Source organism: Macaca nemestrina, chromosome 15, assembly GCF_043159975.1.
Source record: "Macaca nemestrina isolate mMacNem1 chromosome 15, mMacNem.hap1, whole genome shotgun sequence".
Taxonomy (NCBI): domain Eukaryota; kingdom Metazoa; phylum Chordata; class Mammalia; order Primates; family Cercopithecidae; genus Macaca; species Macaca nemestrina.
Genome location: NC_092139.1, coordinates 96,935,895 through 97,069,339, shown reverse-complemented (window position 1 = coordinate 97,069,339; position 133,445 = coordinate 96,935,895). Strand labels below are relative to the sequence as shown.

Here is a 133,445-nt window from a genome sequence, read left to right as displayed (position 1 = left end):
CCTCCCTAGTTGTGAAACATGTTCACCACCCCAAAGGAACCCTGTTCCTGTTAGCAGCCACTCCCCACCCTCTCTTCCCCACTCCCTGGCAATGGGTTTCCTGTCTCTATGGATTTAGCTACTCTGGGCATTTCATATGAATGAGATCACACAATATTTGTCCTTTGTGTCTGGCTTCTTTCGCTTCGCATAATGCCCTCCAGGCTCATCCATGTTGTCGCATGTGTCAGCGCTTTATTCCTTTGCCAGGTTGAATAATACTCTGTCCAGATAGACACATTGTGTCTGTCCATTTATCAGTTGATGGGTGTTTGAGTTGTTTCCACGTTTTGGATGTTGTATGCTAAGTTTTGGGACCTACTTTTTTCTTTTCTTTTTTTTTGAGACAGTCTTTCACTGTCGCCCAGGCTGGAGTGCAGTGGCGCGATCTCGGCTCACTGCAACCTCCGCCTCCCGGGTTCAAGCAATTCTTCTGCCTCAGCCTCCCGAGTAGCTGGGATTACAGGTGCCCACCACGATGCCTGGCTAGTTTTTTGTATTTTTAATAGAGACAGGGTTTCACTATGTTGGCCAGGCTAGTCTTGAACTCCTCACCTCATGATCCGCCCACCTCAGCCTCCCAAAGTGCTGGGATTACAGGCATGAGCCACCGTGCCCGGCCCTTTTTTCTTAACTATGTGTGGCAAACATCTCTTTGTGCTACCATGTTTATATCCTTGCTTTTCAGGCATGTACCCATCTTCTGTGTGGCTGGACCATGTGGGTAAACTCTCTGGAGGCCTGCATGAGCTAATGGGGATGCTCTGTCCCACGCACAGTGGAGCCTGCCTTCATGGGCCCTGCTGGCCTTCGTGGCACCACCTCTCCCGTAGACATCAGAGCTCCAGTGCTGGCTCTTCCCCCTGCAGACGCACTCAGTGGTGCTCAGCCAGGCTACCCTGCACAGTGTCTCACTCATCTACGCCAGAGTGATGGCTGCTCAGCTAGCCACGAGGGGGTAGCACACCCTCTGCCCATCTGCAACATGTCTGAAGCCCACCTAGACCCCTTCATCCCATGGACACTGCATTAAGCACCTGCACAAGCACCTGGGCTTCAGGTAGGAGCTACCTGGCCTCCTGCCCACCTATCCCCTGGAGCCAGCCTGTGCTGCTTTCCTTCCTGAGGCTAACCTCTTCATGCCCTGCGTGTGGGGAGACCCAGAGATCCTGGTACTAATTCTTTTTTTTTTTTTTTTTTTGAGATGGAGTCTTGCTCTGTCGCCCAGGCTGGAGTGCAGTGGCGCGATCTCGGCTCACTGCAAGCTCCACCTCCCGGGTTCATGCCAGCCTCCCTAGTAGCTGGGACTACAGGTGCCCACCACCACGCCCGGCTAATTTGTGTGTGTGTATTTTTAGTAGACAGGGTTTCACCATGTTAGCCAGGATGGTCTCGCTCTCCTGACCTCGTGATCTGCCCGCCTTGGCCTCCCAAAGTGCTGGGATTACAAGCATGAGCCACCGCGCCCAGCCTTTTTTTTTTTTTTTTTTTTTTGAGATGGAGCCTCGCTCCGTCACCCGGGCTGGAATGCAATGGCATGATCTTGGCTCGCTACAACCTCCGCCTCCAGGTTCAAGTGATTCTCCTGCCTCAGCCTCCTGAGTAGCTGGGACTACAGATGCCCACCACTACCCCTGGCTAATTTTTGTATTTTTAGTAGAGACGGGGTTTCATCACGTTGGCTGGGCTGGTCTTGAACTCCTGACCTCAGGTGATCCACCCGCCTTGGCCTCCCAAAGTGCTGGGACTACAGGCGTGAGCCCCCTGGTACTAATTCTTACTGTTTTCCCTCAACACCTTGAGAAGTAGGCACCAGCCCAGTGATGATAGACCCAGAGGAATGTTCTGGAACTCACCCTGCAGAGGAAGGGAGGAGGGGAGGCTGGATCCCGGGTTCACCACCTGCTGCAGAGCCTCAGCTGTTGCTATCACAGTTCCTCAGGACAGCCCCGCAGCCCAGCACCCTGAGGGGCAGGAAGGCACACATTTTTAGTGAGCCTGGCCTCTGGACTCCAATCAGTTGACCTGGATGGCCGGCCCTGGGTCATTGGCTGTGCTGCTGCAGCCCGCCCGCCCCACCCCACCCTGGGAAGGACTGTCTCCTGCCTGACCCTCCTCCTCCTCAGCTCTCCCAGGCCAGCGTTCCCAAGCAGGGCGGGGAGAAGCCGCTGCAGGGAGCTTGGCACAAGCGCTCCAGGGCCCCGTCCAGTCTGCCCAGGGCTTTGGGGGGTTTCAGATCGCCTCCCTGGTCCCTGCTCAGAGAGGAGAGAGGCTGGGTCCTAGGAACAGATGCCAGGCCCTGCTCCTCTGGGATGAGGAGAACCTGACCAGTCTGGCCTGGGCCTGGTTTCTGCAGCTGGGCCGTCATGGCAGCTAGCTGGGAGTCCAGTAAACATTTACCGAGCACCTATTGTGTGCCGTGGGGCCCAGTGTAAGGCCAGCAAAGATGGGCAGGGCCTCTCATGCAGTGCCCAGAGGGACTGGTCCCCAAACTTGATCAAGATAGAGTCACCTGGGATGTCCTTAAAGGTTGAGATTCTTGACTCAGGACCCCTTGTATCAGAATCTCCCAGGGTGGGGCCCAGAAATCTGGATTTCTAACAAGTTTCCAAGTGATGCTTGTCATCAGGCAATTCTGGGAACCTCTGTTCCAAACAACACTCTTACCCTCAGATACGCACCAGGGACTTGATGGACATGGGCTTCCCTGCTCCTCCACAGGCCCCCTGAGCCCCCAGGAGCTGGGTACAGCCTCTGTGACAGGCTGTGTGACACAGGGCAAGTTTCTTAACCTCTCTGTGCCTCCCTTTCCTGGTCTTTTTGCCGGAAGAACAGTAAGTAGTTGGCCTACCTCATTGGGTATTTATGAGGAATAAATGAGGTAATAAACGTTCGGGGCTTAAAACAATGCCCTACACACACACACACACACGCATACACGCATATACACATACATGCACACACATATACACACATATACACACATATATACACATACACAGGTGCACTCGCACACATACACTCACACACGTACACAGACACGTGCACACGTGCATACACATACACGCATGCACATATATACACATAAACACGTGTGCACATACACAGGTGCACTGGCACACATATACACATATGCACACACATACACAGAGACAGGTGCACAGATGCATACACATGCATGCATGCACATACACACGTGCACATACCACACATACACACAGGTGCACTCTCACACACATATACACATATGCACACACAGAGACACATGTACATGCGTGCACACACACACACACATACGCACCCCTGACGTGTATTTTTATCGGGCATCCTGGTGCTCCTGACCCAGCCCTGCCAGGTGACTTATACTGTTGCTCAGTCGGGACGGGGGAAATTCTGGGCTGTGGTGCATGAACTAGTCCTTGGGGCTGGGCAGGAGCTGGCCACGCAATTCTTGTTATCGATGTGAATGAATGAATGAATGAATGAGGTATGAATTGTTTGACATTTTTCTTTGCTTTTAATTAGGAGACCACCAAATTTGCCTCTATAATGCCCTGCTCATTGCAATCTGGTAATGATAGTCACTGGGTCTCTGCTCTGTCCCTCCCACTAGAGACTTCCTTCCCCCCACATTCAGTGGGTGCTACTCCAGGACCAGGAATTTCATACAGGCCCCACTTTGGGAGCTCACGTTCCTGTGAGCATCACCCTCCAAAGTGGCCCTCAGTGTGCTGGTGTGAGGTTTAAAGACTTCCCAAAGCAGGTGGAGATCGCCCCCAAAAGCTAGACATCCTGCTGTTCTTTTTTTTTTTTTTTTTTTTTTTTTTTTTTGAGACGGAGTCTCGCTGTGTCGCCCAGGCTGGAGTGCAGTGGCCGGATCTCAGCTCACTGCAAGCTCTGCCTCCCGGGTTTTTACGCCATTCTCCTGCCTCAGCCTCCCGAGTAGCCGGGACTACAGGCGCCTGCCACCTCGCCCGGCTAGTTTTTTGTATTTTTTAGTAGAGACGGGGTTTCACCGTGTTAGCCAGGATGGTCTCGAACTCCTGACCTCGTGATCCGCCCGTCTCGGCCTCCCAAAGTGCTGGGATTACAGGCTTGAGCCACCGCGCCCGGCCCATCCTGCTGTTCTTGAAAACCCAGGAAGCCTGGCCACATGGGGCGACATTCTCAGCCTGCCCACAGCAGGCGCTGAGGGTCTGCTGCTCATGGAGTGAGCTTTCTGACCCACAGCCACACGGAGGTCCATGCCGACTGATGCCTGCCGGAGCTGAGCTGTGAGCTGTGACTGAGCCCCTAGCAGCACTGTCCTCAGGAATCTGCCAGAGCCCTGGAATTCCCGGAGGGCCCCAAGCTCCTGGTGGCCACGGGTATGTGCCCTGGCCACTAGTCTGGGGAGGCCAGGCCCTGGGGCTGAGAGATTAGTCCTAGGCCACTCTGCCATGGGCCCTCTGCAGGCCAGGAGCCTGCAGGGGACCAGGGGCCTCACTGGGTGCTTCTCTTTGTGCCTCTGACTTGGGTGTCACCCCCCCACAGTGAGGTCTGTGCAGCCGTTCCCATTTCCAAGTGCAGAGATAGGGTCTGAGCAGTGCAGCAGCTTGGACACATACTTACTCTGGAAGCCCCAAGCTGGGTCTGCGCCGAGGTGCCTCCCATGGCTAAAGTTGCAGACTTAGAGCTCTTCTGTGCTTGAGGTTCTGACATCTGCCCTCCCCAGCCCATCAGGTCCTCTCCCGGGGCCGAGCCATGTTAGGAGCCTGCATTTAAAATCCCAGCCTCAGTCTCCGCATCTGCATCTAAGAGGGCTGGGCTGGGTGCGCTCTGTGCACCTTCCAGCTAGAGCGTGGGACTGAGTTACTGAGCAGGCCAGTCCCCACCTGCCAGACTGTGGGGAGGCATTTTCCTTCTCCACTGACACCCCCATGGCTCCGGCGGGCTGAGGGGGCCCAGGATTGTGTGAGAGCTGATGTGAGACACCTCCGCTCCCTTCTCATTGTCAAGAACTCCCTAATGACAGGAACATCCACACCATGGCAGCCTCCCGGCCACCTCCTTTTAATCTAATGTGGTGAACTCAGAAATCACTGATGTGTGCAAGATGTGTGTGAATCCAGGCATGGTGGCTCACGCCTGTAATCCCAGCACTTTGGGAGGCTGAGATGGGAGGATTGCTTGAGCCCAAGAGTTTGAGACCAGCCGGAGCAACATAGTGAGATCTCGTCTCTACAAAAAAATTAGCCAGGCATGGTGGCACGCACCTGGAGTCCCAGCTAGTAGGGAGGCTGAGGTGGGAGGCTTGCTTGACCCCGGAGGTAGAGGTTGCAGTGAGCTATGATGGTGCCACTGCACTCCAGCCTGGGCAGCAGAGTGGGGACCCTGTCTCTAAAACAAACAAATTATGTGTGATTCCTTGTGCCTTGGGGACTGTCACTATGGAGCCAGAATTCATTTAAAAACACACAAGTCACCTAAGTTCTAAATGTGTTTTCTTGCTTGGTGCGGGGGCTCACGCCTGTAATCCCAGCACTTTGGGAGGCCGAGGCAGGTGGATCATGAGGTCAGGAGATCGAGACCATCCTGGCTAACATGGTGAAACCCCGTCTCTACTAAAAACAAAAAAAATTAGCCAGGGGTGGTGGTGGCCATCTGTAATTCCAGCTACTCGGGAGGCTGAGGCGGAAGAATGGCATGAACCCAGGAGGCGGAGGTTGCAGTGAGCCGAGATCACGCCACTGCACTCCAGCCTGGATGACAGAGCAAGACTTCGTCTCAAAATACATACATACATACATACATAAATGTATTTTCTTATTCTATAAGACTGTTCTAGAAATAAATAAAGCCAAGTGCACCTTCTTTTGGTCAGTCTTGATCCTAAAAGTGCCAGGCAGGCCACCCTGCTAGCGAGTCTCCCATAGCTAGGAGGAGTCTGCAGGGCGAGTGAGGGAGTGAAGGGTGAAAGGTGGCCTATGAAGAGCAGGCATGACCCCCTGCGTGAAGGCTGCCCACGAGAGGCTGAAAGATCCCAGATAACAATGGACACTGCTATACCAAGACCCCAGGCAGCAGAAGCTGAGGCTCTGCAGCAGCAGCCAGCAGATGGTTCCATTGTTTCTGGGATAAGCAGTGCTCCCTGAGGCCAGAGCAAGACACAGAGAGAGGCAAAGGAAAGGTGGGTACTCTAGCAGGGCAGGGATAGTGGGACCCCCGAGTGGGGGAATCCCAGCTTCACACATGGAAGGCTGAAGCCAGTGGGGTGGATAACTCCGAGGCCACACAGGACCTGAACTGCACCCTTCTGACCTGGCCACAGAAGCTGGCCCTCACCTCTCCCCGGGACCCACCCTCCCCAGAGTCAGCTTGGGCCCTGACACCAGGGGTCTGCCCAGCCCAGCAGGGAGTCAGGAGCCACTGAGAGTGACGGGCAATGTTCTAGTAGAACAGGGACCACGTGGGAGACAGTCTCAATGTTTCTCCCAGGCAGGTGAGATCTCAAAACATCGTGCTTCTAAAAATGCTCTTCAGAAGAAAAATGTTGGACAGAAGAATATGGAAGCGTCAGAATGACAGGTTCAAGTGACTAAATACAGGTTCAAATAAATACAGGTTCAAGTGACTAAATATTCTTTCTGTATTTTTCATGCACATTACTTTTAAAATCAGAAGATGATTATTTTTGCAATCAGAAGAAATGTGATTAGTGTGATAATAAAAGCCATTTGTTGGTGCAAGTTTATAGAGGAAGACGTTTCTGGGAAAGTTTATAGACAAAAGAGGTGCCCCTCTGCAGGGGCCCAGAGCCCCAGGCCCAGCCCAAGGACAGCACGCCTTGCACAGGGGGCTCCTGGAGTCCCGGTCTTCAGCAGCCCCTGGCACGGGACCCCCTGACTCCCCCCACAAGTTTGCAATCCTTTAGGCTGTTACCTGTCTGTGGTGTGTCTCCCCACAAGCGCCCATTGTGAACAAGCGTGTGATGAGCCCTGGTAGCTTTGAGCAAGTCCCTCGTTGTGTGTAGACAGAGCACCAACCTCTGCAGCTCCTCTTACATTTACAGGCCCAGGTAGTCTCAGCTGGAGAGGACGGCCCCGACCCGCCACTGCCCTCTAGCGGAAAATCAGAAGAACAATAGCAGCACCCAGGATTGAGCTCTCGTCTTGGACGGGCGCTGGGTTAAGACCCTCCTGTCCGGCCGGGCGCGGTGGCTCAAGCCTGTAATCCCAGCACTTTGGGAGGCCGAGGCGGGTGGATCACGAGGTCAGGAGATCAAGACCATCCTGGCTAACATGGTGAAACCCCGTCTCTACTAAAAATACAAAAAACTAGCCGGGCGTGGTGGCGGGCGCCTGTAGTCCCAGCTACTCGGAGGCTGAGGCAGGAGAATGGCGTGAACCTGGGAGGCGGAGCTTGCAGTGAGCCGAGATCGCGCCACTGCACTCCAGCCTGGGTGACACAGCGCAAGACTCCGTCTCAAAAAAAAAAAAAAAAAAAAAAAAAAAGACCCTCCTGTCCTCCCCTCAGTGGGAGCACCCCGAGGGTACGTTCCTAAACCACCCCCCTCCGTGGATGTTAGAGGGACATGGCTTGCCCAGGAAGTGGTGGGCTGGGCTTCATCAGGCTCTCTCCAGTTGTGAGATTCTGTCCTTAAGCATACAGTAGTACTCACCATTGAACGGCAGATAACGTGCATCGATCTCTTGCAGTGGAGGGACAGTGTCCTGTGCGTGTATCCTGCATGTGCTAACTCAGCTGCCACGCCAGTGGGTTGCCCCGTCTGATCACCAGTGTAGCCTGCGAGGTGGGGCTTCTGGCTTCACTCTTTAGAATGGTGAGCTGAGACACGATGCGGGGATGGCGGGAATCCCAACATCTCCTGCTGGGGAGTGGGATGAACGTGTGGATGGCCCAGGCACTCTGGCCCCGTGGCCTGGACTCTACCATCATACTTGCCTCCCTGGGGGTGTCTTCCACCATGCCTGTGGTGCCACGCTTCCCACGCCCAGACCATGAGTTGATTGCATCAAGGTGAGGCCCTGCGCTGGGGCTCAGGTGTCTCTGCCACTAGACACAGGAAACTGTTTGATGGAGCAAGAACAGGGGCTTTCAGCTGGAAGACCTGGTTTGCATCCCACCTCCACCAACCCCCCTGTGTGTGACCCTGGGCAGCTGTGCCACCTGAGCCTAGGAGACATCTACAAAGTCAGGGTGGGATTACAGAAAGGCCTGGCCTGGCTGGGATTTGTGGATTGATGTCTGAAGAGTGTGTTGTGGGTGCCCACAGTGGCAGCTAACGGCAAAGACAGAGCAGATTCCCTGCCCTGGGAAGCCCCAGGAGCTGCTTCCACCTGGACCCCCGTGTCTCTGCACAGGCTGATGAATTCACCTGGCCCTGATGCTTCCAGCTGCATTTTCTGGAGTCAGACCCTTAACCTCTCTAAGCCTCAGTCTGTTCATCTCACAAATGGGGGTCATGCATGAGCAGGTTTGGAGGTGGGTCCTCCCCTAGTGAACCTTCAGATGAGACTGCAGACCTTGCCAACCCCAACTGCAACCTCATGAGAGACCTTCAGCCGAGGCACCTGATTACTGACCCACAGAAACTGCAAAAATAAATGCCCTTTTAAGCCACTAAAAATACAGGATTCAACCTCCCTTCCTCCCTACCCCGCATGGAAGCACTGTTTGTGATTAAATGAAGGAAGGCAAGGGGAAGTTCATGGTTGCAACTGTGACTGTGTGCCAAGCACACTTAGGGTCTGTGCTTCTTCTCTGCCATTTGCTGGCTACTAGGGAGGGCATGGCCTCATGTGCCTTGGTTTTCTCACCTGTGAAATGGAACTAGCAGCCTCTGATTCTGTTGGGAGGAGGTCACGCAGGTGAAGCGCAAAGGACACTCAGTAACTTGAGGGTTGCTGTGGGGTCAGGCCTTTGTCATGTAGCTGTTGCTGCATTAGCGTCCACTCTCTTCCCCTGGAAAGGCAGCTTCTCTTTTGAATAAGGAAACACAAGAAGGTCCCAGGTCTGTTTGGACCTTGGGAGAGCAAATAATAAACAGAGCCTGACTTTCTGGAAGGATGAGGATGAGAGTGATCTGATAAAATGCTCTGGCAGGCCCCCTTGGTCCATCCAATTCACTAAAAACACCGGGATTAGAAAGTACTTCACTTTGGTGTTACTGGCTCTATGAAAAGCTGGCTATGTGACCTTGGGCAGAGAACTCAACCTCTCTGAGCCTGAGTGTCCCCAGCTGTGAAGTGGGTCAGGGATGGACTGGATGACACAAACTTGTGGTGGCCCTGCTCCACTCTCTCCTCCTGCACACCTCCGACTGCTGTAGTCCTCAGTTTCCCTAGTCTGCCTTTTCACCCAAGTCCCAGACTTTCCTGAATCAATCGATCGATCAATCTAAAACCTCCAGCTCCTGGCCTTAGGTTGCTTATTGCACAGCTCCCTTGAGGTCCCCTCTCCTACGCCATTCCGCCCCTCGCCGGCCCTGCAAGGCCAATACCAGCTCCCTTTTTTGGAGAAGGAGCAGTGAGGGCTCAGGAAATACCTGGCTCTCACAGTTGATTGGGGTGTGGGACGGTCCAGTCTGCCCAGCCTGGGTCTCTTGCACTCCAGAGGGTCACCAGGAAACCCAGCCTGGGGGGATGCCACAGGCCAGGAGGTGGCCCCAGATACACCGAGAAAAGCAAGAGAGAGGGGAGGCAGGGCATGGCTAAGCCTTGGGCTATGATGGCTGCTCTCCCTCACCTCTGGCCCTGCCCCCGGAGTCCCCTCTGCCAGGCCGACTGGCACCTCTGCTCATGGCCTCCAGCTCCGAGGGGCAGGTGTGGTCACCTCGGCCATGGGCAGCAGCCGGCAGCTTGAGTTCCCCCGGGTGGGCTCTGCAGCAGAGGCCTGGGTTAATAAGCTATGGGGAGTGATTTCCCAGGAGGAATGGCAAAAGTGGGCAGGCACTGACCCTGGTGTAGTGGATGAACATTCCAGAATGCAGACTCACCCTGGAAGAGCAACTTCCAATCTACTATGTGCCTTCAGAGTGTGCTGTGGGCCTGGTCTCCAGTCCTGGCACTGCCACCTCCAGCTCTGTGACCCTGGGGAGGCCCCTATCCCAAGTCAGCCTCAGTTTCCTCATCTGTACAAGGGTGATGGTGGTGAAGGCTCCGTGAAGGATTCTAAGTAGCATAAGGGAATGCCGTGTGCTTATATGGCGGTGGTGTTCAGTACTATTATTTTTTAAACTTTTATATCTAGTAACAGTTACCTTGTTTTGGTTCTCACCATTCTGAGTTTTATCCTGTGCATTCATTCATTTACTCACCCACCCGTGCAAAAATAAAAGGCAATTTCATCACTTCTTAAAAATATGTCTTTGGGAATTCAGTGTCTTACCCAGCCAGCCATGGAGCTGGTTAAACAGCTCGGACATCTGGTCCTTGTCCTGTCTGGTTTGTGTGCGCTGGGGTTCTCATGTCTGTTCAGCTTTGACCCCTTTGCAGTGAGGTCAGGAGTGCCCCGTGAGTGCACCGTCTGGGACCCTCATTAGGGTCAGACCCTGAGGCATACCCAGCCTGAGGGTGAGCTGGGAGTTCTCAGCTGCCTGCCTGCGTGACCTCCCAGCACCCGAGTACGGTTAATATATCAGGAGAGCGGGGAGGGGCAGGACTCCCAGGAAACTGAGCTGTCGAGTCAGAGAGTTCGGGGAGCCCCTTTCCTCCATCTGCATGTGTGGGCGGGGCCGGTTTGACGAGCGCCTGCTCATGCACATCACCCCGCGAAATCGTCGCTGCCAGCCTGCGAGCTGCGTGTGAACATCCCCATTGTGAAGACAAGAAGAGTGAGACCGGAAAGGGTGTGGCAGCGGGACAATGGCCATGCTGGTCCTGCAGGTCCTGGGCATTTCTGCTCAGAAACCCTCATGGGGACCTCTTCCTGACGAAAGTTCAGGGCCCACTAGTGTCTGTGTCATCTCCCCACAACCTTGACTTCCCTTTCCTTCTATGCAAGAAAGCAGATAGTTGGCTATTTGGAGAGTAGGTCAGATTACTCACCATCAGCAAGGACCCCTGCACACCCTCCCAGGGCTCCCTCACAGCAGCTGGGATGAGCTCAAAATCCTCAGGGCAGGAGGCTATGTTAATGAAACATCTCTTGATTTGTCCTTCCCTTTGGCCTTTCTCTTTAAAGATTCCCTGAGGAAACGGAGCCCCAGTGCCCTCAGGCCTCCATGCTTAGAATTGAAGTCATCACCCCACCCCTGGTATCCAGAAAGGTCCGGTCCCAAATGTCCCTGGGAGAACTGTGAGCGGAAGGTCCTGTGTGGCAAAACCCCAGGCCGGAGGGGTGGAGGGGCTGATCCTGCACATCCAGCAGCTCTGTTTTCCCTCTCTCCCACCCCAGGCTCTTCTGTCATCTCCCCGCGTCTCCCAGTTTCTTCCTGTCTGGATCTTTCTCCTTCCCTCCGTCTCTCTCTCGCATTGCGTGTGTGTGGGCATTCGTGGTCTCTGTCAGTCTCTCCATCTCTCTCCTGGGTCGAGTCTGCAATTGCAGTCAGTCAGACAGCTCAGGCACAAAGACTCAGCCACTTTCATTTGCTGAGACCCCAAGGAGCCCAGCGTCTGTGCCTGGTGTTCGAGGCTCCTGGGGACCTGCCCACCAGCCTGGGTCCCTGCTCCCTGCTCCTTCCCTGCCTCAAGCTGGTCCCCCACCCACAGCCCTCTCTGGAAAGCAGAGCTGGAGACTCAGTTCCAGAAGCAGAAGTTTATTTCTAGAGGGCCCAGGGCAACAGGAGTGGGGCTGGGGAGAGGGAGCCGGGACGGAGGCGGCTCACACAGGGTCATTGTCCAGTGGGCCATCCCTGCGGCACCTGGGGTTTGATGGCCGGGATTGTCAGAAGAGCTGAGCAGAATGTGCTTAGAATTGTCCACTTGCAGGCCAGATGCGTGGCTCACACCTGTAATCCTGGCACTTTGGGATGTCGAGGCGGGCAGATCACCTGAGGTCAGGAGTTCAAGACCAGCCTGGCCAACGTGGCGAAACCCGGTCTCTACTAAAAATACAAAAATTAGCCGGGTGTGGTGGCAGGCTACTCAGGAGGCTGATACAGGAGAATCACTTGAACCTGGGAGGCGGAGATTGTGGTGAGCTGAGATCTTTCCACTGCACTCCAGCCTGGGTGACAGAATGATACTCCATCTCAAAAAAAGAAAAAAGAAAAAAAAGAAAAAAGAAAGAGGCCGGGCGCGGTGGCTCACTCCTGTAATCCCAGCACTTTGGGAGGCTGAGGCAGGTGGATCACGAGGTCAGGAGATGGAGACCATCCTGGCTAACACGGTGAAACCCCATCTCTACTAAAAATGCAAAAAATTAGCTGGACGTGGTGGTGGGCACTTGTAGTCCCAGCTACTCGGGAGGCTGAGGCAGGAGAATGGCTTGAACCCAGGAGGCGGAGCTTGCAGTGAGCCAAGATCGGCCACTGCGCTCCAGCATGGGCGACAGAGCAAAACTCTGTCTCCAAAAGAAAGGAATAAATAAATAAATAAATAAATAAATAGAATAGTCCACTTGCAGCTTGGAAGAGGGGGCCATGTATTGATAGGCTCCTGTGCCCCATGGGTCGGTGTGCCTGTGGCTGCCAGTTCCCTCTCAGGACTGGGCTGGTGTGCCAGGAAGCACCAAGAGCATCCCATGTCGGATGTCAGTAAACCTAGGGGTGGAATCGGAGAGAGACGTCTGCAGGTGGCCAAGGCAGCAGTGACAGAGACCACGGACGCCCCCACACACGCAATGTGAGAGAGAGAAGGCAGGAAAGAGAGACAGGAAGAAACAGGGAGATGCAGGGAAATCAGAGAAGAGCCTGGGGTGAGAAGGAGGGAAAACAGAACTGCTGGATGTGCAGGATCAGCCCTGCCGCCCCTCCGGCCTGGGGTTCTGCCGCACAGGACGTTCTGCTCACAGTTCTACCAGGGACGTTTGGGACCTGACCATTTTCGATACCAGGGGTAGGGTGTGGCTTCATTCTAAGCATGGAGGCCTGAGGGCACTGGGGCTCCATTTCCTCAGGGAATCCTTGAAGAGAAAGGCCAAAGGGTTACATTAGTATCTAAAGTCTATCATTCACATAGTGTTCTTTCTTCCTGTTACACATTTCTATGAATTTTGAAATATTTATGATGTTTACCATTTTGATCTCATGAGGAATATTCTCACTGCTCCAAAACTTCCCTCTTCTTTACTTATGAATCTCTGTCCTCTTTCTCCAGAAATCTTACAAACTATTGATATTTTTACCATCCCCTTAGTTTTGCCTTTTCCAGAATGTCATATAGTTGGAGTCATGTATTAGGTTGGCACAAAAGTAATTGCAGTTTTCCCATTCTTTTAATGCCAAAAACCGCAATTACTTTTGCACCAACCCAGTATTATGCAGCTTTTTCAGATGAACTTATTTCACTAATTAACATAAAGTCACCCTGCTCTGCTGCCTTTCTGTGTGGTCTCATCCACTTGAAGGCCTGCCCTCACAGTCTTTCTGATACATGTCTTTGTCTTCTCTATGCCTTGATGGAGAACTCCTTTAAATCACAGAATAATATTGTGTTTTATGGATGATTATTTTTTTCATTCACCTTTTGAACATCTCGCTTCTAGTTTGGGTGGTTATAGATAAAGCTGCTGTAAACATTCCTGTGCAGGCTTTGTGTGGACGTAACTTTTCATCTCAACTGAGTACATACCCAAGAGCATAATTTTTGGATTATATTGTGAAAATATGTTGGGATTGGTAAGAATTTGGTGGATTTCATAAGAGAAATCATTTGGTTCTGGTGTTGTCTTTTTTGGAATGTTCTCAATGTTAATTCACTTAATAGGCAGAGGGTGTTCAGATTGTGTATGTTTCTAGTGTGACCCAGGGAAGATTATGTCTCTCAAGGAATTGATACATTTCACCTTCTCATTGTTAACGTAGATGAACGAACATCCAGGAAAGTGTTACCTATACTAAGCAATGACGGCAACAACGTCTTCTTGTCTTTTCAGTTCTGTATAGGACATAGGCATTTATACAGTTCTCTGTTCAAATACGCACACACACACACACACACACTCACGCTTTTACTATGAATAAAATCTATTGCAGTCCTATCATTTAGAAAATCACATAATCCTGCTGGGTGCAGTGGCTTACGCCTGTAATCCCAGCACTTTGGGAGGCTGAGGCGGGTGAATCATGAGGTCGAGAGTTCGAGATCAGCCTGGCCAACATGGTGAAACCCTGTCTCTGCTAAAAATACAAAAAATTAGCTGGGCCTGGTGGCGGGTACCTGTAATCCCGGCTACTCAGGAGACTGAGGCAAGAAAGTCACATAATCCATTAGGTGATATTCCAATGTTTATTTAACTCATAACTTCTATAATACATTAATTTGAACTTACAGAAATCAAAAGTAAAGCATTTGGAAACTGATCCCAGAATATAGGACATTTCTACAGGAAACAAGATGTGAACATAAGACTCAATGAGTTTGATGGTGGTAATAATACTTAGGACTCAATTTATAATCTAATCAAATTAGATGAAGTACAATCATGAAATGTCCCATATTTTTCTCCTATGACCTTGTATAATGCTTTTACCGAGTAGAAAATTCCTAAGTCTACCCACCCAAGTAATTTTCTTACCCTGTTTTTGTTTGTTTGTTTTTGGTTTTTTGTTTTTTCAGTGGTGGCTTATTTGGCCTCCCCAGGATGGACTGGAGCATCAGTCGTGCCCGGGTTCATCACAGGACAGATACTCAAGACACCCTGATCACCATTAGGTGGACTTGAAGGAGCCAAAAACGGGCGCAGTGGCTCCTCAACAGAGACTCTCCTGAATGTATAGACATGGGAACCACCTTCAGCATCAAAAAAGGAAACATTCTGCATGCCCATATCCAGAAAAATCCCCACTCGCTGTAGCTTGCCATCTACGAAGAGGAAAGTCAGCGGCACCGTGCTGGCAGAGAGGAGGCTTCCAGCCCTCAAACTCACAGTCCAGAATCCACGCTCTGTGGTCAGCTGGATCCTCCCTTTGCGGTGAACAGATTCTCTGCAGACTCCCAGGTCCCATTCTGTGCTTGTTCCCACGTCCACCTCCCAGTAGTGGCGGCCACAGGTAAAGCGAGGGGAACCCAGGACACAAATGGACAAGTCAAATCTCTCAGCACGGTCTTGCCAATTGTGTCTGATGTGCCCACTTTGGACGCTCCTGAGGTCATCAGAAATGAGGAGGAAGTTGTTGGCTGTGTCACCATCCAAGGTCATATCCACTGTGAAAAGGAAAACAAGTTGATCAGCAAATGGACAGAAGCCCACCCCATGCCTCTCCTCTACTTCGCAGGCCCAGATATCTGACTTTGGTTTAATTCTCTTCTTCCCCCAAAATCAAAGCTTTTCATAAGGCAACTTCCCTGACTGGTTCAAATTCTCATAGGTATGCTTTGTGGCAATACCTGACTCTTATTCACAGTAGCAATTCTTATTTGACTTTATGTCACGTGTTTGCTTCATTGAACTTTTCTTCATTTAGAGTGGAGGGTCTCTGAACGCAGACACCATGACCCCCACCTTGATGCGTGGATAAATAAATGATAATTAAGACAATGCAAGTGGTCAATATTAAATATGTGTCTGCTTCCATATTATATTGCTCAATTCAGTATCTAGAGCCTGATTCCAGGCCTTTGTTTTCCATGTTTGTAAACAAATTAATTGTGCACGGTTCTGACAGATGGGATATCTCTGCAGCTGACAATATGATGGCAGAGGTGCCCGTCCTGGACATTAAGAGACTCCAAGGCCAGGAGGAGGAGGGGGGCCTTAGATGAAAGAATGTTTTCCATTCTACATGAGAGGTGAGACCTTAAGCAAAACAATGGTAAATTTTGGAGCCAAGAGAAAGGTATTTGAAAGTTGTTTGTCATAACTGACTGATTGTAGAGAATAAAGGCGGCCAATACAAAGGTCAATAATTTAGGGCATTGAGTATGTGGTTGACAGGTGAAGCTGCCAATTTTCATGAAGGAGGCAGTGTGATCTGACCTAAAGAAAATTAATTGTCCAGAGCATTCTGAAAAAAAGAAATCTACAGAACATATTATCCTTCAAGTCAAAAAACTGATATGATCACCAACATAGATTTTATAGATTATAGTAAAACCTGAGGGAATTGATTGCTGTTTGATAGTGAATTAGGGAATGAAATGAATGGATATGGACAAGGAAGGAGGAAGAATGTTCCAAACATGACGTGGACAGGGTGAATCTGTCCTCCATATTTCAGCACAGCGACAGTCAGGTAATGTTAGGTGAATGAGTAAAGATCATGGCTGTCACGGCAGAAGTGACCAGTGTCGGGGACATCATAGGGGCCCACCACCATTTATAGGTGTAATTCTTTGCCCAGGTTGACCATAATCTCTTCATGTAAATGTCCCTTTTCTCCAGAGTTATGGAGAGTGATCGTGTTTTCTGTAGCCAAGACCACTGTTGAAGCCCATGGCGCATGGATGAGACCAGCGTCTGCAGCTCACCCCACACTCACAGAAACAAACACCATAGGCGCTCCATTCCAAACTCTTCTCAACCCTGGGGTGAGGTTGTTTGGTACAATGGATGCCAATATTCGCCCTGCATGAGAATTACCAGGCCCATCTCAATGTCAGAGTCCTGGGAACCTTTGCTAGAGAGAAATTCAAATTAGGTTGCTCTATGTTTTCGCTACTCAGCAAAGTCCCCAAGACAGAGGGATCAATCCTGAGACTTCCCCGTTCAGCATCTGCATTTTAACAAAATTCCCAGGTAATCTGAGCACACTAAGTTTAGAGAATCCCTTGTCTAACCCATGACATAGACATTGGGTTTTTTTTTGTTGTTGTTGTTTGTTTGTTTTTGAGCCGGAGTCTTGCTCTGTCGCCCAGGCTGGAGTGCAGTGGCGCCATCTCAGCTCACTGCAAGCTCCGGCCCCCAGGTTCACGCCTTTCTCCTGTCTCAGCCTCCTGAGTAGCTGGGACTACAGGCGCCCGCTACCATGCCCGGCTAATTTTTTGTATTTTTAGTAGAGACAGTTTCACCATGTTAGCCAGGATGGTCTTGATCTCCTGACCTCGTGATCCCGGCCTCAGCCTCCCAAAGAGCGGGATTACAGGCGTGAGCCACCGCGCCCGGCTTTTTTTTTGGAGATCACCAGGAAATCCCCATATGGAATGGGGGGCCAATTGCACAAATGATTTTTCCTGGTCTGGTCATGAGAAGGGAGCAGGGTATATAGATTCCTTACCTTGGAACTTGCGCATTCTTGGGTTCATCTGCAGAATCTTCTTCAGCTTGGGCTCCAGTTCCTTGATGTGGGAAACCAGCCTCTCTAGCTGCCGATTGGGCCTGACTTTGTTCTTCTGAGAGACCGCAGAACAGCAACAGCAAAGTAGATCCTCCCCACGGGGCTCCTTCTGCAGTGAATTGATGCACTTGAGGCAGACGCTGCATCCACACTCCAGGGACATTGGTTTTTCTAGATAGTCTGAGCAGACGGGACAGCTGCTCGCTTCTTGGAAGAGTGCAGCCATGTCCACTGCCAGGGGAAAAGTGCACAAGGGAAGAAAATTTCCATGAGGTGAAAGCCTGTTACTTGTGACAAGTGACAACCTTTTCATACCTAGAGGTATTGTGTTCCAGCTTTGTCACTCCTAGAACAAGGCCATGAGTACACTCAAGCACATCCCCCCATCCCCCGTCTTCAGAGATCTGAAGTTCTACTGGGAAGGAAGTCACGAATCATCACTGTGCTCTGAGCCGAGGTGGAGGAAGGGTTCATTATCCTGGTAACCCAGCAGCTGAGCCTGAGCCAGTGACACGGCAGCACCCATGCGAGGAGCAGCGAGCTGGGGTCACTTCACCTCCTCCTAGGGCAGCCCGAGCAAGAGACTGATTGATGAACATAAGAATTAGGGGTTGGCCGGGCGCGGTGGCTCAAGCCTGTAATCCCAGCACTTTGGGAGGCCGAGACGGGCGGATCACGAGGTCAGGAGATCGAGACCATCCTGGCTAACACGGTGAAACCCCGTCTCTACTAAAAAATACAAAAAACTAGCCGGGCGAAGTGGCGGGCGCCTGTAGTCCCAGCTACTTGGGAGGCTGAGGCAGGAGAATGGCGTAAACCCGGGAGGCGGAGCTTGCAGTGAGCTGAGATCCGGCCACTGCACTCCAGCCTGGGCGACAGAGCATGACTCTGTCTCAAAAAAAAAAAAAAAAAAAAAGAATTAGGGGTTGGGAGGCCAGGTGTGCCTGTAATCCCAGCACTTTGGGAGGCTGGGGGTGGGTAGATCATCTGAGGTCATCAGAAGTTCGAGACCAGCCTGATCAACATGGTGAAATCCCATCTCTACTGAAAATACAAAAGAATTAGCCAGGTGTGGTGGCAGACGCCTGTAATCCCAGATACTTGAAAGGCTGAGGCAGGAGAATTGCTTGAACCTGGGAGGCAGAGGTTGCAGTGAGCCGAGATTGTGCCATTGCACTCCGTCCTGGGCAACAGAGTGAGACACCATTTCCAAAAAAAAAAAAAAAAAGAGGGACTGGATGCAGTAGCTCACATCTGTAATCCCAGCACTTTTCAAGGCCAAGGCAGGAAGATCCCTTGAGCCCAGGAGTTTGAGACCAGTCTGGGCAACACAGGAAGACCCTGTCTCTACAAATAATACAAAAATTAGCAGAGAGCAGAGATCTTGCCAGGTCACTCCAACCTGGACAACAGAGTAACACCCTGTCTCATAAAAAAAAAAAAAAAAAAAAAAAAAAATTACATCCTTCTCCAGCCTTGGAAATGAATACCAAATTGACTGCCACCACTCCTAGACTGGGGATCCAGGGTGACTGGTTTCTAACTCTGAGGCAGCGCTCAGACAGCCCTTGTTGAATTCCTTACTTACAAATTTCTCTCATTCATCCCCCCAAGTCATAACCCCCATTTCTAGACATCTAAGGAGGAAAAACACACACAGGCATGGACTCACCTCTTCTGCTGGAAGCTCCTCTGTCCTCCAGCTGCTTCCACCAGGAGCTCAGGTCTTGTGGGGAAGGGGCACACGAGGGCCTTTATTGGTGAGATTCCCACCTCCCACTGGGTCACACCCTGCCACGCCCTCTAACCTAATGAGGCTTTGATTTGATTATAACAGGGAGTTAGGTTTTTATTGGTGATATATCTCCAGTTCACTGTAACTTTACTAAATCCTTCATCCTGACAGTGTATTTTTCTTTCATATGAAGGTAAGATTAAATTGCCTTTATATTAAATTAGGCTTAATGTACTAACTTCAAAAGCTTATTTTAGAGATGTTTCCATCACTTGTCAGGAAAGATAATTCCTGTAATATGTTGTAGGCTTGAAGCTTTGCTTGGAATCCTAAAGTATTACGTATGATTGGATTTGCAATTTTACAAAATGGCTTAAATTCGTATACATCAGACTCAAAGGTAATAAGGGCATGCATCCCATTGAGGAAAATCTAGGCAATTTTTATTTATTTGCATTGGTTTATTTCTGGTTTTGAAAAAATTTCATACTTCTTTGGAAAAAATTAAATAATTACTATTTTGACAAATGACCATTAAGCTTCTTGGACCCTGAGTACTTCAGAGAGTGTTAGGATAAAAGCCACAATTAAAAAAAAAAAAAAAAAAAAAAAAAAAAGATGATTTTCTGGTGAAACTTGAGTTCTCAGATAGAAATTGCTACCCTTGATGTGAGTTGTGCTTTCTTTCATTTGAATCAACCCCGAACCTTTTCCTTTTCATGCCTTTCTGTGTAGTGGGATCTTTACTGCTTTGTTTTCAAATTTCAAATAATTTGAATATAATCTTATCATTTTCCCTATCCCCCTTGGCACATATTAAAGGAATTTTCTCTTTTTGCATAATTAAAAATAAAGACCTAATTTTGGTCAGCTTTAAAGATGATCCCTCATGGGATTGGAGGACTCTGAGACACGCAGGTCTTGTTTTGGTTTACTTTTTTTCTCTTTACTTTCAGTTGACATGTAATAATCGTACATGTTTATGGCACACAGTGATATTTTCACACATGCATAAAGTGTGTAATAATCAAGTCAGAGGCCAGGCACGGTGGCTCAAGCCTGTAATCCCAGCACTTTGGGAGGCCGAGACGGGCGGATCACGAGGTCAGGAGATCGAGACCATCCTGGCTAACACAGTGAAACCCCGTCTCTACTAAAAATACAAAAAACTAGCCGGGCGTGGTGGCGGGTGCCTGTAGTCCCAGCTACTCGGGAGGCTGAGGCCGGAGAATGGCGTAAACCCGGGAGGCGGAGCTTGCAGTGAGCTGAGATCCGGCCACTGCACTCCAGCCTGGGCGGCAGAGCGAGACTCCGTCTCAAAAAAAAAAAAAAAAAAAAAAAAAAAAAAATCAAGTCAGGATAATTAGCACACTCTAAAACATTTATTTCTTTTCTTTCTTTTTTTTTTTTTTGAGACAGAGTCTCACTCTGTCGGCCATGCTGGAGTGCAGTGGCACGAACTCGTTTCACTGCAACATCCGGCTCCTGGGCTCAAGCAATTCTCCTGCCTCAGCCTCCTGAGTAGCTGGGATTACAGGTATGTGCCACCATGTCTGGCTAATTTTTTTTTTTTTTTCAGTAGAGATAGGTTTTCACCATTTTGGCCAGGCTGGTCTCGAACTCCTTACCTCAGGTAACCCGCCCACCTCGGCCTCCCAAAGTGCTGGGATCACAGGCATGAGCCACCGTGGCCAGTCAACATTTATTATTCCTTTGTAATGGGAACCTTCAGAATCCTCTTAGCTTTTTGAAAATATGCAATCATGTATAAGTAACCATATTTACCCTATAGTTGTGTTAGAGCCCATTTCTCCCAATTAGCTGTAATTTTATATCCAATTACCAACCTCTCCCCAAGCTCCTCTCCCGCTTACCCTTCCCAGCCTCCACCAGAGCCCATTTCTCCTATCTAGCTGTAATTCTGTATCCAATAACCAACCTCTCCCCAAGCTCCCCTCCCCCTTACCCTCCCAGCCTCTACACCCACGATTCTATTCTCTGCTTCTGTGAGCTCAGCATTTTTCTTTTAGCTCCCATACAGGAGTGAAAACATGCGGTATTTATCTTTCCTGACCTGATTTATTTTGCTTAACATCATGTCCTCTAGGCTGAGACTCAGGTCTTGACCCAGAGAACTGATGAATCTGCAGGTATCATGGAAATGGCCAGGTTAGCGCTTAATTTGTACTTAATTCATAAAATAATAGCTTTGTTTTCAAATTTCAAATAACTTGAATATAATCTATTTCCCCCTCCTAAAGTGTATCACATATTAAATGAAGAGTTTTTCTTTGTATATATATTTTTAAAAGACCTGCATTTAGTTCTATTAAAAATGACGTACAGGCCGGGCGCGGTGGCTCACGCCTGTAATCCCAGCACTTTGGGAGGCCGAGGCGGGCGAATCATGAGGTCAGGAGATCAACACCACAGTGAAACCCCGTCTCTACTAAAAATACAAAAAATTAGCCGGGCGTGGTGGCGGCGCCTGTAGTCCCAGCTACTCGAGAGGCTGAGGCAGGAGAATGGCGTGAACCCAGGAGGCAGAGCTTGCAGTGAGCAGAGATCGTGCCACTGCACTCCAGTCTGGGCGACAGAGCGAGACTCTGTCTCAAAAAAAAAAAAAGATGTACAATGGGACGAGATCACTCCTTAGGATTCAGTGTCTCAGCAAGAAAACAAAGCTTGAGAGACAGTGTGTAGGGAGCAAGGTGAACTTTACGTGATTGGAATGAATTGGATTCCGGTCATAAAGCAACCATTTGGGGTTTGCTCTTGGCTGGATTCTGGGTCACTCCACATACCCATATAAAGACAGAGTCCAGCCCTGGCATATCCTGTATGTGAGAAAAACTTTCTGCCAAAACCAGGCTGGATACAACGTAAAGAGTGTGAGAATGACTTATGAAATGAGTCAGATTGACAAGATGATCCTTTCAGCTGCTCCAGGGAAGAAGGAACAGACAGACAGCAAGATAAATTTGCGGAAGAGTTGTGACGTCAGTGACAGCGGCACAGTGCAGGGTGAGGCAGCCAGAGCACAGAGAGGCAGCAAAAGCCACTCTGTAAGGTGTGGGAGGGACACAGAGCCACAGCCCATAAAACCCAAAGGACAACTGTAACAATACTTTTTAATATTTAAAATGCAATTCCTAATTAATCTACTTCATTGACATTCATGATTTTAGATGTTCCATATTTTTCTGCTGTAACTTTGTTCCGTTATCTTGTACCAAGCAGAAAAGTTTCTAGCATTGAGCATAAAGTGAGTGTCTAAATGTGTTTGTGGCAAAAAGTTTATTTGCCCTGCTCAGGAGAAACTGTAGATTTGTCATTGCCAAGATTAATCACAGGACAGATGCTCAGGAAGCCTTGGTCATAATTGATAATTGAATCTGCAAGAGCAAAAAATGGGCACAGTGGCTCTGCAGCAGAAATCTTAGCAAATGTAAAGATATGGGTCCCATCATTAATGTTAAAAAAGGAAATCATTCTCATACCTATGTCCAGGAAAATGCATACCCTGCATAGCCTGGGACTCACCCAGAGGGTGGTTAAAGGCACAATGCTGGCTGCAAAGAGCTTTTCTTTCCTCACACCTACAGTCCAGAAGCCAAGTTCTGAAGACAACACAATTCTCTTGTCGATTAACAGATTCTTTGTAGGCACCCAAATCCCATTCTTTGTCTGTCCCCACATCTACCTCCCAGTAATGGCGTCCAGAGGTGAAGCAAGGGGAGCCCAGGACACCGATGACTTGTTTGAATCTCGGCACACTCTCTGTGGTTCTAAGAAATCCACAATGGACCCTCCTCAGATCTTCAGAAATGATGAGTCGATTGTTGGCTATGTCAATATTCAGTGTCATATCCACTGTGGAAAGAAAAAAGGTAAATCAGCAAATAGAAACTTCCCGGCATTCCCCGATTCCATAGAATTTCTTACAGAAGATTGAAACAGAATTGTAACAAGTCCCTCTTGTTCATAGTAAGCATTCTTTTTAAAAGTTTGATTCTTCAAGATTTTTTCTTTCAGTACATGAGATCCATGAAGGCAGAAACCATGTCTGTGGCTTGCTCTCAAAATCACAAAATTTAGCAGACTCTGTTCAAATATAGATATCTAATGAATATTCTAGATAATGGAAAAACTTCTTATTATACTATTAGATCAGGCTGTGTATGGCGGCTTATGCCAGTAATACCAGCAGTTTGGGAGACTGAGGTGGGAGGATTGCTTGAGCCAAGGAATTTGAGACCAATCTGGGCAACATGAGACCACATCTCAAAAAAATTTGTGTGTGTGTCTGTGTGTGTGTCAGAAATCCAGATTCTCAACCAGCCTAGTCCAATAGAACCAGAATTTGCATTTTAAAAAAGATCTCCAGGTAATTTTAAAGTTTTCCATAGACATTAAAAAACATTCAACAATACTTTGAATAACATATTTTAAGCCTGTATATCCAGAATTATTGTCACTTCCACTTGGGGTACACCCGTGTTTTAAGGGCTCCATAGCCACTGGTGGCTACCATATTGGGCAGCACAGGTCTAGGGTATGACCTAAATATTATATTTTCTTCAAAATCTTCTGTTGTCTCTAATCTACACTCACAGCTGAGAACTGTTGTTTGGCAGGCATACACATTTTAGGTGCCAGAATTTAGCTAATGCCCCTATTTGATGGAGAGCCTTTTGAACAGTTGCTTTTTCCAAGGCTGTTGGTGGGCTGAGTGCAGGTTGTACAGATTTCTTACCTTGGGACTTCTGCATCTTTGGGTTTTAATATAGAATTCTTCTCAGCGGAGGCTCCAGTTCCTTGATTTTGGAAACCAGTTTTCCCAGCAGGAGATGGGGACCGACATCTTTTATAGTGACCACAGAGCAGATGGCGCACAATATATCATCCCCATGGGGCTCCTTTGGAAGTGAACTGATAGAGCAGAAGCAGCAGAGATATCCACACTCTAGGTATGTCGGTTTTTCTTTTTTTCTTTTTTCTTTTTCTTTTTTTGAGATGGAGTCTTGCTCTGTTGCCCAGGTCGGAGTGCAGTGGTGCGATCTTGGCTCACTGCAACCTCTGTCCCTGGGTTCAAACGATTCTCCTGCCTCAGCCTCCTGAGTAGCTGGGATTACAGGCACCTGCCGCAGCACCCGGCTAATTTTTGTATTTTTAGTAGAGATGGGGTTTCACCATCTTGGCCATGCTGGTCTTGAACTCCTGACCTCAAGATCCACCTACCTTGGCCTCCCAAAGTGCTGGGATTACAGGCGTGAGCCAATGCGCCAGGCTGGTATGTGGGTTTTTCAAGATAAGATAGGCAGCCGACACATCGACTTGCTTCTTTAAAATGTTCTGCCATGGCCAATGTCTGTGGAAAAGGTACATAATATTGGAGTTTAATGAGTTGAACGACAATGCTCCTTGGGACTCTTTCACTTTTACGTGCATAGAGACGTATCAGTGCCTGCTATAAACAATCACTAGTGATAGGTGATAAAAACACTATAAAATACATATAAGAAGAGTCATGGCCTTGAACTTCTAATATCGGAAATGCTTGTTGGAATGAAGGACATGACTCTTCAGCTGAGAAGCTTGTGTTGTGAAGGGTCTAGGCCCAGCAGTCCAGCCACATGTGGTTCTTGAGCACCCCAAATGGGGCTTATTGGAATTGAGATGTGCCTTCAGTGTAAAATGCGCACTGGATTTTGAAGATGTATGAGAAAAAGAGAATGTAAGTTATTTTGTTAAGAACTTTAGCAGGGGCCAGGCACGGTGGCTCAAGCCTATAATCCCAGTACTTTGGGAGGCCGAGACGGGCGGATTACGAGGTCAGGAGATCGAGACCATCCTGGCTAACACAGTGAAATCCCGTCTCTACTAAAAATACCAAAAAAATTAGCTGGGCGCGGTGGCGGGCGCCTGTAGTCCCAGCTACACGGGAGGCTGAGGCAGGAGAATGGCGTGAACCCGGGAAGCGGAGCTTGCAGTGAGTGGATATCGCGCCACTGCACTCCAGCCTGGGCAACAGTGAGACTCCATCTCAAAAAAAAAAAAAAAAAAAAGAACTTTTAAAGATTGATTACATGCTGAAATAACACTTTTTAAATTAAAATTTTACATTTTGTAATTTAATGTGGCTACTAGAAAACTTATAATTGTATATGTGGATTACATTCTATTTCTACTGCACAGCCATGGTCTAGACTCAGAGACCCTCCAATGCCCCTATCCCCTGCAAAATTCTAATCTGGCTGTGACAAAAACCCTCCCAAGTAGCTGAGAGGTTGAGTAAGTCAAAGAGAGAAACTCCATCATCATCTCATCGAGTTGGCCACGCTACGATTAAGGAAGTTAAGGATGGTCATTTCTCCAGACTGGGTACTGAAAATTTAAGTTCTGCTGTCTGCTTCTAGGAGAGGACCCAGGGTCTCTAAGTGCACACTCTGTGCCTGACATTGAGCTGACCTCAAACAATGTTGCTGAATTCATAGTGACTCCATCCTCCGGCCCTTGCTCTCTAATATCTGCCCTTGGTAGGAATCTAGTAAGTCAAGAAAAACTACATAAGCCTGGATGTGTGTCTCCTCCACTAGGCTCTCCCCTGGCCTCCAGCTGCTTCCACCGACAGCTCAGTTATGGGTGAGCTCCACTTACAAGGGGTTTTTATTGTGAGAGCCCCTCCTCCCCCCTCATTTACATCCTGCTTATCTTCCTTAATCCAATCAGATTTTGATTTAATTATGCCATAATTTTAACTGAGGCTGTAAACAGGTTACCCCAAGGAAAGATTATTTTAACTTAAAGGTGTTTAAAATTGATATAGACAGATGTTGCCACCTCATTCTAAATTAGGCCATGTATATTATGGGTGTTGATAAGATTTGGGAATTCTGTAGCTATCAGTGTAGGAAAAATAAAAAGATTCAGAATTAGGGCTGAAACTGTTACAACGAAATATCTGGCATCAAGATTAATCTATGAATAGAGCTAGTTTCAAGTAGTTTTCTTGTGAGAATTAATATCTCCTCATATTTTGATCAAAGAAATTTATCAAACTTACCAGGATGTTTTTTCTAAAATCACACTCATGTGACCATTTATTTAAAAGCACTTTTTCTCCAAGATTGTGAAAATGCACATTTAGAAGTTTCGTTTAAAAGAAACCCTAAAACTGTTCACATACAATCAAACAGAGTTTTACAAGATCCTGTTTCTGTTGTTGTTTTGTTGGTTATGGTATTAATACTAAGATTTTAAAATAACTTTGATAATTTTACCGTTTCCATTGCATCATAATATATATATAAATATAAAAGTATACATATTTAAACGCATATATATACATTTATAAATAAATGTGTGGATACATTTATTTAAATGCACACTGGATTTGGAAAGCTAAAAAAGAATTAAATTATCTCATTAAGATATTTGAGTATCAGGCGCCTGTAGTCCCAACAACTTGAGCGGCTGAGAGGGGATGATGCTTGAGCACAGGAGTTCATGACCAGCCTGGGTATCATAGTGAGACCACCCCACTGCCCCCCAAAAATGATCTTTGAAAACTGCATTGTGTAAACATTGTGTAAACCTATGTTTAAATGGCAAAACATTTTGCCAATTAAAATAATTGTGACTTGATTTTTTTTTAACTTTCTTTAATGTGGCCACTAGAAAATGTATAATTACATAGATGGGTGACATCATATTTCTATTGGACTCAGAGCCCCTCCAACTCCCTGACTGGTTCCACCTGGCTGGGGCACAGACCCACAGCAGCGATGCTGAGTTAAGTCAATGAAGGAGCCTCATTCATCATCTCCTAGAGAAGGATTCTCCCCCCACCTTATTCACACCTGGCTTCACCTCTTTAATCTGGTTATATTTTTACTTGATTCTGGCAGAAACAAGATTTTTTTTTTTTCTAATGATAGATTACCACAAACGTTTTAACTCAACACTGAACCAAAGTTTCAAAGTGGATTTCATCTTCAGAAACCTCGTGTGAATACTGTTGACCCTTGAGCAACCTGAGTCTGAAATGCACAGTCCCACTTACATGAGGATTTTCTTCCATTTCTGCTACCCTAGAGAAAGCAAGCCCAAGCCCTCATCTTCCTCCTCCTCAACCTACTCAGTGTGATGACAAGAATGAAGACCTTTATGATGATCCTCTTCCACTTAGTGAATAGGAAATAAATTTTTTTCTTGTGATTTTCTTAATAAAAGTTTCTTTTCTCGGCCAGGCGCGGTGGCTCACGCCTGTAATTCCAGCACTTTAGGAGGCTGAGACCGGCGGATCACCGGAGGTTGGGAGTTCAAGACCAGCCTGACCAACATGGAGAAACCCCATCTCTACTAAAAATACAAAATTAGCCAGGCATGGTGGCACATGCCTATAATCCCAGCTACTCAGGAGGTTGAGGCAGGAGAATTGCTTGAACCTGGGAGGCGGAGGTTGTGGTGAGCTGAGATCACGCCATTGCTCTCTGGCCTGGGGAACAAGAGCGAAACTCTGTCTCAAAAAAAAAAAAAAAAAAAATTCTTTTCTCTAGCTTACTTTCTTGTATAAGTACAGTATATAATACATATAGCATATGAGATGTATGTTAATTGTCTGTTTATGTTATCAGTGAGGCCTCCAGTAGGCTATTGGTAGTTAAGTTTCTGGAGAGTTGAAAGTTATGTGGTTGTTTTTACTGCTTAGAAGTCAGTGTCCCTAACCCCCATGTTGTCCAAGGGTCAGCTGAATTTCAAAATTTCAAGACCATTGCCTCTAGCCAACATTTTTATTGGCCTTCACACAAAATCAGTCTTGTACATTTAATTTCATTAATATTACTCTCTCTGTGTGTGTATTTGAAAAAAGTTCATGCTTCATCTGTAAAGCACAAAATGCTGGGTAAAACTCCATTTTAATTTGACAGTGGTATTTTCTTTTTCTTTTTCTTTTTTTTTTTTTTTTTTTGAGACAGAGTCTCGCTCTGTCGCCCCGGCTGGAGTGCAGTGGCCGGATCTCAGCTCACTGCAAGCTCCACCTCCCGGGTTTACGCCATTCTCCTGCCTCAGCCTCCCAAGTAGCTGGGACTACAGGCGCCCGCCACCTCGCCCGGCTAGTTTTTTGTATTTTTTAGTAGAGACGGGGTTACACCGTGTTAGCCAGGATGGTCTCGATCTCCTGACCTCGTGATCCGCCGGTCTCGGCCTCCCAAAGTGCTGGGATTACAGGCTTGAGCCACCGCGCCCGGCCGGTATTTTCTTAAGATCCAAAACTTTCAGCTTTAGTAATTAATATTCACTCCTTGCTAATACCTGATATAAATTCTCACTCACTTTAGCTCAACTCTTTAGAATATGCGATAGAATGCAGGTTGGCAGACACATACCCTATTGGCTGAGGAGTCAGGTGGAACCAGGTGAGGTTTCTCCATCTACCTTTCCAGAGCCATTCCTCTCTGATTTTACTGTCAATCAGTGACTAGAAAGAAGCAGTCATGTATTGCCATCTTGTTTACTATGCGTTGAAATGTAAAAATGTAGGGGTATCAAAAATCATGAAGCTTATTTTAAATGTTTTCGCAATTCAAAACGTGGGACGATCATAAAAACAGTTCCTGAATTGTACTGATGTTAGACATCCCTGTTACCGAACACTCAGTGAAGTCTGAAGCACTTTCATTGTTGTTAAGTATTTCTCTGCTGATTTTGGCCTTTGCTTCTCAAAAACAAAAAGCAAGAGTAGGTTTTATTTTTTGAGTCACTATTTCAGATTTAACTACACTTGATTAATGAAGTAATAATGAAACTGCCCAGAGTGCTCACAGCTATGCCCCCTGCCCCATTCCCTGTCCCCCAGGTGATGTTGTGTCTAAGTTTACAAAGAGACCTTGTCTCTTCTGTCCTAAATCCCAGCTTCCCCTCTCCATCCCACTTTCCGAAATGCCTTGGGATCCCATGACAGCTCGATTTAATCAAACATATCTGTTTTGATATCCTTGATAACTGCAGATGACACGAGTCTAAATGTGCAGGTACATGTTCAGCCTTCCTTCTCCCTTGAACCTTTATCCCTGAATGACATAGCTAAGCTCCCCTACGCCCAATGCCCCCCATCAAATGCTCGTTCTTGTAGAATCTTTCATTTTATCCCAAGCAAATCATTTCTATGTTGTCCCCCCATGACAATTTAGACTAAACACTTGTAACAGAATCTGCTACTGTTTTAATTTGTATCAATATAATCTTAAATGAGACAAAGTTTTTTTTGTTTGTTTGTTTTTTGAGATGGAGTCTCGCTTTGTCGCCCAGGCTGGAGTGCAGTGGTGCAATCTTGGCTCACTGCAAGCTCCGCCTCCCGGGTTCATGCCATTCTTCTGCCTCAGCCTCCCGAGTAGCTGGGACTACAGGCGCCCACCACGACGCCTGGCTAATTTTTTGTATTTTTAGTAGAGACGAGGTTTCACCGTATTAGCCAGGATGGTCTCGATCTCCTGACCTCGTTATCCGCCTGCCTCAGCCTCCCAAAGTGCTGGGATTATAGGCGTGAGCCATCGTGCCCGACAAACGAGACAAAGTTAAGAGCTGCATCTGTGACCTGGATTTTGGATGTGAAATATAAAGACTGGCAAAAAGTAGACAACTAATAATTGGTATTAGGTCAATATATAATTTAATAAGTTAAATCAATCTGGTTTCCTTCATATTTTCTCCTGATTTTTATCTTCCTTGTACTTCCCTGATCCTTTGGAGGTCATCCTAAATAATATTACAACCCAACTGAAGAAAGCAAATTCTTTGGTCAGCCAAAGAATAAAACAAAGGAAATTTGTCTGAGTCGTGGCACAGCATCAAGGTGGGGTAATATGAAGATTGTCTACAAATTGTGATTTCTTATCTCAGAAATAAAAGACAATTCTCATAATATTTGTGCTTTTTCAAAGATTTCCAGCCGGGTGCGGTGGCTCATGCCTGTAATCCCAGCACTTTGGGAGGCCGAGGCGGGTGGGTCACAAGGTCAGGAGATCGAGACCATCCTGGTTAACATGGTGAAACCCCGTCTCTACTAAAAAAAATACAAAGCATTAGCCAGGCGTGTTGGTGGGTGCCTGTAGACTTAGCTACTCAGGAGGCTGAGGCAGGGGAATGGCGTGAACTACCACACCAAGTGCAGAAATGTATAAGGCCTATAATTTTTACACTTTTTAATTATTTTTAAGGTCATGAGCATGTAAAATACTGTTGACATATGTAAAAATATGCGTAAGTACCACTAGATAGCTTATTTTGAAGAGAGAGTGTCTAAATTTTTATCCAGAGTAGATCAGTTGCAGTTTCTTAGGTATGGGGATGGAGTTAACAGAAGCTGGGGAGGGATCCAGGACTAAGGCCATTCCAAAGTGCTCAAATTAACTACACTGAAATGACCACAATCAGTCACCTATAGCATTTGTTGCTAATAGTAGATCATCTCACTCACTGGATCAAAGCTATCTCCTTTTCAAATGCAATAGCTAATAATGTAATTAAAGCATTAATTGAGAATATAGTGCCCAAATTTAGGCTAATAGAGAATACTGACTTGGACAATAGAACCCATTTCACAGCCCATGTCATTAAGAAGCTATCCCAAGTTTTAAACATTAGAGGGGAGTATTATACTCCTTGGCATCCACCTTCATCAAGGAGAGTAGAAAGGATGAATCAGACCTTTAAGAACCACTTAACCAAATTAGCTCTAGAAACTCGTTTACCATGGACCAAATGTCTTCCCATTGCCTTATTGAGAATCAGGACAGCTCCTCAAAAGGATATAGGCCTGTCTCCATATGAAATGTTATATGGATTGCCTTATTTACATACCTCAGCTGATGTTCCTACGTTTGAAACTAAGGATCAGTTCCTCAGAAATTATATACTTGATCTCTCCTCTACCTTTTCTTAAGATCAAAGGACTCAGCACAGGTGCCACCACTAGAATTTCCAGTGCACCAGCTGCAACCCGAGGACCACGTTCTCATCAAAAGGTGAGAGGAAAAGAAACTCGAGCCCACCTGGGAAGGCCCCTATCTCGTGCTGTTAACCACCGAGACTGCTGTCCACACAGCCGAGAAAGAATGAACCCATTATACTCAGGTCAAAAAGGCACCAACAACCTCTGAGTCTTGGGCTGTAGTCCCAGGACCAAGCCCCACCAAATTAAAGATAAGGAAAACAGGCTGGGCGCGGTGGCTTACGCTTGTAATCCCAGCACTTTGTGATTTCAATTTTGGTCAGTTGCCAGGCAACCTGGTCAGGCTTGTGGGCTGGCTGAGCCTGGCATGGTGGCTCAAGCCTGTAATCCCAGCACTTTGGGAGGCCGAGACGGGCGGATCACGAGGTCAGGAGATCGAGACCATCCTGGCTAACACGGTGAAACCCCGTCTCTACTAAAAAATACAAAAAACTAGCCGGGCGAGGTGGCGGGCGCCTGTAGTCCCAGCTACTCGGGAGGCTGAGGCAGGAGAATGGCTGGCTGAGCCATCTCATGGCTCCTGAGATGCTGTTCCAGGAAGCCCTCTCTGGGCAACTCGGTCACCTCCCTTTCTCACCAACCTTCTCCTCCAACTGCAATAGTGGTGGTGCCACCCTGGCGAAGCACCAGAGCAGGATCTTAACACCAAGGCAAGCTCCTAACATCATGACAAGGACTCTGCATCTTCTCCCAACATGACCTGAAGGGCCACATCTTCAAGGCACACTTTTACACATAACCCCACATCCACAAGGGGCAGATTCACTATCAGACAGCATCAGAGAACAATTACAAAGGAAAGGTAAACTCGCAAAACTCTTATCTGCAGTGGTCAAAAGGTAAACGACAAAAGTTTGTTTGTGGGAGATCTGTTTAAAATGAAATAAAAAACAGAAATCTTGGCCGGGTTCAGTGGCTCACACCTGTAATCCCAGCAATTTGGGAGGCCGAGGCGGGCGGATCATGAGGTCAAGAGATTGAGACCATCCTGGCTAACACAGTGAAACCCCGTCTCTACTAAAAATACAAAAAAATTAGCCGGTCGTGGTGGCGGGCACGTGTAGTCCCAGCAACTCGGGAGGCTGAGGCAGGAGAATGGTGTGAACCCCGGGAGGCGGAGCTTGCAGTGAGCCGAGATAGTGCCACTGCACTCTAGCCCGGGCGACAGAGTGAGACTCAGTCTCAAAAAAAAAAAAAAAAAAAAAAAAACCCAGAAATCTTACTCTGTGAAGTATTTTGTCTATGTGCTCCTACTAACAATTCAGTTGCAGCCTATGAAAAAACTTGTGCAAATTTTTAAGTACAGCAATTGCGGTGGATTGAAAAACCTTTTAATAGATATAAACCAAAACACTTGGGGTACACCAAAAAAGAACTTACAGGAAAAAGTTTGTACTTTTTTACTCCCATTAAAATTATGACAGTGCTCTTGTTATTGTAGTCTTGATAGTTTTGATAACTAAAAATATTATTCTTTTTATTCCTTATAAACTTGATAGAGAAAAAACATTTAAATGTATATGTGATTTTGTATTTTATGTTTTACTTAGCTCTCAGCATTGGGAAATATTTTAATCTACATTTTACAAAAATTGCCACTAAGATGAAGCATGTTCTTCTTTCTTGAGTGTATTTCTTTTTTTTCTTTTTTTTTTTTTTTTGAGACGGAGTCTTGCTCTGTTGCCCCGGCTGGAGTGCAGTGGCCGGAGCTCAGCTCGGATCTCAGCTCACTGCAAGCTCTGCCTCCCAGGTTTATGCCATTCTCCTGCCTCAGCCTCCCGTGTAGCTGGGACTACAGGCGCCCGCCACCTCGCCCAGCTAGTTTTTTGTATTTTTTAGTAGAGACGGGGTTTCACCGTGTTAGCCAGGATGGTCTCGATCTCCTGACCTCGTGATCCACCTGCCTCGGCCTCCTAAAGTGCTGGGATTACAGGCTTGAGCCACCGCGCCCGGCCGAGTGTATTTCTATTTCTTGAACTGTGTCCTCAGCCCATTTGTCTACCATAGTTTCAGCGTTCTTGTTGTCTATTTTTACAGCTCACTCTATCCTGAAGACACTGTTCCTTAATACCACTCCCCCAAGGGGGAACAGAAAGACCGCATGCCTCACCGAGCTTCTTGCCACCATAAAAGTGAGTATATTTAGCACAGATAATGCACCTAAAGAAAAGAGGAAGATAATGCTACAACCACCACCTTTATAAAGAGGACAGAGTCTTTGGAAGTGAGTAATCTTTGCTCATTCAGCAAATGCTTATTAAATACCTACTATGGGCTGGGCACAGTGGCTCACGCCTGTAATCCCAACACTTTGGGAGCCCGAGGCAGACGAATCACTAGAGGTCAGGAGCTTGAGACAAGCCTGGCCAACGTGGTGAAACCCCGTCTCTACTAAAAATACAAAAATTAGCCAGGTGTGATGGGGGCGGGTGCCTGTAATCCCAGCTACTTGGGAGGCTGAGGCAGAGAATTGCCTGAACCCCGAAGGCAGAGGTTGCAGTGAGCCGAGATCGCACCACTGTACTCCAGCCTGGGAGACAGAGTGAGATCCCTTCTCAAAAAAAAACTAAAAACACTTACACAACAGACATGGGGGCCAGGCACAGTGGCTCACACCTATAATCCCAACACTTCGGGAGGTCAAGGCAAGAAGATCACTTGAGTCCAGAAGCTAGAGACCAGCTGGGGCAACAAAGTGATAATCTGTTTCTACAAAAAAATTTAAAACTTAGCCGGGTGTGACAGCTCGCACCTGTGGCCCCAGTTACTCCAGAGGCCACTACACTGCAGCCTGAGGGACAGAGGGAGACCCTGTCTCAAAAACAAACAAAACAAAAACCAAAAAAATCTCCACCTATGGGGGAGCAGTGGACGATGTGAGAAGTGGTGAGCTCCTGAAAGAGCCAGCAGGACCTCCTGATGGGCAGGAAGTGGTGAGAGGTACCAAGGCCAACTCCCAGAGATCTGACCTGGGCAAACCGGGTAATGGTGTGACCACTGAAATCTGAAGGATAGGGAATGTTAACTTTAAAAAAATAAAAAAATCTACAAAGTTAGAAAGCAGATTTTATTTCTTATAATGGGTTACAGCCAGCAAAGTGGCCATCCAGCAGACTGGGAAGAACGGCCTCCAGCAGAATCCCAGAGATAGGCATCCTGAAGGAGGAGGGGCTGGAAGAGGAGCAGCCTTATGCTGAAGAAGTTGGCTAACCATATATATATTCAACAGGTTACAGAAGGAGCTCTGAATATTCATGAAGATAGTCTTGACATATGCATATTAAATAAGCATGTAACATATGACCCATGTTCTCTTTAAGGTGGAGACTTAACATTTAAATGTATTCTAATTAGGCCTTATCATCAAAAGATCTTTTCAGGACCAGAGGGCATGCAAAGGAGCAGCCTCTGTAAACCGGCCAGGGTCTGTCCATGGTCGGTGGTCTTCTTCTCAGGAGAAAGTCACTGAAATCAGTCTCTTATGCAATCAAAGCTGCAGTTCTGACTGGTAGAACAGGGGTTCAGTTAGTCAGTGTCTGTGCTGGTGGACTACAATTGTTTTAATATTGCTTATCTGAAAGCCAGTGCTTGTTTAGCTGCTAGAGAAAAAGAAAAACCTTGTGGCAGTTAGACTACAGTTTATTCTTTAAGTGTAGGGGTGGTGGGTGACTTAACCAGGGAAGTTGTCTGGCATGACTGTAGGTTCTGTTTATAATTTGGTATCTTATTGCCACAAAGAGTCTGTTTTGTCAATTACATGATCTCTATTTCAGCATTAATGCTGGTTAGTTGTGTCTAAGCCACAAAACGGAGGGGGATATTACAAGGTACGGCTGACCTCCATCCCATCATGCCCAGGAACTCAGTTTTAAGGTTTTCCTGGGGTTCTCTTGTCCACACGGGTGTCTGTTCAGCCAGTGGCGGGGTTGGGGGGGAGTTAGGATTTTATTTTTAGTTTACAGGGAGGAGCAGGCTCAGGAGCTGAAAATCAAGAGTTCTGTTTAAGGCATATTAAATTTGAGATGTCTATCAGTCCTCCAGTGGAGATATCAAGTAGGTCACTAACTACACAAGACTGGAGAAAGCAACTTATAGATGACTGGGAAATTATATCACCCACAGGGTGTGTTTATGGAAAGTAAACCATGAGATCTGAGAGAAGGGAGGAGGGTCCAGAAAGGAGACTGGGAAAAGAGAGACCGCTGAAGTCGATGGACACAAAAAGAATGTGACATCCCAGATACCAAAGAAGGGTTTCACAAGGAGGGAGTGGTCAACGGTGTGACATACTGTAAAGAAGCCCAACAAAATGAGGACTGAGGCTGGCTGGGCGTGGTGGTTCAAGCCTGTAATCCCAGCACTTTGGGAAGCTGAGGCGGGCAGATCACCTGAGGTGGGGAGTTTGAGATGAGCCTGACCAACATGGAGAAACCCCGTCTCTCCTAAAAATACAAAATTAGCCGGGTGTGGTGGTGCAAGCCTGTAATCCCAGCTACTCAGGAGGCTGAGGCAGGAGAATCACTTGAACCCCAGAAGTGGAGGTTGCAGTGAGCCCAGACTGCACCATTGTACTCCAGCCTGGGCAACAAGAGTGAAACTGAAGAACTGAGGATTGAATACTAGATTTAGCAACAAGAAGTCGCTGGGGCCTGTAATCCCAGCACTTTGGGAGGCAGAGGCGGGCGGATCACGAGGTCAAGAGATCGAGACCATCCTGGTCAACATGGTGAAACCCTATGTCTACTAAAAAAAATACAAAAATTAGCTGGGCGTGGTGGCGCACGCCTCTAGTCCCAGCTGCCGAGGAGGCTTAGGCAGGCGAATCACTTGAACCCGGGAGGCGGAGGTTGCAGTGAGCCGAGATCGCGCCACTGCACTCCAGCCTGGGGAGAGAGGGCGACATTTAAAAAAAAAAAAAAAATGGAGCTGGGAACATGATGAGCAGTTCTGGGGTCGAATTTGAGGGGTTCCAAGAGACTCAGAAAACAGCATGAAGCCACGGGTCTCTCACTTGTTCTGAACAGAAAGAAACCATGGCGGCAGCGGGAGGGGAATGTGGGGCACGAGGCACGGGTGGATTTATTTTATTATTTTTGAGACAGAGTCTCGCTCTGTTGCCCAGGCTGGAGTGCAGTGACATGATCTTGGCTCACTGCAATCTCTGCCTCCCGGGTTCAAGCGATTCTTCTGCCTCAGCCTCCCAAGTAGCTAGGATTACAGGTGCCCGTCACCACGCCCGGCTAATTTTTGAATTTTTAGTAGAGACAGGGTTTCACCATGTTGGCCAGGCTGGTCTTGAACTCCTGACCTCAGGTGATCCGCCCACCTTGCCCTCCCAAAGTGCTGGGATTACAAGTGAGCCACCGCGCCCGGCCTGGTTTGCTTTAAAATTAGAAGGCTCTGTAGCACTTGTGCAGGCTGATCGGCATGAAAAAGAACACAGGGAGACGCGAAGTACAGAAGAGGGAGAGACTACTCATTCAGGGGCAAAACTCGCGAACCAACGGGGGACGGTCAGGGCAGAACCAGAGTAAAGGAAAGACTGGGCTGCGCTGGAGCCCGCAGCTGACGTCATCGGAGCCGCGACCCCAGGAGAGCGCGACGGCCCGAGGGTAATCACCCTGCCTGGAGAGAGGGCGGCAGCTTCCGGGAGGAAGTGACCTTTGGGCTGGGCTCTGGGGACTAGCTGAGAGGGAAGGCGAGCGGCGCGCAGTGCGGGACAGGCGGGTCACTGAGGCCGAGTGGAGCGCCCCTTCCGACTGAGGCTCAACTTATATCTTGGCCTTCTGGTGCTGTCGCTTCCCCTTGGCGCGCGGCGGTGGCGACTACCGAGCACGAAAAAGCAACCGGCTGACAACTCAGACTATGGAGCCGCGCCAGAGTTCTGTGACCACTTCCAGGTTCCGCAGCCCGCCCTGGAAACGGGGCGTGGCATGCTGGGAATTGTTGTTCACTGGCGCCAGGTGTGAATGCCCGCAAGGGTTGCCTGCCCAGTATAGGGCCCTGGCTAGTTGTGCCATCTCCCGCTGGCGCCTTCTCTGGCCCGAGCTCCCTCAGCCTCGAAGCCCCATTTTCTCGAAGGGTTTCTCTCTGGACCGCCTCCTTTACCCTCTAAGCCACAGCTCAGGGCCATTCCCATACTGGGTTTTCAAGTCTTATTTATTTTCGAGGCAGGGTCTTGCTCTGTCGCCCAGGTTGGACTGCAGTGGCGCAATCACAGCTCACTACAGCCTCGACCTCCCAGGCTCAAGTGATTCTCCCACCTTGGCTTCCTGAGTAGCTACGGGCGCCCATCACCACACTCGGCTAATTTGTTAATTTTTTGAGAAAGGCTCTTACAACGTTTCCCAGGCTGGTCTGGAGCTCCTGAGCTCAAGCAGTCCTCCATCCAGCCTTGGCCTCCCAAAGTGCTGGGATTACAGGCCTGAGCCTCCCCGCCCGGCCAGCGCTCAGGTCTTTTATCAACGTCCTCTTGGAGCTTCAAGTCTCCTGAGCCTCCACCCCATCCCTTCCCGCCTCCGTGGCAGACGCCTTCAAAGCCCTGTACTATCCTCGCTGTCTACTTGCTCACTTCTCATTCTCTGTGCACATTCGGCCCCGACGGCCTCCAGGCCAGAGGCCCAGCAGCAGGTGGCCATCAAGCCTAGAGGTCCAAAGCCCTGCCTGATCCCTTCTGTCTCTTCTGCCAGACCCTTCCCTTGGGCCAGATCAGTACCTTGGGCCCCTATCTACACTCAGGCCCGGGGAGATCTTGCCTAGGCTCCTAATTTTAAACGCCGCTTGTATCCCATGACTCCCAGTACTAAGTCGCCAGCACTCCAAGTTCCTGATCTCCACTTGGGTAACCACTGATCTCAAATTTAACATGTCTGGCTGGGCGTGGTGGCTTATGCCTGTCATCTCAGCACTTTGGGAAGTTGAGGCAGGCGGATCACTTGAGGTCAGGAGTTCAAGACTAGCCTGGCCAACATGGCGAAACCCCATCTGTACTAAAAATACAAAAAATTAGCCAGGTGTGGTGGCACCCACATATAATTCCAGCTACTTGGGAGGCTGAGACACAATAGCTTGAACTGGGGAGGTGGAGGTTGCAGTAAGCCAAGATTAGACCACTGTGCCCCAGCCTGGGTGATGGAGTGACTGTCTAAAAAAATAAAATTAAATTAACATGTCTGGTCAAACAGATTTTTTTTTTTCTTTTTCTTTTTTTTTTTTTTTTGAGATTGAGTTTCGCTCTTGCTGCCCAGGCTGGAGTGCAATGGTGCGATCTTGTCTCACCACAACCTCTACCTCCCGGGTTCAAGCAGTTCTGCTGCCACAGTCTCCCGAGTAGCTGGGATTACAGGTGTGCACCATCACGCCCAGCTGATTTTGTATTTTTAGCAGAGGTGGGGTTTCTCCATGTTGGTCAGGCAGGTCTCTCCTAAAAATCACCCGGCCTCAGGTGATCTGCCCGCCTTGGCCTCCCAAAGTCCTGAGATTACAGGCTTGAGCCATTGCACCCGGCCATAAATCAGAATTTTCTTTCTTTCTTTTTTTTTTTTTTTTTGGAGACAGAGTCTCACTCTTTTGCCCAGGCTGGAGTGCAGTGGCACGATCTTGGCTCACTGCAAGCTCCGCCTCCCGGGTTCACACTATTGTCTTGCCTCAGCCTCCTGAGTAGCTGGGATTACAGGAGCCCACCATCACACCCGGCTAATTTTTTTTGTATTTTCAGTAGAGACGGAGTTTCACCGTGTTAGCTAGGATGGTCTCAATCTCCTGACCTTGTGCTCAACCTGCCTCGGGCTCCCAAAGTGCTGGGATTACAAGCGTGAGCCACCACGCCCGGCCTAAAGCAAAATTTTCAATCCTCCATCTTCTCCCAGTCCCCACTCTGCTGAGCAGTACCCCCATCCACCCAGTCACCCAAAGCCAGCTATCCTTGCCTTATTTCATGGCTGGCTTCTTATTCTCTAGGTTTTAACATAACTGTCACCTCCCCAGAGAGACCTTCCCTGACCACCCACTTCCATGCATCTCCCACGGAGTCTGTCACAATTTCTCACAATTTGTAATCCTGTGTAATTCAGTCTCCGTACTGGTTTACTGAGCACCCACCCCAACACACCCACTGCCTCCACAACACACACGTAGTGGATGGGATGTAGCTCCTTACAGGCTGGAATCTTAGGCCCAGCATGGTGGCAGCAAAAAAAAAAAAAAAAAAAGGCGGGGGTGTCGGCACGGTAGCTCGCACCTGTAATTCCAGCACTTTGGGAGGCTGAAGTGGGCAGATCACCTGAGGTCAAGAGTTCAAGACCAGCCTGGCCAACATGGTGAAACCCTGTCTCTACTAAAAATACAAAAATCAGCTAGGTATGGTGGCAGGCGCCTATAATCCCAGCTACTCAGGAGGCTTAGGCAGGGAGAACTGCTTGAACCCGGGAGGCAGAGGTTGCAGTGAGCCAAGATTGTGCCAATGTGCTCCAGCCTGGGCGACAGAGCGAGACTCCATCTCACACACACACACACACACACACAAAAAAAAAAAAAAAAAAAAAGAAGGGGGGATTGGCGGGCAGTGCCGGACCTTAACTGCTTGGCTTATTATCTCCAGTCCCAAGCAAGGTGCAGGACAGGTACCAGGACTCAGTGACTATCTGCTGATGTCCAGCAGTCATCAAGCATTTAGTGAGAACTCACTAAATCTCACATGCAGGTGGGTGCTAAGGTCAGCATGTGAGGTTACAGTGAGAGTTACATATCTCTGAAATTCTTTAGGTGATGCACCATGATGACTCAGTCAGAAGGCAAAATGTACCAAGAACCTAAAAATTGTCCCCATTGGATAAATATTTCAACAAGCAAGAACAGTTGAGTAAATGATGTTCCACCCATTGGATGGAATATTTTTCATCTGTTGTTATTGGTGAACTTAAAGATTTAGTTTAATTTATTATTTTTTATTATTTTTTTTGAGGTGGAGTTTCACTCTCTTACCAAGTTGGGAACTGACAGGCCAGCTCATTTTCTTCCAGGGAGGAACAGATCTCTGTTTCTAAACCCATCCACCAACTAAGGCTTGTGTTTGGGGGCTAGGTGTAGGAAAATTACACTAGACTTGAACTCACTTGGGTGAAGAGAAGCCCAAAGGGGCTACAGAGTCACTGAGTGGAAGATCAGCATTCCTTCACCCCATTTCTCTTTCAAAGTGCATTTATTTATTTATTTATTTATTATTTTTTGAGACAGTCTTGCTTTGTCGCCCCACCTGGAGTGCAGGGGCGCAATCTCAGCTCACTGCAACCTCCGCCTCCCAGGTTCAAGTGATTCTCCTGCTTCATCCTCTCAAGTAGCTGGGATTACAGGTACCCACCACCATGCCCAGCTAATTTTTGTATTTTTTAGTAGAGATGGGGTTTCGCCGTGTTGGCCAGACTGGTCTTGAACTCCTGACCTCAAGTGATCTGCCCACCTTGGCCTCCCAAAGTGCTGGGATTCCAGGAGTGACCCAGCCCACCTGGCCTCAAAGTGCACTTGATGGGACTTCCATGGTAATGTGCAGGTGAGGGGACCACAGTAGTGCTAACTGGACCAACTACTATATGCAGGCTCAGGCCCACACTATTCTGACCACCTCTGGGCTGGAGGGAGTTGATGGGATTGCACAACGTCTAGGAAGCCAGCGCAAGGACAGCACCTCCACAGAACTTTATTCATTCTTCTGGCCATGGTCTGTAGGAAAGAGATTATGGGCTCCTCTTGTGGGGCACAGACTGTCCACTGCCAGAATTGTTCTCTGAATCATCTTGGGGTGTGGGCACAGGCTAGAACTGGAGTGAGACAGGCGGGGAGAAGATGGAGGCCTTCACAGCAGAGGCTGGAGTCTCATCAGTGTTGGGGCAGTCGCTCCAGGCCGAGGTCCTGCAGAGGAGACATCCAAGACATGCCTGTGAGGTAGGACACCAGCACATACTGACACATGACAAAAACTCAGGCTGTAGGCCCCTCCCAAAATATTTCTACTTCTAGAAACCTCTCCCATGGATATGTTTTTAAGGCTGTTCATCGCAGCAATGTCTGTAATTATAAAAACCTGGAGGCCGGGCATGTTGGCTCACGCCTATAATCCCAACACTTTGAGAAGCCGAGGCAGGAGGATCACGAGTTCAGGAGTTCAAGACCAGCTTGACCAATATGGTGAAACCCTGTCTCTACTAAAAATACAAAAATTAGCCAAGCATGGTGTCACACGCCTGTAATCCCAGCTACTCGGGAGGCTGAGGCAGGAGAATCGCTTGAACCAGGGAGGCAGAGGTTGCAGTGAGCCAAGATCACGCCACTGCACTCCAGCCTGGGCAAAAGAGTGAGACTCCATCTAAAAAACAAAACTAAACAAAAACCTGGAAACAAATGTCTATGAGAGCATAGCTAAATGACCCCCGGTACAGCCATGCAGTGGACTATTCTGCGACTGTTTAAAGGAATGGAGTAAATATCACAAGAAGTAAAGACATCCTAGTGGTTTATTTATGGAAAAAAGTAAGTTGCTGAGAAGAACATGCAATGTGGCTCTTACCTGAGTTAAATTTTTTTTTTTTTTTTTTTTTTTTTTTTTGAGACGGAGTCTCGCTCTGCCGCCCAGGCTGGAGTGCAGTGGCCGGATCTCAGCTCACTGCAAGCTCCGCCTCCCAGGTTCACGCCATTCTCCTGCCTCAGCCTCCTGAGTAGCTGGGACTACAGGCACCCGCCACCTCGCCCGGCTAGTTTTTTGTATTTTTTAGTAGAGACGGGGTTTCACTGTGTTAGCCAGGATGGTCTCGATCTCCTGACCTCGTGATCCACCCGTCTCGGCCTCCCAAAGTGCTGGGATTACAGGCTTGAGCCACCGCGCCCGGCCAAGTTAAAAATTTAAAGTGCGTGTGTGTGTATGCAGAGACAAAATATTTGGAAGGGTACACGTGAAACTCATAGCAGCAGTGGACTCATATTTTGTGTATTCACTTCTGTATTGTGAACTTTTTTCCATGGAACATGGTCTGCATTTGTAGGCTTTTAAAAACCAATTAAGGCTGGGCACAGTGGCTCATGCCTGTAATCCCAGCACTTTGGGAGGCTAAGGTGGGTGGATCACCTGAGGACAGGAGTTCAAGACCAGTCTGGCCAACATGGTAAAACCCCATATCTCCTAAAAATACAAACATTTGCTGGGTGTGATGGCCTGCACCTGTGATCCCAGCTCCTCAGGAGGCTGAGGCAGGGAAATCGCTTGAACCCGGGAGGCGGAGGTTGTAGTGAGCCAAGATCACGCCACTGCACTCCAGCCTGGGCAACAGAGCAAGACTCTGTCTCTAAGTAAGTAAGTAAATAAATAAATACAAGCCAATTAAAAATAACCCATTTATGGTGATGCACCATGATGACTCAGTCAGAAAGCAAAATGCACCAAGAACCTAGAAAATGTCCCCATTGGATAAATATTTCAACAAGTAAGAACAGTTGAGTAAATGACGTTCCACCCACTGGATAGAATATTGTTCATCTATTGTTATTGGTGAACTTAAAGATTTAGTATATTTATTTATTTATTTTGAGTCTGTTGTTCAGGCTGGAGTGCAGTGGCCCGATCTTGGCTCACTGCAACCTCCACCTACCGGGTTCAAGCGATTCTCCTGCCTCAGCCTCCTGAGCAGCTGGGATTACAGGTGAGCACCACCACGACCGGCTAATTTTTGTATTTTTGGTAGAGATGGGGTTTTGCCATGTTGACCAGGCTGGTCTCAAACTCCTGGCCTCAAGTGATCCACCCTTCTCAGCCTCCCAAAGTGCTGGATTATAGGTGTGAGCCACTGCACCTGGCCAATTAAAGGTATTTTTAATGACATGAGAAGAAACTCACATGCTGGAATTGACTGCAGAATTGCCTAACAGGACACTCCAATTATGTAACAAATTATAACATGCTCACATACATGGGTGTCCACAGAAAAAAAGCCTGCATCGAAAGATATATGCTAACTAGATACATGCTAGCAGTGGTTATTTCTGGTCGTGGAAATAAGAATAATTTGTTGTGTCTTTTCTGTATAGGTTTGTTTTTTTTTTTTTTTTGAAACGGAGTTTCCCTCTTTGTTGCCCAGGCTGGAGTGTACTGGCACAATCTCGGCTCACTACAATCTCCGCCCCCCAGGTTCAAGTGATTCTCCTGTCTCAGCCTCCAAAGTAGCTGGGATTATAGGCGCCCACCACCACGCCCAGCTAATTTTTGTATTTTTAGTAGAGGTGGGGTTTCACCATGTTGGCCAGGCTGGTCTCAAACTCCTGACCTCAGGTGATCCACCCACCTTGACCTCCCAAAGTGCTGGGATTACAGGTGTGAGCCACCACGCCTGGCTAATTTTTTTTTTTTTTTTTTTTTGTATTTTTAGTAGAGACTGGGTTTCAGCATGTTACCAGGATGGTCTTGATCTCCTGACCTCGTGATCCGCCTGCCTCGGCCTCCCAAAGTGCTGGGATTACAGGCGTGAGCCACCGTGCCCTGCCCACTTTTCTTGAGTATACTCCTAAGAGTGCAAAACAAAAAACAAAAACAAACAAACAAACCAACACACACACACACACACAATTGTAATTTTACCTAAAACTTTTTCAAAACCAGGTAACAATCTCTTTTTTAGATTTTTTTTTTTTTAACTCACAATTGTAATTTCACTTAGTCCTTTTGAAAGGCAATCTTTTCAAAATATATCAGGAGCAATAGAAGTACTCAGATTCTTTGAATCAGAGTTTCTCAATCCTGGAAACTGAACCTGAGGAAATAATAAGGAAAAGAAAAAGCCATTTGTATGAAAATGTTTATGGCAGCATAAGAGAAAAGAGAAAACCTGGAATCAGCTCAAATGTGCATTCATAATTATGGAATATTTTGCAGCCATTGTACTTATAAATATGATTAAACATGATTATGCAGATGCATACATTATGTCTAAGTAGAAGCAGTGGGCTATCAAGTCAAATCAGAAGATGTGTGGACAAAGGGGTGGGAAGGTGACTGACTGCTGGGTCACAGAGAAGGAGTATTTTGCAATGTTGTTACAAAGCAAAATTTAAAACATCAGGTCCTCACAGAACAGTGGAGCCATAGAATGGAGCTGTGGTCATCATTAGAGTGTTTGTGGCTAGATCTTTTCTAACTTTTTCTTTTTTTTTTTTTTTTTTTTGAGACGGAGTCTCGCTCTGTTGCCCAGGCTGGAGTACAGTGGCGCGATCTCAGCTCACTGCAACCTCCACCTCCTGGGTTCAAGCGATTCTCCTGCCTCAGCCTCCTGAGTAGCTGGGACTACAGGTGCCCGCCACCACACCTGGCTAATTTTTTGTATTTTTGGTACAGATGGGGTTTCACCATGTTAGCCAGGATGGTCTCAATCTCCTGACCCTGTGATCCACCCGCCTTGGCCTTCCAAAGTGCTGGGATTACAGCATGAGCCACCACACCTGGACTTTCTTTTTCTTTTCTTTTCTTTTTTTTTTTTTTTTGAGACAGGGTCTTGCTCTGTTGTCCAGGCTTGAGTGCAGTGGCGTGATCATCACTCACTGCAGCTTCAACCTCCTAGACTCAGGTGATTGTCCTGCCGCAGGCTCCTGAGTAGCTGTTTTCTCACTTTTTCTAGGCATAGTTTTGTCAAGTTGTGATTCAGTTGGATAATGCCATCTTTTTAAAATCTTGTCATGGTTATTTAACATTAAGGCCCTGGGAAGTTGTACACTTCTTGGCAGGTTTGAATGCAAGCTTCATTGACCGAGTAATAACCTATCCAGTGTATACGATGCCATAACTGTTTATAACTCCAGCAGGAGACACAGGAGATGCTCACAGTTGTCCACTCATACAGCTGGGATTAACATATGTAGGTGCAAAGTTATTCCTGAATTTTAGATGATTCCCTGAACTGAAATTATAAGGGAAAAGGTATGAATAGTTAACAAGATATTTTCTCAGATTCTAAAAGCATATGTTTAGACAACTTTTTTTGTTTTCGTTTTTGTTTTTTTGTTGTTGTTTGAGATGGAGTTTCTCTCTCATTGCCCAGGCTGGAGTGCAGTGGCACGATCTCAGCTCACCGCAACCTCTGCCTCCCAGGTTCAAGCAATTCTCCTCTCAGCCTACTCCCTAGGACCCCCTACGTCCCCCTCCTCAGCCCCTACCCACAGCTGTGATGCAGGAAAGCTGAACCACTGACTCCGGTGGGCATTTGCTCAGCAGAGTGTCCACACCCCTGCCTGCCCTTCTCAAGCTGAGATGAGACAGTCAGCCCCACACACGCAATGACGGGACATCTGGAAATGCAGAGGCCCAAGGAAGTTCATGTCTGGATCAGGTTTTCCCTTTGACTGTGACCCAGGAATGGGAATGGGCTCCTGGGAGGGCGTTTGCTTCCCTAAGGAGGGAAGTGACATGGAAAGGGACAGGGATTCTCTACATTATAGGGTTGTTGTAACCCTGATCTCTTGGTGTGACCATAAAGTAAGAGCAGGGAGGCATCCTCAGGTGTCCCCAATGCCCCAGAGAAGGGGCAGCTTGTCCCAGAGTCTCAGCAGCCATGGGAAGGTCCAATCTGACCACAACACAGCTCCAGGGTCTCCCTTCCGTCCTCCCTGGTGTTTTCTTAGTTTGGGATGGGTCTCGCCAGGTGCTAGTAAGAAAGTCCAGCCTCAACCTCCAGGGAGAAGTTGTAAGCAAGCCCCTGTCACCCTCTCAGGTTCTCATGTCCATTTTGGGTGTGTTTGGAGTGTCTGACTCAAAAGGGCTGTGTGAGCAGCACAGTGATTTCTAAATCCCGTTTCTCACGTCAAGAAACCAGTCCACTCAGGGTTAATGGCCAACTTTGGGCAGGAAGCAGGAGAAAGATGTGCCCAGGACAGATTGTGAAAAGAGAGCAGAAAGTCATCCAGGTCTACTGGGTTCTCTCAGGAGGATGCTGGGACCACCAGAAGAGGAACAGTGGGTCATTGTCATCAGAATCAGGGAGGGTGCAAGATCTGCCTGGTCTGAACAGATGCCAGGCGGGGCTCCAGGCTATAGTGGAACTTGGAGAAAAGGGGTGACCAGGTGAGGAAGGGACTCTGGGTGATGCCCCAGGGAGATGAGAGCCTCTCCTGGAGGTTGTAAATTGAACATAGGATTAAAAAAAAAAAAAAAAAAAAAAAAAGATGAGATGGAGCAGGTATTTCTGGTTGACAATATTTATTTATTTATTGAGGGTTACTTGGATGCAGGGAGAGGGGCTGGATGCCTTGGGATGACAGGGGAGACCCCTGCCCTAGGATCCTGCAGCTCCAGGCCCCTGTGGATGGGGTGAGGGTTGGGGGCCTGAGCACATTCTACAGGGGCCACAGTGAACTCCACGGTGCTCCCTTCACGCGTGACCTGGCAGCTGTAGCTTCTGCAGGACCTCCACTGGTCAGGTGACAGGCTCAGGTAGCTGCCAGCTGCATACTTATTGTTGCTCTATTTGGAGGGCTTTGTGGTCTCCATGCCCTGGGTGATGGAGGTGCCGTCTGCCTTCCAGGCCACCATCACAGCACCTTAGGAGAAGTCACTGATGAGACACACCAGTGTGACTTTGTTGTCTTGGAACTCCCCAGAGGAGGGCAGAAAGAGAATGACTGTGTGGGTGGCCTTGGGCTATCCTGTGGGGTATAGAGTGTCCTGCACTGGAACTGGGGGGCCTGGCCCCAAATCCCTCAGAACAGAGGAGTCAGGTCACAAATGTCCCCAGCATAGACCACACCAGAGGATCTAGGAGATCAGGGGGCAAAGAGATCCCAGATTCCAGGTAGGCTATCAGGGACAGGATGGTCAGGAGGGACAGGACATCAGAGGCTGAGCTTCCATGGAGGGAGCTCTGACCTCCGCGTGTGAGGAGGGGTCAGGCCCCCCAGTTCCAGTGCAGGACATTTCAGATGCGGGCCACACTGTCCCGGGGAAGCGTGCCTCAGGGTGTTCCTGAAACAATTCTGCGAGTCCTGGGAACTCCAGAGCGTGGCCCCTGCCTATCACCTGTTTTGAGACCCTCCTAGGCCTTGGCCTGTCACACACATAGGGGACCTTCAGTCACCTGCCCCTGCCACGTCCTCACATCCTGGCAGGGAATCTGGGATCTCTTTATCCCCCAGTCTCCTAGATCCTCTGCTGTGGTCTATGCTGGGGACGTTTGTGACCTGACTCCTCCGTTCTGAGGGATTCAGGCCTTTGCCCTTCAGGTCTCTTTTACCCAAATGTGGGTCCTGGAGCCTCTCTATGGAGTAAAGGCCTTGGAGGACCAGAGGGTCTGTCTGTCCTGCTCTTCTCTTATTCTACAGGGTCTTTTCTGCCATCCTCCCCCTGCTGCCCTCCAGCTATCAGGTCATGGAACAGAGGTCTATGCTATGTCCTCTGCCCCTTGTCCCCTCTTGGATTCTTGTGTGGAAGGGAGTGTGTCCTACAGACTCAGGAGCCCATCTGCCTCCACAACCTGTCCTTAGATGACCCTTCCTGCAGCCCCCTGGAGTCCAGGGACTTCCCCTCCCTCCCCGTTCTGCAGGGTTCCTGTGTCCCATGCTGGCTCAAGGCCTTGTCACATGGGGGTGCTGAGCCACATGAGTGAGGGAGGGAGTAGGGCCTGGTGAGTTGGGGTCTAGGGTAGCTGAGTCCCATGAAAGCCTGTTCTTGCCTGTAGCCCTCAAGTCACATTCACCCTGCCTTGACCTAGTGTGACCTGGCCCCGATTCCTAACTAAACAGGATTCTGACATAGCCTCCATCAGACAACCAATGAATGCCCATTCTATGCTGGGGATGGTGCCTTTCTCATTCGACCAAGTCCAGCTGAATCTCACCCTCGCACAGGCTGGCCATGATGGTTCCAGCCATAACCATACACTCACCGTACCCTGTACCCTGTCTTTAGAATTGGATACTCTTCAAGGTTGAGATCTCAGCCCCATGCTGTTTCTGGCCTGGCCAGTGTCAACCCTGAGCCTGATCCATTTAATCACAGTGGATCACCTGTGTGCCTCAGCCTCACCCCACATCCCAGCACTAGCGACATGAACACCAGTGTCTTGAAGGAGCATTCTAGGGCTTGCTAAGTTGGTTGGGACAGTGAATAGAATTATTGACTTTCAAGGTTATATAAAATTAACTGTTTTCCAACTGCAGGACTTGCCAGTAGCTGTTATAGCTAATGTGCATTTAAAACTGAAAACTACACGGAAGTGTTCCCTTTTCCAGCCTTTTCATGCCCCTTGGTGATGGCACAACCATGGACCCCTCACCGAGTAAATGGTCCTCTAACCGAGTTCATGGATGGGACTGGGAGGTTCATCCCTGTTCCTGGTCTGATTATGGCCTGGGCTGAAGGGTTTTCTGCCTCTAGCCCACAGCAGGGCTTCTGGAACCCTCCTCATTTTTCCCTGATGCCCCTTCTAGGGCCACCATTCTATCCTCACTAGACTCCACATCCTTCCCAGGTGAGCAAGAACCGCACCCCAGGACCCACTGTCCAGGGAAAACTCCCTACTACTCAGGCATCAGGCTCAGTTAGCTGCTGGCTGGGTACCTCTCTGACATGTCATCCCACTCTGAACCTTCCCTCCTCTCCTCAGCAGCCTCCACCCCCTCGGTGGCCTCTCCCGGGGCCAGCACCTCTGTGACTCCCCATACATCCGCTCCTCCACCTCGATTGCCTTTGCTGGGGCCACTGTGGGGCCCTGCTGTGCCTCCAGGCCACAGACCATATCTAAAATAGTCAAGGACAGAAGAAATAGGCAAAGGGCAGAGAGCAAGCAGGCCACAGCACAGGAGGGAAGCCCTTATAGGGGCTCACATCTCATCCTTCTCAAGTGCAGTATGAAGACCCACAGGCTCCCTCCTAATACAAAAGGACAGTCCTCAGCGCCTGGCTAGGGAATGCCTCCAACCCTCCTCAGAAAAACAACAGAGAGTGGGGTGAGGGGCATGGGGAGCACCATGGGATCAGTATGGAGCCGCTGAGCCCTCAAGTGGGTGATGGAGGTGGTGTCACAGCTGCACAGGCCTCCCTGGGGAGCTGCAGCAACGCCACCCTCATCTGTCTCCATATGTCTAGGGCAGGTGGTCGCTGATCCTCTGAGCATGTCCCCTGCATCCCCTTGATCAGGAGGACAGAAGCAGCCCCTTCAGTCATGGAAATAAACACCACTCTTTTTGGCAACATCTTGGGGAATGTCTTCTCAAGGCAGCTCCCAGTTTCACAGCCTGGTCCATAGTAAGGCTCGCCCTGGAACCTCACATGCACATTCCTGGTGAGGTCCAAGAGAAAAGCCCAGGAAGGCACAGGAAGGTCACCATCATTTCTCTAGGTCAAGCTAGAGAAAGCACCTAACTGTGGGGCTTGAACATTGCTGAGATGTCCCTGTAGCACATGCGGGCCTGCCCCTTGGGGCCTGCTCACCTTGGGTCAGCACCCTGGTCAGCTCCTGGAAATGGTTTCCCCTGGATGAGGAGGGGACAACCCCTTTGTTCAGCGTTTTTCAGTTCACCCACACCCACACCCTTGCCTTGACTCCCAATACATCACCATGCTCCTCCATTCTCAAAGGCCCACTTATCACACCATTATCAGCTTCTGGGACCCAAGAGGCTGCTGGCAGGAGACGGGTGGGAGCCAGTCAGGAAGAGGCAACTGGTCGATCAACTGCAGCCCAAAGGCACAATTGCCACCCCAGACAGCCAAGGCTGGACAAGCGCAGTGGAACAGCCCTTGTCACACTGTGGAGGGAGTCTGCTTCTGTTGAGACCCCAGCTCTACACTGACTGTTTATCTTTGGAGGCTGGGCAAGTTGATTAACTGCTCAGTGCCTCAGTTTCCTACCTCTAAAATGGGGATAGTAATTGTGCCTATCATAAATGGGTATGAGTTGGCAGTGCCTGGTGCATTATACTAAGAACAAGTGCCTTGCACATGGTGGGTACCCAGCGAGCCAGTTTATACCCCCTCAGAGGAGAGCCATCAGCAGGCATCTGAGGGAGCCTGGAGCCCTGTATCCTGCAGGTGCCTGAGGTCCTATGCCCAAGAGAAGTCACTCCCCGACCCCACAGCAGCCTACAGAGCACCGTCTGGCCAGACATTCACTGGTGCAGGTGTCAGAAAGGAGCTCTGGGCCTTTCTGGGCTCTGTCCTTCCCTGGCTGGATGTAGAGAACCCAGAACCCTGCCTTCTTTTCAGCCAGGCCCTTTTATCCCTCCCTCCTCCAAACTCACAGCCTCCTCATCACTCTCTGCCTCAGACTCCAGACTAATCTCATTTTGTCTTTTATCCCTGTTTGTATCAGAGGCTGCAAGAAGCTCAGGTCACCCTCCCCTTAAGGCCCTGAACACTCCTTTTCTTTCTTTCTTTCTTTCTTTCTTTTTTTTTTTTTTTTTCTTTTTTTGGAGACAGAGTCTCGCTCTGTTGCCCAGGCTGGAGTGCAGTGGCTTGATCTCAGCTCACTGCAAGCTCCACCTCCCGGGTTCACGCCATTCTCCTGCCTTAGCCTCCCAAGTAGCTGGGACTACAGGTGCCTGCCACCACGCCTGGCTAATTTTTTTGTATTTTTAGTAGAGATGGGGTTTCACCATGTTAGCCGGGATGGTTTTGATCTCCTGACCTCGTGATCTGCCCACCTCAGCCTCCCAAAGTGCTGGGATTACAGGCGTGAGCCACCATGCCCAGCCCTGGACACTCCTTTTCTGACCCCATCTGCTGAAACCTTTTCTCTGAGCCCTCGGGAGACCCAGGGCAGCCTCTCCCTGGCACATTCTCTCCCTTGCTGTTTGGACAGAAACCTAGTCCTCCCTGAGACCTGCTTTCCCACCCTGGGTGTCCTGCTGTGCAGGGCTGCTTTCCTCGCTCTCTGTCCCTGAAACCCTCACTGGAGTCGGACAGGTCCTGACGGACCATCTCCTGCACCCATTCTGAGGAGCCCTCTGGTTCCAAATCCCTGCACAGGCTCTGTGACCCTGGCCCTCTCCCTTTTCTGGCACCACTCCACCAGATTGCTCTTGCGGGGCACAACGTGGTCTCTGTGTGGCTGAACCCAACCGCCAGTCATCAGGCCTCATCTTTCTTCAGCCATGAGCATTTCCCCTCAGTGGACCCTCACCACTTCCCCCACAAAAAACATTTCCAGGAAACGAGGCATTTCTTTGCAATCTTGGTTATTGTGCTCCTTAAAAGACTGATAAACATCACGGTGCATTTAAGCCTTTAGGGAAGTGGAAGGACACCAGGGGCTGCTGCGTATGTACCTCTCTGCCGTACCAAGTAAGACTGGCAAAGGAAACTGGACCACCAAGCCACATCCCATCACTGGAGACCTCCCTGGGCCACACTCATCTTGGGCCTCTTTGTCCTCTCCATGTGCTACTGGGGTGCTGATCAGGTAATTAGTGATGCTGTCACTGAACTGACTGCCCATGGGAACTGGTGGTCCTTGGTGCATTCCAGGCCTGCCACAGTCTGTGCATCCATAGGCAACTAACTGTAGGCCTGGCTGCTCTCTGCCGTCAGGTTTCCCTTCCATTTTTACTTATTGCCTAAATAACCTAAATAAGAAAGCCTATTTAAAAGCAGTTTCTCCCACAATCCCACATAGAACACAGGAACTATTTTTCTTTCTTCTTTTCTATCATTGTCTAAAAACAATTTTTTTTTTTTTTTTTTTTTTTTTTACAAAGTAAGACCCAGTTTGGTTGACTGTATCTAATTTTTAACCTATTAAATGGGAAAGTTTTTAAAAAGTCTTAAAACATCAAGTGTTGGCTGGGATGGTTAGGAAACATATGTTCCCATACATTGCTGAGAATGTAAGTTACCATAGTCACTTTGGAGAATAATTTGTGGTGTCTCAACAAAGCTGGGCTTATTCCAAGGATGCAAGATTGAATTAGTGTTCAAAACCAAGTCAGTATAATCCAACATCAACAGAGAAAAGGAGAAAAACAATACAATCCTCTCAGCAGAGGTAGAAAAAGATACTTGATACAATTCAAAAACCATTCGTGATAAACAATCTTAGCAAACTAAGACTAGAAGGAAACTTTGTTACTCTGACAAAGGGTAGCTACAAAAAACTGACATTAAATATTTAGTGCTGAAATACTCAGAGCTCTCCCACTAAGACTGGGGATGGGGGAAGAAGGCCTGATGCCTCCACTTCAACTCAAAGCTGCTCTGAAGATCCTGACCAGTGTAACAAGGCAAGAAAAAGAAACAAAGTTGAAAGTTGGGAAAGGAAGAAAACAAATAGGTCCTTTCTTGACCTGGTACTGCTCACCAGCGTGTGTTCACTTTGTGATATTTCATCTGTCTTTGCACTGTGATTTGTGCACTTTTCAGTAAAACACTTTTACAAATACAAAGTGAAAAAAGGATATAATTGATCTCTACTCATTGACATGGACATCTGTCTATAATGTGGTAACAGTGGTTACAAAAAAAAAAAAAAAAAAGACTGTATACACTTCATGTTACCATTCTGTTAAATGCATACATACTATGCATTTTAAAAAGTTTATACATGGGAAGAATATCTTTGGAAGGATATACACAAAAATGTTTAATACTGGTTGTCTCTGGGGAGTGGAAGTGAGAAACTGAAGGTGACCCAGTACTCCCAGTACTTCATTGGGTCCCCTTTTGTTTACTGAAAATTAAAAACAAAACAAAATAGTATGTGCAAGGGTTTCCACAGTGACTTCTTTGAAGAACAACATTCACTTTGGTGTGTAAGATGTGGTATATTTTTAAAAGAAAAAAAAATTTCCTTTATAATTGTTCACTTATCAAAAAAAGAACCTGAATACCCAAATTTAAAATTAAATTTCTAAGTAAAGAATATGTAATTATTTAGAGGTATAATTGCCAATATTAAATAGTATTTTCCACCAGCTCCTGAAGTTTATTTTCTTTGAATGCCATTATCAAGTTTTAAGATGGACTTGGCCAGTCTTTTTTTAATATTAATATTTATCACTAGCGCACAATTAAGCACAATGGCTTACTGTGTTTTATACTTTATAGTTGTGACACTCAAATTAGTTATTGCTTCCCAGTGCATTTTAAAATGATCCATTCCAAGGGGCTGTGCCTGAGATATATTTTATGTCTCAGCAACACAGCACTGAGCACGCTTCATGGCATGCTGATGCTTACCGAATGGTACAGCCGAGGACTGGGTGATTCTGTTTGATTATCTGTTCTTACTCCGAGAGGCTCAACAACATGCATAGTCTATGGAAGCATAATCCTTCAGTTGCACTCGTATATCCTTTGAGTAATTTTTCACTCCCTCAGCCAAGAGCTTCTCCATCTGGGTTTCTGCAAGACCAATTCCGAACCCATGGAGCAATGGGTAACACCAACCCCACTAAGCTCACATACCCAGCTGTCTACTTCGCCACTACAGGCAGTGTAGCATGATACTTTATGGATTAGCCTTTGGTGTTACAGAGAGCCAACTCTTGGTGCGTCTTGTGAATAATTTATTTAACTGAGAGTCACATTCCTCATCTGTATAATGACTATAATAAACTAATTATGCCTCAAAGCGATTGTGATGTTTCAAGGAGGCAACATAGAGAAGTGCCCATATAGTATTCAATACTTAGTTTATATCAGTTATCTTTTTCATTCTTTTTTTTTTTAGACGGAGTTTCACTCTTGTTGCCCAGACAGGAGTGCAACGGCACAAGCTCGGCTCACTGCAACATCCGCCTCCCAGGTTCAAGCGATTCTCCTGCCTCAGCCTCCCTAGTAGCTGGGATTACAGGCGCCTGCCACCATGCCCAGCAAATTTTTGTATTTTTAGTAGAGACAGGGTTTCACCATGTTGGCCAGGCTGGTCTTGAACGCCTGGCCTCAGAGGATCCGCCCGCCTTGGCCTCCCAAAGTGCTGGGATTATAGGCGTGAGCCACCGTGCCTGGCCAAGAGGCTCAAATATAAATAGGTGCATCACAAGAGTTGAAGATGGAGCTAATTATCTCCCTCAAAGAGTTAAAAGGAAGAGCAACAATTGGGGAAGAGTAAAAAATAAGAATAAAAGTATATGTAGCTGCAAAAAGTATAAATGTTTACAAACCCTGTGACCACAAAAGAGACCACAAAAAGGGCCACAGGGAGTATTATCACAGGAAGAAAAGCATTGCTTCAAAAAGCAGAGGAGCAGGGATAAAGATTCCATTTAGTTGAAAAGATTTAAGTAAAGTTTGAGGACAGGTGACATATTGAAATTTGGAAAACCACAGTGGAAGGGGAAAAGACCCGATAAAGTTCAGTTTCAGCAACCAACATCCAGTGAAATCCTCAGGACCCAGTGACTGCATTCTATGTAAGTATAATATTAGCTGAGGGCCGGGCGCGGTGGCTCAAGCCTGTAATCCCAGCACTATGGGAGGCCGAGACGGGCGGATCACGAGGTCAGGAGATCGAGACCATCCTGGTTAACACGGTGAAACCCCGTCTCTACTAAAAAAATACAAAAACCTAGCCGGGCGAGGTGGCGGGCGCCTGTAGTCCCAGCTACTCCGGAGGCTGAGGCAGGAGAATGGCGTAAACCCGGGAGGCGGAGCTTGCAGTGAGCTGAGATCTGGCCATTGCACTCCAGCCTGGGCAACAGAGCGAGACTCCGTCTCAAAAAAAAAAAAAAAAAAAAAAAAATTAGCTGAGGTCCCAGGAACATCATTATATACCATTTTGGATGATTCTTATGAACTTGAGGTGAGGTCTATTTTGTTACAAATCAGTGCCTGCATTTAACAGCAGACATACACAAAAGTACATATCCATGACCATGAAAACTGAAGAATTTTAAATTTGCTAAGCAGGAATATACTGGGAAGCACTGTCATAAAAATATATTTTAAAACTTTTTTTTTTGGCCGGGCGCGGTGGCTCAAGCCTGTAATCCCAGCACTTTGGGAGGCCGAGACGGGCGGATCACGAGGTCACAAGATCAAGACCATCCTAGCTAACATGGTGAAACCCCGTCTCTACTAAAAAAAATACAAAAAACTAGCCGGGCGAGGTGGTGGGCGCCTGTAGTCCCAGGTACTCGGGAGGCTGAGGCAGGAGAATGGCGTGAACCCGGGAGGCGGAGCTTGCAGTGAGCTGAGATCTGGCCAATGCACTCCAGCCTGGGCGACAGAGCAAGACTCCGTCTCAAAAAAAAAAAAACACTTTTTTTTGAGGGGAATTCTGGAGCACATTAAAAAAAAATAATATACTTCTATGACAGAGGCAAGTTTGGGAGAGCAAAGGAAAGCAAATAGAAGTAATGTGACTTAAATTAATCAAGAATTTAATTCTGTGAAGGAAGCTGAGACCTTATTTATTGGTGGATCTGGAGTAAATTCATTTATTTACCTATTCATTCAATACTCATTCAATACCTGTGCCCTTAGCACATGACACACACTTTGTAAGTGTTGTGGAGGTCGCTTTGACCAAGATAAACAAGATGTGTGTTCTTGTGTAACTTGTCTAGTAAGGGAATCAGCAGACAGTGTGGCCCATCCCTGCTATCTTTGTGGCCTAGGGTGGCTGTTGATCTTCAGCTTTTGTATATTCATTCCAGAGAGCAGGACGGAGGAAGGGAAGAAGAAGGAAGATTTTCTGCAAGTTCCACACGGCACAGTGCTTACAAATCATTGGCTTAAAGGTTAGTCATATGGCCATACCTAGCTATAGGGGAGACTAAAAGAAAAACCATAATCGTCACAATGATTGATGACTTCGGTGTGCACTTTGTACACCATGCATGGTGCATTGCCTCCTTTGGGCCACATAGCAGCCCCGAGGAATGGGCATCAGAGGAGACAGAGGCACAGAAAGGGCAGGTGACTTGCTCAGCGTCACATGGCTAGAAACAGCAGAACCTGGGTCCCGACCCAGACCCATGTGACCCTGGGATGGGCTCCTCCCAGCTGTCCTATCTTCCTCCCAGCTCAGCTCCTTTCCAACTGCACGAGGATGGCATGCCCTCAACTATGAAATGGGGATAACAACTGTACCCGCCCCGTGGGGATATTGTGCAGATTAAGGGAGCCAGTTCAATTTCATGATTTTTGCTCAGAGTCAGGCACATGGTGAGTTTTTGGCAAATGGCACCACCATCGTCGTCACCATCATCACCATTATTACAAGTCCTAGCTGGAAGCCAAATGAGTGATCATCCAGTCCAGTCCCCTTGTTGTACACATGGGGAAAACAGGTCTGTACTGGGGTCAGTGGATCACTGTTGGTAATTAGCAAAGGAGTAACAGAGATCTTCACAAGGCTGAGGCCTGCCATTTCCAGCCTCTCCACGCCCCCATGAGTGCAGCCCCAGTGGCGGTCTCAGATGGCACTAACCAGCTCTGTACCACCAGCTGCCCAGGGTAGAGTGGATGAGCCACAGCACCGAGAGCTCCGACAGGTGCAGCTGGCTGCTTTGTATGGGGAATTTGCCCTGCTTGACATGGGAGACCCTTCGGGCAAGCCAGATGCCACCGCCCCTTCCCTGGATTCTTCCCACTTCCCAGCCACCCTGTCACACTGAGGGCCATCACTGTCCTTCTGGACATGCCTCAGAGCCCCCTGGGAACTAGCCAAGGCCTGGGCTGGAGAGTCTAGGCGTCATGAAGTCCAGCTCAGCCCCAGATGGAAGCCCAGCTTCCATATGCCTCTTCACCCAACCAGAAGTGGGCACTACTCAAACAGGGTCCCAACCTGCATGCAGAGACCCAAATCCCACTCCTGGGAGCACGTAACCCTATCCCTATAGAAGAGTGGGGGTTAACCCTCACCCACAGAGTCCCATCACCACTTTTGTTCCCAGAGTGCCCCAGTTCCAAGATGCCCACTTATCAAAGGACCCTCTACCGATACAGAGGATCTGGTTTTTAGGTCCAGTCTTGGGTTTTCTTTTGTTCTGTTTGACCCATGGGTCGGCAAGTAACTGCAGTTTCTTGCTGTTGGCACTGGCTTGAAAAGAGTCTGTCCTCGTCCAGCCACTGGTAGCTACGGGGCAGTTAGAAAAACTGGACTCTGAGCAGGTCCCACTGGGAGGACCCAAGGCTGATGGGTTTTGGAGACCGTGTGCTCTAAGGACCTGCCTTAGAGCTGAACCAGTTAAGACCTGAATCAATGTATCCCCCAATTCAGTCAGGGTTCAAGCACAGAAACAGAAACACCAGGGCATATAGATTAAGAAATTTATCTCAGGTGTTGAACTTACGTGATTCTGGGAACTACTTAAGAAGTTTCAGGCTGGGTGTGGTGGCTCACACCTGTAACCCTAGCACTTTGGGAGGCCAAGACAGGTTCTTCTGCGTGTGCTAGCTACAAAAAGGGCTTTGGTTTCATCTCTGCCCCACAAATTTTGCACAGGAATCTCTCCTCTGGCCCACTCAGGAAGGGAATTCTGAGAAATGTCATTCAGCATAGCCAAAATCTCTCATTACCTACTCCAGCCTCTGAGGCCTCCCTGATAATCTTTCTAGCCATTGATGTGGATTTATCAATTCCCTTCTGTCCTCCTGCCCTCCCTAACTCCCATTATCCATTAGGGATATATATGGGAGGATGTGTGTCGGTTATATGCAAATACTACACCTTTTTTTTTTTTTTTTTTTGAGACAGTGTTGCCCTGTCGCCCAGGCTGGAGTGCAATGGCCCAATCTTGGCTCACTGCAACCTCCACCTCCTGGGTTCAAATGATTCCCCTGCCTCAGCCTCCCAAGTAGCTGGGATTACAGGCGCCCTCCACCACACCCAGATAATTTTTGTATTTTTAGTAGAGACAAGGTTTCACCATGTTGGCCAGGCTGGTCTCGAACTCCTGACCTCATGATCTGCCTGCCTCAGCCTCCCAAAGTGCTGGGATTACAGGCATGCATCACCGTGCCCGGTCTTTTTTTTTTTTTTTTTTTTTCTGAGACAGTGTCTCGCTCTGTCGCCCAGGTTGGAGTGCAGTGGCATGATATTGGCTCACTGCAAGCTACGCCTCCCGGGTTCACGCCATTCTCCTGCCTCAGCCTCCTGAGTGGCTGGGACTACAGGTGCCCGCCACCAGGCCCGGCTAATTTTTTGTATTTTTAGTAGAGACGGGGTTTCACTTTGTTAGCCAGGATGGTCTCGATCTCCTGACCTCGTGATCCACCCGCCACGGCCTCCCAAAGTGCTGGGATTACAGGCATCCTTTTTTTTTTTTTTTAATTTGAGACAGTCTCACTCTGTGGCCCAGGCTGGAGTGCAGTGGCATGATCTCGGCTCACTACAACCGCGGCCTCCTGGGCTCAGGTGATTCTCCCATCTCAATCTCCTAAGTAGCTGGGACCACAGGAGTGCATCACCATGCCTGACTGATTTTTCTATTTTTAGACAGAGTTTCCTTATGTTAGCCAGGCTGATCTTGAACTCCTGGGCTCAAGTGATCCACCCACCTCGGCCTCCCAAAGTGCTGGGATTACAAGTGTGAGCCACTTCGCCCAGCCATTATACCATTTTATATAAGGGACTTGAGCATCTCAGAATTTTGGTATCCACGAGGGGTCCTAGACCAATCTGAGGGACAGCTGAATATATACAATAGAATATTATTCAACCATAAAAAGAAATGTAATCCCAACATATGCTACACTGTGGATGAACCTGGAAGATATTATTTATGGTACGTGAAATAAACCAGACATAAAAGGACAAATATTGTATAATTTCACATATATGAGGTACCCAGAGGAGTCAAATTCATGGAGAGAGAAAGTAGAATAGTTGGCCGGGCACGGTGGCTCATGCCTGTAATCCCACCATTTTGGGAGGCTGAGACGGGCAGATCACTTGAGATCAGGAGTTCCAAACCTGCCTGGTCAACATGGGGAAACCCTGTCTCTACTGAAAATACAAAAATTAGCTGGGCATGGTGGTGCGCGCCTGTAATCCCAGATACTCGGGAGCCTGAGGCAGGAGAGTCACTTGAACCTGGGAGGCGGAGGTTGCAATGAGCCAAGATAGCACCACTGCACTCCAGCCTGGGTGACAGACTGAGACTCTGTCTCAGAAAAAAAAAAAAAAAGAAAAGGAAAAAGAAAGTAGAATAGTGGTTGCCAGGGACTACAAGGAGGGGGGAAATGGGAAGTTAGTGTTTGATGTATATAGAGCTTCGGTTTGGGAAGATGAAAAAGTTCCGGCGATGGCCGGGCGCAGTGGCTCATGCCTGTGATCCCAGCATTTTGGGAGGCCAAGATGGGCAGATCACTTAAGGTCAGGAGTTTGAGACCAGCCTGGCCAACATGGTGAAACCCCGTCTCTACGAAAAATACAAAATTAGCCAGGTGGGGGTGGACGCCTGTAATCCCAGCTACTCAGGAGGCTGAGGCGGAGCTTGCAGTGAGTCGAGATTGCGCCATTTCACTCCAGCCTGGGTGACAGAGCGACACTCTGTCTCAAAAAAAAAAAAAAAAAAGAAATTTTGGAGATAGATAGTGGTGATGGCTACGTATGTAAATGTACTTAATGTTACAGAAGTGTACACTTTAAAATGGCCCAAATGATAAATTTTTATGTTGTGTGTATATATATGTACATAATGTATATGTTTATGTTATATATATTTTATCATTAAAAAATTCTGGCCAGGCACAGTGAGTGGCACATGCCTGTAATCCCAGCATTTTGGGAGGCTAAAGTGGGAGGATTGCTTGAGTCCAGGAGTTTCAGAGCAACCTGGGCAACATAGTGAGACCCCATCTCAACAACAACAACAACAAATTTAAAAATTAGCTGGATGCGTGACTCTCAGCCACTTGGGAGAATTGCTTGAGCCCGGGAGGTTGAGGCTGCAAGGAGTCAAGGCCATGCCACTGCATTCCAGGCTAGGTGACAGAGTGAGACCCCATCTCAAGCAAAAAAAGAAAATTCCTTTATTGTTGTTTTAGTGAGATTTCAGAAGGGAGTGGAGTTACGTGGATATGTTGAATTCAGCACTTACCCAGGAGTTTCAGATGTTTAAAAGAGACTGTTTTGCCGGGCGCAGTGGCTCACGCCTGTAATCCCAGCACTTTGGGAGGCCAAGGTGGGTGGATCACCTGAGGTCAGGAGTTTGAGACCAGCCTGGCCAACATGGTGAAACCCCGTCTGTACTAAAAATACAAAAATTAGCCAGACGTGGTGGCCCGCACCTGTAATCCCAGCTACTCATGAGGTTGAGGCAGGAGAATCACTGGAGCACGGGAGGTGGAAGCTGCAGTGAGCTGAGATTATACCACTGCATGCCAACCTGGGTGACAGAGTGAGACTCCATCTCAAAAAAAAAAAAAAAAAAAAGGCCGGGCGCGGTGGCTCAAGCCTGTAATCCCAGCACTTTGGGAGGCCGAGACGGGCGGATCACGAGGTCGGGAGATCGAGACCATCCTGGCTAACATGGTGAAACCCTGTCTCTACTAAAAAAAATACAAAAAACTAGCTGGGCGAGGTGGCGGCGCCTGTAGTCCCAGCTACTCGGGAGGCTGAGGCAGGAGAATGGCGTAAACCCGGGAGGCGGAGCTTGCAGTGAGCTGAGATCCGGCCACTGCACTCCAGCCTGGGCGGCAGAGCGAGACTCCGTCTCAAAAAAAAAAAAAAAAAAAAGACTTTTATTTGCTAGTGTGAAGTCAGTTTTCTGGTTTCATTATTGATTTCCAGTTTTTTTAATTGTGGTCAAGGAATAATATATGAACAATTTCTACTATATGGGAGTTTATTGACATTTTGTTTGTGCCCTAGTTGATGACTGTTAATAATTACAAACACTACTTTTTATTAAGTGCTTACTAGTTGTCCGAAGAACATTACCTACCTTACCCACCTGGAAAACATCTAGTTTCGGCTGGGCACGGTGGCTCACGCCTGTAATCCCAGTGCTTTAGGAGGCCGAGGCGGGCTGATTATGAGGTCAGGAATTCGAGACCAGCCTGGCCAATATGGTGACACTGTCTCTACCAAAATACAAAAATTAGCTGGGTGTGGTGGCTCCTGCCTGTAGTCCTAGCTACTCAGGAGGCTGAGGCAGAAGAATGACTTGAACCTGGGAGGTGGAGGTTGCAGTAAGCCAAGATCTCAAAAAAAAAAAGAGAAAACATCTAGTTTTTCTGGACATCTGTAAAAAGTAGGGTGTTAGTCCCATTTTCCAGATAGGGAAGTTGAGGTAAAGAAACTAAGTAATATGCTGATGGACCCACAGCCAGGAAGTGGCTGAGCTGCACTAATTTTTTTTTTTTTTTTTTTTGAGACAGTCTCGCTCTGTAGCCCAAGCTGGAGTGCAGTTGGCATGATCTTGGCTCACTGTAACCTCTGCCTCCCAGGTTCCAGTGATTCTCCTGCCTCAGCCTCCCGAGTAGCTGAGACTACAAGCATGTGCCAGGAACGCCTGGCAAATTTTTTGTATTTTAGTGTAGACAGGGGTTTCAACATGTTGCCCAGGCTGGTCTTAAATTCCTGAGCTCAGGCAATTCACCTGCCACAGCCTCCCAAAGTACTAGGATTACAGGCATGAGCCATCAAGCCTAGCTAGCTGAATATTAACACAGGCTGGGCATAGTGGCTCACACCTGTAATCCCAGCACTTTCGGAGGCCAAGGCAGGAGGATCACTTGAAGCCAGGAGTTTGAGACCAGCCTCAACAACATGGTGAGACCTTCCACCAACCTCTATTTTTAAAAATTAATACAAATGGTAGCTCCCATTTAACGGGGACTTATAGGTTCCAGCCACTGTACATTAGTTCTATAATTTAATCTCTACAGCAACCTTGCAAGAAGGCACAACCAACCTTTGTTAGTCTGTCTTGTGCTGCTTTAACAGAATACCTCGGTAATTTATAATAAACAGAAATGTATTTGGCTCATGGTTCTCAAAGTCCAGAAGTCCAAGGGCATGGTGCCAACATCTGCTCAGCATCTGGTGGGGGCCTCCTTGTATCCTCCCACGGTAGAAAGGGAGAGGGTGAGAGAGAGTGCAAGAGATTTAACACACAGCCTCAAGCCCTTCCGTGATTGGCATTAATCCACTCATGAGAGTAGAGACTTCATGACCCAAACACCTCCCGTTAGGCCCCATCTCCTAACACTGTTGCAGTGGGGACTGCCAACATGTGCTTCCTGGGGGATGCATTCAAACCACAATAAGCCCCATTTTTCAGACTGGAAACTGAAGTCCCATAGCTGAAGATCTGAGCCCAGGTGGGGTTGAGAGCCTGGGCTTTTTCTTTTCTCTTTTTTTGAGACAAGAGTCTGTTGCCCAGGCTGGAGTGGAGTGGCATGATCTTGGCTCACTGCAACCTCCGCCTCCCAGGTTCAAGTGATCCTTCTGTCTCAGCTCTCCCAGTAGTTGGGATTACATGCATATGCCACCATCCCTGGCTAATTTTTGTGTTTTTAGTAGAGATGGAGTTTCTCCATGTTGGCCAGGCTGGTCTCAAACTCCTACCTCAAGTGATCCACCCACCTCGGCCTCCCAAAGCACTGGGATTACAGGCGTGAGCCACCACGCCCAGCCGAGAGCCCGGGCTTTTTCGATGCATTGGCGGAGGGTAGTTCAGTATAGGGGTACCTGAGAGAGCAGAGCTTTTCAAGAGGGAGCCTGTGGTGTACAGCTAGGAGGGGCTGAGCAGGAATTTGCTACTGGGAAGACCAGAGATGGTGCACTGAGGACATCTGCAGCAAGGAGAGCTGGCGGCAAAGGCTGGGATCCCTGGCAAGCTCTAGGCCCCTCTGCCCTGGGGGTTGTGCCAGGCCTGGGCTGGGCAGGAGGGATGGGAAACTGCCTGCCCTCAGCAAGTAGGTAGAGGCTGGTGTTCCTGAGGCTGTGGACAAAGCCACCTCCTTCCTCCTTTTAGAAAGGCTCTGTGGCAACTTTTAGAGATTTGCAGGATGAAAACAACAGAAACCAGCAAGCAAACAGAGACTGGAGTAGAGGAACAGTAATCACAGAGGAAGAAGAGTGCGTGCGGAAAGGCTGGGAATAGAAAGGCATAGCGGCCCCTGTGCAAGGATGGCATTTGAAGGGAACAGTGGTGGTTAGTGGCACCAGTGTGCACTCTAGTGGGTGCAGAGGGAAAGAATACTTAATTTGTTCATGTATTTATGCACCCATTCATTGTGGAGGGAGGATGGGAAGGACGTCGCTCTGAGATTCTGAGCATCAGAAAGGGGAAGGGACTTGCTGAGGGTCACAGAATGCCAGTGGTAGGGGTCACAGTGGGTCATTTCACGAGACCGCACGAACTCTCAACCTTCCTGGCGTTGGATGAAACCTCATGAGGCAGGTAAGGGTGAGTGGAGAAGAAAGCATGGGGCCTGCCGTCATCAGCCCTAGCCTTGACTCCCCATTCAGCCCATTGTAGCTATGGGAAGGTGGGAAAGTACCTCAACATTTCAGGACTTCGGTGGCCTCATCTGTAAAATGGGGTTATCTTAGCATCTACCTATTGAGAACAGTGAGAGTTAAATGAAGTGATGGATGTCAAGGGCATACAACGATGCTTGGCACATGGTGGGTGCACAGGTCTCAGAGAAGAGAAACTGAGGCCCAAAGAACTGGACAGGCCAGGTGCAGTGGCTCACGCCTGTAATCCTAGCACTTTGGGAGGCCCAGGCGGCCAGATCAACTGAGGTCAGGAGTTCGAGATCAACCTGGCCAACATGCTGAAACCATGTCTCTACTGAAGTACAAAAATTAGCCAGGCATGGTGGCGGGCACCTGTAATCCCAGCTACTTGGGAGGCTGAGGCAGCAGAATGGCTTGAACCCAGGAGGTGGAGGTTGCAGTGAGCCAAGACTGTGCCACTGCACTCCAGCCTGAACAACAAAAGCGAGACTCTGTCTCAAAACAAAAATAAAAACAACAAACAAAATTAGCTGGGCATGGTAGCATGGGCCTTTAATCCCAGCTACTCCGGAGGCTGAGGCAAGAGAATCACTTGAACCTGGGAGGTGGAGCTTGCAGTAACGAGATCGAAACTGTCTCAAAAACAAAGGACTAGACAGCCCTGTCTCCACCAGCCAGCTCAAATCGGGCAGGGTATAAAAAACCTGGGGCTTGGGGAAAAGTTTTAAAATGTCGTGGCTGGGCACAGAGGCACATACCTGTAATCCCAGAACTTTGGAGGCTGAAGCAGGAGGATTGCTTGAGGCCAGAAGTTTGAGACCAGCCTGGGCAACATAGTGAGACCTCACCTCTAAAATAAATAAAAATAGGCTGGGCATGGTGGCTCACGTCTGTAATCCCAGCACTTTGGGAGGCAAAGGTGGGCAGATCATTTAAGGTCAGGAGTTCGACACCAGCCTGGCCAACATGGTGAAACCTCGTTTCTACTAAAAATACAAAAATTAATTGCGCGTGGTAGGTGGATTGGGCAAAAAGAGTGAGACTCCGTCTCAAAAAATAAATAAATAAATAAAAATTAAAACTAGCCAGGAGGTAGTATTATTGTCAGCAAGTGTGTATTTCTTGGGAGAAAGTGAGTGCCCTCTCTTTCTCTCTCTCTCCAGGTGGGCTTGGCTACCATTGGCTCTGCTCCCCCCATCCTAGGGCAAGGAGCTCCTCCTGGGCCTGGGGTCTCAGAGGGCTGGGGCACCCACACATGCTCCAGGTGTGGCTGTTCCAGTTGCGGCTGTCAGCATTTGATGGTGTGGATGACTCAGGCAGTGTGGCTAGGTGGGTTTAGTGATGGGGGCAGAAAGGGAAGTTTCCTTAGAGGCCCCCTTCCCTGCTTCTGTCACCCACCTCTGCAAGCTGTAATTATCAAGCCTTTGATATTGAACTGTACTTCCTCTTACTAGTATACTTTTAGCTCTCCCGCCAGACCACGCTGCGGGAGAGCAGGTCCAGGTCCTCATGGAAGTAGGCGAGAAATCAGTTCTGCACACTGGTCTTTTCCTGATCTCTACTTGGAGGCAGTCATGGAACTGCCATGGAATTGTTGGGAAAGTTTAATGAGTTAATATGCAGAAGCACTTCATGCAGTGCCTAGTTAATGGTTAACTACTAAGAATAGTCTCACCCTTCACAGTTCAGGTTGGGTGTCACTTCCTCCAGGAAGCCTTCCCTGACTTTCCCAGGCTGAATTTGGTGCCTGCATCCCCTGTGCCTCCCTGGTACTTCCTACCACTCTGAGTTATAATTGTCCCTTTATTTGTCTTTCTCCCATACTCAACAGTGAGCCCCCAGGGGGGCACTGTGCCATACCCTGTTCACTGTTGCATTCCCAGTGTGCCTGGCTCAGGTAGCAGTGACAATTATATTTTAGGTGAATGAGTGAAACTCATGAGAGCTGGGGATCTGGGACCAGGCCCTCAGCCCTGTCACTCACATGCTATCTGATTTAAGTTCTCAGGGTTGAAGTCCCCCCAAGATGAAATGGAGCTGAAACAACCCCTTCCTCATGGGGCTGATGTCAGGAGGAAATGAGATTTTCTGCACACTCCCTGGCATGCTATGTGTTCCATAAACATTCACTGTTATTCTGCAGTTCCTGATTAAATACACTCTACTTGGCCGTGTGTGTGTTGGCTCATGCCTGTAATCCCAGCACTTTGGAGGTAAATTGCTTGAGGTCAGGAGTTTGAGACCAGCCTGGCCAACATGGCAAAACCCCATCTCTACTATAAATACAAATATTAGCCAGGCATGGTGGTGTGCAACTGCAGTCCCAGCTACTCAGGAGGGTGAGGCAGGAGGATTGCTTGATCATGGGAGGCAGAAGTTGCAGTGAACCAAGTTTGCACAACTGCACTCCAGCCTGAGTGACAGAGCGAGACTCTGTCTCAAAAAAAGTCGGGCATGGTAGCTCATGCCTATAATCCCAGCTCTTTGGGAGGCCAAGGTGGGTGGATGACCTGACGTCAGGAATTCGAGACTAGCCTGGTCAACATGGTGGAACCCCATCTCCACTAAAAATACAAAAATTAGCTGGGTGTGGTGGCAGGTGCCTGTAATCCCAGCGACTCGGGAGGCTGAGGCAAGAGAATGCTTCAGCCTGGGAGGCAGACGTTGCAGTGAGCCGAGATTGCTGCCACTCCACTCCAGCCTGGGGGACGGACTGAGACCTCGGCTCACCAAAAACAACAACAACAAAACCCTCTCTACTTGTCCAGGCGTCCCCTAGTCCCTCCAACCCAAAGGACCTTCAGTTTTAGCGCTAGACTCCCATAGCCTCCCAGTATGTCCCCCGTCACAGAATCAGTCACACTTGTGACTTGCTCCTCTGTTACCCCCTCTCCCCACAAGCTGTAGGCTCAGCAAGGACAGGGCCTTAGCCTCACCCATCTGACTATCCAGCACCTAGCCCAGGGCCTGGCTCAAACCAGGGGCTTGGAAAATGCGTTCTGCAGGGCTCAGACACCTGGCTCCCTTGCACCGGGGGGCCTGCGAGGTATTCCTGCCTCGACACAGTTCTTCCCCCTGGATTACCCTTTCCTTCTCTCTTCAGCCTATGCAACTCTGTTCTTATTTGGCAAGACAGCGCAAATGCCATCTTCCCCAGGAAGTCCTTCCTGAGCCACCCAGTGCTGTGACCTCTCTCTCCTTGGAAATCTGAAAGCTCTGACTTCTTCAACCACTAACTTGCCACTTGTACATAAGCTCTCCAGCTTGATACCTTTAGGTCTGTTGGTTTGTTTTGTTGGATAATTTTTCTCTTCCCATGTTACATTCCCAGTGAAATTTTGTTTTCCACTGAGGTGGGTGGCATTTACCAATGTCTATCATCAGAGAAAGGCAGTTCCTCCAGAGAGTTGCGTATCACACATGCTGCATAGCACATACATATATATAAAATTATTCCAGGCACACAGAGGAAAGATTGTGTGAGGACATAGCAAGACGGCGGCCATCTGCAAGCCAAGGAGAAAGGCCTCAGAGGAAAGGAACCCTGCCAGTACCTTGATCTTAGGCTTCCAGTCTCCAGCACTGTGAGAAAAGAAATTCCGTTGTTGAAGCCAAAAAATAAAAATTAAAAAAAATTCCATTTGTTCCCTACTTTTTTTTTTTTTTTTTTTTGGAGACAGAGTCTCACTTTGTCACCCAGGCTAGAGTGCAGTGGCGCGATCTCGGCTCACTGCAAGCCCTGCCTCCCATCCTCTCCTGAGGCAGGAGAGTGGCGCGAACCTGGGAGGTGGAGCTTGCAGTGAGCCGAGATTGCACCACTGCACTCCAGCCTGGGCGACAGAGCGAGACTCCATCTCAAATAAAGTAAAATAAAATAAATAAATAAATAAATAAAAATGGAATAAGGTTTGTAATTTAGATAACTGTATTTTACCAATGCCAATTTCCTGGTTTTGCTATTATACTACAGATATATAAAATGTCACCATTGTGGGAAGCTGGGTGAAGGGTACATGGGACTCAATTTTGTTACTAATTTTGCAATTTCCTGTAAGCCTATAATTATTTCAAAATAACAACTTTTAAAGGCTTTGAGGCTGATTAAGCATACAAAATTATGTTAAATATAAAACAGTAATATATATATTAGATAGGACATACAGACTTAGCTGTGCAAGCTTATTTATTAACAAGTTTTTGATAATATTAAAAAAGATTGATAACCTTAGGGGACTGTTTTTGAGATTAGCAGTACCATCCATGTAATGGAATACTATGCAGATATTGGAAAGTGCCGAGTAGAAATGTATTTACTATTTTGGGAAACTTTTACCAATATTTTGGTGAGTTAAAAAATATCAATTGAGGCTGGGCACAGAGGCTCGCGCCTATAATCCCAGCACTTTGGGAAGCCAAGGTGGGCAGATCACTTGAGGTCAGGAGTTCAAGACCAGCCTGGCCAACATGGTGAACTACCCCTCCTACTAAAAATACAAAAATTAGCCGGGCATGGTGGCGCATGCTTGTAATCCCAACTATTTGGGAGGCCCAGGCAGGAGAATCGCTTAAACCTGGGAGGCAGAGGTTGCAGTGAACCAAGATCACGACACTGCACTCAAGTCCAGGCAACAGAGGGAGACCCTGTCTCAAAACAAACAAACAAAAAAAATGATCTATCAAGTCTGAAAGAATATTCACAGAAATATTAAAAGTTGATTGTCTTAGGTCAGTGAGATTGCAGATGGTTTTTTTTTTTTTTCTTTTTTTGAGACAGGGTCTGGATCTGTTGCCCAGGCTGGAGTGCAGTGCTGCAATTATAGTTCACTGTAACCTCAACCTCCCCGGCTCAAGCCATTCTCCTGCCTCAGCCTCCTGAATAGCTGGGACTACAGGTATGAGCCACTGTGTCTGGCTCAAGGTCACTCATGTTAAGAATGGAAGAGTTCAAACTAGAGCTGCAGAGACAGAGACCCCTCTCTACAAAAAAAAAAAAAAAAAAAAAAAAAAGTGGCCGGGTGCAGTGGTTCATGCCTGTAATCCCAGCACTTTGGGAGGCCGAGGCAGGAGGATCTCTTGGGTGCATGATTTCGAGACCAGCCTGAGCAATGTAGTGAGACAGCCTCTCTCTACAAAAAATAAATAAACAAGTAAATAATAAATAATTAGCCAGGCGTAGTGCTGCGCGCCTGTGCTCCCAGCCGCTTGGGAGGTTGAGGTGAGAGGATCACCTGAGCCCGGGAGGCGGAGGTTGTAGTGAGCCCAGATCTTCAAGCCACTGCACTCTAGCTTGGGCAACAGAGCAATACCCTGTTTCAAAAAAAAAAAAAAAAAAAAAAAGAGTGACCTTGAGCAAAACCCTGCCCCTCTTAGAACTTCAGACTTGCCGTCTTTACAAAGAAGATGGACTTCAGGCCGGGCGCGGTGGCTCACGCCTGTAATCCCAGCACTTTGGGAGGCCGAGACGGGCGGATCACGAGGTCGGGAGATCGAGACCATCCTGGCTAACACGGTGAAACCCCGTCTCTACTAAAAAAATACAAAAAACTAGCCGGGCGAGGTGGCGGGCGCCTGTAGTCCCAGCTACTCGGGAGGCTGAGGCAGGAGAATGGCGGGAACCCGGGAGGCGGAGCTTGCAGTGAGCTGAGATCCGGCCACTGCACTCCAGCCTGGGTGACAGAGCGAGACTCCGTCTCAAAAAAAAAAAAAAAAAAAAAAAAAAAAAAAAAAGAAGATGGACTTCAAAGTCCCTACGATCTTGCCCGGCCCCCTCACGCTGAATTAACTGGCGGGCTGGTTTCCCAGGGGCTCTGCGGGAGACTGCAGCATAGCAGCGCCGCGGCTGCCGAGGGGTTAATACCGTTGGGCTCGGCCCCTTTTCTTGCCCCGCCCCACGGCCACCACCCCCGCCAGGGTTGTACACTTGACCCCGCCTTCGGCCTTGCGTCCACCGGAAGTACCCGCGCGCGGGCAGCTCACTTCCGCCCGGCAGGTGACAGCCGCGGGGCTCCGAGCCGCCGGCAGCTGGGACGCACCGGGAGAGCGAGAGGTGGAAGCTGCGGACATTTTGGTGCCAAGCCGAACCGAGCCGTGGCGTCGGGAGCTGTTGGGACCTGCGGGTGAGGAAGCGGGGACCTGGGCGAGCCAGGAGAAGAAGTGGGGCGGGGAGTCAGGGGTCCTAGGTGAGGGGTTTGCGGGGTCAGAGGTCATGAAGAGGACGCGGCGCTGCAGAGGTGCGAGCGGCGTCCCCAGCCAGAGGAGGAGGAAGGGCTGAGGGTTCATTCATTCATTCGCTCCCACTTGGCCGCCGGCCTGTTCCTCCGCCGCCCCAGATCCGCAGCCCCTCCTGGGGCTCCCGCTCAGAGAGACTCTTAGACTTAGGCCCCGAGGAATTCCTCACTGGCCGGAGGGAAAACTCTTCGGGCTCTAGTTTCCTCTTTCAGGCTCACTCGCATGGCCATCCTGATGCCTCCTAGTTGTTCAGGGCGTTATCTCTTTGCCAAGGTTGAAAAAAAGGAAAGAAAGAAAGAAAAATTAGAAAACGGTCCCGTGCCGCCCACCCGCGGCTAGGCACGGGCTTGGTCTTGTGTATTGGAGCCTCTAAGACAACATGTTGACTGAATGGGGACACCGGTGATAATGCTACAAAATAACGAGGGAGATGCTTGCTAGTGGCTATCGAGCCCCTTCTGTGTATCCGGCACTGTGCTAAACACTTTCCTTACAATGACACATTTAAACTTCACACCAGCCTTTGTGGGGATTAAAGATCCCTGTTTTATCGATGAGGACATTGAGGCACAGAGAGGTTAAATCACACATGTAAGGTCATTCGGGTAGTAGAGGCAAGGCCAGGTTTCCTGCCCAGGCTCTCAGGGACCTGCAAAGTACAGAGACAAAGGAAAGACTGGAGTAAGGTTGGGGAGTAGGGGATATTTAAGACTTTTAGCCGGGCCCAGTGGCTCATGCCTGTAATCCCAGCACTTTGGGAGGCTGAGGCGGGTGGATCACGAGGTCAGGAGTTCAAGACCAGCCTGACCAACATGGTGAAACCGTCTCAACGGAAAATACGAAAATTAGCTGGGTGTGGTGGCGCAAGCCTGTAATCCCAGCTACTTGGAAGGTTGAGGCAGGAGAATCACTTGAACCCAGGAGGCGGAGGTTGTAGTGAGCCAAGATCGTGCCACTGCACTCCAGCCTGGGCCACAGAGTGAGACTCCATCTCAAAAAAAAAAAAAAAAAAAAAAAGACTTTTAGCTGCCGTTGTATTTATTTGGATTTGTGTCAAGATGTAGCCTTACTGTTTTTTGTCTGATCTTCATAAGGGTCATTTGATTCGCTTTCTTTAGGATAAAATAATCCTGCAGACTGTTGCTATTAGTGATATCTCTCAGGGCAAGAGTCTAAGATTTTCCTGACTTTGGGGAACAGTGAGACACAAAACAGGCTATCCGTGAAAGCTATTTGAAGACTGTCCAGAACTTCTCTTCAGAGTGGTTGAGCTGCATTCCTTTTGGTCTAAAAAGAGAGGAACCACATGACCTCTAGGGGATCTTTTGGTCCTAGGTTCTGGAAGAAGGTACCCAGAGGAAGAATCTTTGCCTTTCTGAGAAATATGCAGGCCCCATGGCATCTCGCCAGAGCTGAGCACATCTTACTTGGAAGGTGGTGCGATGGTTTGGTGGCTGAAGGACTAGGCTGTATGAATCTGAGCCTCATTCCATTGCGGATATTCACTTGCTTCAATTCTGCCTCAGTTTCCCTGACATCAACATGAGAAAGACCTGCCGCCTTCCTGTCTATTCCTAGGGGTATGAACCTGTGAATGAACCTGTGAGGGCTTCCACATGCTTCTGAAGAAAGCTGTATATAAATATTACTGTAATACCTTTTTTTTGTTTAGCTCTACGATCTGTTGTCCTAGTTCCATTGAATTCACAGAAACTTAATATTGTCACCTTACTCCCATCCTTCCAAGGGAGGATTTGAGATTAAGCAACTTGTCACAGAGGGTAGGAACATGAGCAGAGCTCAGAGCATGTGGTTTTGTGTCCTGAGTTGAGCCCACCAGTGTCCTCTGACCTCTTAGAAACTGTCATGAGGAGCAGCTTCAGTAGTTCTCAAAGAGTCAGATCCCTCAGAGGTTGTGTGGAGATCATCTGTTGAGTGTGGGTCAGTGGAGGCTTCCCCCTGAGCTGCTTCAAGAGCCCAGAGGTATGAAGGAAAGATCACTCGACTCCCAGTCAGTCAGCCCTGGGTTCAACCCCAGCTCCGCAGTTCAGCAGCTTCCTGGCAGTGTGACCTGACCTGGAAGGTTTACATAGGCTGGCCCTCCTTTTTTTTTTTTTTTTTTTTTTTGAGACGGAGTCTCGCTGTGTTGCCCAGGCTGCAGTGCAGTGGCGCGATCTCGGCTCACTGAAAGCTCCACCTCCCGGGTTCATGCCATTCTCCCGCCTCAGCCTCCGAGTAGCTGGGACTACAGGCGCCCGCCACCACGCCCGGCTAGTTTTTTGTATTTTTAGTAGAGACGGGGTTTCACCATGTTAGCCAGGATGGTCTCGATCTCCTGACCTCGTGATCCACCCGCCTCGGCCTCCCAAAGTGCTGGGATTACAGGCTTGAGCCACCGCGCCCGGCCAGCTGGCCCTCCTTTACCTCAGCTCTAAAATCATACTGGCCACCCTCTCTGACTCCCCTATCCCTGCTTTGTGTGAGGGTTAGATGGGAAAATTTGTGCAGGGCCTGTGATTTTTGGGTGCTTTGACTCGAGGCTGACTGATGCCTGCTGGGGGGACCGTGTCTGAGGAAGTCTGCCAGCCTTGGCTTCTGGAGCGTTACTTCCTTCTGCAAACAGAGACCTTAATGTACTCAGGACTTCTTCCACCCTTCTTGTTTCACTTCCTAAAAGTAGTTCAGAACAAGTTCAATTTGTTGGTCCTTCTGACTTTGAGCTCGGACTTGCATCTTTTTCTGGTTATTCTCTGAAACTCTTGCATTTCTTAACTGCCCGCTTCCCAGGAGCTTCCCATGTCTGGCACCAAAGCCTGACGTGCTGACAATAAGCAAACGTGGCTTGGGTTTTACACTTTGCTGTGTTTCTGAAAGTTGAGGGGACATTTGTGTCTTGCAGACATTTCTTTTTCTCGACAGGTTTTTTGCCTAAAAGAGATCGTTGATATTATCACAGCCCAGAAGTGATTTTTCTGTTCTTTATCTCTTCCCATAGAGAGGAACAAATACTCCTGAGAAAAAATGTCAGCAAAGCAGTTGGGGAATCCTTAAAGAAAATTCTGCTTGAAAATTCATCAGTGGCTCCTAGTTGCCCTCAGGCTAAAACTCACATTCCTTAACGTGACATTCAAGGCCCTTTGGACTCTGACCCCTGCCTAGCTCTCTTTCATCATCTCTCCTACTCTGTACTCACCTTTTCCCATGCTCTCGTCAACCTCAGCTGCTTGCTACTTCTGCAAGCCCCAACTCTTTTTTTTCTTTTTTTGAGGCAGGATCTTGGTTTGTTACCCAGACTGTAGTACAGTGGAGCTATCATAGCTCACTGCAGGCTCCAACTTGTGGGCCTGAACGATCCTCCTGCCTCAGCCTCCCAAGTAGCTAGGACTACAGGTGAGTGCCACTGTGCCTGGCAAATTGTTTTTATTTTTTGTAGAGACGTAGTCTTGCTATGTTGCTCAGGCTGGTCTCAAACCCCTGGCCTCAAGCAGTCCTTCCTTCCACCTGGGCCTCCCAAAGTGCTGGGATTACAGGTGTGAGCCACCACACCTGGCCTTCCAACTCTCTGCCTTTGCTCTGCGCTATTCCCTCTGCCTGAACACCATTTCCTGCTCTCCCAACCTTACCTGCCTAGCTGCAGTGCTACTTGGTTCTTCCCATCTGATCATCGCCCCGAAGTCTGAGCTGGATGCCCCTCCTTGATGTCCTGTGGCAAGGGTCACAGTGGGTTGTGATTGTTTACTTGGCTCTCTTCCAAGTAAATAGCTCTTTTTTTTTCTTTCTTTCTTTCTTTTTTTTTTTTTTGAGACAGTCTTGCTTTTTCCTCCATGCTGGAGTGCAATGGCGCAATCTCAGCTCACTGCAACCTCTGCCTCCCGGGTTCAAGAGATTCTCTTGCCTTAACCTCCAGAGTAGCTAGGATTACAGGCGCCTGCCACCATGTTTGGCTAATTTTTGTATTTTTAGTGGAGGCAGGGTTTCACCATGTTGGCCAGGCTGGTCTTGAACTCCTGACCTCAAGTGACCTGCCCGCCTTGGCCTCCCAAAGTGCTGGGATTACAGGTGTGAGCCACCGCACCTGGCCAGTAAATAGCTCTTAATCCTTGATGAGGACCTGCCTTAACTATGTCTCTAGCACCCAGGTGAGACGTCTGGTACATAGTTGGTGCTCAGCAGGTGTTCAATGAGTGAATGAAGGAATATTGCATTGAATTGTTAGGATTCCTTGACTCCTAACGGATTCAAAGCACTTTCTAGATTATCTCCTCTCCATCCTCATGTCACCTCATAGAGACAGGGAGAAATCTGATCAGTGTTGAGACTACTTTCAAACTACAGTTGCTACCACCAGACAGCCGCCAGAGTGTTTCAGGGCTTCCAGAGGCCTGGGAATCTGGTACCGAGCAGAGAAGTGGTAAACTCTCTCTCAGTAGTAGTAATAGTGGCTAACATTTATCAGGCATTTTGTGGGCTGGGCACTGCTAAGGGCTAGGTGTGTATTGACTTGTTTTGGCCTCACAAACCCCTCGGGCGTGTAACACTGCAGTTCCCATTTTATAGTTGTGCTGCAGTTGTGCCTGTTTGCTTTGTAGAGCCTGGGAGAGCCCCTGTCCTACCTGCTATGGCTGCCTTCACCTACCCACTCCTTGTGTTTAGATTGTCCCCTCTTATATAGTGGAGCTGAGGAAGGACTTGGCTATGGTTCTACACTCCTATGCCTCATGCTGTCTGGGTCTTTAGCCTTGAACTTGACTTCTGACCTCTGTCAGGAAGGGAGGCCTCTCCTAGTTATGGTATGAGTGTAGCCTAACTCTGGGTTGACCCCACAAGGCCCAGAGTTCATCAGTTACTGGGATGCCTTAGTCACTGATCCCCCAGGTTACCACCAGTTACCACAGTCCGCCCTGTGGACTCGGAGCTGGAAGGTGGTAGGTTTGTACCTGATGTAAATGACGAGTTGATGGGTGCAGCACACCAACACGGCACAAGTATACACATGTAACAAACCTGCACGTTGTGCACATGTACTCTAGAACTTAAAGTATAATTAAAAAAAAAAAAAAAGTCAGGTCTCAAAAGCTTTAAAACTGAATCTTCATTGTTCATTTTCGGCATTTCAGTAACTGAGTTCCGTAGCAGAATAGACTTGGTTGGCAGATACTTTTTACCACACCCTCCTTACATTTAGGATCTTAAGCATATTGCGAGTGGAATAACACAATTTCAGTAGAGCCAGCCTTGGGTCTGCTGCTGTGGTGGTCTTCATTGCCTGATCCCCGAGTGTTGTGTGGCTGGCTGCTGGGACACTGAGGACAGAGACTTTCTAAGTCCAGCATTCATTCGGTATTTATCGAGGCCTGCTAATGCCTGATGCTGGCCTATGCTGATAGGTCAACAGGCCAGATGTGGCTTCAGGCTTCAGATAAGCCCTCAAGTTGCTTACTTCATTCTAGCGGGAGAGAGAGACAAAGAAGTAGAGAAAAAAAGCAATGATTAGAAAAACCAATAAGCCACGAGGGAAACAAAAGGCATAGCAGCCAGAGCCTGTTAAAATATAAGTCAGATGTCAGGATTCTTCTGCTCAAAACCCTCCAGTGGCTCCAGCTCACTCAGTAAAAGCCAGAGACCTCATGCTTGCTCATAAGGCCCCCTGCATTCTCCTGTGACTTCCTGACCCACTATTTCCTCATTGCTCACTCAGCCACATTCACTTCCCTACTGTTCCTCAGACACGCCAGGCACATACTCACCTTTGCACTGGCGATCTCTTTTGTTTGGCAGCCTCTTCCCCAGACAGTGTCACCTGTCACCTTCTCAAGGAGGCCTTCTACGGCCACCCTAGTTAAATTTTAACTTCCCTTCCTCCCCTCTCCCCTCCCTATCCTCCTTCCCTCCTCTTTTTTGCCTCCATCGTGTTCATCACTATCTAAGATGTTGTGTATTTTACTCATTTATCTTGCTTACAGTCTCTTTCCCCCATTAGGATGTAAACTCCATGTAGGGAAGGATGTCTGTTTCTTTCACTGCTGCATTCCCAACGTGTAGAAATGTTTCTGGTACACAGAAGATGCTCAGGAAATGTATGAATAAGAATAGTGGAGGATGTGACAGAGAAATACCTTCTTAAGATTGTACATGCGTGGCCAGGTGCAGTGGCTCATGCCTGTAATCCCAGCTACTTGGGAGGCTGAGGTGGGAGGATCACCTGAGGCCAGGAGTTCAAGACCAGCCTGGATAATTTAGCGAGACTCCACAAAAAACTTGAAAAGATTAGCTGGGCATGGCATATGCCAGTAGTTCCAGCTACTCAGGAGGCTGAAGCAGGAGGATTGCTTGAGCCCAGTAGTTCGATGCTGCAATGAGCTATGATCACACCACTGCACTCTAGCCTGGGTGACAGAGCAAGACTGTCTCTAAGAAAAAAAAAAAGATAGTACATGCAGGAAAGGTTTTTTTTTGTTTGTTTGTTTATTTTTTTAAGCATCAGAGGTATCACGCTGGAAGGGAAGGTGTCTTTGAAGTGAAGTCATCTAAGCTGAGATTTGAAGGATAAATTGGAGCAGTTAGGAGGGGATAATCCAAGCAGAAGGATCAGCAAGGATAGAGATAGTGAAGAGTTGGCTGTTAGAGGAACAAAGAAGGCATGTGGGCCTGGAGGCAAAGACCTGGTACTTATATCCTGTGCCAGAGCCCCCCGACCTTCTGCAGCTCTGTCACTCTGAGCTGATACCTGTGGGAGCAGGTGACAGTGGCTTGGCTTCACTGAACATTTCTCCCACTGGAGATGTTGCCACCTGATCTTCTACCCTTGCCCTTTCTTCTCTCTCTCATAATTTATTCACTTACCTTCCATTTATTGGCTGTAAATGGGCTAGGGGTCTGGCATGTTCGATTTCAGTATAGTCAGAATAGCTTGACAATCAGAGCAGATGTATCTCTGATCCTGAATAACCCAGTGAATGGAACATTGAGAAGCTGCTCTAGCAGAGGTTGGTTTACAAAACATGAGATTTGCCCAAGAAGAGAGTTGAGCGCTGATTGTTCAGCTATTTATTGAACACCTGTTTGCCAGGTATCAGCCTAGGAGTTAGGAATATGATAGTGAACAAAATGGACAAAATCCTTACCTCCATTTACATTATGGAATTTATAGGGGGAGAAAAAATAGACAACGAAAGTATATTTTACAGTATGTAGGTAATAGGTAATAAGTACTTCTAAGGGAAAAAGAGCAAAGAGGTGATTTTTTTGTTTGTTTGTTTGTTTTTGAGACGGAGTCTCACTGTGTTGCCCAGGCTGGAGTGCAGTGGTGCGATCTCGGCTCACTGCAAACTCCACCTCCTGGGTTCATGCCATTCTCCTGCCTCAGCCTCCCAAGTAACTGGGACTACAGGTGCCTGCCACCACACCCAGCTAATTTTTTGTATTTTTGGTAGAGACGGGGTTTCACCATGTTAGCCAGGATGGTCTCGATCTCCTGACCTTGTGATCTGCCCACTTCTGCCTCCCAAAGTGCTGGGATTACAGGCGTGAGCCACTGTGCCTGGCCGGGGGGCGGTGTACAATTTTAAATAAAGTGGTCAAAGAAGGCCTCAATGAGAAGATGACGTTTGAGCCAAAACCTAAAGAGGTGAGGGACTGAGCCATGAGGCTGTCTGGAGAAAGAGCCTTCCTGGCAAAGTGAATAGCATGGGCGAAGGTCCTGGGGTGGATGCCTATTGTGTTCAAGGATCAGTAAAGAGGCCTGTGCAGCTGGAACTGAGGTAATGATGGAGAGAAGAGTTCCAAGGGTAATGGCCAGCAGGGTGCACGTGTGAGAGAGAAGGGGCATGCATCTCTTACAGGGCCTGTGGGCTATGAGGCCATGGTAGGGACTTTTTCTTTTACTCTGAGTAAGAGAACCATTGGAGGACGTTGAGCAGAGGGGTGCCACTGTCTGACTTAGACTGTAAAAGGATCATCCTGGTTGTTGCTGAGATGGGGTGTCAGCAGAGCAGTGTGGGAGCAGCTTTGTTAGCACTCAGTGGAAGGTGATGCTGTCCTGGAGCTGGGGGGTAGTGATGGAGCTAGTGAGAAGCTGCTCATGGATTCTAGATTCATTTTGAAGGTCGGAATCCAATAAGATTTGCCGATAGATTTAAGGGAGGGTATGTTGTTAAGGGTGACTCAGGTTTTTAGCCTGAGGCCCTCTTAAAGATAGTGCTGGCAAGAACTAGATGATGTAGGCTGCAGGGTGAGCCAGTTGGGGAAAGGAAGGAAGCAGAAGGTCAGTTTTTATCACATTAAGTTTGAGCTGCCTGCTAGTCATCTCCACAGTAATGTGGAGATGTCAGGTAGACAGTTTGGACATCTGTGCTGGGGGTTCTGGGGAGAGGTTGGGCTATGTGGATAGTATGCAAAGCTGTGATACTGGATGATCCACCAAAGAGGCAAAATAGCATAGATGGGGAGGAGAAGAGGTACCAGGCCTGAGCCCTGGGGCACACAGTGTTGAAGGAGAAGGAGAGGAACAAGCAAAGGAGACTGAGAAAGTGCAGACAGTGGCGTAGGAGGGCAGGCAGAGAGCATGGCATCCTGGCATTTGAGGGAAGACAGGATTTCGGGGAGAAGGGAGTGATCAGTAGTGTCAAATGCTTATCAGCATGAGACTTGTCATTTGACATGACCATTGTGTCTTCTGCTGGCAGGACCCAACACACCTGGCATCCAGGACCATTTCTGAACCTCATTCTCCCTTCCCTAGCCTCGCCTGCTCCTTTCCCTTCCAGGTCCTTTCCTTCAGCCAGGCAGGGGCTCACAGACTTCTTGTTTTGGCCATAGGTAAATCACTCATCTCTCAGTGTCTCTAATTCCTCATTTTTTAAGTGAATTACCCTGAGAATTAAAATGAGACGGGTTGTAAATCACTTAGCAAGAACCTGTTCCCCAGCTAGTGTTGATTTAATTGTTGTCAGTTCCCTCTCTTGTCACATTGGCAATTTCGTGGTGCGCCTCTGCCACCTCCACTCTTGCCTTTCTAAATCTGACCTGTCTTTTCGTGGCCAGCCAAGCCTCTCTTCATCTAAGAGAACTTCCCTTGCTGCTCCACCTATCTCAGAACCCTCCTCCTCTGGAGGTATGATCACTCTGCCATTCCCCTGAAGTCCTTTACCTGGCCTCTAAATCTGTAAGAGCTCAGTGAGAAAAGACTGTCTTTTGTTTACTGGGTGCTTCCGTGTGGGGTACAGTTCCAGGCATGGAGTGGATGGTGCCCTACACTCTTAATTTGACAGATCTTTAGAAAGTCTTCCCATTACATAGATGGGAAGTCTGAGACCACAAAGAGCCTTGTTCTGTAGTCTCTGACCTCTTTCTCCTCATCTCGATTAATTTCAGTACTGTTCAGAAGAAGCCTTACTTTATTTTCAAGTCCAGAGGAACTTTTCTTTTTCTTTTTTTGAGATGGAGTCTTGCTCTGTCACCCAGGCCGGAGTGCGGTGGTGCGATTTCAGGTTCCAGCGATTCTCCTGCCTCAGCCTCCTGAGCAGTTGGGACTATAGGTGTGAGCAACCATGTCCAGCTAATTTTTGTATTTTTAGTAGAGATGGGTTTCGCCATGTTGGCCAAGCTGGTCTCGAACTCCTGACCTCAAGTGATCTGCCCGCCTCGGTCTCCTAAAGTGCTGGGATTACAGGCATGAGCCACTGTACCCACCACTTTTTTTTCTTTATAGCGGATCTTTCCACACATTACTGCTTATAGATCAGTTGAGAACTGGTATCTGATTCTAGAATGAAGTTCTAGAGACTCAAAGCCTATATAAGAACATTTGCATGTGACATTTGTCTGCCTTTAGTTCCTTTTCATTCTGAAGTCTTTAATTGCTAATGGGCCTCAGGAGATTGACTTTTTTTTTTTTTTTTCGAGACAGAGTCTCGCTCTGTCACCCAGGCTGGAGTGCAGTGGTGCAATCTCAGCTCACTGCAAGCTCCGCCTCCCGGGTTCACACTATTCTCGTGCCTCAGCCTCCCGAGTAGCTGAGACTACGGGCGCCCGCCACCATGCCCAGCTAATTTTTTGTATTTTTAGTAGAGGTGGGGTTTCACCATGTTAGCCAGGATGGTCTCGATCTCCTGACCTCGTGATCCGCCCGCCTTGGCCTCCCAAAGTGCTGGGATTGCAGGAGTGAGCCACTGCGCCTGGCCCAACTTTTTTTTTTTTTGAGACAAGGTCTCTCTCTGTTGCCCAGGCTGGAGTGCAGTGTCACATTCACAGCTCACTGCAGCCGCAACCTCCCAGGCTCAAGCAATCCTCCCACCTCAGGCTCCTGTAGCTGGTACTACAGATGTGTGCCACCACACCTGGCTAATTGTATTTTTTATAGAGGTGGGGTTTCACTGTGTTGCCCAGGCTGGTCTCGAACTCCTGTGCTCAAGCAATCTGCCTGCCTCGGCCTCACAAAATGCTGGGATTACAAGTGTGGGCCACCGTGCCCGGCCAGGAGATTGATTTTGACTAATCAGTTTTCATGGAAATCCCAGGAGGCCCGTAACTGGGCAAGCGCATCCAGACAGGCTTTTACTAGGCACATGACCAAACTTGACATTCCCTGTTGAACAAACTGGATGGGCTGACCCTAAAATAACCTGTAATTCAACATCTGAGGGACTCTGCAGAGATGTGTGGCAACCCATTTCACGTACCCTTTAACCTAGAGCATGTATGTTTCTGCCAGGGCTTCATTCAGAGAGAAGCAGTTAGTTGCCTTGCTGGACAGAGTGGGACACGTGTGACCTTATTAGGGGGCAGCAGTGGAGAGTGTTGGCACTGCCATTTTCTAGCTGTGTAACTCCAAACAAATGCCTTGACCTCCCTGGTACTTCAATTTCCTCACCTGTAAACTTGTGATAATATTAAAACCTTCATGGATTATCGTGAAGACTAACTTTTTTTTTTTTTTTTTTTGGAGACCGAGTCTCACACTGTCACCCGGGCTGGAGTGCAGTGGCGCGATCTTTTTTTTTTTTTTTTGAGACGGAGTCTCACTCTGTCACCCAGGCTGGAGTGCAGTGGCCGGATCTCAGCTCACTGCAAGCTCCGCCTCCTGGGTTTATGCCATTCTCCTGCCTCAGCCTCCCGAGTAGTACCAGCTACTGGGACTACAGGCACCCGCCACCTCGCCCAGCTAGTTTTTTTGTATTTTTTAGTAGAGACGGGGTTTCACCGTGTTAGCCAGGATTGTCTCGATCTCCTGACCTCATGATCCGCCTGCCTCGGCCTCCCAAAGTGCTGGGATTACAGGCTTGAGCCACCGCGCCCAGCGAGTGGCGCGATCTTGATTCACTGCAACCTCCGCCTCCCAGGATCAAGCGATTCTCCTGCCTCAGCCTCCAGAGTAGCTGAGACTACAAGCGTGTGCCACCACGCCTGGCTAATTTTTTGTATTTTAGTGTAGACAGGGTTTTCAACATGTTGCCTAGGCAGGTCTCAAACTCCTGACCTCATGATCCGCCAGCCTCGGCCTCCCAAAGTGCTGGGATTAACAGACATGAATCACCGCGCCCTGCCATGAGGACTAACTTTAAAGTTCTTTACATAGTGTCTGTCACATGATGCACATCCATTTGCCATTACTACTACCACTGCCACTTTTGTTCCAAATTTCATGCTGAGCCTAAAGAACACAGATTATTTTCTCATAGTTATTGAACTGACTTGAAAGAGCCTGTCTGAGTTCGGTAACCACGTTTTCTCAGAGAGGAAGTCTGAAATCTGGTTTTTCTACTGCTGACTCACCTTTTAGTCTTCCAGCTGGCCTTACCTGTTTCCCTGTCTGTAAAGTTAACTTAAGTATTTACCTATAAGGACCTTTTTTCCTTTTTTTTTTTTTTTTTTTGAGACAGGCTCTCACTCTGTCGCCCAGGCTGAAGTGCAGTGGCACAGTCTTGGCTCATTGCAACCCCCACCTCCCGGGTTCAAGCGATTCTTCCACCTCAGCCTCCCGAGTAGCTGGGATTACAGGCACCTGCCACCACACCCAGCTAATTTTTGTATTTTCAGTAAAGACAGGGTTTTACCATGTTGGCTGGGCTGGTCTCAAACTCCTGACCTCAAATGATCCTATCTCAGCCTCCCAAAGTGCTGGATTATGGGCATGAGCCAACATGCCTGGCCCCTTTTCCTGTTTAAAAGGAAATTGTCAGACAAATGAGGAGTGGTGAGTAGCATCATCATCTCTAACGAACTCTAAGCTTTGTAGGAGCAGGTACACAGTCCAGGGCATGGCACAGAGTAGGGGAATACTTGTCAAATGAATTAACCTCAGCCCTTGAAACAGAACCAAAGCAACAAAACACATAGAATGAACGAAGTTTGACCTTTCTGCTTCAAATGAAGAAGAAACAGTGGCATCACCCCAGCCCCTTTTTTTCACTCTTCCCTAACTTCCTCTTGACCGTGCATGAGCTAACAGGTTCTATGGAGCAGGTTTCTGACAGCTATTTATTCATTAGGGAAGTGTTAACAGTGGCAGTTCCAGTACCAAAGTTGGGAGCCACCAACATAGACCTTCAGAGATCAGTTTTTCCTGCCTGAATATCCTTGAGTTCAGAGATAGACATGCAGCTGGATCTGACCTTGTGAAACATCTCTTTCCCCTTTTCCTTTCCTAAAGCTTTTTCTCTGGCTCATCTCACCACACTGATGGTCTCCTTCATTAATTCACTGAGTGCCAAGAGTGTGCAGTGCCTTGTGCTGCCACCATCAACTTCACACTTCTCATCTGATTGAAGAGCATGGGCTGCTCTGACATGAATCACTGCCCTGAGACTAGAAAAGGCCTTCGCCTGACACTGGCTGGCCATTTGGAGAAATTAAAACGCTCTGTTGTTTGGCTTCTTACTGTTTTTCTTCCTACTGAAGACCTAATGGGGTTTGCTGGCCTTGGCTGCATTCTGAATTTGTTCTCTTTTTTTCCCCTTGGAAACATCTTCTGTCATGCTCTTAGAATGATCATACTCTACTTCCTCATGTTTGACACCTGGGAAGAACACTCATTGGTAGGGAAATGGGCCCCTCATCCAGCAGAGAATCATAGAATGTGAGATGTGGGAGGGACTTATCATTCAGTAGACTGGTTTTCAGGCTTTGCTCCATAGAACCACGGGATGTCTGAAGGGCCCTGGTGAGGATGGGGAGAGGTAGGCATAGTGAAATGAGCCGGGCTCTAGGCCTCCCACCCTTCCTTCCACCAGAACAGTTCCACTTTTATCTGTTTGAAATGGTTTAAGAGTAGAGAGGGACTTGAGCCATTGATTAATCATATTCTTTTGTTTGACATTTGGAGAAAGGCAGGCCCGGAGATGGGGGGAGTTGCCCAGGGTCAACAGCTGTTGGTAGTAGGGCCCGATTTCCCGGCAGCCATCTTGACATTGGATCAGCCTTGCCATGTTAACTGCAAAGCCTTATGTTCCCGGTCTGGTCTGCCCAGTCATCACTGTCTGGCATTTGTCACAGAGCTCTCTCATCTTGATCTGTTTTGGGCCCTTGGTTTTGTAGCTTCTCTGTGAAACTGTCTTTTCATTCATTTTGCCAGCAAACATTTGGTGAGCTCCTAGAATGTGGCAGGCATCGTGGCAGTCACCAGGTTGATAGCATTCAACAGGACAGATCCCAAATTAGGGAAGGAAGTCTGTGGGGAAATCTGAGATACCTTTTTTTTTTTTTTTGTGATGGAGTCTCACTGTGTCACCCAGGCTGGAGTGCAATGACACAGTCTCAGCTCCCTACAACCTCTGCCTCCCAGGTTCAAGCGATTTTCCTGCCTCAGCCTCTCGAGTAGCTGGGACTACAGGCATGTCCCACCACACCCAGCTAATTTTTTTTGTATTTTTAGTAGAGACGGGGTTCCACCTGCCTCGGCCTCCCAAAGTGCTGGGATTACAGGCGTGAGCCACCATGCCCGGCCAGAACTGCCTTGTTCTTTTGCATGGATGCCTAGTATTCCACCATGCTGTGGAATGTCCGTATGCTGGGCTGTCATTTTATTTATTTATAGAGTTGGGGTCTTACTGTGTTGCCCAGGCTGGCCTCAAACTCCTGGGCTCAAACTATCCTCACCATTAAGCCTCCTGAGTAGCTGGAGCCACAGATGTGCCCAGCTCTGCTGTGCTATCATTTTTTAAACCAGTCCTGTGGTTGGACATTTATAGTATTTTGCTATTAGAAAGGATGCTGCATGAATAATTTTGTATCTACATAGTTTTCCACATGTAGAGTCCTAGAAGCAGAATTACTGGGTCAACGGGTAAGGACCTTTGCAATTTTAATGACTGTTACCAATTTGCTTCAGAGGTTGTAGCGTTTCAGACTGTCACTAGCCTCAAATGAGGGCGCCTAATCACCCATGTCAGCACCAACATGGGGTGTTACTAGACTCGAGTCTTTATCAGTTCAGCAGCTGACAGGTGATATTTCACAGTAGTTTCAGTTTCTGTGTCTCTTATAAATAAGCTTGAACCATTATATTAATTCACTTTCTGTGAACTGTCCACATCCTCTGCCATTCTCCTATTTGTAGTCACTTTTTATACAGGAAAATAGGCCTTGTCTGCAGCGTGATGCAAATGTTCGTGAGTATGTTTATCGTACGTCTTTTGGCTTTTTATTATGTTTTCGGCCATGCAGGAAAACTCGATTTTTATGGAATTGAATTCATGGCTCAGATTTCCAGGTTTGATGTCACACTCCAAAGGCTTTATTTCCTCTGGATGCAATGTTTCATTCTTCCTTTCTTCTCCAGATTTGAGTTTTATTTTGTTATTTTTTAAAAACAAATTTTTTTTTTTGAGACAGAGTCTTGCTCTGTTGCCCAGGCTGGAGTGCAGTGGCGCCAATCTTGGCTCACTGCAACGTCTGCCTCCCGGGTTCAAGCGATTCTCCCGCCTCAGCCTCCCAAGTAGCTGTGATTACAGGCATGCACCGCCACCGCCATGTCAGGCTAATTTTTGTATTTTTAGTAGAGATGGGGTTTTGCCATGTTGGCCAGGCTGGTCTTGAACTCCTGACCTCAGGTGATCCACCCACCTCGGCCTCCCAAAGTGCTGGGATTATACATGTGAGCCACCTTGCCTGGGCTTTTTTGTTTGTTTGAGACCGAGTCTTGCTCTGTCACCCGGGCTGGAGTGCAGTGGTGCCATCTCAGCTTGCTGCAACCTCCACCTCCTAGGTTCAAGCAATTCTTGTGCCTCAGCCTCCCGTGTAGCTGGGATTACAGGCGCCCACCACCATTCCCAGCTAATTTTTGTATTTTTAGTAGAGACGGGTTTCACCATGTTAGCCAGGCTGTTTGCGAACTCCTGGCCGCAGGTGTTCCACCCGCCTTAGCCTCCAAAAGTGCTGGGATTACAGGCATGAGTCTCTGTGCCCAGGACATTTTTAAAAATGTCTGTTTAATTTACACCAAGTGAAATGCTTGGCTCTTAAGTGTACAGGGTGTCCAGTATCTGCATCAAGATATAGATCATGCCGGGCGCGGTGGCTCACGCCTGTAATCCCAGCACTTTGGGAGGCTGAGGCGGGCGGATCACAAGGTCAGTAGATCGAGACCACGGTGAAACCCCATCTCTACTAAAAATACAAAAAATTAGCCGGGCGCGGTTGTGGGCGCCTGTAGTCCCAGCTACTCGGGAGGCTGAGGCAGGAGAATGGCATCAACCCGGGAGGCGGAGCTTGCAGTGAGCCGAGATCGCGCCACTGCACTCCAGCCTGGGCGACAGAGCGAGACTCCGTCTCAAAAAAAAAAAAAAAAAAAAGATATAGATCATTTTTATTACTGCAGGGGCCCTTCATGCCCGCTTTCAGTCCTTCCCACCCAGAAGCATCCACTGACCTGACTTCTATCACCATAGCTTAGGTTTGCCTCTTAGAGCTTTATTTAAATGAAATCTTGTGATATTTATGATGTTTACATTTTTTCTTGTCAACATGGTTTCAATCTCAGATTAGCCCTTGTCAGAAGAAATATGTGAAATACATAGGCAGGTACAGCAGTCCCTGCCCCCCTCTTTTTTCTTTTTTTGAGACACGGTCTCACTCTGTCACCCAGGCTGGAGTGCAGTAGTGCAATCTTGGCTCACTGCAACCTCCTACCTCCCGGACTCAAGCAGTCCTCCCACCTCCGCCTCCTGAGTAGATGGGACTATAGATGTGCACCACCATGCTAATTTGGTAGAGACAGGGTTTCACCATATTGCCCAGGCCAGTCTCAAAACTCGTGGCCTCAAGCAATCCGCCCGCCTTGGCCTCCCAAGGTGCTGGGATTCACAGGTGTGACCCACAACACCCGGCTTGATCTCCCCATTTTAAAGAGGGAAGTTGAATTATAGGGATGAAGTAGACTCAGTTCAGCATACTTTCCTTTTAAAGGTTGTCACCAATTTTGAGACATTGGAGAAAAATTGAAATACTATATTCAGTACCCATTTTCTTATGCTTTTATTTTTTTCATTCTCAAAGGAGGTGATTTTCTTATGTTTTAAACATAGATTTAAATTCATTTTATTAGCTTAAAACACAGATAGTCTATATTTTCTTGTTCCTAAAATTAGATCTATAAAGACAAAATTTGAAAAATACTGAGAACTTTTTTTCCTTTAAGCCTAACCCTAATTTCAGCAACTAAAAACCAAAGTCTTTAGATGGAAATATTTTTTCTTCTTCCCTTTTTTTTCCTTAGGACCTAGGACCTCATTTTCCCTCTCTTAGATCATGTTACATCTTTGTCCCTGGACATTGTTTCCAAAAGTCTCACCAAGGGCTTCTTTATACATCTAGAAAACATAAGAGAGAAAACTACTGTATTTTAGGCTTTATTGCTCAGTTTTTTTTTTTTTTTCTTTTTCTTTTTTTTTGAGATGGAGTTTCGTTCTTGTTGCCCAGGCTGGAGTACAATGCTGCGATCTCACCTTACTGTAACCTCTGCCTCCCAGGTTCAAGTGATTCCCCTGCCTCAGCCTCCCGAGTAGCTGGGATTACAGGCACCCAGCACCATGCCCGGTTAATTTTTTGTATTTTTAGTACAGATGGGGTTTCACCATGTTGGCTAGGCTGGTCTCGAACTCCTGACCTCAGGTAATCTGCCCACCAAAGTGCTTGGATTACAGACTTGAGCCACCATGCCCAGCCTCAGTTCCCTTTCTTTAATTCTAAAAAATGAAGTTAACCAGAACTGGTTCTGGGATGTGACATCAAAGTCATAATCTTTCAAATGTGGGTGTGAGAAATATTAAGATTAAGGGGGGGAAGCCACACTGGCTCCTCAAGGGTGAAACCAGTTGTTCCAGGTATGCCCCTCTTTTAATTTTGACCATGCCCATCCCTTTGAGGTATTCCTTGGTCTGTAAATGCTAAAATTGAGGGGGATCCCAGCCCAGAATGCTGTGTCCTTAGCAAAAATGACTCATTATACTGGCCAGAGCAGTTTCTGAATCAAAAATTCCCTGTAATTACTACTTTAAAATGTGCCCTGACACTTCCAAAGATGGAATCCAAACCCTAAGCTTTTTCTTGCCTAAATTTGCTGCCTGCTTTCAAATGTGGTTCATGTACCGGATCAGATTCATCAGAGAACAAGGTCTCAGCCCCTTTGGCCTCCATGGGGTAGAGATACGTACATGATAACAGCTGAGCAGGTACCAGGAAAAGGACCAGGACTCATAGATTCTCATGGCATCTATGAGTCTGAGCCCCTTTAGGACTGAACTGTGGGGTTTTTTCCATTCTTGCGGAGAGAATGAGAAATCTCTCTTGCACTGACATCCAAGAGGCAACTGCAAGACCAAGTACCAGCATTAGGTGCTCACAATGGAGAAAGGACACAAGGAGATAGCTGCCCTCGGTACATCACTAAGCTGTAGGTAGGGAATCATTCATGGTAAAGTGAGGTGTTTTGTTTTGTAATCTGTGTTTTGGGGTGACTTTCCAAAGCATTTCACTTTTCTACGCATCCCCTCCCTTCTCTACTTTAATTTCCTGCATATCAAACAAGTTCAGAGGGATACATTTCTGCATCTTCAGTCCCATTGGGCCCTCTGCAGAGGGATATGTGAAACAGATGCTGCAGAAAAAAGCCCAGCCCTAGCACACTGAGTGGCAGTTAAGTTTGTGAGTAGTTGCTTAGCACCTGTAAAAGGAAGACTCACAGAAAGCTCAACGCTGTTGGGGTATCTGTTGCTGTGCTTTGACCAGCTACCCTGCAGCTCTGTCACTTCTTTTTAAATCCCCAGAAAGAGAGGCTTTCTCACCCGTTTCTCCTCTTGGTCAGTTGCATACAGCACCGATCTGTCACCAGCAGGTTGTGGCCTGGGAATTTAGGGCCCTCCCATGTTATGTTGGGCCTGCAGGGGAGGGGAAAGGCTCTGACAGCTTTTTCTTCTGGAGAGGCAAGAAATTCCGAGCAGTTCTCACGTTAGTTATCTGAGGTTATTTTGTTTGTTTTATTCACTTTTCTTTCTTTCTTTCTTTCTTTTTTTTTTTTTTTGAGACTGAGTCTCACTCTGTCGCCCGGGCTGAGTGCAGTGGCGCAATCTCAGCTCGCTGCAGTCTCCACCTCCTGAGTTGAAGCAGTTCTCCTGCCTTAGCCTCCCAAGTAGTTGAGAGTACAGGCACATGCCACCACACCCGGATAATTTTTTGTATTTTAGTTGAGACGGGGTTTCACTATGTTGCCCAGGCTGGTCTCAAACTCCTGAGCTCAGGCAGTCTGCCCACCTCAGCCTCCCAAAGTGCTAGGGTTACAGGCATGAGCCACCACGCCTGGCCACTTTTTTTCTTTTTAGATTTAATGTTGGAGTGGTTTCTGTGTTACTTTCTGTGTTTCTTTGTGGCCTGTAAGTTTTAGCCCCTTTTGCCTTCAGTTACCCCTCTTACACTCAACCTTGAGAAATGATATTCTCCTATTATTTTGGATACTTTTGGCAGTTACGCTCTCAAGTCTGTGACTTCTGGAACCATGCAGATCTTTATTGTAAGACAAATCCCATTATCTGATTTACCTGCTCATTTTCAGAGTTCCCCAAAGAACCCCTAGGTTGGTGAGGTTTCTTTGAGAAAATGGCTTTATGTGTGTGCACAAAAAAAAAAAAATCATTTTTAATGTCAGTAAATTCCTGTTGGAAACAAACGCTAACTAGTTATGTAACAGGGCTGCCAGAGAGCAGGCTGAGGCTCCCTGGGATTTTCAGTGGCCCGTTTTCATTTCTTTCAACAACCATCAATTGAATACTTGCTATGTGCCGGGCCTGGGCCAGGCATGAAAGAGGAGGGTGAACAGGAGCTGTGAGCCTGGCTCATGCGGGGCGGTCCTTTGTGGATCTGTCTACAGCCCTGACTCATGCTGGGAGGACCAGCAAGTTAGAGTCCGCACTGTGGGACTTGCAACATCAGACGCAGTGGGCTCTTCTGCTCTTTCCCGCAGCTCCCATAGAAAAGTGCCATCCTTCCTTTTCAACTTTGCAAAGCAAAAGGGAAGTAGAATTGTGCCTTTTTTCATACTGTTTTGTCAGTGAAGCCTTTATTTCTTTATTCCTACAGGATCCACAAAGGATTTAAGGTGACCCCAAGACAGTACATATTTGTTTCCCATTGATTACTGAAACAAAATCTATGGGTGTCTCTCGGTTGGGAGGCTTGCTCAGTGCCATCCTGCCATAAATACAAGCTTAATTTGGAAAAATCCAATTGGGCTGGAGAGGAGGTGCTGTGTTGGCTTGGTTTCCAGAGACTGTGAAATGACTCTTGATCCCTCACATCCATTGCACTAGTAACTTTCATCTCGCCCCTGTATAGTAATGACTTGAAAGGAGATATTGGTGGGTTATTTATTTGAGTCCCTTCCATGGACTCAACAAAAGGGACAAAGTGAAGTGGGGTTTCTCCATTCAAATGTCTATTTTTTGGAGTTGTATGGTTTTCTATACCACATAAAACTACAGATAGGATTGGAAGGCTGTACTTGAAAGTCTCAATGTAGTTTTTTTTGGAGGGGGCGGTGGGGGCGGGGAGACAGAGTCTTGCTCTGTCACCAGGCTGTAGTGCTGTGGCACAGTCTCGGCTCACTGCAGCCTCCGCCTCCTGGGTTCAAGTGATTCTTGTGCCTCAGCCTCCTGAGTAGATGGGACTATAGGTGTCCACCACTGCGTCCGGCCTCTTTTTTTTTTTTTTTTTTTTTGACTGAATCTTTAGCGACTATCTGGGAACTGTCCTCCTTGTCAGAAGGGGGAAGCAGAATTCCTTCATCAATAGAGCATAGGAACTAAGTTCAGGTAGATAACATCCCTGAGTCCGTTTCATCTTCTGTAAAATGGGATTCAAAGCAGTTACATTATTGACAAGTTTAAGTGAGATAATGTGGGTGAAGCCCCTGCCTTTAATAGGGGCTTGGTAAATGATAGATTCTTAATAAATCTTAGAACCATCCTAAAAGCCTTGGCCATGTATCTAGGGTATCTTGGTTCCTGTGTAACTTCTTTTCTTTGTTCTGTCGCCCAGAAGAACTGCTGAAGTACATAGTAGATGCTCAGTAAATTTTTGTTAAATGAATGGCGGGGCTTCGGTACTTTCTTTGTCCTATTGTCTTTTTTTCCTGAGACGGAGTCTTGCTCTGTCTCCTAGACTGGAATGCAGTGGTGTGGTCTCAGCTCACTGCAGCCTCAGTCTCTTGGGTTCTGGTGATTCTCCCGCCTCACCCTCCTGAGTAACTGGGATTACAGGCACACACCACAACGCCCAGCTAATTTTTTGTATTTTTAGTAGAGATGGTTTTCACCATGTTGGCCAGGCTGGTCTCGAACTCCTGACCTCAGGTGATCCACCCCCCCCCCCTCGGCCTCCCAAAGTGCTGGAATTACAGGCATGAGCTATGGTGCCTGGCCCCTTATTGTCTTACAATAGTACTTCACGCTGTGAGCTTTGTTCTAGGAGATGTCCTGAGAGAGCCCTTAGGAAATTGGCCAGGTAGATTTGGGAACTGCTGTAGAGTACAGATTCTAGCCCTTTCCAGAGATGAATCATGCATGTTATTGTTTTAGCAGCTTAGAAAAGTTGTGGAGAGAAGAAGTCTCCCTAGCCTTTTAAGCTTGGTATTTCCTAATCTCATTTGACTGTGTAGGGTAACATAGTGCCTCGATGATGCTGTGATGAGGCTTCTAATGAGTTAATGTCTGCAAAGCATTGAGGACAGTGCTGAGCAAAGTGAGTCCCACAAAGGGGCTGCTGTAAGCCCTTACATCCTTGGGCAGATCTTTTTGTGGGAAAGATTTCTAGAAGAGGCTCATTCAAAAATTTGATAGGACCAGGTAGGGTGGCTCACGCCTGTAATCCCAGCACTTTGGGAGGTCAAGGCAGGAGGATTGGCTGAGCCCAGGAGTTTGAGACCAGCCTGGGCAATGTGGTGAGATCCCATCTCTGAAGGAAAAAAAAAAAAATGTTGATAGATTCCTCAGAATTACTTTTCAAAATCTAATCTGCCATGATCCAGAGTTCATTTGCCCAGGAAGGAGATAAGCAGCTGTTTTCCTATACCACATGTGTTCTGGATCCTTCTCCTCCTCCCTCTGCCCCATAACTGAAAGTCACCCCTCTCTTCTCTGTCTTGCAGAAGCCTGGCTACAGATAAGCGACCGAAATGACTGACTCAAAATACTTCACCACGACCAAAAAAGGTATTGTTTGTTTAATAATGGGCCTCGTCCTATGCTTTCTCTGCCTGTCCCTTCTGTTTTCCTCCTGTGGTGGAAGGGAGTAGGGGTGGGAATGAAGGCCTGGAAACATGTGGCAGGAATGGCCTAGAGCTTGTTGTGGATCTAGAAAATTGAACTGTTGATGATACAAGAAATTGCTCCTTTTAGAGCTCAGAAAGGGAAGAACATTAGCTCCAAGTGTGGGGGAAAAAAGTGCCCTTTTGTTCCCCATGGCTTAAAATAATTATGTTTTTTTCCAGGGGAAAGAAAACACATAATCCTGTCAGCACCCCCACAGCAGTTGTGTGTGTGTGTGTGTGTGTGTGCGCGCGCGCGCATGCGTGCGTCCCCATGTATCTGTGTCCTTATCCAAGGGCAAGTGTTTTTCTTTTTTTTGAGATAGAGTTTCACTCTTCTCGCTGAGGCTGGAGTGCAGTGGCGCGATCTCGGCTCACTGCAACCTCCGCCCCCTGGGTTCAAGTGATTCTCCTGCCTCAGCCTCCCGAATAGCTGGGATTACATGTGCCCGCCGCTATGCCCAGCTAATTTTTTTTTCTTGTGTTTTTGAGACGGAGTTTCGCTCTTGTTGCCCAGGCTGGAGTGCAATGGCGCGATCTTGGCTCACTGCAACCTCCGCCTCCCGGGTTCAAGTGATTCTCCTGCCTCAGCCTCTGGAATAGCTGGGATTACATGCGCCCGCTGCTATGCCCAGCTAATTTTTTTTTCTTGTGTTTTTGAGACGGAGTTTCGCTCTTGTTGCCCAGGCTGGAGTGCAATGGCGCGATCTCGGCTCACTGCAACCTCCGCCTCCCGGGTTCAAGCGATTCTCCTGCCTCAGCCTCCTGAGTAGCTGGGATTACAGGCGTGCACCACCATGCCCGGCTAATTTCGTATTTTTGGTAGAGAAGGGGTTTCTCCATGTTGGTCAGGCTGGTCTGAAACTCCTGAACTCAGGTGATCCATCCACCTTGGCCTCCCAAAGTTCTCGGATTACAGGCATGAGCCACTGCGGCCAGTCAGGCACGTATTTTTCATGGTTTTAATCCTGTTTTTCATTTGACATTTTGATATCATAAACATTTCCCAACAATTCTGATGATTCACTATTTAGTCTATTGAGTTGCTGCACTGAAATTTGCTAAGCTAGGCTTATATCGTTGGGTATTTTGGTTGTTTCTGCTTTTAAGGAAATGGAGGATGTTATCATGGCTGACAAATGTGCTTTAACCCTGTAAGCATCTTTTGGCCAACCCTTCCTTCTTCCCTCCTTCCTTCCAAGTGATATTGACACACGCCTACTGACCAGATGAAGAGTCTGTTGTTGGATCAGCTGAGCCAGGACTCGAAGTCTGCCCCTCATCGGGCATTTCATGTATTGGTCTAGCTTCTTTTTACTGAGAACCTACCATGTGCAGTGGGAGAGAGACAGAGCCTCTGAGCTGGTGTTGCTCGAGGTTGAGCAGGAAAGACAGTCTGTAGAGTAGTAACCACACTGAAGTGTAGTGGGTCCAGGGGAGACTATGGGAGAGCTCTGGGTGGAGCTGGCCAGATACATGGGGGACAGGAAGGGGAAGGAGTGAGTGCTGTGCTTATGACACATTCAGGGAAAGGAAGGCGGTGGGCATGAGCAACCGACGAGGGTGATGCAAGAAGAGGTTAGAGCCTGGCACAGTGGTGCCCCAGGTGGTGGCTTGGGTGGGAGGATTACTTGCTTGAGCCCAGGAGTTCGAGTCTAGCCTGGGCAACTAACTAAAAAAGAGAGAAAGCAATTGGAGAGGTGTGCAGGGATCAGTCCTGTGGAGCATGGTGAGCCACAGGGTGAGCTTAGTTTTGAGTGTATTGGAGTCTCAGGGGTGGCTTTTGTTGTTTGTTTGTTTGTTTTGAGACAGAGTCTCTCTGTCACCCAGGCTGGAGTGCAGTGGCAAGATCTCTGCTCACTGCAGCCTCCTGGGTTCAAGCCATTCTCCCAAGTAGCTGGGACTACAGGCATCTGCCACCATGCCCAGCTAATTTTTGTATTTTGGGGTTGGAGTTTTTTAGTGGATTTCTTTTGGGAAGGGAGATGTGTGGAGAGACATGCCTGGAGACAAGGAAACAGGCTCAGGAGAGCAAAGTGAGTGTCTTGGGTAGGCCCAAGCATAGGGATTGAGAGCATGGGCTTTGGAGCTGGCAGACCTGGTTTTCAATTTCAGCCCTACCACCTACCGGCATTGGATATACATTACTGAGCCTCTGACAGCCTCCATTTGCTCACTGCAAAATGGAGGGAAATGCAGAGTTGTGAGGATGAAATAAGAATATGTGTGGGAACAAGTTAATATGGGACTGGGCTCAGAGAAGGGCTCTGAGGAGCCAGGCATGGTGGCTCACGCCTGTAATCCCAGCACTTTGGGAGGCTGAGGTGGGTGGATCACCTGAGGTCAGGAGTTCAAGACCAGCCTGGCCAACATGGCGAAACCTGGTCTCTACTAAAAATACAAAAATTAGGAGGGTATGATGGTGCCCACCTATAGTTCCAGCTATTTGGGAGGCTGAAGCAGGAGAATTGCTTGAGCCCGGGAGGCAGAGGTTGCAGTGAGCTGAGATCACACAGCTACACTCCAACCTGGGTGACAGAGTGAGACTTCGTCTCAAAAAAATAAAAAATAAAAATAAATAAAAAAGGCCAGGCGTGGTGGCTCATGCCTGTAATCCCAGCGCTTTGGGAGGCTGAGGCAGGCGGATCACGAGGTCAGTTCAAGACCAGCCTAGCCAACATGGTGAAACCCCGTCTGTACTAAAAATACAAAAATTAGCCGGGCATGATGGCACATGCATATAGTCCCAGCTACCCTGTAGGCTGAGGCAGGAGAATTGCTGGAACCCAGGAGGCAGAGGTTGCAGTGAGCCGAGATGAGGCCACTGCACTCCAGCCTGGGCAACAGAGTAAGACTCCATCTCAAAAAAATAAAAAATAAAAGAGAAGGGGTCAGGAAATGACATCTGCCCTTCTAACCTATTATTGGGATCCTGACTCTGTCCCTGCCAGGGCCAGACAACCCTACTTCCTCATTAGTTTTTTTCGCATCATCAAGTTCCTCAGAACAATTGATTACATGCTTGAGCTCTCATGGAGCAGCTGAATTCCCATTTTCAGAGCTGAGCCACCACTTGTGTCTCAGGAAGTGAAACCCTGAGCAAGCTGTTTTAATTAGAGGTTCCAGGAAAACAGGAAAGGCCTCCATGTGGGAATCCACAAATCCTGCCCTCTCCCCACAAGCCTTAAGTACTCAGGTTCTATTGCACTGAGCCTTTTAAGGGCCTTTGGTTGAGTGAAGGTAGCTGAGGACAGCTTTACCTTCCACTGTGTTTTTAGCTCTCTGGCTGAGCAGAGCCTGCCATCATGTTTTTGATGCTTTTGTCTTCCCCAGAATCTTTGTAGCTTCCATGGTTCCTGTTGCTTCAATCCAGAGTGGCCTCTAAACTTCTTTTCTTTTTTTGGAGACAAGGTGTCACCTTGTATCCCCCAGGCTGGAGTGTAGTGGTGTCATGGCTCACGGCAGCCTCGACCTCTGGGTTCAAATGATTCTCCAGCCTCAGCCTCCAGAGTAGCTGGCACAGCAGGCATGTGCCACCACACGCAGCTAATTAAAGAAAAAATTTTGTAGAAACGAGGTCTCACTGTGTTACCCAGGCTAATCTTGAGCTCCTGGGCTCCAGTAGTCCTCAGCCTCTTTTCTTTCTTTCATTATTTTTTTTTCTTTGAGATGGAGTCCTGCCCTGTTACCAGGCTGGAGTTCAGTGGTGCCATCTTGCCTCACTGCAACCTCCACCTCCTGGATTCAAGCGATTCCCCTGCCTCAGCCTCCCGAATAGCTGGCACGCACCACCACGCCTGGCTAATTTTTTGTATTTTAATAGAGACGAGGTTTCCCTATGTTAGCCAGGATGGTCTCCATCTCCTGACCTCATGATCCGGCTTCCTCAGCCTACCAAAGTGCTGGGATTATAGGCATGAGCCACGATGCCCAGCTGATCCTCAGCCTGTTAAAGTGCTGGGATTACAGGTGTGAGGTACTGCCCCTGGCCTCCAAGCTTCCATCTTGTTAATTCCTATCCTAACAGTCGTCCCTCACTGTTGCCCTCACTGTTGCCAGGCCTACCTGAGGCCAGGCGCCTGAAGCTCCCCTCAGCCAACAGCATAGGATGTGTTACATGCCTCCCTCTGGTTCTTCTGGAAGTTAGATACTGGGACCTGCCAGGGTAGGGAGGGATCGCTCATGCTTGCCTCCTTTCCTTAGGGGAGATCTTCGAGCTGAAGGCAGAGCTCAACAGTGACAAGAAGGAGAAGAAGAAGGAGGCAGTGAAGAAAGTGATTGCATCGATGACCGTGGGCAAAGATGTCAGGTGTGCAGGAGTAGGCCTGGTGGCAGCTGGAGGCGGCTGACAGGGGAGGGTTTATAGCTTGGGTCCAGTTCAGTCTCTTGCTTCGGGTGTCTAGGGACCCATGTCTCCCCTCATACAGCTCCCTTCATAAAACTTTCTTCCCAATCGAAGGTTTTGTTTACATGGGAATCAGGAGCCCAGATGCTGGCAGATCAGGTGGTGATGGAGTGAGTTAACTGGAGTAGGTGGGAAAGGAAGCACGCGGCGCAGTGGGTGTGGCCTGAACCCTCTCAGAAACTCCAGAGGATCATTACTGGCTGGGGAAGAGGACCCAGTGTGGCCAGGTCTTCTGGTTTTTAAAAAGAATGGGAAATCTGGGCCAGGCGCGGTGGCTCACGCCTGTAATCCTAGCACTTTGGGAGGCTCTGTTGGGTGGATCACAAGGTTAGGAGTTTGACACCAGCCTGGCCAATATGGTGAAATCCCGTCTCTACTAAAAATACAAAAATTAGCTGGGCGTGGTGGCGCACGCCTGTAATCTCAGCTACTAGGGAGGCTGAGGCAGGGGAATTGCTTGAACCTGAGAGGCAGAGATTGCAGTCAGCCGAGATTGTGCCACTGCACTCCAGCCCAAGTTACAGAGCAAGACTCCGTCTCAAAAAAAAAAAAAAAGAAGAAGAATGGGAAATCTGGATTTTTCATTTTAAATCTCCCTGTCTTAAGTGGCCAGATGATATTAAACAAACACTGTGTGGTGCAAATAAAATACACGTGCAGATTGAATTTCTCTAATATGTCACTGGTGTGCAGCCTCTGTTGCACCTGATGGCTAAAGCAGGTCGTGTGTAGAATGGCTGCCGCACCTTGACTCATGCTTCCCCTGTGGGAGCACCCAGTGACGCAGCTTGTCTGCCCATCTTTAAAAACCTATTCGAGGCTGGGCATGGTGGCTCACACCTGTAATCCCAGCACTTTGGGAGGCCGAGGTGGGTGGATCACGAGATCAGGAGTTCAAGACCAGCCTGGCCAACATGATGAAACCCCATCTCTACTAAAAATACAAAAATTAGGCCGGGCGCGGTGGCTCAAGCCTGTAATCCCAGCACTTTGGGAGGCCGAGACGGGCGGATCACGAGGTCAGGAGATCGAGACCATCCTGGCTGGCACGGTGAAACCCCGTCTCTACTAAAAAAAAATACAAAATACTAGCCGGGCAAGGTGGCGGGCGCCTGTAGTCCCAGCTACTCGGGAGGCTGATGCAGGAGAATGGCGTAAACCTGGGAGGCGGAGCTTGCAGTGAGCTGAGAGCCGGCCACTGTACTCCAGCCTGGGCGACAGAGTGAGACTCCGTCTCAAAAAAAAAAAAAACAAAAAACAAAAATTAGCCGAGCATGGTGGTGGGCACCTATAAGCCCAGCTACTCGTGAGGCTGAGGCAGAGAGTTGCTGGAACCCGAGAGGCGAAAGTTACAGTGAGCCAAGATCACGCCACTGCACTCCAGCCTGGGCGACAGAGTGAGACTCTGTCTCAAAAAAAAAAAAAAAAAAACCATTCAAGATCTGCCTTCCCCATGTTTTCTTCCCTCATCACCCCAGCCCACTACCTCAAACTCAAAGCATTTGCTTTCTGTTCCCATCACCCAGCATTAAATGGAGACTGTTCTCTTGTTATGTATACTTGTGTTTACCTGCTCACCAGATTGTAAAATCTCAAAGGCAGAGACTAGATTTTATAACAGCTTAATATTTGCACAGTATTTGAGAGTCTGCACAGAACATTTTGAGATTTGTTTTCTCAGTAGTTCCTTACAATTCCCATATTGTAGGTAATGACAGTTTTACTGCCAAGGAAATAAAAACATAAAGTAACTGCCTAAGAGTCACATGGTTTGTGGCAGAACTAGGACTCAAGCCCAGTTCTTCTGAAATCCAAATCCAGGCTGCTTTCACTCATGCCCTCGTGGTGCCCAGCCCTGTGCCTCATAGTCTGGGTACTGAGGTGGAGCAGCTCCCATCCAGGTCCCAAGATAGGCTCCCACTGCTCCAGATGTCCCCATGGATTGCCCCCCAGCAAGGACCTCCTGCCAGCAGCTCTGGGAAGGAGCTCTGCAGAGAGCCCTTTGGAAGCCAGAGCAGAAAGGGAGCAGGCGCCTGCTGGACAACTGGGCCTCCTTCCAAGTCAGATTCCTTCCAGGACAAAGCTGCTGTCCTTCACCCAGAACACCATTATCACCTCCTCACAGAGGAGAAACATCTTTGTTCTTCCATCTCAAAAGAGCTGGCTTTGCTGATATGACGGGCGAGTCAGCCTCATCAGCGGTTTTTCCTTCTCCCTCCTCCCCATTCTTCCTCATGCATCATCTTCCAAGGTGATACATTTTGGCTTTGGCAGGACTCCTGCCTGTCGGGGCTCAGGAAGTTCACTTTGACCTCATAATTCTCTATGTTGACATGTCCTTTCCTATAAACACGTAAGAATTGAGAGGAGGGGATATGATCGTTCCAGAGATAGAAAATTGATCTCTAACCAAATTTCACATCTGAAGAAGGCCTGTAACTCTGGGACCACGGGTACCACGTGGCTATGAGCACGGACCTTGTTCTCGGACCTGGCTCCTCCAGGCAGGTTATTTGACATTTATGAACCTCAGTATTCTGTGAAATGGGGATCATCCCCTGACTTCTAAGGGCAGTTAAATGAGATCAAGTATGTAAGGTTCTTAGCACCAAGCCTGGTGTATGGTGTGTGCTCCATGCATGCCGTGCTGGTTCTTACTGGGTGCCAGAGCTTGTGGTGAAAGCAGCGTGAACCATCCTGCTTCCCTGCGACCCTCCAGAACCAGCAGCCCAAGGTAAGGGGCCACGTTAAGTATCAGAGAGGGAGAAAAAAATCATTTGCATTTACTCAGTACCTCCTAGATATCAAGGACCAGATACCTAAGTATGTTGTCTCACTCAGTTATCATAAAGGCTCTGTGAAGTGAGTTTCTGTTGCACCATTCTTGCAAGTTAGGAAATTGAGACTCAGGGCAAGAGGGCAGGTGACAAAGGAATGTCTCCAACGTCATATAGCTATCAAGAGGTAGTGGTGGGTTTGACGGGCTCCAGAACTCATGTTTGAACTGTGTGAAAAGAACCAAGGACTTTTCTGCTTTTAAAATTACCCTTTGGGATTCCCTTTCTATCAATAGGTGTTGATTGTTAACAGCACAGCTGAAACCCTCCCTTTTACCAGGAAGTCCAGTGTGTCTCTCCATTCTCTCCTACCCACTGTCCTCTCACCCACTAGTTAGCAGCCTGAAAATCTTCCTCTTCCCTTCTTCAGCCTTTCCCATGCTGACACCATTTTGGCCTTCCAGTGCCCTCTTCCCCGATGTGGTCAACTGCATGCAGACCGACAACCTGGAGCTGAAGAAGCTGGTATACCTCTACCTGATGAATTACGCCAAGAGTCAGCCTGACATGGCCATTATGGCCGTCAACACCTTTGTGAAGGTGAGCAGGAGCTTGGTGGGCATGAGGACATGGGGTGCTTAAGGCTCTGTCTCCACTCAGTCTCTTTGGGGTGGGACCCTGTGGCGCTGGATGGAGTCCAGACCTTCAGACTGCCCGTGCCCGCCCAGCCTGCAGGCCTCTTCCTCCAGCAGAGGGCTCCCACTCTCCAGAAAATCAAACGCTAAGGACCCTGCCTAACTCTCCTGTGTGAGGTCCTGCCAGGCCTGTTTATCCCCTCCCCACCCTGATTGGGCCTTGCCCTGCATGCTTTGCCAGGGCAGGAATCAGCAGGTGTCCGAGAGCTTCTCTGTTCCCCTTCTAGACTGCTGCTTTCTCCATTTTCTGTCCTTCAGATTAAATTGTCAGCTCTGTGCACCTATATTTTAATTTTATTTTCTCCTAATGTTTAGTACCTGTGAATTTGTGTACCTTTAGAACCTTAGCTCTCCTGACCGTGCTCAGATATGGGAAATGAGGCTTCTGTGGCCCAGTGGAAAGGCCAAGGGCTGTGATGCTAGGTGGATGTGGACTTGAATCACAGCTCTGCTCTGTGGCTTCAGATGAGCTCTCAGCCTTCCTGAGAGCCTCAGTTTCATCATCTATAAAATGAGACCAGTATTGTATTTCTACTGTGAGGATAAGAGGAGACGGTGTGCAGAGCTGGCATGGGTGCCAGTTACATAGCATTTACTTTTGCTGCTGTTGGCTGTAGTTGGTGGAGATCCATAGCAGCCATCTGATGTTGCTCAGCCTAGCAGGGCTCAGAGCTGTAGGCCAGGGAGAATATGAAGCCCACAGATGGCTCATCCCACCCCTGCCCTGGCCAATGGCTGGTTCCCCTCAGGACTGTGAGGACCCCAACCCCCTCATCCGAGCCCTGGCAGTGCGGACCATGGGCTGCATCCGCGTTGACAAGATCACAGAGTACCTATGTGAGCCACTCCGGAAGTGCCTGAAGGATGAGGATCCGTATGTGCGCAAGACAGCAGCTGTGTGCGTGGCCAAGCTCCACGACATCAACGCCCAGCTAGTGGAGGACCAGGGCTTCCTGGACACCCTTAAAGACCTCATCTCTGACTCTAACCCCATGGTAAGCCACTGCCACCCACCGTACTACCTCCTGGGTTGCTTGGGAAGACATTGGCTTGACCCGTCACCAGGCAGTCCCGAGTACCTGGTCAGAGCCTGGCTGGGGGTGCCAGTTGTTCTTGTGCCTTGTGGTGGTTCAGGCACCCTCTTTGGAGGGAGCTAGACCTGGATTCCCTTCTCCTCACCCTCTGACTAGCTGCGCAACCTGGGGCAAGCTGCCTAGGCTCTCTTTTCTTCATCAGTGAGATGGATCTAATTCTACATGGCTGGCAGGAGTGCTGTGAAGGTGACGGGCCTGGGATGGCCTGGTACACGGTGTGCAATCAATACTAGTGCCCTCCTTCCCCTTCTAGTCACTGTTATTGTTGCTGTCTTCTCACCAAGACATATGCTGCATGTGTGGTGCTTTTCCCTTCCCCCATCTTTGCTGGGTTGTAGAGGGTCACCCTGGAAGTAGCATAGCCTGGAAGATAGGATGTCAGGATGTAGCTGGATGCGGAACTCCACAGTCTCCTTACCCATGGTGGTGGCAGCAGTTTGGAGGGCAGTTTGGCAGGGCCCGTTTAAAACGAATGTTTAAAATGAATGCACAAACCCCGCTATCCCCCAGTCTGAGCAGAAACACTGAGCAACTGCCATACATAGTACTGAGCAGCCAGTGCAGGGATGGGCACTGGAGCACTGGATGGTTCACAGAGAAAAGTTGGAAAAAATGCAGAACACACTTAAAAACAGCTGCCTGGGCTGGGCGCGGGGGCTCACACCTATAATCCCAGCACTTTGGGAGGCTGAGGCAGGTGGATCACAAGATCAGGAGATTGAGACTATCCTGGCCAACATGGTGAAACCCCGTCTCTACTCAAAATACGAAAATTAGCTGGGTGTGGTGGCATGTGCCTATAATCCCAGCTACTCGGGAGGCTGAAGCAGGAGAATAACTTTAACCCGGGGAGTCAGAGGTTGCAGTGAGCCAAGATTGCACCACTGTATTCCAGCCTGGTGACAGAGCTAGACTCCATCTCAAAAAAAAAAAAAAAAAACAACGAAAACAGCTGCCTGAAACCAGGTGCAGTGGCTCATACAGGATTACATGCCTGTAATCCCAGCACTTTGGGAGGCTGAGGGAGATGGATCACCTGAGGTCAGGAATTCAAGACCAGCCTGGCCAACATGGCGAAACCCCATCCCTACTAAAAATACAAAAATTAGCTGCACATGGTGGTGCGTGCCTGTAATCCCAGCTACTCAGGAGGCTGAGGCAGGAGGATTGCTTGAGCCCGGGAGGCAGATGTTGCAGTAAGCTAAGATGCACCACTGCACTCCAGACTGGGCAACACAGCGAGACTCCATATCAAAACAACAACAACAACAAAAACAGGCTATGTGCAGTGGCTCACACCTGTAATCCTAGCACTTTGGGAAGCTGAGGCGGGAGGATCACCTGAGGTCAGGACTCTGAGACCAGACTGGCCAACATAGTGAAACCCCATCTCTACTAAAAATACAAAAATTAGCCGGGTGTAGTGGTGCATGCCTGTAATCAATCCCAGCTACTCCGGAGATTGAGGCATGAGAAACACTTGAACCCAAGAGGTGGAGGTTGCAGTGAGCTGAGATCACACCACTACACTCCAACCTGGGTGACAGAGCACGACTCTGTCTCAGAAACAAACAAACAAGCAAAAAACCAAAACACCTGCTGTAGTGGAAATGGATTGAGGGCCTGGAGCTTCACCTGGCAAGCTCCTCTTTTCCAACCCCCATCCACTCCCAGTAGCCTCAAGGAGATCAGCAGGAATCCCCTAGCTCTGAGAAGCACAGCTGACAAGCATTGAAGTGAGCTGCTGTTGCTGGTAGACAGGGGCTGCTGTGTTAAGAAGCTGGGAATGCCAAATGTCCATCAGTGACAGATTGGATTAAGAAAATGTGGCACATATACACCATGGAATACTATGCAGCCATAAAAAAGGATGAGTTTGTGTCCTTTGTAGGGACATGGATGCAGCTGGAAACCATCATTCTTAGCAAACTATCACAAGAACAGAAAACCAAACACCGCATGTTCTCACTCATAGGTGGGAACTGAACAATGAGATCACTTGGACTCAGGAAGGGGAACATCACACACCGGGGCCTATCATGGGGAGGGGGGAGGGGGGAGGGATTGCGTTGGGAGTTATACCTGATGTAAATGACGAGTTGATGGGTGCAGCACACCAACAAGGCACAAGTATACATATGTAACAAACCTGCACGTTATGCACATGTACCCTACAACTTAAAGTATAATAATAATAAAAAAAAAAAAAAAAAAAGAAGCTGGGAATGCTTTCTATGGCTAGGCACTTGGAGCCAGGTCTTTCTTGTTTTTCTAAATGGCAGGCATACTTGGTTTTGTTCCAGTTTGCAGAGGAGTCAGCAGGGTGAGTGCTTGGAGTGGGTCTCGTTGCAGCTCCAGACCCTGCCCATTGGGTCATATTCCTTTCAGGATATTTGACCTCTGACCAGCCAGCATCATTAACCCACCGCCCCGTGGCCTGTGAGCAGCACCCCCAGCCTCTGCCCCTTCTACCCTCTCAACCAGGTCGTGGCCAACGCGGTGGCAGCGCTCTCAGAAATCGCCGAGTCTCACCCCAGCAGCAACCTGCTCGATCTGAACCCACAGTCCATCAACAAGCTGCTGACAGCCCTGAACGAGTGCACCGAGTGGGGCCAGATCTTCATCCTGGACTGCTTGGCCAACTATACACCTAAGGACGACCGCGAGGCCCAGAGGTGAGTGGGCTGCCCCTTGCTTGCCAGCCCAGCCTGAGGACCCTGGTCCTCAGGGGCTCCAATGAGGCCTTGGGCCTTAGTGGGCCCCTTTCTAGTGCCTTGCCCCACAACCTACCCTCAGACACACCTAAAGGGAGGCCTGCCTGCTTCCTACCTCTCCAGAGCCAGGCAGGCAGGAGAGCTGCCTTGGGCAGTCAGCTCGGTGCCTGCTGTGGGCATAGGCCTGGCCTGGCCTGGGAGCTCGCAGAAGCCCAGGGCACCTCTGTTGAGTTCAGTAGATGGGTAGTGCCAGAGCCACTGCCCATTGAATTCTCACTGGGTGTTTGGCAGGTCCCCCAGCTGATCCCCCAGCTGGGGCTCACCTGACTCATGGTCTTAACCACAAGATACCCTCCAAGTCGGAGGAAGTGAGGAATTGCCATCTATACAGTATGTACTATGTGCCAGTACTGTGCTTGTTCTTTTTTGTTTGTTTGTTTGTTTGAGGCAGGGTTTCTGTCCCCCAGGCTGGAGCTGCAGCCCCAACCTCCGGGACTCAATCGATTCTCCCAGGTACCTGGGACTACAGACGCATGCCAATGTGCCCAACTAATTTTTATATATTTTTTTTGTAGAGACAGGTTTCCACCGTGTTGCCCAGACTGGTCTCAAACTCCTGGGCTCAAGCAATCCACCCACCTCAGCCTCGCCCGGCCTTGTTCTTTATATGCATTATGTCAGTTGAGCCCCCAGCAACCCTGTGAAGTAGGCAGCATCATCTTGATTCTATAGATGAGGAAACTGAGGTGCAGAGTGATTTCAACCTGCTGGGAGTTAGCAGGCAGCAGAACCAGGATTTAGATCTTTCTTCTACAAAAAACTTGTTTGTTTGTTTGTGGCAGGGTCTCGCTCTGTCACCCAGGCCGGAGTGCAGTGGCACAGTCACAGCTCACTGCAGCCTCAAACTCCTGGGCTCAAAGCAGTCCTCCTGCCTCAGCCTCCCAAGTAGCTAGGACTACAGGCATGCACCACCATACTCAGCTAATGTGTAAAATTATTCTTAGTAGAGAAGGGTCTCATGATTTTGCCCAGGCTAGACATGCTATTTTTTTTTTTTTTTGAGACAGGGTCTCACTCTGTTGCCCAAGCTGGAGTGCAATGGCGCAATCTCGGCTCACTGCAACCTCTACCTCCTGGGTTCAAGTGATCCTAATGTCTCAACCGCACGAGTAGCTGGGACTACAGGTGCTCACCACCATGCCCAGCTAATTTTTGTATTTTTTGGTAGAGACAGAGTTTTACCATGTTGGTCAGGCTTGTCTCAAACTCCTGACCTCAAGTGATCCACCCGCCTTGACCTCCCAAAGTGCTGGGATTACAGGACTTGAACTATTGCGCCTGGCCTGTACATGCTATTTTGGTAACTAAAAACAGGATGTTTCCCTTTGTCTTTCCTGTTTGCCCCATTGGAATGGACGGATCCCAGCATCTGTGAACGGGTCACCCCCAGGCTCTCCCACGCCAACTCTGCTGTGGTGCTCTCTGCTGTGAAGGTGCTGATGAAGTTCATGGAGATGTTGTCTAAGGACCTGGACTACTACGGCACGCTGCTCAAGAAGCTGGCCCCACCCCTGGTCACACTGCTGTCAGCTGAGCCAGAGCTGCAGTACGTGGCCCTGCGCAACATCAATCTCATCGTGCAGAAAAGGTACTGAGGTCACCACACACACGTCCATGCGTACCCCTCGGGGAGCCTCTTCTGCTGGGGATGGGGGCTCTCAAAGGAAACTGACCTGTCACCTGCAGGAAGTCTCAAATAGCTTAACCAAAGGGGCAACTTTGCCCCCTGAGGGATATTTGGTGGTATCTGGAGATACTTTGGTTTTCACAGCTGAGGGGGGCATGCTCCTGGCATCTAGTGGGCAGAGGCTAGGAATGCTGGTCAGCATCCTGCAGTGCAGAGAATAGCCCCTCACAGTAACTGTGCAGCCCGAAATGTCAGCAGTGCTGAGGTTGAGAGGCCCTGGCTTAACCTAACTGGGAAGCAGGCTGTATAAAGACTAAATTGGTGATTAAACTAGATATTGTCTTCATAGTCCACAGAGCTGTCCTGAAATGGGCTGTCAGATTTTGTGTATCTGCGCATTTCTTCGGGGGACAGAGTCCGTAGCTCTAGTCAAACTCTCTGAGGTTGGAGCCTCGAGGCCTGGGGAAGGGGTACATCGGACTCACTCCTAATGCTGTGCTACCCGCTTCCCGCTCGTGAGAATGGCTGAGCAGTGAGCTGCTGCTCCCAGGGCACACGGTCTGGTAGTGGGGGGTAGGCGAGAGCAGAAAAACCACTGAGCAGTGCTCTGGGGGGACCCAGAGATATTGGTTGAATTGGGAGATTAGGGAGGTAAATATGGGAAAGCCTTCTGAGTTCCTAAACCAAGGGATGAAACTAGGGCTTCCTGGTTGTAGTGTGGGTCTTTATACACCAGTGCCCTGGAGGCCCGGATTTAATGTGACATAGTGACTAGTAGAGCAGATCAGCTCACGCCTGTAATCCCAGCACTTTGGGAGGCCGAGGTGGCGGATCACGAGGTCAGGAGTTCAAGACCAGCCTGGCCAACATGGTGAAACCCCATCTCTACTAAAAATACAAAAATTAGCCGGGCGTGGTGGCGCATGCCTGTAGTCCCAGCTACTCAGGAGGCTGAGGCAGGAGAATCATGTGAACCTGGGAGGCGGAGGTTGCAGCCAAGATTCTACCATTGCACTCCAGCCTGGATGACAGAGCTAGACTCTGTCTGAAAACAACAACAACAAAAAAAAGAAGTTGTCCACGTCACTGAGACATACCCTGCCCTCGTCCTGAGACGTGACTGGGCAGCTTTTGCCAAGTCCTAATTGCAGAAATCATATTCCTGCTACCCAGCTCGGGGTCTTGCCTCTCCCATGGGGCATGACAAAGGCTCCTTGCTTGGCCAGGACCTCCCTACAGTGTGCACAGCAGCATGGAGTACCCAGTTTTCTCCTTTCTCTCTGTCCTGTCTTCTCCCTTCCTTACCATCTGTCCTTGTACCTTTTCTTTCCTCTTTTCTGTTCTGGAAGGGCATAGGAGTAGGAGTCAGAGGTAGGTGATTCTCGCCCCAGCCCCGTCCTTACTGACATTAGCCATGTGACCTAGTGCCAGCCTCTCACCCTCTCTGAAGTTTCCTTGTTCAGGAAGAATGTGGTGGGTGATACTGGCGGAAGGCAGAAGGATGTTGCCTTTGAGGAAGGAACAATGACACATGTGAAAGGGCTCAGCTAGTGACAGCTCCTGCCTAGCGATGCCTTCTCTGAGGCAGGCATCGATCATGCTAGATGCTTCTCGTCTCACTCTCACAGCAGGCCGATTAGGTCGGTGTTGGTGTCAGAGTCCCAAGACCACCCTCATGCTCGGGATTCACTAGCACTACTCACAGTACTCAGCATATATTTTTTAAATATATTTTTTCTTTTTGAGACAGGGTCTCACTGTGTTTCCGAGGCTAGTCTTAAACTCTTGGGCTCAAGCAGTCCTCCTGCTTCAACCTCCCAAAGTGCCGGGATGACAGGCACGAGCTGCCACGCCCACTCAGGACCCAGCAGATAGCTATACCCACAGCAAAGATCTGTCAGCAGCAGAGCAGGGCTGCCCGGCTGGGTCATAGGGAAGAAGGACAGTCTGGAGGATTCCATGAGAGGCTTTTTGGTACCTCCTCCTTCCCATGGGGAGTCACACAGAGCACACTCCTCCCCCAACAAAATGCGGCAACTTGTGTAATGTTTCTGCCCAGGAAAGCCTGTTTGAGACTCGGCACCCAGGCTTGTTATTGGGGGCACCTACACAAATTCCAGACTCCCAGGAGGGAAGCATATGTTCAGCATAAATTGTATTCTTTGTACAATGATCTAGGCACAGTTAAATAACTTTCTCATTTAAGGAACAGTGAGAACTCTTCCAAAATCCAAGTTGCCATGTGCCCGGCCTTCTGAGGCTAGCAGTCCCAGACCTGCGGTGGTAACGTGTTTCTGTACAGCATCATTCCCATTTCGTGGGTGAGGAAACAGTCCTGAGGTCACAGGCTGGGACTGGGACTGAGATCTATTCTGATTTGCAAGCCTTTCCCGTGAGGCCTGCTGCCTCTGGAGAGTGAGCCGTCTCTCACTGCGCTCCCTCTGCCTTCCAATGATGTGCTCAGGCACACGGGAGCAGTCAGAGCCTTGCTCAGGCCGGTTGCTGGGCCCTCTGTCCAGGAGCTTGCAGTCATGGCAGTGACTCTGCCTTCAAAAACATCAGGCTCCACCTCAGACCTCAGAAATGTCCCAGCAAATGTGGAGGGCCTTTTCTCATGAGGCTTAAGCCTTCTTTTTTGCTCTCCGGGCATCCTGCCCCACCATCAGGCCTGAGATCCTGAAGCACGAGATGAAGGTGTTCTTCGTGAAGTACAATGACCCTATCTACGTGAAACTGGAGAAGCTGGACATCATGATCCGCCTGGCCTCCCAGGCCAACATCGCCCAGGTCAGCAGAGTGTAATGGTCAGGGCATGGGCTTGGTGTGGGACCGTTTCACCACCACCAGACTGTGGGCTCTGGCCCAGCTGACCAGTCTTACCATTAACAGTTTATCTCATGAAGAGTGTTTAGCATGGGACATGGGGCTGCGTAAGCAAGTAAAAGAACTGGTGTTTTTTTTAGGCCGGGTGCGGTGGCTCACGCCTGTAATACCAGCACTTTGGGAGGCCGAGGTGTGTGGATCATGAGGTCAGGAGATCAAGACCATCCTGGCCAACATGGTGAAACCCTGTCTCTATTAAAGATACAAAAAAATTAGCCAGGTGCGACGGTGTGCGCCTGTAGTCCCAGCTGCTAGGGAGGCTGAGACAGCAGAATGGTGTGAACCCGGGAGGCGGAGCTTACAGTGAGCTGAGATGGCGCCACTGCACTCCAGCCTGGGTGACACATCAAGACTCCGTCTCAAAAAAACAAAAAAAAAAGGACTGATGTTTTTGTTACTAAAGAATGTTTCTTCCTGTTATTACCTGTCATCCCTTACAAAGTGGTATTGGATATGTTAGCTAGATCAACGCCAAACAAGGTTGTCCAGGCCTGCTTTCCTTTTCAGGCACCTGCCAGCTCTCTCCCTTGGGCCTTCCACCTGGAGTAGGAGGCAGAATCCCATTCTCCTAGGGAGTCTGTGTATATTCACTGCCCAGGAGTGTTCCAGCAGATTGCCCCATCAGGTCCCCCCAACCCCATCTTTTCTGTTTGGGCCACAGGTGTTGGCGGAACTGAAAGAGTACGCAACAGAAGTGGATGTGGACTTTGTACGGAAGGCTGTGCGTGCCATTGGACGCTGTGCCATCAAGGTGGAGGTGAGGCCCTGGGACTCTGTCCTTGGCTGGAGAAGGGAAAAGGAGCTGAAACCAGGAAACCAGTCTGATACAAGAATCTACCAGCTTGCTGGTGGTCTGGGAAGGCCTGAGGCTCACCACTGGAGCCCCCATGGCGAGCATTATGCAGATCTGGTGGGGTTCTTTCTCACTCTGTAGTATCCTTTAGGCCTTCGAGTTGCTGCAGATCAAATGAACTCATCATAATCATGGTTCTCCTGCAGCATTTGCTAAGATGCTGGGCAGCCACAAACTGGTGGACTTAGCATTCACTTCACAGAGCTCTGGGGCAAGGACATTTTTTGGCAAATATTGTCATCATTCAACTGCCCACGTGCCTCTGTGTCCACGCGACACAGGGCCACTCTAGACTCCTGCGTCCTAGCATTTTATCTATCCCCTTCCTTTCTCTGTCTGTGGAGATGTTCCTTGACCACTAAGCCAGATTCTCCTTAAATGGGTCCACTGGTGACTGGAGGGTCCTAGGATAGCTGGTCTCCCCCCACCTATCCCTTTGAGGTGTGCTGTGATCTCAGCCTGTGATACTGTCCTGAGAAATCTCCCTCAGAGCAGGCCATGACAGCAGTGTGTGGAAGTAAAGGCAGAAGCAATCAGAGGTTCTGTGAGTGTTTTTGGTCACAGGAGCCCCCTTCCTGAAACAAGTAAGAAGAGAGGTGGGGTTCTACTGCGGTGTAGTCACCTTGCCCTCAGGTCCTGGCCTAAAGGAGCTCCAAGGACCCTCCTTGCTCTCAGGAGCTCTGCCTCTGGCTTCTCAGTCTCATTCCACATGTCCCTGCCATCCTAGGGCCATGATTTGGTACTGGTTCTCCCCTGTTACCTGGGGAGAGGGTTCTCCTGTTTTCCCACTATGACAAGGAAGGTGCACCAGGAGTGACTTGGAGCCCTTGGCCAAGGTGTGGACATCAGAGGCTGTATTGGAAATGGGGTGCGGGAACCTCATCCACACTCTCCTCTTCCCATGCAGCAATCTGCGGAGCGCTGTGTGAGCACGCTGCTCGACCTCATCCAGACCAAGGTCAACTACGTGGTCCAGGAGGCCATCGTGGTCATCAAGGACATCTTCCGCAAGTACCCCAACAAGTGCGTGCCTGCCTTCCTAGGGAGAGGGCATCTGGCTCTGCCTGGGGACAGGGATGTCGGGGCGGAAAAGGAAGGAGGAGTCTCCTCTTCCTTACTTCTCTGTCACAAGCAGCATTCTCAAAAGAAACCCTTTGTTTTTTGATTTGTCCACGTTGCCCCTCCTCTGCTCTGCAGGCCACAATAAGGGCTAACATGTGATAGATGAAACTCAGATCCCCAGGCCAGGTGTGGTGGCTTATGCCTGTAATCCTAGCACTTTGGGAGGCTTTTGGCAGGCGGATTGCCTGAGGTCAGGAGTTCGAGACTAGTCTGGCCAACATGGTGAAACCCCGTTTCTACTAAAAATACAAAAAAATTAGCAAGGCATGCTGGTGTGCGCCTGTAATCCAAGCTACTTGGGAGGCTGAGGCAGGGGAATTGCTTGAACCAGGGAGGTAGAGGTTTCAGTGAGCTGAGATCGTGCCACTGCACTCCAGCCTGGGCAACAGAGCGAAACTACGTCTCAAAAAAAAAAAGAAAAAAGAAAAGAAACTCACGTCTCCTTTACCTGCCACCTTGGGGTCTTACGAGGCAGGCCCCCTTCCCTCCTGGCCCCTGCCTGGCTTCCCTGGGTTGCCTGTTCCTCAGGGCTCACATACCGACTGTGCCCTGGTCTCCCAGGTATGAGAGTGTGATTGCCACACTGTGTGAGAACCTGGACTCCCTGGATGAGCCTGAGGCCCGGGCTGCCATGATCTGGATTGTAGGCGAGTATGCAGAACGGATCGACAACGCAGACGAGCTGCTGGAGAGCTTCCTCGAGGGCTTTCATGACGAGAGCACCCAGGTGAGCCAGTGAGCCGGCCAGGGTGTGAGTCATGACTGGCAGCTCAGCCCCACTGTGGCCCACACTGCCGTGAAACCCTCCCTTCCTAATACCTCGTCAGTAGCACTGACAGACAGATGAGTGATGTGCGCTTAATGGACACCGCCCCTTTTCCTTCTCACTGCAGTACAGTCAAGTCAGGAAGACATATGAGAGTCTGTGGTTGTGTGGATAGAAGGCAGGCACGAGACAGTCTGTGGTGGTGTGGATAGAAGGCAGGCACAAGTTCTTCATTTTGTTTTAATTTCATATTCATATTTTAACAGGAAATACATTGACTTGGTTTAAAATTGATACAAAAGCATATATAGTGAAAAGTTTCCCTCTTCGTCGCTTTGCAGGCCACAAATTCTCCTAGAGGTCACCACTGTTCTTGATGTCTTTTTTTTTTGAGATGAAGACGAAGTCTTGCTCTGTTGCCCAGGCTGGAGTGCAATGGTGTGATCTCAGCTCACTGCCAGCTCCGCCTCCTGGGTTCATGCCATTCTCCTGCCCCAGCCTCCCGAGTAGCTGGGACTACAGGCACCCGCCACCACACCCGGCTAATTTTTTGTATTTTTATATAGACAGGGTTTCACCGTGTTCGCCAGGATGGTCTCGATCTCTTGACCTCGTGATTTGCCCGCCTCCGCCTCTGCCTCCGCCTCCCAAAGTACTGGGATTACAGGCGTGAGCCACCGCACCCGGCCCTCTGTTCTTGATTTTTTAGGAAACTTCAGGAGATCATTTAGGAATACACCAGTAGACCCACAGACACATACACATGCACCCATCCTTCCTATACACACATGCACACATCTGACATACACACATATATACAACTCATTCTTATTTTTCATGGTGCTTCTGTTCCATAGTCATGGCAAACACTGAATTAGCAAGTAGTGAACCATAGCTCCTAGAGAAATACAGTGTTTGGTTTCTGTGAGCATCTAGACACAACGTTTTTGTCACCTGATCAGTTAATAACCTTTTAAAATGTGTGTTTCTGTTTAAAAACACCTTAGTTAATATATATTGTCAATTCATTGACATTGAACTCATGGCCATCGGTACTATAATTCATGCCTGAGTGAAGCTTATCAAGCGCATGTGTTTTCTCTGAGGCTCATCACAGCCTTCTGTGCTTGGGGACACTAGGCAAGCACTTCAGCGCTAGGGAGCATTTTAAACAAGCAACTCAACAAAAAGCGCAAAAATATGAAAAACATGGCACTAAATAGGTGGTGGAAAGGATGCTTGTTTACAGGATGAGAGCTGAAACAGGAAGGCAGAGCATTGCCTTATTTGACCTCAGCTGTGAATGTGTGTGTCGGGCAACTCGAAGTTTTCACGGTTCTGCACGTATTTGCAAATGACTGCAAAGGCGCCACGAGTCTTGGTTTGGGGGCTACAAGTAAATTTTAACAAGTAGACAGATTCCCAGACATGGATTGCTCAAGTAGTGAGAATCAACTGTATCTACATTGCCCACTCTTTTATTTCTAAACACTGCTGGTAGCGTACTCTGCAAATTCAAATTGTTTAGCACCTTGCCTTTTTCTGTTACCAATACCTCCAAAGACCGTGCTCTCATTCATTTATGCTTTATTTAACCAGCCTCTCCTGGTGGGTATTTAGGTGTCCAGTCTTGTGCTCATTAAAACAGTACTGTTGAGAATAACCTGTGTAATGCACATCTGCACGCATAGCTGGAGGATACATTCATAGCAGCAGGATGCTTAGAGAAAAGGGCATGTGAGTTTGAGATTTGGGTAGCCATTGTCAGATTTCTGTTGTGGAGGTTGTGCTGGTTTTTATACTCCTGTCTCAGATGGTGGGATTGCCCTCTTCTTACCTCTGCTTTGTATTTGCCGGTCCAATAGCTAACGGGTACCTCACTGTAGTTCTGTTTGCATTTCTGTTATGAATGAGCCTGAATGTCTGCCTTGTCATTTGTATTCCCTTTTCTCAGTTAACTGGGAACCGTGTTAGTCTGTTCGTGAGCACAGAAATTTTTGCTGCCCAACTGGGGCAGTGTAACCCTGCGGGTCCAAGTGTGGGACTTAATGAGAGATCCCAGAGTCCATACCCCTCCTCTGCCCTTTCCTGGCTCAGTAACTTTATGCTTATCCCTTTAACTCTGAGCCTCAGTTTCTTCATTTGTAAAATGAGAATCATTAGATCTTCCCTCATCCTCTTGCTACAAAAGTGAAATTAGGATGCTTGGTATAATGTCCTTAACACATGCCCAGCCCATAATAAACACTCATTCATGGTAGTGTTGGTTTGGGCCAAATTGGTTTCAAAAGCAAACTAGTCCAGGCCAAAAAGGGGAGCAACTGGTTCCAGTAGCCGGCAAGTGTGGGTAGCACGCTGCCTTCTGGGACTCCTGGCTGAGGGTGCTTGGATGGTGGCATTGAGCTATCTTCTGCCGTGGGTAGGCTCCCAAGAGTGGGAGCTGTAAGGAGTCAGCACTTCCAGGCTATGTCCTTACAGCACAATAACCCCCATGGAAAGAATTTTTCCCCTTCCCTCAGTAGTTCCAGCAAAAGTCCCAGGACCTATTTGCATTATCCTGAGCCAGGCACTGTGACTCTGGTTGGCGAGGTCTCTCAGGCACTGATCCCAGTCTGTGTGGACTGAAAGGGACAGAAAGAAGGGTGAGGCTCTGAAGGAAAGCCAGTGTTTCTGTTCCCAGAAGACAGAATAGATGCTGGGTGAGCAAAAACAACAGATGTCCATCCCAGAATCACAGTACTAATTCCCACCGTCACCCCCCCACCGCCACCTGCTTCCAGACTGCCTTTGCTTGCAATACCAGCCTCTTCCCGGTGTCTCAGAAGCAAAGCCTGCCTATTCTGGATTCTGCTCCTGCAGGCAAGTCCTGCCTGGGATCACTGCGAGGATGTCCTGTAGGGCAGGGATCCCCAACCCCCCGGGCCACGGCGCAGTACCCGGTACTACCATGGCCTATAAGGAACTGGGCTGCACAGCGGGAGATGAGTGGCAGGCAAGCAAGCATTACTGCCTCAGCTCCGCCTCCTGTCAGATCAGTGTCGGCATCAGATTCTCAAAGGAGCGCAAACCCTGTTATGAACTGCACAGGTGAAGGATCTAGGTTGTGCGTTCCTTATGAGAACCTAATGCCTGATGATCTGAGGTGGAGCAATTTTATCCCAAAACCATCCCCCCACCCTCGTACCCCATGTGTGGAAAAATTGTCTTCCACAAAACTGGTCCCTGGTGCCACAAAGGCTGGGAACCGCTGCTGTAGGGGTGTGCTTCTGCCCCTGTCATAGAGTCAATCTTTTGCAGCTAAGCCTGCTAAAAAGCCAGGATGAGAGAAGCTGGACAGGGAGAGGTAAGCCAAGAGTCTGGTGGTGTGAACAGAAACAGAGCTCTGAAGTGTGAGATCCAGCCTCCTCCCTGTGGTGTGGCCTGGCGCACAGTTACGTGAACTCAGCAAAGCCACTTCCTTGTCTCCAGTGCAGTTATTGCAAAGACTGCTGGACATTGTATGTAAAGTGCCCGCTCCAGCACTCAGTTTAATGGTAGCTGTGGGGGTGTGATGTAATTCAGTAGCCTGTTCACTTTGCATCTTTTGTTCACAACACAGTTCAAAGCTGTTTTAAGAATACTTGTTAGGGCCAGACGCGGTGGTTTACACCTGTAATCCCAGCACTTTGGGAGGCCGAGGCGGGTGGATCACTTGAGGTCTCGAGTTCGAGACCAGCCTGACCAAGATAGTGAAACCCCATCTCTATTAAAATACTGCGCGCCTGTAATCCCAGCTACTCAGGAGGCTGAGGCAGGAGAATCGCTTGAACCCAGGAGGCGGAGGTTGCAGTGAGCCGAGATCATGCAACTGCACTCCAGCCTGGGCAACAGACCAAGGCTCCATCTCAGAAAAAAGGAAAAAAAAGAAAACTTGTTAACTGGGTGCAGCAGCTCACTCCTGTAACCCCAGCACTTCGGGAGGCCGAGGCAGGAGGATCTTTTGAATCCAGGAGTTCGAGGCCAAGCTAGGCGACATAGTGAGACCTCATCTCTATACAAAAAATTAGCTGGGTGTAGTGGCACCCACCTGTGGTCCCAGCTACTTGGGAGGCCTAGGTGGGAGGATCGCTTAAGCCCGGGAGGTTGAGGCTGCAGTGAGCCAAGATCATACCAGTGCACTCCAGCCTGGGCAGCAGAGCGAGACCTTGTCTCAAAAAAAAAAAACACTTGTTGAGTGCTTGACGATTTGGAGTTTTTTGTTTGTTTGTTTTAGCGACGGACTCTCACTATGTTTTGCCCAGGCTAGCCTTGAACTCCTGGGCTCAAAGGATTCTGAATAGCTAGGACTATGGGCCTGCACCACTGCACCAGGCTTGACAATTATGGAACTCATTTTACATTGTCTTGTTGAATCTTCTCATCCTTGGCTCCTAGGCCTCTCTAGCCATGGACAGCAGACTTAGAAAGTCTTGGTCAGCAGTTGGGCATGGTGGCTCATGCCTGTAATCCCAGCACTTTGGGAGGCCGAGGTGGGTGGATCACTTGATTTCAGGAGTTCGAGACCAGCCTGGCCAACATGGTAAAACTCATCTCCACTAAAAACACAAAAATTAGCCGGGTGTGGTGGTGTGTGCCTGTAATCCTAGCTGCTCAGGAGGCTGAGGCAGGAAAGTCACTTGAACCCAGGAGGCAGAGGTTGCAGTGAGTTGAGATCACCCCATTGCACTCCAGCTTAGGCAGGAAAGTGAGACTGCGTCTCAAAAAAAAAAAAAAAATCTTGGCCAGGGTGGTATATCAGCCCAGCCTGCATCTGGCCCTGTCCTGCCATCCCATTCTGTCTGGATAGCAGAAGTAATGGCATCATTTCAGGAAGGGTGCCCTAAATATGCAGGCTAACAGCCTGAGTGTGTTGAGAGGAACTGGAATGGATTGTTGAGCCAGGGCCCTGGGCACCTGGCCAGACCACCCTCTGGCAGTACAGCCTGAGGCATACCTGACCGGAACCACAGCAGAGCTGACAGTGATGAATCATTCCAGGCATCCAGCTGACTGGGTTGGGGAGAACTTTTTCAAGAGTCCCTGTGTGATGGTAGTGGTGATAATGACTGTGATGATGACAGCTGTTCCTTAGCAGAATACACAATGCTTTTTTACTGTTTTGTTTTGTTTTTTTGAGACAAAGTCTCACTCTTGTCCCCCATGCTGGAATGCAGTGGTGCGATCTCGGCTCACTGCAACCTCCGCCTCCCGGGTTCAAACAATTCTCCTGCCTCAGCCTCCCAGGTAGCTGGGACTATAGGCGCCCGCCACCATGCCTGGCTAATTTTTGTATTTTTAGTAGAGACAGGGTTTCACCATGTTGGCCAGGCTGGTCTTGAACTCCTGACCTCAGGTGATCCGCCTGCCTTGGCCTCCCAAAGTGCTGGGATTACAGGTGTGAGCCCCCGCGCCCGGCCGCTTCTTTTCATTTGTGGTCTCATCAACTCTCCATTAACTCTGTGAGATTTAATGACTGTTTTATAGATTAGGAAACTGACTCAGAGAAGCTAAATGACTTGCCCAGGGTCACCCAGCTGAGAAGTCATAGAACTGGAGTTCAAATAAGGTGTGATCTGACTCCACCTCCAAGCAAACTGCCTTAAGTTGCCATTTTTAAAGCTCACAAGAATCCTGAAGTAGGCCACACCTCTCCTTTACAGATGAGGGTAAATGGCTTCCCATTGGCTACCCAGGCAGGGGCTAGAGTCTGGAAGCCAGATGTTGGGCTGCCTCCTGCCTCGGAAACAGCCAGCCTACTGCTCCTCTGCTGCTGGCCCACATGTAACCAAATTGCAAAGACTCCGCTTCGTCCCAGAATTGGAGGACCACATGCCCTCTGTTCCGCCTGCTGCTGTCAGCCTTCCCCACACAAGTGCACTCCTACTGGGCAGGCGTCAGAGATGCCGCCAGCACGGCTGCTGCTGGGCTTCCTGCACTGCCACTCCTGCCCTCCTGCTGCAGACCTGTCCCTGGCACAGCCCATGGGCTCCCACTGCCCCCGACTCCAGGAGCCTCAGGCTGCCCCCTTGTCCTAGGACTAGCAAAAATGAGACCGTGACTAAGGAAGGACTATATGCAAAGACTTGTTCTCGCATAGATGTTTCTTCGGTCAGCAAGTATTTCTTAAGTGCCTGCTCTACACCAGGCACTAGATTGGGCAGTAATTAGTGACACGACAGTAAGCAAGACAGACATCTCTCCAGCCCACAGGGAGCTCACTGCACAGGACAGCCAGCAACTGGTGGTGCTGTGAGGGGATGGAAGAGGCTGCAGAAGCATGGGGGATCTGAAGGTGGGGTTGGCATGAGATCTGAAGGGTAAGGATGGTTGGCCAGGATGAGGGCAGCTTTGGGTATGTCCAGGTATGCAGCAGGGGCCAGTGGAGGGCCACCAGGAATGGTTCCCACCCTCTGGTAGAAGCACAGGTTCTTGATGGCAGGCTCTGTGGGCCCTGCTGCCCCAGTCCCCTGGGACTCCATGGGACTGTCGCCACTTGTTGACAGGTAGTCCCAATAAGAAGCATACCAGCCACACGTGAGCTTCTCATAGTCCTGTGAAGTCTAGAGCTCCAACAGGTTTCTAGAACCCTAGGGCTGGGCAGCGGGCCCTGGCCTGCTTGGGTTTGCCGAATAGTCCAGTGCTCAGCTCCTTCCTGAGTGAGTGATGCCAAAGTCTGGCTGCTCAGCGGCACCAACACCTGTGGTGGCCCTTTGCCTGTGTGCCGTGACAGCCCCAAACCTAGAAGAGCTGTGTTTGGCTTCCAGGGACTTTGAACACCCTTTTCCTCTTCAAGCCTTTTTAGTCTCCCGCTGTCCCCATGTGAGGCCCACCTTCCTCCTCGCCACCGCTGTTCCCTCCCTGCAGGTCCAGCTGCAGCTGCTGACAGGCATCGTGAAACTCTTTCTGAAGAAGCCAACAGAGACCCAGGAGCTGGTGCAGCAGGTCCTCAGTTTGGCCACTCAGGTGGGTGCCCCAACCGCCCCACTGTGCCCAACACAACCCTCACTCAAGCAGGGGAACTTTTGTCCCAGGAACTAGACCTGGAAGCCAGGCCCACTCCTGAGACAGGTATCCTGTGGGTGGGACTGGCTTCCAGCCCCAGAGTAACCCAAGCTCCCTGCCTTCAGGGAGCTTAGAACACAAAGTGCAGTGAGGTCAAGTAGTGAAGTTGAGACAAACTAGACAGAGGAGGAGAGCCTGCGGAAGCCTGAGGGTGTGCGTTGGGGGCAGGAAGGGCAGGCCACAGTGGGCAGTTGGGAGTAGAGACAGGCACAGCCAGGCTGGAGTAGAGCACCATGGAGAATGAGCCCGGTGCCGGGGTATGGCCCTGTAGGTGGTGTAGGGACAGGCTCATGGGAGTGCTGTCCCCATTGGCCAGCCCTGTGCCACACCTGGCTCATGGCTACAGGAAAACCTCCTCCCTTCTCACCTGGCTGCTCTAAGTTTCACGGGCTTCTCCTCACCCCCACAAGGACTCAGATAACCCGGACCTGCGGGACCGTGGCTACATCTACTGGCGCTTGCTTTCCACGGACCCGGTGGCAGCCAAGGAGGTGGTGTTGGCTGAGAAGCCACTCATCTCTGAAGAGACGGACCTCATCGAGCCCACACTGCTGGACGAGCTTATCTGCTACATCGGCACACTGGCCTCTGTCTACCATAAGCCTCCCAGTGCCTTTGTGGAGGGGGGCCGGGGCGTCGTGCACAAGAGCCTACCACCCCGCACGGCCTCGTGAGTGAGACTGGCCAGTAGGCCTGAGCCTCCACACCTGCTTTCCCAGTTCAGCAGCACAGGCACTCAGGCCTGGTCTGTTGTCCCCTGGCAAGGCCTGAGTCTGAGGAAAACTGACAACCTTTTCTCAGCTATTTATTGTACATGAGGTATTTGCTAGATGACCTCATTCCATCCTAACAACAGCTCTGAGAGCAAATGTCCCCATTCTTCAGGTGGGAACAAGAGACAAGGAGAGCTTGAGGGACTGGTCCAGGATCTCACAACTAGCAGAGCTGGGACTCAGACCGGTTCTGTCTCATTCCAGAGCCCTGTCCGTGCCTCCTCCTCTGCTTTTCCCAGGTGGTTGGTGTGACCTGGTGGCACCATCCTAGGGCACTGGCTTCCAGTTTTCTCCTTGGCATGGGCTGAGGGCTAGAAGCAGGCGGCCCTCTCCCTTCACTCATCCTCACAGAAGGCCTGAAAGATGGACCTGCTGTGGGAATGGGGAAGCAGTGGGGCCGTGTGGACAGCGCTGTTGGGGACAGGGAGGAGACTCAGTGCCTGTCCTGAGGGAGGCGCCTGGAGGCTGGGGTCTCTTTGACCTTCCTGAGACATCCTGATGCCTCCGCCCTACTGACCTTCTCTCTCTTCTGTGTCCCGGCAGGAGTGAGAGCGCAGAGAGCCCTGAGACAGCCCCTGCCGGAGCACCTCCTGGGGAGCAGCCAGATGTCATCCCCGCCCAGGGCGACCTGCTGGGTGACCTCCTCAACCTGGACCTCGGCCCCCCAGTGAGCGGCCCACCCCTGACCACCTCCTCAGTGCAGATGGGAGCTGTGGACCTTCTTGGCGGTGGCCTTGACAGCCTGGTATGTCATGGGTGCCCTCTGGATGATGTTGATAATGATCCTCAGAGGAGCAGTCACTGAACGCCCCTCCATGCCAGGCACCAGCTGAGTGCCTCAGGTACATTATATTGAGCTCTTACCATTTACCCTCGGAGGTGATTGTGTAGCTCCCTACTTATGATGAGAAAACCAAGGTTTAGAGAGGCCAGGCAGCCTTCCCTCCAAGGTCGCACAGCCCCTGAGTGGCAGACAGGATTCCACTCCCTTGTTGGACCTTCGAGTCCCAGGAGATCCTGGGCAGGGAGGCCCATCCTAGCCCTTGCCCTGATCCTGGCATCATAGTCACCTTTGCCCTGTTAGGCTAGGGTGTTCCTAGCTTTGAGGAATCAGACTTGTGTCCACTTAGCTTCATGCTGCCCCAGCTGGGAACAGAAGCCCAGCCAGGCCTATTTGAGAGGGCATGGGAGGCCGGGGAGAGAGGGGAATGGGAAGACAGTAGGGAGGGGAGTGGTGAGACTAACGTGGGTATCTCCCTGGGGCTTTCTCAGGCAACTGGCAGGGCCAGGTGCTGGGGGTGGCTGAGCCTCTTCATTTGACTGTGCTCGACTCAGGTCCGTACGGTGGCAGCATGGGGGCAGGAGACTGGCAATTAGCGCTGCTAGGGTGAGGCAGGAAGGGCTGTGGTGCAGAACGGGTGCTGGGGTAAATGTGTGGGATAGTGCCTTTCATAGAGACAGGGTCTGGGCCTCTCATAGGCCCCGACACAGCCTCACACCACTCTCCTCTCGGATGGAGCTACTGTTAACTAATCTCCTCCCTCTTTCCCTTCTCTCTCTTGTTCCTCTGTCTTCCTTCCTGGCTTTTTCTCTCTGCATGTGGCTGCCTGTTCTCTTCACCTGCCTGCTTCTGCTTGGAGATGGGGGATGAGCCTGAAGGGGTATGGTTCAACCCTTGCGTCACCCAGCCTTCATCCTTGCTCCTCCCGAAAGCGCTGGCCCAGCATCCCAAGGGGCGGGTGATGTCAAAGCAGCCGCCGCCGGCTGAGCCCCTGCCTTGGTCCCGCGTCCTGGCAGTCTCTGTCTTGACCAGCTAGCTGGCATTCGGCTACCACTAGGCCCCATAGCCATGGATTCTTGCCCAGTCCTCACCACCCCATGACGCGTCACCTTGTCATCCCAGGGATTGCCAGCCCTCAGTCCCACAACCCCTCTCTAATGTCCTGGAGGGAGAGCACCCGTCTGCATAGCAGGTCTCCACCCAGCCGTGTGTCTTGGGACCTCCTTTTATCCATGGGCTGAGTGTCAATTTGGGAGTGTCCCCAGCCCTTTCCCAGAGGTTACTTCTAAGGCTCAAGGCTTACAGGGCACGGGAGGGCTCAGCCTCTCTACTCCACCCACCTCTCTCTGTCTTGTTTCTGTAATTTCGAGTTGATATGGAGGCTGTCCTGCCCCCCACCCCCAGTGTATTCTAAAGAGCCAGGTGGCTCTACTCATTCCCAGCCCTTGATGTCCTTGCCTCTTGATGCCTGCCTCTGACTCTTTCCCTCCCTTTCCAGATTGGGGGCACCAATTTCGTGGCACCTCCAACAGCAGCAGTACCAGCCAGTCTTGGAGCACCCATCGGCAGTGGCCTGAGTGACCTCTTTGACCTAACCAGTGGCGTGGGCACCCTGTCAGGATCATATGTAGCCCCCAAAGCAGTAAGTCACTTGTCTTCTCTCTTGGCAGGAGCAGAGAGAAGTTATAGAGATTGGCATGTGGGCTCCTTTAAATGGCCTCGGCTGTGGAATTGGCTCAGGCCAGCGCTGATGAGGGAAGCTGGGGGCCACGGGGGCACCGAGGAAAAGGAGCTAAGTCAGGCTTGGTGGATGCCTAGGCAGGCTTTCCGGAGGAGTCACAGGACCTCATTAGCTGAACAGAAGCGGGTAGGGGCTCCAGACCAAGGGAACAGCCTGTGGTAAGGCCTGGAGGGAAGGGAGACCCTGGCCTCTGTCAGGGAATCAGCAGAGGCCTGTCAGGTGGGAGCAGTAGTTCTCAGTGCCATCAGACCCAGCAGCCCTTAGTCATCATCGACATTTTACATTGTCACTGTTCCTCTCCTTAAATGCAATTGGTGGGCTGTGTAACCTACCTACACACAGCATTCCAAAAATACTCAGATGCTTTCACTGCATGGAGGAGACATAAAAGGAAGAGAATACAAGTGTATGTATCAATGTTATAAGCGTCTGGGCACGCCTGCCCACTCACCCCGGAAGATATGAAGTTGCCAGGTGTTTGCTGCAGGGCAAAGTCACTGTGACTGTGGCAACCACAGTCTGGGTGTTTGTAGCCTGGACCCCATGAGTGGTTTGGCCAGTGGTGCCATTTGTTTCTGAAGTGGTCGCTGACTCCCACTAAGGTTCGGAGTAAGATAAACAACAGGCTTCCCTTGATTTTCCTGAGAATTGTGTTCCTGGAAGTCTCAGGATATGTTGAAACCATGCAGAAAATACTGGAAGGATGCAGGACAGTTGCTTGTTGTGGGGTGGTTGTCCCCATGGTAGGACGTCCAGCATCCCTGACTCCAGCCCACTATGTTATGCCACCTGAAGATGCCCACTGTGCCACCTAGGGCACACCCCCAAGACTCCTGGCTAGACTAGGGATCAGCAAAGGAAGAAGCTGGCAAGGCTGGTGGGCCAGGCTGAGCGTTTCTTCTTGATCCTGGCACAGCCGGAGGCTTTGGAAAGGTTTAAGCAAAGATATGAACCAGTCTGATTTGCACTTGAGAAAGATGGCTGCGTGTGCAGGGAAGGGGTGGGGCAGAAGCACCGGCCCCAGGGGATTCTGCAGCAGGGAGGAGGAGTGCTGCGGCAGCTGGACCATGAGGGCTCTTGTGGGTGGAAGCAGTGGCCAGACTTGAGAGCTCCCTGGGAGGGAGGAGCGGGGCTGAGGGAAGGAGAGCTGAGTTCAGGGTGTGAGAACATGCGGGCTGGCACTGAGGAGAGCTCAGGGTGGGCCATGTTGTCAGTGTCAAGGAAGTTGCCAGAGGGGACCAACCTGGCCTGATCCCCTCACCACACTCAGATCAGAAGTTGTGTTTGCCAGAGCCCCCCTCTCTCTTCTGAGGTCTCCGCCCCAAAACAGGATACAGTTGGGGGTCGGGGCAGTGACAGCTCTGTCATGACTAGGGAGCCATGAGCCCCCACCTCCCTACCCCCTGAGCTGGCTTTCCCCACCATATGCCAGCTGCACCTGCAGTGGTGGTGACTGGAGGCCCTGGCAGGGTCTGGGCACTGAGAGGTCCACAGCAGATAGCAGCTCTGACACTAGTAGCCACACACTTCCTTGCAGGGATGGCACAGCATTCCACAGCCACCGCCAGCACGTCCTCCTCCCAGCAGCCCTTTGTGGCTCTTCCTCCTCTTTCGTGGTTGAGAAATCCAAGTGCTTTTGCCTAAGGTCACATAGCTGGTGACAGAGTCTGGAAGTGAAAGCAAGTGACACTAAAGCCTCTGCTCCAGACCCCTACATGATGGTGGCCCCACAGAGTGTGAGAACAACCTGTGCCCCTGCCTTCATGCGTGGGGTGTCAGGACCAGCAGGGCCAAGGGAACGTAGGATCGTGGCATAGCGTACAGCAGGTGCGGTTGACTTACTACCTGGATTGGCTGCACCAAGGCATGAGGCCAGAAGCCCAATATCACAGGCACACAAAGCAGGACTAAGGGACAGAGAACAGCAAAGACTCCTGTAACCCTGTGCTTGCCAGCCTTTGCCAGGCACTGCAGAGCTGCCAGGAAAAGAAAGCCTGGAGCTGGCACTAGGCTTGTGAGTTCATCATATATATATATATATTTATTTATTTATATTTTTTCAAGACAGAATTTTGCTCTTGTCACCTAGGCAGGAGTGCAATGGTGCAATCTCAGCTCACTGCAACCTCTGCCTCCGGGGTTCAAGTGATTCTCCTGCCTCAGCCTCCCGAGTAACTGGGATTACAGGTGCCCGCCACCATGCCTGGCTAAGTTTTTGTATTTTTAGTAGAGACAAGGTTTCACCCTGTTGGCCAGGCTGGTCTTGAACTCCTGACCTCAGGTGATCCACCTGCCTCGGCCTCCCAAAGTGCTGGGATTACAGGTGTGAGCCACGGTGCCCAGCCATGTGTTTGTCTTACCAGTGTTATCCCTGCTTTGTCTTCCTGAAGGGTCAGATGAGTGTATCCAGCAGAGCATGCTGGAAAGGAGAGGGGAGGGGATCTCCTAGTCAGGAGTCATCAGGCCAGGCTACCTGGAGGAGGAGTTTTTCTGCCCCGGGCAGGACTTTCCCCACTGCCTCAGTCATGGGAGAGTTCTAGGGTGTGGGTGCCCTCTCCCTTCAGAATCAGTTGGTAGGTATCCACATCTTCCTAACAGTGCTGTGGCCACCTGGAATTGTTCATTCCTCACGCATTTCCACACCCTGCCTAGGGGGTTAAAGACATTGGCCAGGTCAGGCGCGGTGGCTCATGCCTGTAATCCCAGCACTTTAGGAGGCTGAGGTGGGCGGATCACGAGGTCAGGAGATCGAGACCATCCTGGCTAACACGGTGAAACCCCATCTCTACTAAAAATGCAAAAATTAGCCGGGCGTGATGGCAGGTGCCTGTAGTCCCAGGTACTGGGGAGGCTGAGGCAGGAGAATCTCGTGAACCCGGCAGGCGGAGCTTACAGTGAGCCAAGATGGTACCACTGCACTCCAGCCTGGGTGACAGAGCGAGACTCTGTCTCAAAAAAAAAGACTTTGGCCAACCCTGCTGGTCTAAGGGAATGAGGCTGTCTGTGTATAAGAACTTTTGAGTTCCTCACCATTTGGCTCAGCTGGTGGTGACAGTTCATTGGTTCATCCAGTAAAGACTGAAGATTATTCTGTTAGGACCTGTGTGAGACACCATGAACCCACAGTGACCAAGAGCAGTGCGATCCCCATCCCCAGCCATGGGCGACTGAGAGAGGGCCAGGGGAAAGGAGGCCTGACAGGGGCCCCGGGGTAGTCATCCATGAGGGAGCCATGCCCCCAGTCAGGTCCAGCTGGCCTCTGTGTACTCTCTCAGCCACCGTGGCACAGCTGAGAACCAAAGGAGGGTACTTTCTGTCCTCACAGATCTGTCCAGGGGGCACAAAGGGTGCTCAGGGTTAACCGAGCAGGATTGGGGTGGGGAGGCGCTTTCAAAGCAGAGGGAACAGCCGGTGTGAGGTCCCAGGGGCAGGGGCAGGGGCAAGCCTGGGGAGCAGATGGGCACCAGGCTGTGGAGGCCAAGGCCCGAGGACACCACTGCAGGATTGGAAGGGGTTTCTTAGGGTGCCATGATCAGATCTGCATGTCACAAGATAACGTCAGCTGCTGTGGAAAGGGGGAGAGGGTGGAAATGGGGCACCACCTGGCAGCTGCTGTCTCACCTGGGGAAATCTGGTGGCAGCTTAGATGCTGGTGGCACCTCTGGAGATGAAGAGAAATGGAGGCCCTGGAGGAAGATGTAGGAGGTGGCCTCCACAGGACTTGGGTTGTGTGACTGCCGCGAGGGGGTTAGGGTGGGGCGGGGGCGCTGTGCCTGATGTTTCTGTGGTTTCTGGCACTGGCAACCTGAGAGACAGTGGGACGTTTGTTGGCACTGAGTGCACTTGCAGAAGCTGTCAGTGGGGTCTAAGCCTTTTGACCTCAAGGGGCCTGTGAGCTGTCCGTGGGAGAGTAACCGCCTGAGAGGCGTTTGTGAGTCCACAGGATGCCACTGGCGGATGTCTTCCATGGCAGGGCTCTAACTCATGCTGTTTGCTCAGCAAACACTCCCCGAACGCTGGTTTCACACCAGGCTCTGAGCCAAAGGTGGTAAAGACAGAAAAACAGAGCCTTTCCCTCAGCAAGCTCTCTGAGTACAGGGGAGACAGACACAAGGTCATATTTATCTGCCATAACATCACTGGGGCGAGGGAGCCTGGGGGCAGGGTTCCAGGAGGAGGTGGTTCTTGAGCTGAGACTCGAATGACAAGGGCAGCCAAGCGTTGGAAGGCCTGCCAGGCAAGGGGTCCTCTTAGGTACTGTCCTTGGTCAGACCAGTTGCTGCAGCTGAAGGCCAGCCCTGCCTCCTGCAAGGGAGGACAGGCGGTGACGGCCAGGAAGGCCCAGGCTCTGGCCGAGGCCCAGGATGCCATTGGGCACTGAGCTCTGTCCTTAGCTCATGGCATCCCTTAGCCCTACTTCCCAAGTGATCCCTCCATTGCCCTCTGAGGACTCAACATCAGCCCTGGAGCCGAAGCACCTCCCCAGCCCGAGCTGCTCCAAGAGGCAGCCACATCGTGGCCATGACCCTAGGTGGGACATGGGATTGTTCTGTTCCCAATACATATCTGGTCATCCCCTAGCAGTAAAGGTTGGGGTGCTGGATCTGGGAGGCCCCTGCAGGACAGAGAGAGAAAAAGCACCGTCAGGTGGGCTGTTGAGTTTGGGCTGGGGGAAGAGGCACCCACCCACTGCACCCTTTTCCCTGCAGGTCTGGCTCCCAGCCATGAAGGCCAAGGGGCTGGAGATCTCGGGCACCTTCACCCGCCAGGTGGGCTCCATCTCCATGGACCTGCAGCTGACCAACAAGGCCTTGCAGGTCATGACCGACTTTGCCATCCAGTTCAACCGCAACAGGTGAGCTCCCTGAGGCCAACTCAGCTCTCAAGGGGAGGCTTGTGAGAGAATCCAACTTGGAATCTGTTCTGGGGACTGTGGGCAGCGGTGGGGCCGCACGGGGGAGGGCAGTGGCCCTTTTCTGGAGGATGTTCCCCACCACCCCTCGGGCCAAAACTCCCTGAAGCACTGGGTTTTGTTTGTTTCTTTTCTTTTGGAGATAGTCTCGCTCTGTCACACAGGCTGGAGTGCAGTGGTGCCGTCTCGGCTCACTGCAGCCTCCACCTCCCAGGCTCAGCCTCCCGAGTAGCTGGGATTACAGGTGCTTGCCACCATGCCTGGCTAATTTTTTGTATTTTTAGTAGAGATGGGGTTTCACCATGTTGCCCAGGCTGGTCTCGAACTCCTGAGCTCAGGCAATCCGCCCACCTCGACCTCCCAAAGTGCTGGGGTTATAGGTGTGAGCCCCCGTGCTCAGCCAAGCAGTGGGATTTCTACCCCCAAGTAAAATATGGACTCCAAAGTACCAGGCAGAGTGGGGAGGGATGTCTTTCGTTTTCGTTTTTTTTTTGAGATGGCCTCAGTGTATTTATTGCCCAGGCTGGTCTTGAACCCTTGGGCTCAAGCGATCCTCCTGCCTCAGCCTCCTGGGTCACTGGGACTACAGGTGCACGATACCACACCTGGCCCCCCTTATTTTTGCCTCCACTGTCCAAAGGAGTGTTTTACAGACAGAAACCCCCTGCTCCAGCTGAGGAGCCCACCTCTGGCAAACACCCCACATAGGAGGGGCCTGTCTTAGGGACCAGCTCTTAGAAGGCTGGTGGGGAGTGGGCCTGTCTGCCAGCCTCCCCATTGTGGCAGAGGATTAAAGTATCAGATGGGGCCTTTGGGAGCAGTAGCTGCTCCAGGCCCCTCCCCACCGGGTCCCCTACACTGGGTGTCAGTGGGAAGGTTGCCTGTCTGGCACCGTCATGGACCTGGCCGGTGAAGCTAGGGCTCCCTGGGGACCCCTGGCAGCCCCTCCTGATGATTCTTCTTCCTGAGCACGCTCATGATGAGCAAACTGAGCCTCTAAGAAGTTGACTGAAGGGGCTGCTTCCCCAGGGAAGCCTGGAGGCCAGTAGGTCCTGACCCTTGGGCAGACCGGGACTGGGGGTGACTCTGCCACTTACCCTCATGTGACCCTGGAGTCACAGAAGCGCACCAGACTCCTAGAGGTGGTTCCAATGGTTGCCTCTAGCAAACTTACTGTATGCTGAATGCTAACTGGGCACCAGGCCCTGTGCCACCGGCTTTGGGAGGATTGTCTCGCTTGAGGTACTTGATGGCCCAGCAAAGTCACTGCCATCACCCCTTTTTAGTAGGTAATGACACCTGGGCTCCTTGGACAGCTCACACAGCGGGCAGTAGTGGATCTCCCAGGAAATCCTGGTGTGCTGAGCCACCAAGCGGGCCTGGGGTTCCCCAAGTGGTCTCCCTCTGTGTCCCAGGCAGGCTGATGGCTTCTTGGGCAGAGCATAGGCTGGGGTCAGACAGCTCAAACTCTGATTCTCAGCAGTGCCGGTCACCCTCTGGGGTCTGACACAAGCCTGTTCCTCCCTGAGACGGTGTCCTCATCTAGAGGATGGGAAGAGGTGTACCTGGCCCTGTTTTTATGAGGCTGGGAACGCGTGTAATATCGAATCTGTAGCCCGGGTATACTGAGCCCTCGGTTTGTTCCCCCAGTCCCATGCCCTGTGACTTATCTTCCAAGAGCCTGCGGCTGGTGTGGCTCACACCCATAAGGATCTTCCCGATTTGCCATTGTGCTGCTTTGCAGAGAAGCAGGGCTTTCCTGACTCTCTCTCTGGCCACTGTGTGTCCTGGCCAGTTCTGGCCAAGAGAGTAAAATCTAGCATCTTGCTTGGGATGGTCAGATCCCTTCTGGGAGTTGAGGATTGGCAGCAAAGACTTGGGCAGTCCCAGAGTTTTCAAGGTAGAAGCAGCTTATACTCCAGGCCCCTGGCATTAGACAGAGCTTCTTGAGGGCAGGACAGGGCAAGGCCTGCTTACCTGGGCCCACCAGTGCCTGGCCCAGAGGAAAAGAACAGAGCTGGGCTTTAGGCCTGCAGCCAGGCTGGGGCAGAGCAGCTGGCCTGGGGCTCTTTCTTTCTGTCCACATGGTCATCTGGGGGAGGGAGACCAGGAGCCCATCCTGTCCAGGGTCCAGAGCATGAGTAGGCTGGTACTGGGAGAGGCTCCCTGCCAACCACAGCCCCAGCTCCCGAGCCGGAGGAGCTCACCTGTCCCGCATCAGCACCTGCTCCCCCTGCCATGCCTGTGGGGCTTCTCTCTCCCCAGCTTTGGCCTGGCCCCCGCCGCCCCCCTCCAGGTCCACGCGCCACTCAGCCCCAACCAGACAGTGGAGATCTCCCTGCCTCTCAGCACGGTGGGTTCGGTCATGAAGATGGAGCCTCTGAACAACCTCCAGGTGGGTTCTGGGGAGGGCAGGCACCCTAGTCCTTACCCACCCACCAGCTGGGCCCCACTGGGGTCAGCAGTGGGTTGTGTCTGCAGAGTCATGCTGTTAGCTGTTGGGGAGGCCCAGTCAGGGAACAAAGGGGTATGTTTACCGGGGAAGGCCCTGGGAGAGAATCTGCTCAGCGATGCCCTTCCTGGGGCCTCAGAGGTAGCATCAAGCCCCAGAGACTGACTGGGGACCCCCTTGTGCCTAGGTGGCTGTGAAGAACAATATTGATGTCTTCTACTTCAGCACCTTGTACCCACTGCACATACTCTTTGTGGAGGATGGGAAGATGGGTGAGTCATGAGGGAGCCCTCTGGGGTGCCTGAAATGGGGCTGTGGCTTGGGAACCTGGCCAAGGTAGTGCCTTTACCAAGGCCCGGATGGACTGCCTTGCCCGCAAATGGAGTCGGGGAGTCGCTGCCTCCCTGCAGGCCTGGAGTGAGGGGTATACCCAGGACCCCCAGGCCTTAGTGGCCAGTTCTGGTCTGGCAGGTGGGTTGTGCCACATGGAACTCACCCCACTCCCAGGCTCTCCTGCTCGCTCCTCAGCCTTGTCCCACAGGCTACAGAGAGCCCAGGTCATGCCCCACACCTGGTAACCCCCCGCTCTGTGTCCTTGCTGGAACCCCCAAGAAGGGTGTTGATCACAGCACACAGATGGCCTGCACCCGGCCCCTGGCTGCATGGAGCCCTTGGCCCATGTCATCTCTTGCTTGCCACAGAAGCCCTGCATGGGAGGCTGTGACTTACAAGCAGGCTGTTCACCGAGGAGGAGGAAGGTGTGTGGGGGTGGGGAGGGGAGATTTGAGGCCCGGAGGCAGGAAACCAGGGTCATTTGGAAGCAGCACTGAGGCCTCCGTCACAGAGCGGAGGGTGTGCTCAGGGAAGCAGGAGGGCTGTGCGGCAGCTAGTGCCTGTTGTCAGCTTTCAGGTGGCACAATAAAGGCCAGACCCATTTCCTGCTGAGCTACAGAGAGCCCATAGGTTTATGAGGGGCCCCCTCTCATCCCCCCTGCTCACCCTGCAGACCGGCAGATGTTCCTGGCCACGTGGAAGGATATTCCCAATGAGAATGAGGCCCAGTTCCAGATCAGAGACTGTCCCCTCAATGCAGGTGAGGACTCTGAGCACATGACCCCAGCCCCTCGCCTGTACCCAGGCCCTGCACTGACTGGGGCCTCCCACTGCCATGTGTGACCCCACAGAGGCTGTGAGTAGCAAGTTGCAGAGCAGCAACATCTTCACTGTCGCCAAGAGGAATGTGGAGGGCCAGGACATGCTCTACCAGTCCCTGAAGCTGACCAACGGCATCTGGGTGCTGGCGGAGCTGCGGATCCAGCCGGGCAACCCCAGCTGCACGGTGAGAGCCCCGGCACCCACCCTGCGGCCTTGGAGCCTCCCCTTCGTCCCATGCCAGGGGGTGGTTCTGGTGGAGGACGCGGTCCAAGCATCCCTTCAAGCCTGGCTTGAACCAGAATCAGTTCGGTCCCTGAAAAGGACCTTTCTAGAAAGCTTCCACATCCACCCCGTCAGGTTACCCAGATAAGACACCAGTTGGGTCTCAGAACAGTGAGTTGGACTAGAAGATTGTGTAAAATTGGGCCCTGTGAGGTGGTGAAGTTGGTTTGGCACCCTGACTGGGAAGTGGCATTGCTAAGCATAGGCCCTAGCCCTGTCCTGTGAGTGCCTGCATGCCCAGCAGGGAGGACGTTGGTTCCTAGGAGCCCGAACTTCCCAGCCTTTGAGGTAGACCTGTCAGGGGATGGCTTCCCTGGGGCACATAGTTGTCCTGGAGGTCTGCGCCACTGTTCCAGGGCCCTGGACAGCCCCAAGCTCTGCTTCTCCCCCGCACCCCTGAGTCTCTGGCAGGCATGGCCCTCCAGACACTGCGCCTCCTGGGCCCTGCTGCCAGCGCTGGTCGGTGGGGGGGCTGTGGCGTGGCTTCGGTGGTGGTAACTTCCGTCTCCCTGTGTTTGGTTGCTGCATGTCACCTTCCCTGCTGGTGCCCGTGGTGCAGGACTTAGAGGTTAGCAGATCGCTTTCTCTTTCTCCATCCACCCTCCCCAGCCTTGTCTCCTGTCCTGGCCCCCATGCACCCCATGTCTCCTGTCTGCACTCATCTCTTGGCCTCACCTCACCTGGCAGGCTGTAGCCAGGTGGCCCTGATTGAGGTGCTGACACCCCACTTCCACACATTCACAGTGTGCACAGAGCCCTTCCTAGGACCTGGACGGCCCGTGGGCTGCTGCTGACCTGCGGAACTCCATTGTTCCCACTTCCTAACTGTGCCCTGCGGAACCCGTGCTTTAGAGTGGGTGGGTGGGGGCTCCTCTCTCCTCTGCCTGTGATCTCAATCTCAGGCCCCAAAGTGGAGGCAAAGTCTCTACCGTGCCTGCTTCCTACGTAGGAAACCAGGAATGAGCCCAGCACCCCTCCAGGCTCCCTCCTAGCCCTCCCACACCGCCTCAGGATTTTCTGTCAGGCTTCAGTCCTGAGGACCCCAGACCTCCAGGGACTCTGGGGGGCTGGGCAGCCCTCAGGGTGGGGGCCTCCGGCTCGTGACTCACACTGCTTGCCAGCAGGGCTCTGGGGACTGGGCTGACAGCAGGTGTGTGGGCTGCAAGTATATTTGGTCCACACCCGGCTGGCTGCGATGGCCGCCCCCTCCACTTTACCTCACATCTGTGCCAGGCGCAGCTGCCGCCGGGCTGTGTGCACGCCACGCTATCCCATTGGTTCCTGCTCTCTTCCCCAGCCCTTTCCTTCCTGAGATGAACTCCAGGGATGAGTGCTCTCTCCCCGACCCCTCTCTCCCCTGCAGCTGTCCCTGAAGTGTCGAGCGCCAGAGGTGTCTCAGCACGTGTACCAGGCCTACGAGACCATCCTCAAGAACTGAGGCCCCGGCCAGCGCCCACCCCAGCCTTCTGCCCGCCCCATCGAGGAGGCCCCTGGGGGTGGCAGCACATCTTCCTCCTCGCAGGAGGGACCAGGCAGGGCTCCTGGCCACCCCGTGGGCTCTGTGGTCCTGATGGCAGCACCCGATCCCTGGGGTAGGGTACCACCCCCTCCTGGGGTGAGAGCGCAGTGCACTCCCGTGCTCCGGGACACCCCTGCTCCTGTGGCTGTGACGTGGGGTTAGGTGAGGAAGGGACCAAAGGAAACAGAGCCAGAGCAGCCACAGAAGCTGTGCCTGAATGGTGAGCATGGAGCTTGCCCCTCTGGCTCACAGCCCCGGCAGCCCCTGGCTCCTTGGAATCTCGGGTTGGTGTTAAAGGGCCCCCCACTGCCACCTCTCATGGGATGGACCCTGCCGACCTGGCCTGGGTGTGCAGGTAGGGGTCCCTTTGGTACCAGGAGAGCTGCTTGCTTAAGGTCTGGGGCTCAAGGAGCTGTAGGTGCCAGCAAAGGGGCAGAGCTGGGTTTGGAGGAGCCCAGGGCCTGCACTGCCCCCTTGCAGCCACCTGGCTGGTGCCCTGCAGCTGTGCCAGTTGGGCCACAGCCTCCCGAGTGCTGACCCGTATGGTCAAGACCAGGCAGAAGCTCCCAGAGCCCCTGTCTTGGGCTCCCACCCCACTGGCAGCTGCACCGTCCCCCACTCCCCACTTCTGCCCCATGGATGGTCTGTGATACATTCCTCAGTGTCACCTCTGAGCCCAGGCCTCCTGCAACAGAGACCAGGCCGAGGGATGGGGCTGGGCGAGCGGGTGCGCCTCCTGTTTGGGTTTCTTTGGGGTTTCTCTGTAGTGTCTGCTGCCCTCCTCCTGACCTCCCAGGTTTCAGTTGTGTCTGACAGAGCTTTAGGTTTTCCTGTTACTGCTGTTTAATAATAAAGAAAGATTCGGCTTTTGGCAATCACGGACACTTTTTTCCCTTCCACCAAATGTCAGGATTGAAAGCTGCCTCCATGTGGTTGGGGATGGTTTTCTGACCCCACAGTAACTAGATCTAATATATATCATCAGAAAATATATATTGTATGTTTACTCTTATTTTCAGAAAGAGAAAGTGAATAAAAATGATGACATCAAGTGTGTCCCCAGCCAGTGTGTCAGGCCCACGGCTCTTCTGGGCAGGAGTCCCGGGCTGCAGGGACCCCAGGGTCAAAGGCGCCTGTGGTGTGTGCGGCAGCACTCTGAGGACAGCACCTTCCCTCCATCCTATCCTTGGCAAATTGACTGCTGCAGCCTGCTGTCCCTGGCCCCTCTCCTGCCATTGATCCCACCTCCCCTGGAGCTGACGCTGTCTCACCTTGTGATGCTGGCCAGAAGGCTGGGCTCCCCTTGTGGTTTTCCCCAGCTCCCTGTCATCTGGGAGGCTCCGGGGGGCGTGGGAAATCCCCTGATCGGGGCGGTGGCGGGAGAGGGCGTGGGCGTGTGGACAAGGCCAGCCGCCACTGAGGACACCTTGTATGGCCCCAATCCTGGCACTGGCCTAGCTCCCAGGTAAGGGTGGCCAGACCCTAGGCAGGGCTTCGTCAGCTGAGCTGCCTCCTGGCTGGTGGGCCTCGGCCTGCTTCTGAGGGAGGAGCAGCCCAGGTTCCCCTCAGCCTGTTTGAGCCCCAGCCGCTCCCTCGTATTCTGTCTGTACTTAGCTCCCCACACGCTGCCCACCTCACACACACCGCTGCCTTCCTGGCTGCCGGAAACTGGGCGAGACAGCCTGCCCTCTTACAGGGCATCACAGGAGCATCTGGCCCTCCACTGCCCCACCTTTGACCTCTGTGGTGTCACTGTGCTGCCCTGGGGACCCCAGGGTCAAGGGCTTGAGCTGCATGCCCAGCTGTGGCCCCTCCACAGAGTCCAGAACCAACCAAGGTCCTTGACTGCACAACCCTGGTTCTTGCCTCGCCTGAGAGTCTCTGCCCAAATGCAGCTGGAGTCCTTGCCCTGCCATGGAACTAGAGGTTGGTGAACCCTTAATGAGAGGGACTGTCACCCTGCTGTGTCGCCTGCCTCCTCTGAGCTCAACACCTGGGAACACTGCCTGGGAAGCAGCTGCACGGGCCGCCACACCCATGGCCTGCCAGCTCAGCCATTCAGGGGGCTCAGCACTTCACCTCCCCACCCCTCCATCGCAAGGTCTGAAGAGGGCAAGTGTGGGATTGCTGTCCTCACTGGAGGCCCAGGACAAGCCACCTGGGTGAGGAGAGCTGGTGAGAAAGGAGA

At 49.8% G+C, this 133,445-nt stretch overlaps 2 protein-coding genes, 1 long non-coding RNA gene and 1 other non-coding gene across 11 annotated transcripts; 3 read left to right on the top strand and 1 right to left on the bottom strand.

The window, feature by feature from the left end:
• Positions 1 to 14,766: 14,766 nt before the first annotated feature.
• Positions 14,767 to 17,729, bottom strand: LOC105487261 (ret finger protein like 1). The gene is made up of 2 exons (XM_011750679.2): positions 17,357 to 17,729; positions 14,767 to 15,347 (listed from the first exon to the last, which is right to left on the bottom strand). Exons 1-2 carry the CDS (start codon positions 17,727 to 17,729, stop codon positions 14,767 to 14,769), a joined length of 954 nt encoding a protein of 317 aa, XP_011748981.2.
• Positions 17,730 to 47,422: 29,693 nt separating this feature from the next.
• Positions 47,423 to 65,781, top strand: LOC139358706 (uncharacterized). The gene is made up of 4 exons (XR_011614050.1): positions 47,423 to 51,590; positions 55,783 to 55,866; positions 64,712 to 64,877; positions 65,550 to 65,781. It is a non-coding gene; the product is annotated as an uncharacterized lncRNA (long non-coding RNA).
• A 3,726-nt stretch (positions 65,782 to 69,507) lies between these two features.
• Positions 69,508 to 132,132, top strand: LOC105487265 (adaptor related protein complex 1 subunit beta 1). 8 transcript variants are annotated; one of them, XM_011750697.2, is made up of 22 exons: positions 69,508 to 69,664; positions 91,408 to 91,471; positions 95,770 to 95,875; positions 99,213 to 99,348; positions 100,193 to 100,438; positions 103,022 to 103,212; positions 104,678 to 104,899; positions 107,605 to 107,725; positions 108,483 to 108,578; positions 109,582 to 109,697; positions 110,358 to 110,523; positions 117,445 to 117,543; positions 118,053 to 118,312; positions 118,959 to 119,160; positions 120,056 to 120,076; positions 120,695 to 120,838; positions 125,647 to 125,792; positions 128,115 to 128,244; positions 128,489 to 128,573; positions 129,308 to 129,394; positions 129,486 to 129,640; positions 131,102 to 132,132. In XM_011750697.2, the coding sequence occupies exons 2-22, from the start codon at positions 91,435 to 91,437 to the stop codon at positions 131,174 to 131,176; spliced, it is 2,841 nt and encodes a 946-aa protein (XP_011748999.1). In that variant the 5' UTR covers positions 69,508 to 69,664; positions 91,408 to 91,434; the 3' UTR covers positions 131,177 to 132,132. The 8 variants fall into 8 exon arrangements, with proteins under 8 accessions (XP_011748999.1, XP_070936459.1, XP_070936461.1 ...); XM_071080358.1 differs by lacking the exon at positions 131,102 to 132,132 and adding an exon at positions 130,298 to 131,094; XM_071080360.1 differs by lacking the exon at positions 95,770 to 95,875.
• On the top strand, positions 126,781 to 126,876 carry LOC112427636 (small nucleolar RNA SNORD125). Its single transcript, XR_003019335.1, has one exon. It is a non-coding gene; the product is annotated as a small nucleolar RNA SNORD125 (small nucleolar RNA).
• Positions 132,133 to 133,445: the final 1,313 nt, after the last annotated feature.

Excerpts from the sequence above, each read along its gene's own strand:
- LOC105487261 (XM_011750679.2), bottom strand. The coding sequence starts at position 17,729 with ATGAAAAGGTTGTCACTTGTCACAAGTAACAGGCTTTCACCTCATGGA. Across the intron at positions 15,348-17,356 it reads AAGAATGCGCAAGTTCCAAG|TGGATATGACCTTGGATGGT; the intron begins GTAAGGAATCTA and ends TCCTTTTCACAG.
- LOC105487265 (XM_011750694.2), top strand. The coding sequence starts at position 91,435 with ATGACTGACTCAAAATACTTCACCACGACCAAAAAAG. Across the intron at positions 110,524-117,444 it reads TTCATGACGAGAGCACCCAG|GTCCAGCTGCAGCTGCTGAC; the intron begins GTGAGCCAGTGA and ends CCCTCCCTGCAG. Across the intron at positions 118,313-118,958 it reads CTACCACCCCGCACGGCCTC|GAGTGAGAGCGCAGAGAGCC; the intron begins GTGAGTGAGACT and ends GTGTCCCGGCAG.